General features: G+C 35.6%; 2 protein-coding genes across 2 annotated transcripts; one reads left to right on the forward strand and one right to left on the reverse strand.

Moving 5' to 3' along the window:
• Nucleotides 1-35173: 35173 nt before the first annotated feature.
• On the reverse strand, nucleotides 35174-36010 carry LOC136030667 (craniofacial development protein 2-like). Its single transcript, XM_065709734.1, has one exon. It carries the CDS (start codon nucleotides 36008-36010, stop codon nucleotides 35174-35176), a length of 837 nt encoding a protein of 278 aa, XP_065565806.1.
• Nucleotides 36011-38308: 2298 nt separating this feature from the next.
• Nucleotides 38309-101062, forward strand: LOC136030668 (cobalamin trafficking protein CblD-like). The gene is made up of 9 exons (XM_065709736.1): nucleotides 38309-38439; nucleotides 39312-39360; nucleotides 47333-47474; nucleotides 65608-65795; nucleotides 67462-67603; nucleotides 71985-72121; nucleotides 80780-80999; nucleotides 96608-97899; nucleotides 99327-101062. The coding sequence occupies exons 1-8, from the start codon at nucleotides 38309-38311 to the stop codon at nucleotides 96655-96657; spliced, it is 1059 nt and encodes a 352-aa protein (XP_065565808.1). The 3' UTR covers nucleotides 96658-97899; nucleotides 99327-101062.
• The last annotated feature ends 14632 nt before the right edge of the window (nucleotides 101063-115694 follow it).

The raw sequence follows: 115694 nt of genomic DNA on the forward strand, positions 1-115694 counted from the left end.
AGCTCTCCAGTCTGTCCAGCTCTTGTTTCAATTTCTCACGCATTTCGATAGGCACTTTTCCGGCAGGATATGCTGTCGGCACAAATCCTTCCTTGAGGTGAATCTTGCACTCGCCTTGTATTTTCCCAATGCAAGAGAACAAGGCTTCGTACCGTTCAAGGAGTGGCTCCAGATCTGACGTCGACTTGCTGTCATCTGAGGCATCTATATTAAGGACAAGTTTCACCAGATTCATATTTTTGCTAGACTTGAATCCGAGGATAGGAACAGAAGTTCCGCCGACTATGAAACACCTATATTTCTGTTCAGAGTTTCCATTATAGCTTCATGACAGGTGGCAGGTTCCAGTTGTTGAGATCGTTGAGCCACAGTAGCTGGTTAGTTTTTGCTTTGTTGGCTGTATGAGCGGTTTCGAGCAAGGAGATCGATGTAGTGTTGTGGTATGATGTTTGCCTGAGCCCCAGTATCGATTTTAAAGCTTACAGTAGTCTGATTGTTGATCTTCAGTGGAACAAACGCCACATCCTTACTCCCATCTTGCTATATGACGCATAGCAGTATTTCATCCTTTTCAACAGTTTCTGTTATTCGGCTCAGTTCGTCGTTTTCGATGGCATTCACAAATTTGCTGCAGCATACTTTTGCGAAGTGGTTTATCTTTTTGCAGTTTGAGTATGTTTTCCTTTTGGCAGGACAGCTGTGTTCGGGGCAATAGATTCCTCCAGAGAAGTAGCTCTCTGTGCCTTTTGATCTTGATCTCACGTCTGCTGGTTTCGGTTGTTTCTGGTATACTAAATCCACTTCCTGTTTGATTGGAGGATGGTGGGAATTGTTGTCGAATGACTTCAGCTGTGGTTGGGTCGTTTCATAGATCCTACAAACTTCTACTCTTCTGTCAAGTGTTAGGCTGCTGCCTTCAGCTAAGAGTTTCTCTCGCATTCTTGGATGTCTGATTCAACAGACGATTTTGTCTCTGGTCATATCTTTTGGATCATGGTATTCGAATGGCTTGACTAACGACTTCAATTCTGTGATGTATTTCTCAAGTGTATTTCCATCACGCTGGTCATATTTCTTAAAGATATATCTGGCAAACACTTTATTCTTCCTTGGAGCAGCATAGTCACGGAATTTCAGAAGGTAAGGCTCGATTTTATTTGTATCATCTGCTTCAATGTCGAAAGTTTTGAAAATGTGTCTTCCTTTTTCGCCAATCCATATAAGTAGATAGGCACACTTAATCTTCTCCGATTTACCAGAGAGAGGGCAATTTGTATCGATTTTATATTTATAGCATCATTTTCTAATTTTAGATCACCTAGATTAGTTAATCATTTAGATTGTAAATCAAGATTACAATCATCATCCAGTTATATGCTTTTGTCGATTGTGTACATCTGATATTTACTTCCCAAGCTTCCAAACTCATTCATATAGTATACGTAGTTTTTTTTAAGCGAATATCAAGTTCTTTCTGTACTTGATTCATCATTTGTTTTCAAATAAATTGGCTGATTTTTTGCTTTTTTCAAGTCAGATACATGGTTTTTTCTGATTCTATCAATTTCTTTCGGATTATAACACTTGAAGAATGCAAAATAGTTGCAGTTTAATAGTGTAATTTTAGGTGTATCAAAGTAGCTATGAGAAATATAGATTATTGATGTATTTCGTTTTCTACCTCTCATGAATAAATCTATATTAAAAATAAAAAATCAACGGTGCAACAACACAAACACAGATGCACATCCAAACCATGAAAATAAAAGACAGAGGGAGAAAGTAAAACTGTTTTCTACTTTAGTAAAATAGATCAGCATTTGAACAAGGCCTTAACCTTGCTCATATACCCAATTACATAGATCAAACAGCATAACCAAACACAATCAACCGCAAAGAATAAAACATGGGCAGGCAGTCGTAAATATGTCGTCATATACCGAATATTAAAAACAATAGATAAGACAAATAACTAAGAAAGCGACCACCCACCACAAGGGCTCATCAGGAGAATACACAATTGCCTATAGGGTTTGGAGATTTTAAATTTCCTACCCAGGCAAGTGGCGTGCCTACCATATATTACCTATAGTATCCCCGTGCTAGGTATCACCCCCAAATATATGTCTATGAAAAAAACAAATGTAAAACAACCAAATAACTCCAGAACTAGCTTATCATACCTTATCATAGAGTTTTTTTTATCCTATTCTTATACAAAACCGTTAAATGTAACTAAATTTTGACAATTAATACCTATGTTATCTACATCAGTGACATCGCTATTATCAATACTCACAAGCAAAGGATTCATGTCAGTTTTTTTCTTCCAAGACATTTATGTCAAGTATTAAATATTTATATTCATCTTCTTTAAGATTTTTAGCATGCAGATGAATTTTTTGAAAGTGTAAGTAATCACAAATCAAGTTGAAGGGTAAATTTGTTTTACAACATCGAGTTTCCACAAATCAATAGTTGAAAAGACCATTAAGGTTATAGCAGATATTTATTTATAAAATAATTCTTATTTTCTCCACATTAATAATACTTAAATAAGTGCTTTTCCATCCATTTACTTAGTAAAAAATTTTGTCATATAAAATTCAACTACGAGGTCTATAGCTTAACTTTAATTATTAAGCTTGAAGTTAATACCTAACTAGCTTAACTATAATACCTTAATTAGCTTAATAATACTTTTAGTAGCTTATAGATTCATGGATTTTATAGTACAGAAAATGTCTGTTCTGGACCATGTTACTCATCCATTCAATTTACAATCCATATTACATAATTTTAATATTATATATTGCACATTTTAAACATTTTCCTTCCCAACATTCAAAACGAAATAAGTCCTTGGAAATCAAATCTGGTCTCATTTTTATTCTTTTTCACAATGTAAACACGGGTTCTAGACCCAGCCTAGATCACCCCATCAATTTACCCCCTTTTTAATTAAATTCACACCATTTTAAATGAAGATTTCTGATACTTCTATAATTGCTCATCCTGAGCTTTAAGATCGTACCAGGTATTGTCAAATAAGAAATTGATGAATCTGTGAAAAAATGGTTTCATTATATTCCATTTTTCCTATACTACCAATAAAATGTAATAATTTAATCTTTAGCGGATAGTTTGATATTAATATCTAAATAATTTAGTTTGTCTTTATTTTTTCTTTCAATAACCTTTAAAGTCAAACCTTTATCTAACTTTGTAATTTCTTTTCAAGATCAGCTGCTTTAGAATCAAAGCGTATAGGTGCAAATAGATTAACCAGTTCTCCTTTAAAATCAATAGTAATAAAGAGTTTATTTCCATATTTAGTTGTAACACATGTCATTGCTGTAATTGCTTATGCTATTACAATGTCTAAATCTTCTTTCCTAATTGTTCAATTATATTTTTTTACCATTTTCATTTCGCTTTAAAGTTTCTCCATTTATTAGGTGATCATTTTATTAGATAGATTTTCTAAACCATAATTTTTTATTACCATCCTATTAGTATATATCTCTAGACAAGTCTCCTTAGCGCAACTTGCTAACACGCTTGACCAGGATCCTGAATGTAACGGGTTCAAGCGTAGTAGCTTGAAATTTTTAAGTGATATAATATGTAAAATTAAACGCAAAAAATTGTATAAAATAACCTTGGCTTTCTTTTCAAGAATCTATCACTAAGTGAAAGATTTCTGGGAAGAAATCCGAACACACCTTAGAAATCTGTACACAATCGTGTCTAATTTGTTTATCAGAGCTCTAACCCAGAAGCTGGTTTAACATGTATTCATTTGAAAAGAATTTTCAGCTGTTTAATAAGAACCTTCAGGTAATGACACACTATTTAGTTCGATGGTATATGAGTAACATGTCGCGTAAATAGCTTTAGAAAAAAGATTGTTAGTATTTAAAAGCTTTGGAGAATTAAGTTAAGAGATAAGAAATTTTATTGATGTCTTGAACTTTACAGACCTTTTTTGCAGAGGACCACGCTACATACGCCATCTTTGCTCGAACTGTTAAAAGAAACTAGCCTTTATTTATTTTCCCATCACCTTTTTTTTTTTGTTTGGTCAGGATCATGTTATTTTTTCAATATCTATATCTAACTAATTATTTTTGAATGAGGATTCTTAATATACATAATTCATCAAGTTTAACTAAGCCCATCAAATATTACGAGAAAATTATTAATTACTGGAATCGAACCTATGATATCACTGTGTTTGTTCCCTTGACAAATTTCTACTTAGTTCCGGGGACAATATTACTTGTAAGGCTAATTTTAATACATAGGGGCTATTAGCTTTATTTTATGATTTTTCTACCAATTTTGTGTGTACCTGGAAATTCTAAACCTCAACCTTTCGGTAAAGTCGCCGGTAATGTTAAATCTTCACCTTTAGCGTTTGAAGAATCACTAATTCATCATTAATTTTATTTTCAGCATATGCAACTAATGCAGCAGCACCACTTGTAAGAGTAGCTTTACCTAGTGCAGCTTCTAATGGTATTAAAAATGGAAGTACAGCAAAATTTGAATTAGTTGATGATACAAAATAATTAAATGGGCATCTTTATTCTTAATTTTTCCTTGCTCAATTTGTTTTCTCTTAAGAAATAATTTAGTAGGTTCTTTACCAACAATAAGAATATTGTCTATACGAATTTTGAATTTTCTTTTTTCTAAAAAAAATGATAAATTTTTACTGTTTGAAGAGGGGATAAATGAATTGTGTATTCAATAAAGTCGGTTTTTTTATTGATTTCAAATTTGTCTAGAAGAGATAAGAACGATAATCTTGGATGATTTTGAAGTAGTTGTTAGAAGGATAGATCGATATCGCATCCTTTATTTTCATTTTTATATTTTTCAATCTTAGTCACCTGTCTTTTACGAGGTAATAGTCTAACAGGTTCTCGTTTATTCACTTTTTTATGCGTTATTCGCAATTTAAAATTCCGTTTTGAATCGGAACAGACTTTAATTTTTTGTTTTTGAAATTCTGATAAATAAATTGTATTTTCTTCCACTTATTAGAGAATTCTTTCTATAGATCGAAAACCAAGGTAAAGATTTTCGCAATACTCTTTTCAAAAAACTTCATAGGCTTGATTTTTACTTCAATCTTCCTTTCATTCTCTTTTGAAATACTTCATCAGGAGGTTTTTCAAGTATATTTACAATAAAATTTTTCAAATTGCCTAAATAATCAGATAACTGCATAAGGCCCTTCGAGTATACCAACACAGTTGAAAAATTAACTGCATCTGCCCCATTTTTCGGGTTTGCAATATTTCTAATTCTACTATTTTCTGCATGAATATCTTCTTTTGTTACTTTTTAGGTAACCTTTATTAATAGTCCTTCGTCATCAACTCCAGTGAATATATATTCAGGCATTTTGTACATTTTAGTCAATCTATTAATATCCTCACTTAAATATTGACTTGTAAGAATTTGTTGGTAACAACTTCATGTTTGCAAGAATTTGTTGGTTAAGAATTTTTATGCTTGAAATCGTTTAACCTTGAAACATTGACTGAATTTGCATCATTTTTTGAATTTTCGTTTTTATGGGTTCACGTTTTGGAAAATTATTGCATCTTTCTCTGATTTTTGATCACTTTGATTAGTTAAACGTTCCAATTGTAAATCATGATTACCATCACTATCCAGTAATCTGCTTTCGTTACTTGTATACTTCCAGTATTTACTCTTTAAGCTTCCAAACTTGTTCATTTAGTTGAAAAAAAACTAGTTAAGTGAATATCCAAGTTCTTTCTGTACTTTAGAGATCCATCATTTCTTTTCAAATCTATTAGTAAAATTCCATGATTCTTTCTTGCCTAATTAAAGTAGTTAATGAATTTTCCTTTTTTCAAGTCAGATGCATGGTTTTGACTTATTCTATCAATTTTTTTGGTTTACGAACCATGAAAAATATAAAATAGTTACATCGTATAATTTTAGGTGCATCAAAATAGCCCCGAGAAATATAGAATAAATCTTCAATTTTTCTAATCTTTTTTTGATACAAAATTGTAAAAGATAACTAAATTTTGAACTTTGGGATCTAAGTCATCTACATCAATGATATTACTTATCATTACTCACAAAAACATATCCATGTCGGTTTTTTTACCAAGACATTCATGTTAATAATTAAATCCTTATATTTATCTTCTTCAAGATCTTTAGCATACAGATAATTTTTTGAAAGTATAGGTAATCATAAATCAAGTTCAAAAGTAAATTGGTTTTACCACATCCAAAGTAAAAAAAAAATCCGTAGTGGAAACAGCCATTGAGGTGCTAGCAAATGTTTATTTTTTAAAATATCTTTATTTTTCACACATTCCATATACTTTGATAGGAGCTTTTCCATCCATTTACTAGGTAAAAGTTTTTGCTAAGTAAGTTTCAACTATGAAGCTTATATCTTGAGCTTTGAAGTTTATAGCTTTGAAGATTAAAGCTTTGAAGCTTATAGATTTGAAGATTATAGTTTTGAAGCTTATAGCTGAACTTCATAGGTTATAGCTTATAACTTCAAAGAATTAAATCCCCAGGTTACCGTGTTTACTTTATTTTTCAAAACCTCTCTTTTAGTGTCATTTGGGTCTAGAGCTTTTTTATTTTGTTTACTAAGAACATTGTTTGCTCTTAAAGTATACTGAGTTTCTGATAAGCTTTTCAATCTTCCGAATAATACATCTTTATAATTCTGTAATGTTATCTTACCTTTAACAATATTCGTTTTGACACCATTCAATTTTTTCTTTGCTTTGGTTCATCGTCACCCTCTTTTAAATAAGCATATTCTTTGGATCTTAAACCTACAAACTCGGACATTATCGCTCGAGATAGTTCATCCTTCATCATCCATATCAATTTTTTATTGACTGTAGGGAAGTTATAGGGATTATCTATCTCATAATCTGAAGTATCAAACTTTTGTTGGAGGTCAGCTTTAATGTCTTCATAAAAATACTCAGTTGGAATATCATAAATAAAGCTATCCGTATCCATATAACATAAGAAAATGTGTTCACTATGTTATGGTTTCTTTTAATCATACTGAAATTTGTACACCAGTATCTTAGATAACTTAGAATACAGCAAATCCAATATAAATGGTTTATCTAGATTTATTTTTGACTTGGCCATTCTGGCTACCGAGAAATTCTAGCTATGGATTATTTCCTATCTAAAGATATGTTTTTTAACTACTTTTTGTCTTTGTTCATCAATAGTGATTATTTCAATATTAGCCCTTTTTCTATTATTTTCCAGAGTTTTCCCAAGAGAAACATTATTCATGAGTTTAAAAAATCTTTCTCGAAACCATTTATTTATTTATTTATTACCTTTTGTCTCAATTTAGTATTATGATTGATATATTCTTTTAAATAGGGTGACTCAGGAAAATGATCGTATTCTATGTACATTTTTCAATACTAAGCCATGTTTTAAATAAAATTTTAAATTCTGATAATGCACAACATAATTAATTTTAGTAGTTAAAGTTGTAATTAATTTATATTGAAATTGTTCAGAAGCTAGTGGTAAAACTTTATGTAAATTGTGTAACTTTCTTGGATATTCTAAAAAGAAACCTCGTAAATGGCTCAGTCTTTTTCAGGTAGATTTTGTGACATTGTCCAACCATATAAAACATTAGCACCTAAATAAATTAACTAATTTGAAGAGTGTGTTTCATTGAAGTTTTTCATATATTTATTATTTGCTATAGCATATCTTTTCATACACCTCCTCTTATTCCTTTTTCAATGAAGTTATACATATCTTCGTTAGAAAATAATGGAATTATAGCTTTAGAGTGCCTGAAAAAAGCTTCGCATGTTAGTCATGGTGCTGAGAGGAAGTGCAGTAGATCTAGTTTATAATTGTTTAAACATACGTTTCTAAAACTTTCAACATCTTGTAAAATTAAAACATCACGTTTTAGGTATAATTTAGTGTATTCTAATAGTGTTTGACGTTTAAATATTTTCCAAATAGATTTTGCTCGTGTATATTCTTCCTCACAAATATTTTCCCCTGTTTATCTAGCATAAAATTTGTCTATTGAACGTAATTTTTTATCATTTATTTTTTCATGGCTATCAACATATTCGTAAGGATACATCCCTTTCATTATTATTTCTTTGAATTCTTCAATATTTTTAAATACATCAGAAGTATACTTGATATTATTTCTTAAACAATTGCAATTTATTGTACTTTCAGAAAGCCGATCAAACGATGAAGCCATAAAACGGAGTCAATATATAAAACGCATTTCGTAATGGGTTTCATTAACAGTTATTGTTTTAAAAGACGATATAATGCTCTCCGCTGAATCAAAAATACCGTTATCAGGTACTAATTATCTAAGACACAAATGAGAGTCATGTTTTGAGAGATTATGCATGACAATAGGGATATGTTTAGGAATTATAAAGTTTCTATTACATTCTGCGTGAGAAAATCCACGGATATTACCAGTCATATGGTCATGATCTAAATGAAAATTATTATCTAATATTTCCTTTTCACAAATATGACAGCTTTTAATAGATGTATTATTATATTTTTCTCTTACTTGTTCTTATGTATAACCATAATTTTTCTATTTTCATATTTGTTGGCTATTTCTGTACAAAATTATGTTATGGTAGTTAAAAAATACCCGATGGCATATTCACCAAAGTATTCGTAATGTTTATTTTGTGTTGTATCAAAAAAAAAACATACTTGGAATCAATAAGCAAATTATTCTAGATCTTCTACTTTAATTGTCTTTTTACCTTTCTTTTGATTAAATTCTCCATTATATGATTCAAAATCAGCTATAATACAGTAAAATACTTTCATTAGTTTAGCTAGATTTTTAAATCCGATTTCAGATCCTGGTTTTGACATAACGATGTCAAGATGTTCACATGTATCCCTTTTAGAATGTTTTTCAAACATTCTCTTCTGTGAAATGTCTTCCACAGTAAGTAAACAGATAAATTTTCGATGTAGGTTTAGTAATTTTTAATTGATTAATAGTCTGTCTAGATGATTTTTAGCTGGATGAAAATATGCGAGTACTGACCAAAGAAAGCATTTATTATCATGATTTTTTTATTAATGCAAGCTTTTTTATTTTTTACATATTCAGACGATTCTTTATAAGTACCTCCCACATAATTTGGTAATCTTGTTATTGGATTATCAATTCAATTTACTCTTTCATATTGTGAAACCGATCCGGGTGTATTCTCTATGACTAGTTCATATATATTCCAGTGATTTCTATTTAGATGGGTTTTGTTCAGTGTCACTTTTTATTACAAATTCATGAGTAGCTATGATAATGAATAGGTTCGAGTTCTTCATTATCCTTCTGAGAAAAAAATCTTCCACGTATTGTAAATTGGACTCTGTAACTATCTCTACCATTTATTCAATTTTTTAATCTTTAACAACAGATTGAAAAAGCGTTCAAAAATCAGCTCCATTTGCATTTATTGATACATTAACAGTAAGGGAATTTTCTCACATCCATTGAAAACTTTGATTATTATCGTTTTCTTCTTCTTTAAATATATACTCCGGGATATCTGAAACCTCTCTAGTTTTTTTCTTATTTATATATGAATTTGAAATGTCAATATTTCGTTTTTTTAACACACTCTCTACTACATGCATCTAGAAAGTATTGTCAATTTTTATCAACATCCTTTTTATTAACTTCTATTTGATTATTAAAATTATTTTCGACTTCATTATAATTTCCAGCTCTTGAAATCTATTTTGATTTTAAAAAGTTTTTATGTTCAGTTATATCTTTGTTTCGTGTCCATATAATATAGGAAGTACAAATAAGTTTTAATTTTTTTTATTTCATTTTCTAACTTTTCTTTTAATTCAGGTCAAATGTTGTTGTAATACTGCTTTTTCTCTTTTTACATTTTGTGACCATTGAATATAGTGATCGCGCATTGATATATTATTGTTAAGATGATCATTGATGGTATTGAATATTTAAAATTTTATACCAATAATCTTTAAGTATGGTTTTTGGTAAACGACCAAGGGTAATATCTATATTAGTCGGGGGTAATTTTTTCTTGAGAACATAGAGGTCTGTTAGTATTGATTCAAATGTTTGGTAATTTAAATCTGTTTAATAATTTAAATCTGTAATAAATGGAGATTTATTGTATGCGATGTAAAAACATTACTTCAACCGAGTCTTTAACTCGAACAGTTTCAGAAAGAAATTAAGTGTCAATAATTAAATGTATTTGAATATTTTGTGGTTGCAAGAAAAATTGCTTTAAAAAAGGAAGCAATGAGCAAAAACCCTGGATAAAAGGAAGTGGTATTCCTACTGGCAAGAGTAGCGCAGAAAAAAACTATTAGAACTTTATAATTCAAACTATTCAGGGATCAATAATTTATATAGAAAATTAAATGAATATGGTTTTACCATATCAAAAACTAAAATCAAAGAAGTGTTGAAAAATCAAAATAGTTGTTCTTTAAACAATCCAGCTTATCATACATTTAAAAGAAGGCGCGTTTACATTCATAGTATCGATGACCAGTGGCAAGAAGACTTGGGGGATATGCAGCAGTATATTAGAGGAAATAGTGATTTTAATTATATTCTTACAGTCATCGATTGTTTTAGTAAATATGCTTGGTGTATTTCTTTACAGATAAAACGGGTAAGGAAATGACTAATGCTTTTACGGGTTTTATTTAAGAATAAAAAACCTGAAAAATTGCAAACAGATAAAGAATTTGGTATGAAAAACGTTCAAGCATTTTTTCAGAGCCATGAAATTCATTGGTTCTCATCTGAAAGTGAATTGTAAGATCAAATTGTTTAACGGCTTACTAATGCAATCAGAAAGAAATAGTGGAAATATTTTACTCATAACAAAGCAAAACGTTGGACAAATGTATTACCCTCTTTCATTGACAATTATCACAATTCTTGTCATCAATCCATCAAAATGAAACCAATGGAAGCGAGTAAAAAAGGAAATGAAAACAAGGTCTAAACTAATTTATTTCGTTATTTCGAAGGTCAAAACCAACCATAAGCAAATTCAGTGTTGGTGATTAGGTTAAAATTAATAAAAGTAAGGGTCTTTTTGATAAAGGTTACCAACCAAATTATACAACAGATGTGTTTCAAATGGCTGCAGTGAAACATACAACCCCTATAACGCAAGAGTTGTAAGATAAAACTGGTGAACTCATTATTGGTGGGTTTTAAGAAAAAACTCACGAAAGTTATTCAGTAAAAACTTTTATTTTATGAATGGATCATATAAAGTTGAATAAATTATTAGCGAGTATAGTGAAAAGTAGAGAAATAAAAAGAAATAAAGCTCAAGAACATTCCTTAGAGCAAGCTAAATTTCGGGACTATCCGTGACTATGTTGGGTGCTAAGATCGTTGAATCAGAAGTTAAAAATACAAATATATTACTTATAAATTACATGAAAATGACATAAATTTAATAAGATGATTACAACGATTGGATCAATCTGTAAGCAACGCATTAAGTTTACAAGCAAGCAATCAAGCTCACTTAAGTCAAGCTATTTTACCCCCGAATAAGCCAAATTTCATTGCTAATGTCGATTCTGGGATAGATGATGAATTTTTGAAAGAAATCAATAGAGGACAATAGCCTAAGGATCCCTATTTTAAAATGCCTAGTTTTATTTAGAAAATTATCAATATTTAATAGAGACAATAGATGAATCAGGAGCACGTAATCAAATACACAGATGAAAGATGAAAGGTGTGAGATCCAGTGAATTAGAAGAAGTCTCAGAGATCTAGTAAACTAGACAAAAAGTCTCAGAGATTCAGTGAATTAGAAAAAGTCTCAGTTCGTAAAAATCTACAGAAGAAGTTTAAAAGTTATTAAAGATAACTTTGATGTTATACAACCTCAGCAAGGAACTGGGATTTACATGAATACACGTTATATGATTGAAAAATTACATAATTTACAAGGTAGCAGAACTACTGAAAATACATCTGATGAAGTGAGATATGAAGCTATTGACCTGCTCGATCCATTATTTAGAAAAAAATAATACTATTCACAACAACTAGTTATTTCTTAACTCGTTATTTCAATTCATCCCTTGATCGATGCCCAATAAGTATATCATCCAATCTAGCAATAATGAAATTTGTTATTATTTTGAGAGAGGATTATAAATTTCAGTTATATAGCGATTTATATTTTAGTTTAGGATTTGAAAACAAAGTTGAAATGAGTAGTAAATATAAAGCAGGTACTAAAGTTCCTAATATTACAAGAAATATTGATAAAGTACATATTCACTGCTTGTTAGTGGATAGTTCAATTGTGAATGGGAATACGACCTCTGATATGATCTGGAGTTTTGCTCCAAAAACAGAACCAGGAACGCTACTCTGTGAGATTCCTATAGAAAGACAATATCTTCCAATTGATCAAAACAAATATAAAACGCCATAAAAATTACTATAAACTGATCAATTAGGTAGATTAATTAATCTGAATGGAGATAATATTGAATATGATTTAGATTTTTTTTAAAATTAATGAAATTATTTAATAAAATTTATCTTTGATAAATGTCGATTAATAAAAAGTAATTATTTTATACAAGAAAGTATGGTAGCGGGATTGGAGTTTCTTAAAAAATATCGTCAATACTCAATTTTTCAAGACGTCCATAAAAAATATAAAAGATGAAGCTCGTTCCATGTATAAACACTATGATTAAACCTCGACTGGAATACCTTTATACAAAAGTGAAAATAACACGATTGGAAGGAACAAATATGCGAAATAATGACAAAAGTACTTTAACAAACAGTAAATTAAATTTATTTAGAAATGCTGAATATATTTTGAATGGAAAATGTGTTGAAAGTTTTGATTGTGTTTGTATAATTACTACTATTAAAAATTTGTTAGAATTCTCAGATCACTATAGTCATCTTACAATTAATCTTAACAATTAAATTATATATTCATTTTAAAAGATGCGGAAACTTGGATTCTTCCAATGGATAGTTATCTTTATACAAAAGTGAAAATAACACCATTGGAAGGAACAAATATGCGAAATAATGACGAAGGTACTTTAACAAACAGTAAATTAAATTTATTTAGAAATGCTGAGTATATTTTGAATGGAAAATGTGTTGAAAGTTTTGATTGTGTTTGTATAACGACTACTATTACAAATTTGTTAGAATTCTCAGATGACTATAGTCAAAGTGCAGCTACTAATGTTTTGGTATGAAGACAAAAGCAAATGCGTTGAGTCCTTTGAAGCAGAAAATGAGTTTGAAACCACTTTCACACATGCTGTAGCAGGTAGTGGAATCATCACGATAAAACGAAATAACGCTTTTGATATATTGTTATTTGGGTTTTGTCCAGATATTAATCGTGTTTTTAGAGGCGTTACACATCAAATTAAATTTAAAAGAAACGATTTTTCCAATATGATAATAAAATCTGGAGCTCAAAAATTCAAAGTAGATGTAATGCATTTACCATGGGTGTTACCAGTATTACATACCAGTCTAACCATAGGGACTCAATTAACAGCTGGGTTAGCAACGAAGGTGGAACAATTAAAAGATGGGATAGGAAAGTGCAGCTCACTTGAACTAAGATGGGAAGCTTGTAATACCTATAAAAGTGATAATAAAACGGATAAAGAATTAACCTGGAGGGTAGTCAGTGAACGCTATAATACAACTAAAATTGTTTTTGTGTTACAGAAACCTGAAAAAGATAACAGTTATAGGCATAACAGTATGGTATTTGACCATATGAACACTAATAGAATTGAAGTGAGAGTAAATGGGTATAAATATCCACAAGAAGATTTGAATTGTGATTTCAGTAATGCTAATGGATATTATTCTATAACGGTTAGGATATAAACAACAATGTTGATAGTGGAACAATTGTAAGTTACAATGATTTTAGAACAGTATATCCTTGATTTTGTCTTGATGTTTCAAAGCATGAATCGAATATTTATCGAACTGCTGACATAGAAATCAAAATTTTATCAAATCAAGTACAGCTGGTCCATATATCATTTACTGCGTTATATTTTCAGAAAGAAAAGCAATTATGGAAGTCATTGACAGCAAATTATATTTTAATATATAAATTATTTTCGATTTGAAATTTGTTTAATAAAATTATTTTATAATAAATGGAGAAACTTTTAAGCGAAATGAAAATGGTAAATAAATATAATCGAATTAATAGGAAACAAAATTTAGGCATTGGAATGGAATCTACGAATACAGGAATGGGATGTGTTAGAATTAAATATGGAAATAAACACGTTATTACTATTAATTTTAAAGGTGAAATGGTTGATCTATTTGCAACTAAGCATTTCGATTTTAAACCAACTGATCTTGAAAAGAAATTAAAAAAATTAGATAAAGGTATAATTTTAAAAGTTATTGACAGAAAAATTAAAGATAAAATAAATTATTTATGTATTGATACTGAACTATCCACTAAATATTAAATTATTACATTTTATTAGTAGTATAGGAAAAATGGAACATCATTAAACTCTTATTTCACAAATTAATCATATCCTTATGTCATAAGACCTGTCACGATCTTAAAGCCCAGTATTGGAAATTATAAAAATTTTGGCAATCTTTATTTAATATGGAGTGAATTCAATTAAAAATGGGGTAAATTGATGGGGTGATCTAGGCTGGGTCTAGAACCTGTGCTTACATTGTGATTAAATAATAAAAAAAAACAAGTTTCTTTAACTGAAATTAAGGAGCGACATTAAAAACTAAAAACGAACAGAAATTACTCCCTATATAAAAGGGGCTGTTCCGTCCTCAACACCTCGCTCTTTACGCTAAATTTGACTCTTTCTCTTAACTCTACTTTTTAAAACAGTAATTAAAAAAAAAATTAAAATAAGATTTTGGCTCTCCGCACATAAATAATTAAAACGAAATTTGCATATTAATTTTGCTTGGTTAAATGGCTTTCCCATAGCTTTATTCGGAAGATGTTGAGAAAAAAGCAGCGGGGAGGAGGCCTAGTTGCCCTCCAATTTTTTGATTACTTAAACAGGCAACTAGAACTTTTAATTTTTTACGACCGTTTTAATTAGTAAAAGATATACGTAACTTACGAATTAACTTACGTAACGAGCTTCTATATTCGTATGTTTTTATTACGCATATGAGGGGGTTTACCCCCTCGTCAATGCATAACTCTTTCCACTAAAGCTTAAATTCTGCCCCAATTCCTTAAGAATGACCCCTGAATCACAAAGGTCGTAGAATAATTAGTTGAAATTACTAAAAATACTTTAGAGTAAAGAACGAGGTATTGGGAGGGGGTGAACCCATATATGCGTAAAAATTTCTGTTCGTTTTAAGTTTTAATGCTGCTCCTTACTTGCAGTTGAAAAAACTATTCATATTTATTTTTTCATTGTTCTTTTAAATAATGCAAGAGAATCCTGCGCCTCCTTCATGAAAATTCTCTTCACCCACGGAAAGATCCTCCCACTTACCCCCCCCCAAGCCAAAAAATCCCCCTGAAAACATCTGTACGCTTCCCAATAACCATTAGTATATATAAACACTGGTCAAAGTTTGTAACGTGTAGCCCCTACCACGGGAACTGTGGGGGAGTAAGTCGTCCCCAAAGACATAGTTATTAGGCTTTCCGACTAATGTGAATGAAATGGCCATCTCGGAATTTTGATACGGCTACTTTGGGGAAAAATGAGAGTGGGTGGGGGCCTAGATGGCCTCCAATTTTTTTGGTCATTTAAAAATGGCTCTAGAACTTTTAATTCCCGTTAGAATGAGTCCTCTTTCAACATTCTAGGACCACTGGGTCGATACGATCGCCTCTGGGAAAAAAAAAACAAAAAAACAAATAAGCACGCACCCGTTATCGGTCTTCTGGCCAAAAATACGAATATCCACATTTTTGTAGATAGGAGCTTGAAACTTGTAGCCTATAGTGGGGTTGTCCAACACTCTGAACAGATGGTGTGACTTTCTTTAAGATTTTATGACTTTTAGGGGTGTTTCCCCCTATTTCTAAAATAAGGCAAATTTTCTCAGGCTCGTAACATTTGATAGGTAATTTTAAACTTGATGAAACTTATATATTTAAAATCAGCATTAAAATGCAATTCTTTTGATGTAACTATTGGTATCAAAATTCTATTTTTTACCGTTTCGGTTTCTATTGAGCCGGGTCGCTCCTTACTATAGTTTCTTACCACGAACTGTTTGAAAAAGAATGAAAATGAGACCAAATTTGATTTCTAAGGATGTGTTTTTGTTTTGAATATTGGGACGAAAAATGTGCAATATTTGATATGAAAATGATGTAAAATGGACTGAAAATGTTGTAAATTGAATGGATGAGTTAGGTGGTCCAGAACATATATTTTCTATACTACTGGTTTCTATACTACTTATAGCACTTTTCTTTTCGTGTCATTCATATATAGTAGTCGCTGGGTCACTGGATATGGGGGAATCCCCTAACTAAACGCTCCACGTAAAAGGTGGCCTTGACCTCACAAGATAGTTGGAGCCCACCCATGGGACACTCAATAGTTGGACTCTTCTAGATAATCAGGTCATAGGCCTAGGGTCGGTTGGGTTTGCGACCCTCTACCCGAACCTAATTGCAACGAATAGTTATGTTATTGCCTCGGATGATCGATCTTCTTTTTACCCTTCAAGACCTCAGCATGTCCCCGGGCAGAAATTTGACCATCGTTTGAACCTTATTGACCAAGGTGGTCTTCGCCTGGCCACCTGGAACGTTCTGACCCTTAACATCCCTGGAGCGAAGTCAATGCTTGCGCAAGAACTCAATTGTTTTGGTGTGGCTGTAGCAGGCGTAACTGAAGCTCGCCTTATAGGAAATGACTCTGAGGACACTGGTGAAGGCTATCATCTAATCTGGTCGGGTGATCAGAGAACCAAAACTAATGGAGTCGCACTTGTGCTAGACCCTCGGACCAGGAGGTGACTCCTTTCTTACGAGTAAATAGCAGAAAGAATACTAACAGCTCAAATCCAGCACAAACATGGAAAATGGACCATCATTGTCTGCTACGCCCCAACAAACCCAGCCTCAGATGAGATGAAAGATCGTTTTTTACGCCCAGCTGTCAAGCATCCTAGCAAAAGTATACCCTCATGATGTTTTAACCCTTCTTGGCGACTTGAACGGCACTGTCAGAGATACATCCGGCGTTTGGAACAATGTTCTAGGACCTGTAACATCCGACTGCTCGAACAACAATGGGCTAAGGCTCCTTCAGCTGTGCAACAGCCACGATCTAGTGATCACCAACACCGTTTTTCAAAGGAAAGAAGTTCACAAATATACCTGGTATTGCAATGACGGACGAAAAAGAAAGATGTTAGACTACATAATCGTGTCCCGACGCGGGCGTTCCTCTATAACTAATTGTCGAACTCACAGAAGTGCAAAAATGGAAAACACCGACCACAGGCTTGTCGTATCTAACCTTAGACTACGCCTGAAAGCCCATAAAAGTGATCACCGTCCCCCTAAATAAGACCTGAACAATCTCGCGAACTCCAACAGGCACTAGGTCTATGCTGTCTCCATCTCAAATCGTTTCGACTGTCTTGGTCAAATTTCAGAATCTGAAGAAGCATGGCAACTATTCAAGGACGGCGTATTGCTTTCGGCCGAAAGTACTATCGGTCGTCTGAAGCCCAGAAAAGTCCTGGATATCGCAGGAAACTCTAAATGTTATTGAACAACGTCGCAAAGCACGCCTAGCGAAGGACATGGTTACCTACAGACGTCTAAACGGCGTAAGAAATAAATTCCTCCACAAAGACAGAAAGCTGTTCACCAAGAAAAAGGCCACTGATCTCGAGGAAGCCGCCAGAAAGCGTGACACATATGCTCTATACAAACACCTTCGGGACCGTACAGATCGGAAGCCATCCTCCCAAGGCATTATCACATCTAATGATGGAAATATTCTCACTGACGAGAGCACTCAACTGTCTGCCTGGAAGGATCACTTCTCTTCACTTCTAAACCTGGACTATGTTAGCCAGCCCGACACTGACCTTCTTCAAGTTGCATCCAGCACCCCTGAGGCCCCGTGTGAAAGTTTGCACCACCCTTTCACCTCTACAGAAATCTTGAAATCTCTGAAACGGATGAAAAACAACCGAGCCCCAGGAGTCTGTGGTATCCCTGCATAACTACTGAAATATAGTGGGGCAGCGACCCTTCTCTGGCTCCAAGTACTGTTTTCCATAGTATTTCGTACAGAATGGATTCTAAAAGACTGGCGAGCGGGCATCATTTTGCCTCTCTGGAAACAGAAAGGCAGTCGCAGAATCTGCTCCAACTATCGTGGCGTCACACTCCTCTCTGTGCCTAGGAAGCCCATCATTATGACCCTCCTGGACCGCTGTACCACTTTCCTCAGAAGCCAACGAAGAATACAACAGGTTGGCTTCATACCAAGAAGGTCCACCGTGGAGCAAATATTCACAATGCGGCAGCTGGTAGAAAAGACTCGAGAATTTCAACAAGAACCATATGTTGCCTTTGTGGATTTCAAGGCTGCTTTCGATTTTGTCGACCGGCAATCACTCTGGCTCATACTGAAAACAAAGGGACTACCAGCAAAGTACTGCAACCTTTTCGAGCGGCTCCAAGAAGGAACTGAGAGCTGCGTATAAGTCAATGGCAGACCCAGCTCATCTTTTGAAAGGCAGCATAGCTGTCATTAAAAATATTATCTTTCACAGCCCGTAACTGGCCTTTCACTATGTGCGTGTTCGAGTCAGTTAGCATTTGAAATTCTTTTCTATATGCTTGAATTTGTTGAATAAACGAGTTAAACTGAATTTGAGCATCTTGAATGTACGATCGAATTTCGTCGGGTATCTTTAATGTAACAAGACTCTCCTTTTGCTCATGCTTGTATGACAGACAAGGACGATAAATCACAGCCGGTTCTAAATTTTTTAAGTAAATTATTAATAAGATAATCGTGAGTATGTTCATCCTCTCTATCCATGCATGAAGGAATCTTTGATAAACTCATAGGTCTTTCCTCCAACTCACTCAACCCATCTCGAGTTTTCCCGCAGCCACCACTATTACCCTCAACTGGACCATAAACGAGGGGTATTTCAGTAAAGAAAACTCCAATAAACTCACCTGCTTCAATAACAGATAAACAAGATATAGCTTTACCCTGGAAATTCTGAGAAAGAAATTCAGTCTTAGCAGCATTAACATTAAGTCCTAGGAGGTTAAAACCAGAAATCAAAGAATCAAGGTTTGCCTGTAAAGTAGAAATACTCAAATTGATAAACAGGGCATCAGCTGCATTGCAAATCAAACTTATATCACAAATGCCACTATAAGTTCCACCTATTTGTCCTAGTTACGATGGTTGTAAGAATGTCAAACATAGTAGGACTTAAAATAGATCCCTCCCCCTTTCCTGAGTCCTAATAAGACGTATATTCCAGATGGAAGCCCTTTTTCAATTTTAACCCTAACATAACTACAACAACCAAACAGTTCGTGGTAACGAACTGTAGTAAGGAGCGGCACGGCTCAATATAATCGAAACTCTAAAAAATGGAAGTTCGAGGCAACGCTATAGTGTTAAATCAAAAAGTTTGTGGTAACGAACTGTAGTAAGGAGCGATCCGGCTCAATAGTAAAGAAAGTCTTAAAAAAGGAATTTTGATACCAATAGTTGAATCAAAACAATCGCATTTTTCCGCTGATTCTAAATATATAAGTTTCTTCAAGTTTAGTTTTATCAATCAAAAGTTACGAGACTGCCTTATTTTAGAAAATAGAGGAAAACACCCCCTAAAAGTCAAAGAATGACACAATCAGATTCAGCGTATCAGAGAACCCTATCGTAGAAGTTTCCAGCTTCTATCTGCAAAAATTTGGAAATTTTGTATTTTTTCCCAGAAGACAGATCACGGATACGTGTTTATTTGGTTTTTTTTAGTGGCGATCGTATTAACCCAATTGTCCTAGAATGTCGTGAGAGGGCTTATTCTAACTGAAATTAAAATTTCTTGCGCCCTTTTTAAGTGACCGAAAATCGAGTGGCACCTAGGCTCCCTCCCACGCTCATTTTCCCAAAGTCACTGGATCAAAATTTTGAGATAACCATTTTGTTCAACATAATTGAAAAACCGAATAATTATGTCTTTCGGGACGACTTAATTCCCCACAGTCCCAGGGGAAGGGCTGCAAGTTAAAAATTTTTATCATTGTTTACATACAGCACTGGTTATTGGAATGTGTACAGACGTTTTCAGGGGGACTTTTACACTTCATAGGGGGTCGGGAAAGGGGTACGTGGGAGTATCTTTCCATGGAGTAATTTATCATGAGGGAAGAAAATTTCGATGAAGGTGCCGCAGGATTTTCTAGTATTATTAAAAAAAAACAATGAGAAAAAGAAAATTCAGGTAGAAGTAAGGAGCAGCATTAGAACCTAAAACGAAGAGAAATTATTACGCATATAAGGGGTTCATCTCCTCCACAATACCTCACTATTTACGCTAAAGTATTTTTAGTCACTTCAACTATTTATTCTACGGCCTTTGTGACTCATGGGTCATTCTTAAAGAATTTGGACCAAATTGAAGCTTTAATGTAAAGAGCGAGGTTTTGACGAGGGCGAGAACCCCCTTATATACGCATTAAAAATATACAAATATAGAATTTCGTTACTGAAGTTAATTTGTCAGTTACGTATATTTATTAATAAAAACGTTCGTTAGAAAAAAAAAGCTAGTTGCCTTTTTAAGTAACCACAAATTGGAGTACATCTAGGCCTCTTCCCCTACCCTTTTTTTCAAAATCGTCCGATTAAAGCTATGAGAGAGAGAGAGAGAGGGGAGGATTTATTCATTAAACAGGTAATAAATAAAAAATAGTTACTACCTCCCCTAAAAAACAAAGCGTGTCCGAGGGGGAGATAGAGAAAACAAAATACATAATATAATAGAACACTAGGCCACCGACACCACTAATACCGCCACACTCAACAATAAATATGAAGAAAAAAATAATTACTTTACTTTTCCTCTGGGAACTACATATCATCATAACCCCCACAATGAATAAAATAAACGAATGAATCAAAACTCATTATCTACAAAAAACATTCCCTTAATGGTTTTTTGGAATATAACAGGTTCTCCAATACTCCTTATACTACTCGTCAAACTATTTCATTTCCGTGTACCTCCATATAAAACAGAAAAGCACGAACGTGGAGAAATGTCTCTAGGTACACTTAAATCAACATTACCCCTTGTATCGTGCGAATGAACAGAAGACCTAACGCATAAAAAATCAAACAGTTCGTGGTAACAAACTGTAGTAGGGAGCAACCCGGCTCAATAGTAACCAAAACTCTAAAAAATGGGATTTTGATATCAATGGCTAAATCAAACGAATCGCATTTTACTGCTGATTTTAAATATACAAATTTCATCAAGTTTACTGTAACTCTTCAAAAGTTACGAGCCTGAGAAAATTTGCCTTATTTTAGAAAATAGGGGGAAACAACCCCTGAATGTCATAGTATCTTAACGAAAATCACACCATCAGATCCAGCGTATCAGAAAACCTTATTGTAAAAGTTTCAAGCTCCTATCTACAAAAATGTGGAATTTTGTATTTTTTCCAGAAGGCTGATCACGGATTCGTGTTTATTTGTTTGTTTGTTTGTTTTTTGTCTTTTTTCCCAGGGGTGATCGTATCAACCCAGTGGTCCTAGAATGTTGCGAGAGGGCTCATTCTAACGGAAATGAAAAGTTCTAGTGCCCTTTTTAAGTGACCAAAAAATTGGAGGGCACCTAGGCTCCTCCCACGCTAATTATTTTCTCAAAGTCAACGGATTAAAATTCTGAGATAGCCATCTTATTCAGCGTAGTCGAAAACCCTTCTAACTATGTTTTTGGGGACGACTTACTCCCCCACAGTCCCCGTGGGAGGGGCTGCAAGTTACGAACTTTGACCAGTGCTTACATATAGTAATGGGCATTGGGAAGTGTACAGACGTTTTCAGGTGGATTTTTGGGTTGGGGGAGGGGTTGAGAAGAGGGTGATATCGTATGTGAATGACTCATCGTATGTGAATAATTAAAACGAAATTTGCCTATTAATTTTATTTTTTGGCTTGAGCTAACGAACGAACTTCTATATTCGTACATTTTTATTAAGTGTGTGAGGGGGTTCGCCTCTTCATCAGTTCCTTATTCTTTTCACTGAAGTTCGAATTCCGCCGTTTAATTAGAATAAAATAGATCTTTTGAAATTACTAAAAATACTTTAGAGTAAAGAGCGAGGTATTGAGGAGGGAACGAACCCCTCATATACGTCATAATTTTTTTAATGTTGCTCCTTACTTTCAGTTGAAAAAACTCGTTTTTTATCAAATTTCTCATTGTTTTTTTAATATTGTTGGAGAATCCAGCACCCATTCATGGATATTTCCTTCCCCCATGATATACTCCTCCATGGAAAGATCCTCTCAAGTAACCCTTCCCCCTCCACCACAAAAAAAATTCTTCCTGAAAATGTCTCTATACTTCCCAAATACCAATCTATATATATAAAAGTAAGTTGTCTGTGTGTCGAGTGACGTCATGTTTGTGTGTCGACTGACGTCATATTTGTCGACTGACGAAATTACAGACCGGGACATCGGGACACAAATGACGACCGGGACACCGAGACATCTATCTATCTATCTATATATATATATAAAAATAAGTTGTCTGTCTGTCTGTGGATCAGGTGACGTCATGTTTCTGTGTTGACTGACGTCATGAAATTAGTTGTCGTCATTTTTGCTTTGACGGTGACGTCATTCAAGATATTTAAGACATATGTTCACGTAGAAATCTATTAATGTTTAAGTTTACAATGACTGATGAACTTACCATGGCAAAAGCCGATGAAGATGCTCAAAGAGTCTATGCCAAAAAACTTGCTGCTGATAGAGAAAGTCAGAAAAGAAAGCGTGCCGAGGAATCAAAAGAACAGCAAGGAAACAGGCTTGAGGCTGATAGAGAAAGAAAGAACAGAAAGCGTGCCGAGGAATCAAAAGAACAGCAAGGAAACAGAATTGAGGCTGATAGAGAAAGAAAGAACAGAAAGCGTGCCGAGGAATCAAAAGAGTGCCGAGCAATTACAAGAACAGCAAGAAATCAGGCTTGCTGCTGATAGAGAAAGTAAGAAAAGAAAGCGTGCCGAGGAATCACAAGAACAGCAAGAAATCAGGCTTGCTGCTGATAGAGAAAGTAAGAAAAGAAAGCGTGCCGAGGAATCAGAGCAACCTGAAAGTTATCACCTGGCATTCAGGTACAACCCAGTCGATGATTATAGCTTGAGTAGATGTGTTCAAATCGGGACAATGTCTAAAATTTGTCCCTATTGCAAGGCCTTGAAATTCAATGGTGAAACAATGGGAATGTGTTGCGCCTCAGGAAAAGTTAAACTTCCTCTATTGGCTGCACCACCAGAGCCATTGAAGACGAATGAATGCTTGCCTGAAAAATTCTAATTTATGGGCACACGTAAAAATATTAAAATTAACTACAAATATGCGTGTCCGATTGCAAAACGATGACTCTGGTCAAACATTTTCAGATCAATTGCTGACAATTGGAAACGGAAAGCTCCCAGTAGACTCAATTTCAGGACGTATACAACTACCTGCTGATTTCTGTAATTTAGTGACGTCCAAAAATGAATTGATTGAAAAAGTATTTCCGAATATTCTAAAAAATTATAAAAATAATAAATGGCTAAGTAAAAGAGCGATTCTCGCACCCAAAAATATAGACGTCCACGAAATCAACAATACTGATTTGACCAAGATTCGAGACCAGGCAGTCCTTTACAAGTCAGTCGGCACAGTTTTGGAACCAAATGAAGCGGTTAATTATCCATCTGAATTTTTAAATTCCATAGATCTTTCAGGGTTTCCACCACACGTGCTACAACTAAAAATAGGCGTACCAGTAATACTTTTAAGAAATATAAACCCACCAAAGCTTTGCAATGGCACTCGACTTGCCGTAAAAAAAAACAATGGAAAACCTAACAGAGGCCACAATCTTGACAGGGCCTTTTGAGGGTGAGGCTGTTCTTATTCCTCGCATTCCCATGATTCCAACGGATCTGCCTTTTCAATTTAAAAGATTGCAATTCCCAATTCGATTAGTATTTGCAATCACCATTAACAAAGCTCAAGGTCAATCATTAGAAAAATGTGGTATAGATCTTAATACTGATTGTTTTTCCCATGGACAATTGTACGTTGCATGTTCGAGGGTCGGTAAACCTGACAATGTATTTATATGCAGCGACAATTGGACAGCGAAGAATGTTGTATATTCGCAAGTTTTACGCAGTTAATTTGTATTGTATCTATCTATCTATCTATCTATATAAAAACGAGTTGTGTGTATGCATGTTTGTTTGTTTGTAAAAAGAGCGTTTGCATATGATGTCATTATTAGTACATACGGCTTTGTATATGCAGAGACAATGGGAAAGCCAAGAATGTTGTATATTCGCAATTTTTACGTAGTTTAACTCCTGCAGACGAAATGAATGCTTGCCTAAAAAATTCTAATTTATGGGCACACGTAAAAATATTAAAATTAACTACAAATATGCGTGTCCGATTGCAAAACGATGACTCTGGTCAAACAGTAGACTCAATTTCAGGACGTATACAACTACCTGCTGATTTCTGTAATTTAGTGACGTCCAAAAATGAATTGATTGAAAAAGTATTTCCGAATATTCTAAAAAATTATAAAAATAATAAATGGCTAAGTGAAAGAGCGATTCTCGCACCCAAAAATTTAGACGTCCACGAAATCAACAATATTGTTTTGACCAAGATTCGAGACCAGACAGTCCTTTACAAGTCAGTCGACACAGTTTTGGAACCAAATGAAGCGGTTAATTATCCATCTGAATTTTTAAATTCCACAGATCCTTCAGGGTTTCCACCACACGTGCTACAACTAAAAATAGGCGTACCAATAATACTTTTAAGAAATATCAACCCACCAAAGCTTTGCAATGGCACGCGACTTGCCGTAAAAAAAAACAATGGAAAACCTAATAGAGGCCACAATCTTGACAGGGCCTTATGAGGGTGAGGCTGTTCTTATTCCTCGCATTCCCATGATTCCAACGGATCTGCTTTTTCAATATAAAAGATTGCAATTCCCAATTCGATTAGTATTTGCAATCACCATTAACAAAGCTCAAGGTCAATCATTAGAAAAATGTGGTATGGATCTTAATACTGATTGTTTTTCCCATGGACAATTGTACGTTGCATATTCGAGGGTCGGTAAACCTGACAATGTATTTATATGCAGCGACAATTGGACAGCGAAGAATGTTGTATATTCGCAAGTTTTACGCAGTTAATTTGCATTGTATCTATCTATCTATCTATCTATATAAAAACGAGTTGTGTGGATGCATGTTTGTTTGTTTGTAAAAAGAGCGTTTGTATATGACGTCATTATTAGTACGTACGGCTTTGTATATGCACAGACAATGGGAAAGCCAAGAATGTTGTTTATTCGCAATTTTTACGTAGTTTGAAACACATATATAAATCTATCTATATTCACAGGTGGGACACAGGGACACAACTACAATGGCGCATAACTAATATGGCGCGTAACGACTTACGCGCGCGGGGGGGCTTGGGGGGGTGCGAAGCGCCCCACCAACTAGGTGTTGGGGTGGCACCAAGCGCCACCCCAACAGCTAGTATATATATAAATAAGTTGTCTCTGTGTGTGTCGAGTGACGTCATGTTTGTGTGTAGACTGACGTCATGTTTGTCGACTGACTTCATTATAAGGATTGAGCTGTATGCGTCATGAAGTTGTTTGTCGACTGACGTCATGTTTGTCAACTGATGAAATTACATACCGGGACACAAATGACGACCGGGACACAGGGAATATAAATGACGACCGGGAACCTCAAAGAGAAATTACAGACTGGGACACCCGGACACAAATCACGACCGGGACACAGGGAATATAAATGACGACCGGGACACAGGGACACAACTACAACGGGGACGCCGGGGGCACAGGCGGGATATATAAATGACGACCGGGACACAGGGATTGTTCGAATAGAAATTACAGACCGGGACACCGCGACACAAATGACGACCGGGACACTCAAAGAGAAATTACAAACTGGGACACCGGGATACAAATGACGACCGGGACACAGGGAATATAAATGACGACCGGGACACATGGACACATCATTAGAATAATGAGGCATAGATCTGAATACGGATTGTTTTTCCCATGGACAATTATATTTTGCATGTTCAAGAGACAGTAAACCTGACAATCTATTTATATGCACAAACAATGGGACAGCGAAGAATGTTGTATATTCGCATGTTTTACGTAGTTAAAAACAAGACGCCGGGGGCACAGGCGGAATATATAAATGACGACCGGGACACAGGGATTGTTCGAATAGAAATTACAGACCGGGACACAAATAACGACCAGGACACCGGGACACAGGGAATATAAATGACGACCGGGACGCTCAAAGAGAAATTACAAACTGGGACACCGGGACACAAATGACGACCGGGACATAGGGAATATAAATGACAACCGGAACACAGGGACACATCATTAGAATAATGAGGTATAGATCTGAATACAAATTGTTTTTCCCATGGATAATTATATGTTGCATGTTCAAGAGTCAGCAACATATATATGTATATATATCTCTATTCACAGGTGGGACACAGGGACACAACTACAATGGCGCGTAACTTATATGGCGCGTAACGACTTACGCGCGCGGGGGGGCCTAGGGGGGGGGGGCGCGAAGCGCCCCACCAACTAGGTGTTGGGGTGGCGCGAAGCGCCACTCCAACAGTTAGTAGGGAATAAAAATGACGACCGGGACACTCAAAGAGAAAGCGACCGGGACACAAGGAATGTTCGATTTGCAATCACCATCAACAAAGAACCGGGACACAAATGACGACCGGGACACAGGGAATATAAATGACGACCAGGACACTCAAAGAGAAATTAGAGACCGGGACACCGGAACACAAATGACGACCTAGACAAAAATGACGACCGGGACACAGGGAATATAAATGACGACCAGGACACTCAAAGAGAAATTACAGACCGGGACACCGGAACACAAGTGACGACCGGGACACAGGGAAACAACAACAACGGGGACGCCGGGGGGCACAGGGGGATATATAAATGACGACGGGGACACAAGGAATGTTCGATTAGCAATAACCATCAACAAAGCTCAAGGGCAATCATTAGAATAATGAGGTATAGATCTGAATACAGATTGTTTTTCCCATGGACAATTATATGTTGCATGTTCAACTTCAACTTCAACTTTCAACTTTTTCTTTATTCAACTAAAAAAATACACAAACAATATTATGCCCCAACAGAGAGCAGAGCTCGTAAGGCAGGGGCAGTGCAAAAACATAAGAAAAAACATCAACATCTCATCGTAATAATGATTTCAAAATATAATACAGTAGAAGACACACAAAATAGAAAAAACTCATAAAAGAGAAGTAAATATATAAATATCGGGCAGGAGGGGCGTGGGAGGCCGTCCCAGACACAGGGACACAAAAACAAACACACAAATAAGAAGATCAAATAATTTAAATTTAATAATTCAAGAGTCGGTAAATCTGACAATCTATTTATATGCACAGACAATGGGACAGCCAAGAATATTGTATATATATCTATATTAACAGGCGGGACACAGGGACACAACTACAATGGCGCGTAACGACTTACGCGCGCAGGGGGCTTGGGGGGGGGGCGGGAAGCGCCCCTACCAACTAGGTGTTGGGGTGTCAAGTCTTTCGGGGATCAAGTTCTCTTCAAAGACACATTTATTAGATTTTTCGACTATCTTGAACAAAATGACTATTTCAAAATTGATCCAGCGAGTTTTGGAAAAAAATGAGCGTGGTATGAGAAATGAGCGTGTTGCCTAGTTGCCCTCCAGTTTTTTGGTCACTTAAATAGGGTACCACAACTTTTAATTTCCATTAGAATGAGCCCTCTCACGACATTCTATGGCCACTGGGTCGTTACGATCATTCCTTGGAAAAAAAACAACAACAAAAAACAATTAAAAATATATCCGTAATCTTTCTTCTGGACAAAAAAAAATCAAAATTCCACATTTTTGCAGATAGGTTCTTGAAATCTCTACAGTAGGGTTCTCTGATACCCTGAACCTGATGGTTTGAATTTTAATAAAATTGTTTTACTTTCAGTGCGTGTTTTCTCTTTCTGCCAGGCAAATTTTGAAGATTCTATGACTTTTAGAGGGTGTTCCTCCCTGCTTTCGAAAATATAGAAAATTTTCTCAGAGTTGTAACTCTTGATGGGTAAGACTAAAGTTGATCAAACTTACCTATTTAAAATCAGCGTAAAAATCGTATTCTTTTGATGTATGTATTGGTACCAAAATTTAGCTTTTTAGAGTTTCGGTTACTATTGAGCCAGGTTGCTCCTTACTACAGTTCGTTGCTACAAACTGTTTGATGAGTAATCGGACAATTCAGATGCTTATGAAAACTTTTTTTAACATAGTGCGCATTTACGTATCATTTCAGGCAGGATAAGACTTTCTATAACTGCTTAAAACACTTCAAACAGTAATAGGCGGTAAATACAACAAAAATTCGCAATTTTTTCCTTTTTTCAAATATTTGTTGTTGTGCTAGAACCAAGTGAATCAGTGCTTGACCTATATCAGTAGGCTAATCATTTGAAATAAAAGCTTCAGATGCTCATCGAGTTCAGACGCACTTGCGTACAGACGCACTTGCGTTTTGAAGGTGTTACGACGTGATACCGTCTAACTACAGGGAGCTTTGCGACGCCTGACAAGCCTGTCACCCTGATCATCACTTTTAGAAACAAGAAACATGTTACATTTATGCAATAGAGGGCCAAGTCTACTTTTTAATAAGGCATCACTTCTAGTGTTTAAATTCGAATCACGGGAGCCAAACGTAGGAGAACAATGGCGAAGCCATTATTCACTATTTATTTTTTTTTCTAGAGGCATTTCATATGGAAGGGGTGGCTGTATAAAATTCGGAGAAGGCTCATTCGATTAGAGAACCCTTCAAAGCTTTTTTACCGAAATGCATCCGATAAAAAATATAAGGTAACCATTTTGTCCACAAATATTTTAAATATGAGATAAAACAACTCTATGGTTGACACAACCCCGGAGAGCCCGAGGCTGGCGTTGTAAGATATGCCCTAAAAAAAGAGATCAAAGAGCAATTAGATCCCCCCCCCTCCAAACATATCCGAAAGAAAAATTGTGATAGCCATTTTGTTAAAAATAATTCAAACATTAAATAACAAAAACTCTGGGGTTGACACAGCTCCCCAAATTCCGGAGGCTAGTGCTTTAAGTTATGCTCAGTAGGAATGTAATGTTTTATAAACTTCAGAGGTGGCGCGTTTTATTAGAAATCGAAAGCTCTGGTTACTTTTATATGAGTCGAAAGTGATTGGAGGGCATCCCCCCATATGTACACCCTTTTTCCCCCAAAAGCATGTGAAAAAATTTGAGATTCTCATTTTGTTTGAAATAGTCCAACGATTAGGTAACAAAAACTTCGGGTCATCATAACCCCCCGTGCTGAGGAGAAGGGTTCTAACTTATGCCCCGGGGTATATGAGATTTTTATGGAAGAGATCGTCGTATAAGCTTCAAATGGGATTCAAATGATTAGAAATTGAAATTTGGGATTCCTTTTTTAAGAGTCAAAAGGGATCCAATGGCAATTTGCACAATCCCCCCTACCGTCTTTTATCTGAATGCGTCAGATCAAATTTTGTCTATAGTCTTTTTGTTTAAAATAAACCAAAGATCATATAACAAAACTTGAGGGATAACATAGCTCCCCCTCCCAAAAAAAGCAAGGGGCAAAGGTTGTAATTTATGCCCAAGGGTCATATAAGGCTCTTATGAAAGAGGTAATTGTGTAAACTTTGGAGGTGTCTCATTCGATTGAAACTCGGAATTTCTAGTGCCCTGTCAAAAGTGATGGGAGGGCAACTAGCCCCCTAGCCAAGGCCATTTTTTCTCAATTGCTTCTGATCATAGTTTGAGATAGCTATTTTGTTAAAAATATTTTAAAGGTCAAATAACAAAAGCTCTGGAATCGATACAATTCGAAGAGCCCGGGGGGCAAGTGTTGTAAGTCGTACCGTGGGGACATATGAGGTTTTATTTAACACATGGTCATATAGACTTCAGAGATGGCTCATTTGATTGATTAAACAAAAAAAGTTTTTATTAACAGCAAGTAAGAAGCGACATTGAAACTTAAAACAAACAGAAATGATTTCGTATATGAAAGGGGTTGCCCCCTCCTCAACGCCTGGGTCTTCACGCTACATTTATCCTTAAGAATCACCCCTGAATCACAAAGGCCGTAGAATAAATAGTTGAAATAACTAATAATGCTTTAGCGTAAAGAGTAAGGTATTGTGGAGGAACCCCCTTTTATGCGTAATATACGTGGAACCCCCTTATATACGTAATATTTTATGTTCGGTTTAAGTTTTAATGCTGCTCATTATTTCCAGTTGAAAAAAATTATTTATTTTCTTATTGTTTTTTTAATAATACTAGAAAATCCTGCGCCCCCTTCATGGAAATTCTCTTCCCTCATGATAAATTCCTCCATGGAAAGATCCTCCCACTTAACCCCCGACCAATCCCCACCCCACCGCGAAAAAGTCCCCCCGAAAACGTCTGTACACTTCATAATAACCATTACTATATGTAAACAATCGTCAATGTTTGTAACTTGTAGCCCTTCCCCCGAGAAATGTGGGGCATTAAGTTGTCCCCAAAGACATAGTTATTCGGTTTTAAATTAAGAACTCTGCTTTTTATTCATAATACACAAATGATACTAATACTATAACCATGCATTGCTGTAATACTATCAGGCATTAGTATTGGACGGAAACAGGTAGTTTAATTGCCAAGTGCAACTAACTCCTCAGCCACAGACAACAATTCTTAAATACAAGAAATTGTTTACTTTTCTAGCAAAATTCGATCTTGCCATTTTATTTTTAAATGACTGGACATTTGACAATAATATTTTTGGAAATTGATAGAGATTCACAAAATACTTTACACAGCAATTTCCTGTTTTTCATTTCATCAACGTTGATACAATTGCTGGGTGTCAAGTGGAAACAAAAGGGTGACAAATGGGAAATATATAACATGGGCAATATACTAAGGGGGAGGGAGGGGTGGGGTTTGCTCATACACAAAAATTCGGCGTGGCGCTAATATCGGTAAAAGTCTAGTTTATTGACTTCTTGCTATTTCAGAAAGAGGTTAGGTTAGGAAAAAACTTTTCAGGGATCGGTCTACAGGCTAAAGTGTGTCTTGGTAACATATTTTGAAGTATCTACCTCCACTCCTTCTCCCTCTAGAGGGCCCTGACCTTTGATGACCTTCAAAAATATGTGAGTTATAAAAGTGAAATCCTGCGAAATAGATCTTCTGCTTGAATGAAATACAACGAAATTGTTTTCAGATTCACAACTTCGCTCCAATTTATAAGATTTTAAAGATATGCAAATCCATTTCTTAAATTTTGAAGAAAAAAACATTGATATGGCTCAGAAACCTACTCAAATTATAGCTATTGCATTTTCAGAACCAAAGGCAATAAAAAAGCAACTGGTAAGTGAAAATTAAGGTAAAATGTTGTTTCGTCAAAATTTCAGCCTGTCGTTAGGCAAATTTCACGCCTCTCTAGAGGGAGAAGGAGTGGAGGTGGGTACTTTAAAATACCTTCCCGGGATATACTTTAGCCTGTAGACCCATCCCTGAAAGTTTCATTTTCATAACCTAACCCCTTTCTGAGATAGCTAGAAGTCACTCAACTAGAATTTTACCCTAATTTCCTTTAACAATCTCTACTAGACTATCTTTGGATTTTTGAACTGACGTGGACTTTCTAGAAGCCTGATAATGCCTAAATTAATAAGGGTGAGAATTTTAGTTTCTGATATATTTGAGTTAACAACTAAATATTAGGCATAAATAATACTTTATTAATTGATTAGTTTCATAGATACAGAAATGTCTAGTAAACCATTATTTTCACAGCTAATTTGTCGTTTGGTGATTATTGGAAGAGGACAGTTATTTATTTTCACCTGAACTTCTTAAGAAGAAAAGGAAGATACAACATTAAAATTCCTACTGTGTACTGTTTGATATGGTAAATACAGTCTAAATTATGCCTGGGGAAAGTATATTGGTATCTTGGGCTACTTACATTTTGAATTTGTAGCTGACACTATAAATTAGCTAGGATGAAAGTGGTTCAAGTTCTAGATTAGATGATATTGAGAAGGAAACATGTTAAGAAAATAAAACTTGCAGATTAATTGTAACTAACACATTTTGACTGCAAGTTCACTGTAATTTAACTCCCTCCATCTAATATACAACTATGTAGCCCAAGTTATATTACCTTAATTTGCACTTAGAGCAGAATAAGGTCCAATGTTTGATCTGTTGTTGAGATGTGAGTTAAAAATTTTGGTAAAATTCTAGTTTATTGACTTCTTGCTATCTCGGAAAGGGTTTAGGTTAGGAAAATGGAACTTTTAAGGATGGGTCAACAGGCTAAAGTATGTCCCAGGAAGGTATTTTAAAGTACCCACCTCCACTCCTTCTCCCTTTAGAGGGCCCTGAAATTTGCCTACATGACAGGTCTATACCTATTGAAATTGTGACAAAACAACATTTTACCTTAATTTTCAGTTACGAGTTGCTTTTTCTCTGCCTGTAGTTCTGGAAATACAATTCCTGTTATTTGAGTAGAATTCTGAGCCATATCAATGTTCTTTTTTCAAAATTTAGGAAATGTATTTGCATATCTTTAAAACCTTATAAAATGGAATTGAGCAAAGTTATGAAGCTGAAAACAATTTTGTTGTACTTTAATTAAGCAGAAGATCTATTTTGCAAGGTTTCATTTTTATAACACATATATTTTTAAAGGTCATCAAAGGTCAGGGCCCTCTAGAGGGAGAAGGAGTGGAGGTAGTTGCTTCAAATTACCTTCTTGGGACATACTTCAGCCTGTAGATTCATCCCTAAAAATTTCATTTTCCTAACCTAAACCCTTTCTGAGATAACAAGAAGTCAATTAACTAGACCTTACCTTAGACCTTAGATCCTCCTGAGCCATCAGTGGCACATAGGGCATCAACAAAGTCTCTCCATTCATCACAAAGCTGTGCAGCTGCAGTGATATCTTCCCATTGCACAGTGAGGGAAATTTTTGCCTTTTTTAAGTCCCAATCATACTGCCTATGCAGTGTGTGTTTTGGTCAGCCTCATCTTTGTCTCCCTTCAGGCTGCCATTGATACACTCTTGAGGGAAGGCTGTCTTTGGGCATGCGTAGAACATGACCCAAACATGTCCATCTTTGTTTCTTCAAAACTTGGTCACTATGGGCTGGTTTGTTTTCAGCCAGTTTCTGGTTTGTTTCATTTCCCTATTGGTAATTTTCTGATGCCAACTGATTTTGAGGATCCTTCAAAGGCAAATGTTTTCAAATCCAAGGATACATTTCTCAAGTTGTTGGTTGAGTTTCAAACATTCACTGGCGTACATCAATATAGACAACACATTGCTGTTGAACAGGTGCAATTTTAAATGAAGTGAGTATTTGTTGCTTCTCCAAATTTGTGTTAGTCTGTTGAAGGTGCCTGATGCTTGTCCAATCCTTCTCTTGATTTCAAATGTTACACTCCTTCTCTTGATTTCAAATGTTACATTGCCAGTATTTTCTATCCAGCTTCCTAAGTATTTAAATTCTTGGACCTGTTCAATAGATTTATCGGAGCATTGAAGAGTTAGGGGGGAGCCAGATGTGGACATACTTTTTGATTTATCAATGTTGATCAACAATCCAACCTCTAGGGCTTTTTCTGAGATTTCATCAAATAGCAGCTGTAATCAATCTTATATAATGATTGACAAAAGTTTACTAGGTATTGACATTATGTTAATACCTCTCCAGTTGCCACAAACAAGTGCATTGTCTTTTTTGAAGAGCCTAATAATGGTTCCTTTTGTCCAGTCACTGGGCATTTTCTGTTCACTCCATATCTTGAGTTAGTAGCTCAACCCAAACTGTCATGCAGTCACAGACTGAAGTTTTCAGCATCTCAGATGTAATGCCATCTACTCTTGGCATTCTTCCATTCCTTAGCTTTCTAACAATGGTTATGATTTCTTCTGAAGACAGTGGTTCTTCATTTACATTAAGAATCATAAATGGAGTGTCAGGAATTAGATCTTGGTCTATTTAGTAGGTTCTCAAAATGGGTTGCCCACATCTTGTCAATCATCAAAGGGTCTGTCAAAAGGGCTCCATTCTCGTCCTTTGCTAGATTAGTCCTGTTAGGTTTGACTCCAATCATCTCATTGGTTAATCTATGGACTGTTTTTGAATCTCCCTTCTTTGCTGCTTCTTCTGCCAAAGCTGCTTTCTGTTCAATAAATTGCCTCTTGTCAGTCCGGCACTCTTCTTTACTTGTTTGTCTATTTCTCTTTATGAGACTTGCAGAACAATTAATTCAGATGTGTCTGAGGCCGCCAGAATGGAAAGTTTGGCTGATTTTCTTACATCAATTAGTTTCCAGGTTTGTTCAGAAATCCATCTTTCTTCCTTTTTCTTCTTATAGCCTAATTTCTCCTCTGCAACTTCTCTGGACGTGGGGTTAAGTTTCTCTCACTTGTGCTTGCCCTTGGTTCTAATTCCGAATGCAGGGCTTCAAATCTATTTGAAAGTTCTAATTAGAACATTCATGCTGTTTCCTTGTTGTTCAGTTTCTCAACGTTGAAGGGTTTTTGTGTTGTCAGTTTATTGTTTTTTCTGTGTTGCTTTTAACTTTAAATGGATCTTAGCAACCATGAGGTTATGGTCTGATTGTATATCAGCGCCTCTGTAGCCTCTCATGTCGAGTAGACTATTCTGCCATTTGTGTGAAAAGAGGAGGTGATCAATTTGATTGCACGTGCGGCCATCTGGTGAAGTCCATGTATATTTGTGAATGGTCTTGTGTTGAAACAATGTACCTCCTATGACAAGGTTGTTGTTCAGGGCAAAGTCAACAAGTAGTGCTCCGTTTTTGTTCATATCACCTATTCCATGTTGTCCCGTGACTTCAGGACAGTAATTGTGACAAGATCCTACTTTTGCATTGAGATCACCTACGACACATATGATATTTTGTCTAGGAATTTCTGCAATAACACTTTGTAGTGTTTCATAAAAGTTGTCTTTCTCTATTTCATCCACTTTGTTAGTTGGTGCATAGCAGGCAACAATTGAGATTTTTCCATGAGCTGACCAAAATTGTGTGTAAATAATTCTTTTGTTTACAGGTATCCATTTTAGCATTGCTTGCCTAGCTGCAGGTGACATCAGTACACCCACACCTGCTTGGCGTCTGTTTTCATGTCCACTGTATGCAAGGACATTGCCATCTTGTAGGGGTTCCATCCCGCTACCAAGCCATCTAGTTTCACTAATTGCTGTTATGCCTATATTGTACTGTATCACTTCTTTCAGTATCTGTTCAGTTTTTGAGATCTGGCTCATTGTTCTCACATTCCAAAATCCGAGCTTCAGTTGTTGCTTTGTAGTCAAAAATTGGGTCTGGGGGCATGCTGAGGTTGTTAGGGAAGTAGTAGTCATATCCGAGGCTAAAGTTGATGATTCAGTTGCTGATTTCTTTTTGCAGGGACAGGTAGCAAGCCTATCGCCCCAACCCTCTTCCTTTTGCAACCAGACTTGGAACCGGCTATAGTGGAATTAATTTAATTTTTTTTTTAATTTTTTACTAGAATTTTACCAAAATTTTTTACCCAAAATATGAAAGAACAGCATTTTGACTTTGTTTGTGCTTACAGCTCAGTGCCATGCCTTTCAACTAAGAGTGTGCTAGGATAGATGCAATATAAGCCCACTTAGTAATAGTGACCACAGATAGGGATTATAAAGGGAACCATTCTGTAGTTTAGAGTATCTTCTGTAGTTTATTGTAGTTTATTATTCTTATCTTCTGGGTAAAATTCTAGTTAATTGACTTCTTGCTATCTTGGAAAGGGTTTTGGTTAGGAAAATGAAACTTTCAGGGATGGGTCTACAGGCTAAAGTATGGCCCAGGAAGGTATTTTAAAGTACCCACCTCCACTCCTTCTCCCTCTAGAGGGCCCTGAAATTTGTCTACATGACAGGTCTATACATATTGAAATTTTGACAAAACAACATTTTACCTTAATGTTCAGTTACTAGTTGCTTTTCTCTGCCTTTAGTTCTGAAAATGCAATTCCTTTTATTTGAGTAGAATTTTGAGCCATCAATGTTTTTTTTTTTCAAAAAAAAAAAAATTTTATAAAAAAATTTAAAAAAAAAAATTTTATTAAAAATTTTATGCAATTCCTGTTATTTGAGTAGAAGTTGGAGTCATATCAATGTTTTTTTTTTCAAAATTTAGGAAATGTATTTGCATATCTTTAAAACCTTATAAAATGGAATTGAGCAAAGCTATGCAAGGTTTCACTTTTATAACACACACATTTTTAAAGGTCATTGAAGATCAGGGCCCTCTAGAGGGAGAAGGAGTAGAGGTAGTTGCTTCAAAATACCTTCCCGGGACATACTTTAGTCTGTAGATTCATCCCTGAAAGTTTCATTTCCCTAACCTAAACCCTTTCTGAGATAGCAAGAAGTCAATTAACTAGAATTTTACCATCTTATGTAGTTTAGAGTAGACACAACTTCACAACATCGATTTCTGATAGAGTGTGAGTTGGTTGGGTATGACAAGCAGCATCAGCATCTTAGCACAAATTTTCATTCCAGGCTACATAGATCTATATGTTAATCACTATTTATGAGACATGATGTCTCCTGTTGTATATTAAAGGTTTGGCTTCCCATTTTTTCTCAAGTCTCATGTCTCCTCACTTAAACAGTTCCAATCATTGATGACCCTTTGGCTAAAGAAGTCTTATCTGATTCTACAGTTAAAACCAGACCTATGAAACTTCTTGAATAGCTTTTTGTTGGGTAACTGGTTAAAGAGCTTGTTTTGGGGCTGGTCAACAAATTTAAATGTGAGTAGCATGTCACTCACCTACATTGACATATATAGGGCCTACATTAACATTGCTAAGGATATTTGGTATAGGATGAGGGCAGTCCAAGGCAACCAACCAGCTGGTGGAAAGTTACATTGTGGTCTTAGTTTTTAGCAAGGCACATCCAATTTAAGATTTGAAGTATTTTAGTGAAGTTGACAAACTTTAGAAGTTATCAATCAATTTAATAAGGGGTGCATTGGTGAAACCTTATTTAACTGATATTATTGCATACTCTCACACAAAGCATGATATCTTCCTAAACCTAGCAGAAAAGCTCACAATTACCTCTATAGTTAAACATACTGTCAAATCAATGATCTGAATTTGGTTATCTTGACTATAAAAATTCAGATGTTTTTCAAAGTGAATTCAAGAATGTGTGTCATACTTAAAGAAAACTTGACTTAGTTCCAAGAAATTGCCTCTATTCTTGGATGAAGAGTCGTCTTAATACCATCCTAAAGGTAAACCCTGACATAAGGTTCAGTTGAAAAATATTTGAAAAAATAATCTCCATTTTCAATAATGTCCTGCTCTTGTTGTTTTAGAATTCATTGGCAGACCACTGGTAAACTAGATCTAGGAGGACCCTGACCCCCTCCCTCCTGATGTATCTATCTGTCTTCACTCTTTTGTTTTAATAAATTTGTTATTTTGGGCTAGAAATCCCTAATTCACCTTAATCTGTCTGAACGCTTTGAGGTCTTCCAGACCTTTAGTGCTCTTATGTTGATTACTGCCCATTGAATCTCCACTACTTCTTCTCCTACTCCTTGTCAAGTTGTTTTTTGAAGTACTGGATGGAGAGAGCACTGACAGTTGAATTTTTAATTGATTCCAGTGGTTTATGACTCTTCTCAAAAAGAATGATTGGCAAGTTCTTGATCAGGAGCTTGACTTTGGTAGCTTTTTGGATTGTCCTCTTGTGTTATGCTGGCTGGAACTGAGATTGCTGACTTTTCAATCTGCAGCTTGTAAGTATGTATCATATTGCTGCAAAGTATCTGTAATCTAAAGTGGGTAGTTCAAGGTACCTGAGGTGGTCCTCACATGAGGTTGATGTAAGACTTTTTATGTATTTTGTTGCTTGTCTTTGTACATTTTTGATGAGCCTCACATCTTGTCAATAAGAAGAACCAGCAAGACACAAGCCAAAATTGAGATGGGGTCTGACAAGAGCTTGGTAAGATTATAACAAACAGTATTACAGGCTTTCGTATAAAGTGAATATACCACTTGATGCCTTTTTTATGCTCTTTACAAATATAATAATCGCTTCTACCAGAAATTCATATTTAAGCACTTTTTAACCTCTTAAAAATGACCTAAATATGGGGTATAAAAAAGGCTTAAAACACTGGTCTCAGACTTATAACATTGGACTCAAACTTACTGTTTCATTATAAATCCATTTTTTTAATGTTATATTATCCACAAGCACCGATTTTCCACAATTAAATTGGATAAATAAATTTTATCAATGTTATGGTGTTTTCTTCTTCCCTGTCACCGAAATTTCAATTATAGCATGCGTTTTTGGTCGTTTTTTACAAAATAATAGGATATTTGAAATTGCAAATCTGTAATAGTTTAGAAACAAATTTGGGCTATATATTTGCACATCAGGGGGGTGGGGGTAAAGCATAGCATATATTAAATCCGTAAACTAACCATTGCTGCATTTAATATAGTTAAATTTATAGCAAACAGTATAACTGGCGTTCATAATAGCTGGCTTTCATATTTTCGACCAAAAACGCATGCTTTTATTTAAAATTTGATGTCAAGGAAGAAGAAAACGTCATAACATTTGAAAAATCAATTTATCCAAATTAATATTGGAAAATCAGTACTTGTGGATTATATAACATTAAAAAAAAATTGATTTATAATGAAACAGTAAGTTTGAGATCAATGTTATAAGGTATTTAAGGTTCGAGACCAATTTTCTTTGCCATTTTATACCCCACATTTAGGTCATTTTTAAAAGGTCAAAAAGTGCTCAAATCTGAATTTCCGGTAGAAGCGACTATTATATTTGTAAAGAGCATAAAAAAAGGCATTGAGTGGTATATTCACTTTATATGAAAGCCAGTAATACTGTTTGCTATAATTGTACCAAGAGCTTTACATAGTTTTTTAAATATAGATCCCTGTCTGCTATTAATAGTCCATTTAGTAATCCAAGACTAGAGCTTGCACAGGAAACAACATCCTGAACATGGCTATGAAATTTAAACTTATCACCAATGATCATGTCAAGATCCCTTTCTTCTGCTCTGCTCTCTTACTTTTGTGGTGGGATTATAGATTGTATAGTTAGCCATTGGGTTATTAGGTCCAAAGTGTAATGCAGAGCATTTGCCTGTGTTAAATTGGAGAAGTCAGTCTTGGGTCCAATCTTGTAGCTCATCTATGTCATGTTGGATGCTTTGGGGGTATGCAATACCAAAGAGTTTGACACCATCAGTGAACAGGTGCATGCCATTGTTCATATGGTTAAATATGTCATTGATGTAAATCAGAAAGAGAGTTGCACCCAGTACAGTATCCTGTGGTACTCTGCTCATTACTTTGGCCTTGTCAGAGTAAATTGGTTAGTCATCTGTTGCAAATAAGCAAACCTTCTGCTTGCAATTTGTAAGAAATTTCATTGACCAGTCTACAACAGCCTGACTGATACCTACGGTGGATATATGTGCTTGAGTATTTTGACTACAACTGAAGTCAGGCTAATAGGCTGATAATTTTCAGGCTTTGTTTCTTGAAAACTGGTGTAATATTGGCTATTTTCCAGTCTGCTGGCAGCTCTCTAGAAGTAAGTGATTTCTGGAAAATTTTCCTAAGTGGTTCTGCTATGATTGCTGCAGTTTCTTTTTTAAAAGCTTGGGATGTAGGTTATCAGGTCCTGGCAACTTGTTAGTATCTAACATCTCTAAGCGTCTGAGAACCTCTGTGAGTGATAAAGTGATGCTATCCATTGGGGTTTTTACAATCTCTTCTGGTGTAGGAAGTAAAGGACCATTGGACTCAGTAGTATAAACAGAAACTAATTGCTGATTTAATAAGTTTGAAAGTTTGTTGATGTCAGTTATATCTTCATCTTCCTCTGACACCACTTTCCTGATGCCTTGTCTATTATAGTCTTGGCTAGAGACATATTGCCATAATTTCTATGGGTTTGTTTTAGCTTGATCTTCAAGATTAGATTCAAAGCTTGTATACAAATTGCATTTCAAGTTTTTAATCTGTTCTTGCTCTTTGAGAATTTAAGAGTCCTAAAGATTTTTGACAGATTATATTTTTTGCACATTTAAGATGGACTAATGGCTCTACATACTTTTTAGAAATTTTTTTTCCTATTGTTCTAAACTATTTTCATAAATTTTTCAAGTTGATCATTACCTCCTTCCTCAATCAATTGCCTATGCACAAAACTGTAGACCATGTCTTCCTCTGTTTTAATCCAGCCAGCTGAATTGTTTATAGTATTCAAAAGCATCTCAATGGATTGATAGAAAAGCTTCAAAATCATAGAACTGAAAATTCTCAGGCCACCAAAAATTGGTAAATTTTCAGTTTACATCTTAGTTTAGCTAGAATGATAGTGATTTTATCACTTCTTGTCTTTTTTACACTTGTTCATAATTCAGTAATTTCTTTTTGGTGAAATTACATTTTGAGCCCTTAAAGGGCTTATAACAGCCCATAGTAACCAGTTGAAAAGTATGTTTCTTAAAAAAAAAAAGACTGGCTAGTGAGAAAAAATTGTCATTTGTAGCTGAATCAGAAGTGGTAATTATTATCTTCATTAGTTTTTGTAGTAAAATGTCATCTTGACATCCAATTTAAATAAATTTCTAAAAAGAACTAGAAACCCCCAATGTTATTTTCAAGATAACATTTTCCTATTGAGATTACAGAAAATAATAATTACCTATTGTGAATGAACTACATATGACAATTCTTTCTCACTAGCCAGTTTTTTAATGATTTATTTTTATTTTTGTTGCTATAGACTGCTTTAACCTTTTGGGGTCCCATTAAGGTTTCAAAATAAAAATTGCCCCAGAAACAATAACCGAACTAAAGAAAAGGTATTTAGTGATGTATCCACTTTCATTTTAACTAATTATATTGAAAACTGCAAACTTACCTAAAAATCTTAAACAAAGTATGTGACTTGACAAAATGAAAATCTTCCACCTAGAGGGGAAAAATAAAATGATAAGTAATTTTTTTTGTCAGCTCATTCTTTGCTTTCAAACATAATTACCAAAAATCAAAATAGTATTCCCGGTTCTATATATCTTTGTAGTTTTTGTATTTGTAATAAGAAATTTTAAAATAATTTTCTACTGTCTTTCTGCATGCTTGAAATGAAGCAACAGACTCTAACAGGGTCTTGCAAGCATCATTAAGTTTGGTGTGTCTAGCTAGCAAGTCAATTAGACCTGGCGATTGGTCTACTGCAGTAGGTTACCTGAATGGTTTGCTCAGGTACTTCAAAACATACCAGACTCAAACTTTGTCACAGTGTAAATATAAGATAGACAAGAGCAGCAGTTTGTCCCCTCTGGATGAAAAAACAGCAAAAAAAAAATGTGCAACTATAATTCATTCTGCTGCATGCCTCAAGCATGTGAGATACATAAAAAATATATAATTTTCTTATTCATTTTTTTTCTTAAAATAAAAAAAAGGCACACTTTTCCAAGAATAAACTTCCTGCTTTTTTAAATTAATGTGAATTTCTTAGATATTTTGTCTATCTTTGTGTTGTATTTCAAAATAATCCTATTTTGTTTTGTTTTTTCACTTCAAATGTTGATTGTAGGCAAGAAGCAATTGATAAAAATTTATTTTACAGTAAAAAACAGTGTTTGAACAAGGTCATTTACCTTTGCTCATGCCCAATAATTTTCAGTAAAACCATTGCCTTGTTCTAAAAAAAAAAAAATATTGATGTAGAATTACATTCAATTAGTCCTCAGTACTAGTTCTTTAGACTTGTTCAGCACCTCCCAGAAATCCTCATAATCCACAATGTAGTAGGCTAGTCAAGTTTATGTTGCAAAAATTCAAACACCTTAGAATACCAACAAGATGATATTTTGTGTACGAAAAAAGGTTATATTCTCACCTATACCTGCAAAGAGCTAGAAGGTGGAGAGAGGATTCCCTACTGAATAAGATTAGTCTGAATTATCCTCTGCTGAACAAACAAGAAATCTAAATGCAGTCATGCAAAATCAAGATCAAAATTGCAAACATAATACATGGTGCAAACAAAGCATATGGACAATGACAACCAGACCCCTCCCCTCACGATCTTTTTTCGCCAAATATGTTAGATTAAAATTTTGAGATGAAATTTTGGTAAAATTCTAGTTAATTGACTTCTTGCTATCTCGGAAAGGGTTTAGGTTAGGAAAGTGAAACTTTCAGGGATGGGTCTACAGGCTAAAGTATGTATTGGGAAGGTATTTTAAAGTACCCACCTCCACTCCTTCTCCCTCTAGAGGGCCCTGAAATTTGCCTACATGACAGGTCTATACCTATTGAAATTGTGACAAAACAACATTTTACTTCAATTTTCAGCTACCAGTTGCCTTTTCTCTGCCTTTAGTTCTGAAAATGCAATTCCTGTTATTTGAGTAGAATTTTGAGCCATATTAATGTTTTTTTTTCAAAATTTAGGAAATGTATTTGCATATCTTTAAAACTGTATAAAATGGGATTGAGCAAAGTTATGAAGCTGAAAACAATTTTGTTATACTTCAATTAAGCAGAAGATCTATCTTGCAAAGTTTCAGTTTTATAATACACATATTTTTAAAGGTCATCAAAGGTCAGGGCCCTCTAGAGGGAGAAGGAGTGGAGGTAGGTACTTGAAAATACCTTCCCAGGACATACTGTAACCTGTAGACCCATCCCTGAAAGTTTTATTTTCCTAACCTAAACCCTTTCCAAGATAGCAAGAAGTCAATTAACTAGAATTTTACCTTCTAGTTAATTGACTTCTTGGTTTATGAGGTTTTAAAGATATGCAAATACATTTCCTAAATTTTGAAAAAAAAAATGTTGACATGGCTCAGAATTCTACTCAAATAACAGGAATTGTATTTTCAGAACTAAAGGCAGAGAAAAAGCAACTAGTAACTGAAAATTGAGGTAAAATGTTGTTTTGTCACAATTTCAATAGGTATAGACCTGCCATGTAGGCAAATTTCAGGGCCCTCTAAAGGGCTGAAGGAGTGGAGGTGGGTACTTTAAAATACCTTCACGGGACATACTTTAGCCTGTAGACCCATCCTTAAAAGTTTCATTTTACTAACCTAAATCCTTTCCGAGATAGCAAGAAGTCAATTAACTAGAATTTTACCGAAATTTTTTTCCAAATAGTACAAAGGTCATATAACTATGCCTTCAGGGTTTACAAAGCCCCCACAGCCCCAAAGGCACGGACTGTAAGTTACACAACTGGTCCATTGTTAAAATGTTAGGTTTTTTATGGAAGGGTTGATCATATAAACTTTGGAAGGGGCCCATTCAATTGGAATTGAAAGGTTTCTTGCATATTTTCAGAGTCAATGGGATCGGAGGGAATTCAGTTCCCCCCTCCCCTTACACTCTTTTTTCCAAATATATTCGATCCATAATTTTGATATTGGCATTCTGTTCAGAATAGTCCAAAGGTCAGTTAACTATGCCTCCGGTATTGACACCCCTCCAGTCCTTGGGGCTATGGCTCTACTAGGTCACCAAAAAGGCTCAGGGGATCAAGGTGACACTTAAGGAAATGTTGAGTGCCGAGCACAATCAAAGCACTATGTTCTTGCTGGTTGTTGAAAGGGAATATCAGCAATATCTAAGGAATGGCTGAGGGTATTAAGTTGGAAAATTTAATGTATGTTGAGGAGATGTTGAAGGGAAATTGGTGGGCAACCCTCTCCCATCTTTGTCTATTTTAGGTGCCCCCCTCTGCTCAACAGTTACCAAAACTTTGAAATTGTCATTCTGTTAAACTAGTCAAAAAGTCTAATAGCTTAAAAAAGGGGGAATGTTTGATTATGGGTTTATCCAAAACGACTAAAGGCAAAAACTTGTACCTCATTAAAAAGTTTCATGTTATACATATCTGTAGATAGCCAAGCGCCAATCTGTCCAACTTACGGCTTGGAGGTATGACTGAACAGAAGATTATCTTGAACCTGGTTTTAAAATTTGTATCAAGGTCGATGCTTGATGTATTAAGAGCCAAGACAATTGTCAGAAAGGCAGTGAGTTCTTCACCCACGGCGCTCTTTTAAAAGCTAAAGAGGTATTACACGGTGAGCTTGCAATCAGTTCTAGATTAATCAAAGGTCAAAAGGACGATGATAATGTTTTAGATTTATGTAAATGGTTTGCTAGTGGCTGAAGAGAAACGAGTCATGCCAATATTTGTAATTTACTTGCCGAGTGATATAGCAACTGGTGCAGCAACTGGAGTCCCTTCAACTCCAGTATTATAAAAGAGTGTTTGGTCTACATCAGACAACTCATTCACAGATTCTGAAAGGTGATATGGGCCGGTTTTCTTTAAAGCTAAGTAGGTATATTTTAATGCTTAGATTCTGGTTGAAGTTAACTAAGAGTAATGAAGATAGACTAGTAAGAGTGGCATTTGAAGAGATGTTGAAATGTGGTTTAAAAACCTCGTGGCTATCCCAAATTAAATCATTACTAGAAAAAGTAGGAATGCCTTATTTATGGAATAATGGTCTTTGCTCTCATGATGTACCAACAAATTTAGAAAGCCAGGTACGATTTATATTAGAGAGTCAGGAAATTCAGCATTGGCAAGGGCTGGTTTTTAATTCTACAACACTACAACATTATAATCAGGCAAAACCTAGTTTTGGGGAGGAAGTTTATTTTAAATTTAATTTACCGGCTATGGTTCTACGTCGTTGGATTCAGCTTAAGGCAAATTGTCTTCCAATCCAGAACAGGCAAAAAACGTTCGACAAAAATAAAATGATAGTTGGTCCTGATAGGCGGTATGTTTGTCCCCTTTGTAAAGTTGATGATGAAGACTTGGATCATTTTCTCCGGAAATGCCCGGTGCTCTTGGATTTACGGGAAATTTATTTGCATGGAATTAATTTGATGCTTCCGGGTACTCTACAAAATAGTAACCCGACCACAATATTTCGAATGGGAGTATATATAGATAAATCTTTAATAAGAAGAAAAAGTTTTATATGATTAATTTCTTTTGTAGTTAGATTAGGTACTTTTTGCGTTGAATTCTGTTTTTTTGTGCGTGTTCCTACTGTTGTTAATTTCCTTGGTTGTTTGTTATTTATTTATATTTTTGTGTGTATATGGCCCACGGGTTTTTGAAATACACTATCTATCTATCTATCTATACCTGTTATTGGTGATACGGTTACTGCTTCTGTGGTCTCGCAAGTGAATGAACTCAATCGAAGAATCGACGGGTTTATCCAGGCAAAAACTAATAAACAGGAGGAATCTGGCTTTACTACCCCCCACGCACCTCCTAATCAACTCCTGCGTAACGCAAAAGCACTTGCATATGATCTAATTTTGAAGAACTGTCCATGCTTGTCTTCACCAGAACAAGGGAAGCAATTTTAGACCGTCTACCTCCGGTTGCTTCGAAAGATATTGAACAACTAAAGCGTTGAAAGTTGTCATACGAAGCTAAAGTGCAGCCAATTATGTTGATGAAAGTGTGAAACAGTCCCAGAAAAATATAACAGCCTCATATAAAATTTACTGTTTAAAAAAGTAGGGTTGAGAGAAAGAGTCAAACTTTAGCGCAAAGAGCAAGGCGTTGAAGAGGGAACAGCCCCTTTCATATACGGGGTAATTTCTGTTCGTTTTAAGTTTTAATGTCGCTCCTTACTTTCAGTTAAAAAAACTTGTTTTTTTATTTAATTATTATTATAGACGAGTAAATAAATCTTAAAATGACTAAAATCAAATTGAATTTTCAAATAAAACTCAAAAGCAACAAAATTACTATGTGCCCTTAGTCTAAATCGTAAAAGTCTAAAGCTTGTTGCGTCATTTGTGGTTTACTGAAAACAAAAATTCATTACAAATATTCTGTTTTATGTTAAACATTGAAATATAAAAATTTAACTGCAGTGAATTAAAGCTTGTATTGCTGAGTTTCCGTGAATTATTATTAGTCTATATTAAATATTCATTTAATTTTTATAACTTCCTTCCAGTTATCTTGATTATTATAGTGGTATTTTATTTATTTGTGGTCGATGTTACGAAAAACAAAAGCTTAGTGTTCAATATACAGATAGCTTAACACAAAACGTAAATGACTCACCAGGGTTTAGAGTTTTACGGTTAGCGATGGGGGGAAATGGCAGTGGGCAAACTTTTGATTGGAGCAACTTTGTTCGTTTTAAGTTTTACTTGAATATTCATTTCAATTTTTGGTCATTTTAATATATGTTTATTCATCTTTATTAGTACCTTTCATTTCTATGTTTGCCATCATCGTTTATTCTAATTTCTGTTCGTTTGGATTTCATCTATTCTTTAATAGTTCTGGTCGTTTTGGGTTTGAAATACCGCATTATAAGAATTTATTTTAGCTAGTCTTAAGTTTAATACGGGCCTTTGCTTTTCTTTGAAAAACTTTCTTGCAAAAGTTTTGCTTTAACGAATTTTAGGAAAAGTCGGTAAAAGCTTGTCAGATAGATTTAAAAGAAAGAATACTTAGACCTTTATGTAGAGAAATTTAATTAGCCATGAAATTTCAAGGTTAAATCATTTTTGGATACAAGTAGTTCTTATAGAACTGAAAAAATGAATTTGTTGCTTTTTTTCTTAGCTGGCTCATACAAGAAGAACTCTGAGTTTAAATGTGACAATTCAACAAGTTTCAAACCAGTTGCAGCTGGCCTGTCGCTCTTTTTCCAGTGGTAATAGAAACAATCCTAATTCTGGGATTTCAGAAGACATTGCAGAAAAAGGCAGGTATTTCTTATTTTTTCATCTTTGGGAACATGTACTTAAAGAAAGAGTGCTCTATAGTTGAAAATCAACTGTTCGGCATAAAAGATACACGCCAATTATTGGTGTTATTTATATTGTAACCTTCATAAATGTTAAGCAATAAATCATAATAGTCTTAAATGCATTAAAATAAAAAGATTTTGCGAATTTAAATTAACATATTTTTTATATGTGTTAAAAAATTTAACGTAATACAACTGTTGATCTTCTTCCTCTGCTAAGCTTTTCAGCCTAATAAGATTTTCAGTCAAAACTGTTCAGCCCTTTTCCTTTTGACTCTTTATAAGAGATGCGTTGTGGTAATACTGGCTGCGTTGCAACCACTACTACGAGTGGTTGCCAGTTGTTCATTGTGAGATAGCTTGGTTTCAATTAAATGTCTTGCTGTAAATCTTTTGATTCCAGGAACTGAATGATCAAGGTGTGTATTTCGAGTTCACTACTCTTTGTGGGGTTAAGGCTGTTAGGTCATTGACTGATGGTGGAATTTTCTGGTATTTGAAGTACTTTAACAGTTTACTTTAAAGGACAAGCTGTTCAGGCGTCAGCATATTGCATTCATATAGACAATGGCCAATTGTTTTATTTCTTATATTGCAATGTCTGCAAAGTGGGGAGAGGAAATTAAACTAGCAGAATTTGAGAACTGATAGGATAAAGCCTATAGTTCTAGCTCATTAGCACCTGAACGGATTCTGTGGCAAATTTTTAAGTGGTACTTATTGGGGAAAGGTGATAATTTTGATTTATTATTAGTAGATGAGCCTCTGATAATCTCATCTGATATGTATATCTGACGGGGGTAGGTATCCCACTTGGCTGGTCAATATTTAGGAATACTTTTTCCTATTTTATCTGCCTGATGACAAGTGCCTTGGAATATGCTGGAATTATGTCATTATTCCTATTTAAGTAAGTGCATTTTTGAGACTAAGACAATAGAAAGTATGTGTCCGTTTTGTATTTACATGCCATATCCAGGAAGTCTAGGCTTGACGTTGAATCTGAATACATCATATTTGTTTTTGTATATTATGACTCATAGTATTCCTAACATATTCCAAAGTCATGGTGTTTATCTCAGCTGACATGATAGAAACATTATCAAAGAGTTTCTCTCACCCATTGTAATATTAAGGGATGAGAGATAAGCTCCAAATGAAATCTTAATATTTATTGTAGTCTCATCAACAGAAATTGGGAAATGGTTATTGTAAGTAATTTTATTATGTTAAGCAAAGTTTTCCTGTGTAGCATATATTAGGTGGAGGTAAGTTCTTTTGTCCAATATGAGAAATTCGTATTTATTATGAGAAGGGTTCAAATCAATGGAGGGGTTAGGGAGAACGTGGGGGCAATAGATCTGGCTAGCACTGTAAGTCAAATTTGAGTACTTGTAAACTCAAGTGTGATGGCTCTATGAGAACCCGACCGATATGGATTTTTGGGGTGCGATACCGAATTAATTTGCCGATAAGTTGCCCTCCGGAAAAAAGCCTTGCATTATCTATCCATATTCATGCTCACATGTTTGTTCCTGGTCTATTGCACACCAGAGAACAGCCTCAATAATTTATTGTGGATTCCAAATAATGCAAAACCGATTTATTTAGAAAAGATCAACAAAAACAATTAAATCAAATAATGTTCTATTCTGGACAGTGGTTGATAAGCACAGTCCAAATGGAGCAAGTTGTAATGGAGAAAGCACAATTTTTCAACATTTTCTCCTTTAAAGACCTTCGTTTTATCATCATAAGCGTTCCCATCTGTGCACAAAACTCTTTCGCTAGAGACATGAGAAGGCGGGCAGCAGAGATATTTCCGAGCAAGTTGTGCTAGTCTCTTGAAACGACTGTTGGCACTCGAGTACCTTTCTAGTTTCTGATTAATATTATCTGCTGACTCTTCTTCCTTACTTGTTGAAGTTGCGAGCGGGTTGTCAAATAGGCAGTCAATTAAATTTGATGTGTCTCTTCTCCTTTGTTTCAGATTTTCCTCCTCTTCTGTTGCAGTGGCTAATTTTGTTTCTTCCAATTTCTGACTGTGTGTTTCTTCTTGTGGCCATCTTTTAGCGTTACAGAGTGCCTCTTGATTTAGGGAGTCGGCGCTTGTATCTGGGATCAAGGAGACAAGCAAGAAAAACTCTTCTGGTTGTACGCTCTTGAACTCACCATACATTTCGAACATAGTTGCACCGGGTATGTATTGATAAGTCTTGACTTAACAAATATACTTGGACTTCATTTGACTCACCTCTGCTGCTGCTCTTTCCACCATGGTCAGACTTAACTGGTGGCTCTGCCCCAAGGACTTGACAAACAAAACTTACCTGAGGAAAACCGGCACCATCTTCTGCATAAATTGCACAAGAACAAAAATTGGTCGGTATCCGGTAATTTTTTCCTATAACCGATAGTGACACTGACCCCCATATTGGCCAGCTGATACATTGGTTGGACCTTAGCTTATATACATGGATGGAACTCTTTGCCAGTTATGCAGGGTTTGTGAGCTGTTGGCTTCGATTTTTGAGAAACAATTAATTAGGAGGAATTTTCTTCTGTCATTTATTGATGATAAACTACTCCCTTTATGCAGAAACTTAGCGATTGTATGCAGAAAGAAGTTGAAACACGCTTGCCTTTGTATTATTATTATCATAACAGATACTATTATATATTCATACTGGAGAGGGTCAGGGGAAGTCTTCTCATAAATGTTTTCTTTGCTACTTATTTTATTTTTCAAGTTGGTGCCGTTTTGACCACCAGGCTTTTTTGTGTGTTCTGGTTTAATGTTCTTTGTTTTGTCTTGTGGAGAGCATGATTTGCTGATTTAGTCAGAATAGATGTTAAAACTATGGCGTGTGTATCAAACGTATATTTGAAAGATATGACCCCTGAGAGGGATTTAGGATTTGACCATTTAGCTTATCCTCGAACTTTGCCCAGTTTGCTTTTAGATTTTATGTAGTGGGTTGTTTGTGGCTAAACTTTTGCATGTTCGTTTATTGTAGAAATAATTGTAAAGTGGCCTTTGAGGATATTATCTATATTGTTCACGTGAATTTTATTCTATATATTTTTATTTTGTGGAACAATTTATGTTTAATTGTGAAACTTTTCACTTATAACATCAAAGTAGGTATTTAAATTTGAGGAAGTTGCACTTGCTGATCAATATTATCTTATATGAAACTTTCAGTAAATTTTACTACTTTATTTGTTGCTTATTCTCCCAAAGCAGGTTATGGGCATTAAAATACCCACATGCTATTAGATTTGTCAACATATTAGAATTAATTACATTAATGAAGGAATTGGTAGAATTTGCAATTTGGCCTTTAGGGTTATAATAGCTAATCATATAAGGATTGGTATTATTCAGCCACACTTTGAGTTCAATGGCATCAATATCATTATTAAGTACTAGAAAATCAATTCTGCCAAATTTTATGTCATTATTTATTCTTATGGCCACACAACCACCTTTTCTCTCAGATGGCCTGTCCTTTTTGAGGATAACGCATCCCGGGATTTTGGTCTGCCGGTTTTAAGCATGGTTAGCCGGTTTTCAGTACTATTTTATTCATGAAAGATATTAATTCATTAAATTTATTTTCTGAAAGTGATCTTACGTTCAATCGAAGTATTGAGACGTTTTGCTATGTGGCTTTAGTGTTCATTTGATTGGATTTTGATGTTTAAGTTTGCTAGGTGTAAAGCAAGGACCTATTTTGCTTGGCTGAGCATGTAATTGAGTAGGTACATTTTCGCCAAATTATTTAACTGTTGTTTTACGTGGCTGTGGAAGATTGAATGTGTCTATTGTGTCGAAATTTATTTTTAGTAAAAGACACATATTAGGCGTCAGCTTATTTAAGTACTCATTAGAATTGTCATTAATTATAGTGTTGTTTCCTGGTAAGGTTTCTGTTTAATTTCTGTTTAGGAGTGGTAGCCAAGGAAGGGCCTTTTTATATGAGGAGGAAGATGGGTTGGTTTGATAGAGGTTTTAGAAGGGAGGGCTGTTGCTCTGGGGAAGCTTAAGTTGGTTGTTCTTTGTGTGGCAGTCTAAGTTTGTTTGGTAGAAATTAGTGTCTGGATTGTGTGTACCGGTTTTGCTTCCTGAGCTGCAAATAGGCAAAGTGTGACTTTTTCAGCTGCTATTTGGAGAGTTAGTTTTTTCGTTGTCAGGGCTAAATCATTTATTTTTATATTCAGGGAGGCCTTTGCAGTTCATGCAAGTTGGGTGATCTTTCATGCAGTTTAGCGTTTCTTTGGGATCGGTTCAGAATTCAGAGTTTTAGTTATTCATTACCAAGTTTATAAAAAAAAAAAAAAAAAAAAAAACTTCGACATACTCTCCCTCGTAAGGTTCTATGGCCAGAAAAGAAAAACAGGAGGAAAAAAGTGAAGCAAATACAAAAAAAAAAACATTTTCAACGTAATGCATTTACATCTCGAAGATACTCAACATACGCTCACACACAAACGAACCAAAAATCCAATCATCCACCTCAAAATTTTCGAAACCATAACCTAGCCAGGGGAGTATCACATGATCTCAAAATGTTTTAAATTGCATGTATGAAACCAAGCCATGAGAGATGCAGTCTACCTATAAAATTGGTTATTTCGATAACTACCAGTCAATAAAGAAAGAAGTCGTTCTTCAAGGTATAAAATATCGTTAAAAGCAGAACGAAGTAGGAACATTCGCCTGTAACCAGAAAGAAAGGGTACTTAACGGTTATATAATAGATACTCGGGAAGTGAAGTTCGATGAATGCTAATGAAATGAAACAAAACATGATGAATGTATGATAGTTTAGAAACAAATTTGGGTTATATATTTGCACATTAGAGGGGAGGGGGTAAAGCAGAGCATATATGAAATGCGATAAAGCTAATGAAATAAAACAAAATATGATGAAAATATAATACTTTATTAGGAAAATTGTAAAATTTTAACTTAGAATTATGTACCCAGAACGCAGAAATGTCGTTAAGAATCGCGTTATAAGGAGGTCTTCCTTCTGCCATTGCTGCCGCTCGCCACATGTACTCTACTAAGTATGATTGTAAATGATGGCGCGATGTGCCTCGGTGTGGTTTATTACGCCACTTTGCGGAACCCCACATTCTCTCTACTTTTTGGGTAGGTAATGTAGCTTCTCATATGAGTACGGGTATACCTCATGAAGGAATTTTTGTACCAAAAAATGGATGTCATATACTTTGATCAGCTCATCAAGAGCTATCGATTGCCGTCGAAAAAAATATATCTGTCTTAATTCAAAAGTTGATTTTTTTGCCGTAGGCCAACTTTCTTACGTCACCACTTAGAAAGGAGCAAAGGATAAGCTCCAATTTCTTTAGCAGTGTGAGAACTTTTAAAGTTTATTAGGCACATCTGTGTGGCCGGGTAACTGCCGCATATATTTAACACTTATAGATTTTAAGCCATCTTCAATTTGAAAGTGATGCCTGCCTGCTTGCCTGCTAGAACGGAGCTTTCCACTCGAAAGCAGAAACATGGCTTGATGAAACGAAAGCTTGGCTGCAGAACTTCAGATACTCCTCTCTGACATAGGCTATATAACTCCCCTTCGCTTCGGACACCATAGGCTCTGGCTCGTGGACAAGCAAAAACCATCCTTTTTGGCCCCAGGCAAGAGTTCTGTGGAGCTTTTCAAAATGTAATGTCATATTCATCAATCCGGCCTGAGGTCCACACTTTCCGTAAAAACCGCACAGGTTAGACCCTTACCAGTTTCCAGGAATAAGCTGAGATCGGCGGCATAGAAAAAAAAAAAAAAACGGGACAAAACCAAAGTGTTGCTCTCGCAACACAATTACACGCACTTTTTGCTTATGTGTTTATCTTTTGATCCCACTTTGCCATTAGACCTTTGTTTATTCACTGAAACGAACTAGTTGGGATGAAAGTGAAATCAAGTCTGTCTTGAGATAACACCCTAATTCCAGCTGGGTGAAAAGCATTATCCAGTAGAATCAGTATAAATTCTGGATTCGTTGCTTGGTGATTTCTTTTGTTGCTTTAGTCTTAGGTAATTCTTTTTATATAAACTAAATAAAAAAAAACAACTATTTTTCAACTGAAAGTAAGGAGCGACATTAAAACTTGAAACGAACAGAAATTACTCCGTGTATGAAAGGGGATGTTCCCTTCTCAACGCCCCGCTCTTTACGCTAAAGTTTGGCTCTTTCTCACAATTCTACTTTATTAAACAGCAAAAAAATTTGTAAAATTCTAGTTAATTGAGTTCTTGCTATCTCAGAAAGAGTTTAGGCTGGAAATTGAAACTTTCAGGGATTTCAGACGTAGTTGCCCTCCAATTTTTCGGTTACTTAAAAAGACAACTAGAACTTTTAACTTTCAACGAACATTTTTATTAGGAAAAAATATATGTAACTTAAGAATTAACTTATGTAACAAACTTCTATATTTTTATTATGTATATGAGGGGTTTGTCCCCTTGTTAAAGCTTGCTCTTTACACTAAAGCTTAAGTTTTGTCCCAGTTCTTTAAGAATGACTCCTGAATCCGAAAGGCCGTAGAACAAATAGTGGAAATTACTAAAAATACTTTAGCATAGAGAGCGAGGTATATATGAGGAGAAGAACCCCTCATATGCATAATAATATCTGTTCGTTTTAAGTTTTAATGCTATTCCTTACTTTCAATTGAAAAAAACTTTTTCATGTTCATTTTTTCATTGTTTTTATATAGTAATGCTAGAAAATCCTGCGCCCCCTTTATTGAATTTCTCTTCCCCCATGACATATTCCTCCAAGGAAAGATCCTCCCACATAGCCCCTTCCCCTCAACCCCCCCCCCCCAAGCCAAAAAATCACCCTGAAAACGTCTGTACACGTCCCAATAACCATTACTGTATGTAAACACTGGTCAAAGTTTGTAACTTGTAGCCCCTCCCCCGGGGACTGTGGGGAGTAAGTCATCCCCTAAGGCATAGTTATTATGGTTTTCGACTATGTTGAACAAAATGGGTATCTCAAAAGTTTCATCCATTGACTTTGGGAAAAAAATGAGCGTGGGAGGGGGTCTAGGTGCCCTCCAATTTTCTTGGTCACTTAAAAATGGCACTAGAACCTTTCATTTCTGGCGACATTCTAAGACCACTTGGTCGATTGTCTTTGTCTTCAACAAAAATGCGAAATTTAACATTTTTGTAGATAGGAGCTTGAAACTTCTACAATAAGGTTATCTGATACGCTTTATCGGATTGTTTGATTTTCGCTGAGATCGTATGACTTTTAAGGGGTGTTTCCCCCCTATTTTCTAAAATGAGGCAAATTTTCTCAAGCTCGTAACTTGTGATGGGTAAAACTAATCTTGATGAAACTTATATATTTAAAATTAGCATTAAAATGAAATTCTTTTGATGTAACCATTGGTATCAAAATTCTATTTTTTAGAGTCTCGGTTACTATTGAGCCGGGTCGCTCCTTACTACAGTTCGTTACCACGAACTGTTTGACCAGTGGGTAAATTTTTCGTTGTTCATATTATTGACTGCGTTTTCGGTAAAATATCGAAAATACGAAACCCGGCGGAAGAAGTTGTAGAATGGTTAAGTTAGGTTATGCTATTTTAAGCCTTTTTTATACCCAAAAACTAGAAATATTTTGTTCATTTTTCAAGAGCTCAAAAAGGGCTTAAATTTGAATTTGCGATAGAGGCAATTATTATATTCGTAAATTTCTGTAAAAAAAGGCAACGAGTGGTATGTTCACTTTAGTCATAAGTCAATGATACGAACAACGAAAAACTTACCAACCAGTGGTTTAAGTACCACCTTTTTGGTTACACATTTACTAAAATCTTAATTTTTTGGAGAATCTTATAAAAAAAAAATATGAAGAATTGGCTGGGATAATGAGTTGCTACCCTGCAACAAAATTTAAAAAAGCTTAAAAGGAAAAGTGTGAATTTTAGTTTGTAAGCATAAGCCGACTGCTACTGGTAACAACTCACTGGAAAAAAAAAATTCCCCTTAGACTAACACAGCTGTGCACACTCCCTCCATCCCAATTGATTCAACCCCCCCCCCCTTTACCCTCCCTAGAAGTTCCCATTTTCCCTAAATCTTTCCTTACGACATCCCTCCCATGTGGGGATGACCTGCTCTTCGTTTCCGAAAAGCATTTCCGAAAAGTGTTTGAAATTCAAAATATTATATTCGTTTCCGTCGCAAATTCAGTTTGTATATTTCTATATACTATTCTATGTATATCCATATCACATGTTTCCCATACATTTATTGATTCTCGATTTTGTCACTGTCGATTCAATTTACTAGAAAGCCGTTTTTAACAAGATTGGTGTTAACATGGGTATATACATGGGTAAAATAAGAGAAAGAAGTATTATCTTTGACGGACCGTAAAGGACTTCAAATTGAATTTGCGACAAAAATTAATGCCATATTTGGATTCAGGAAGAAAATCTGATTCTATTGATAAGTATATTTCTTAGCTATCGGAATTTTTCGTTAATATAAATATTTACCGCCGTGGATGGGTGGTTGCCCACTTTGATAAAATCTTTTGCTTTGATTCGGCTTCTTTGCTTATATTTGATTTGGGAGGGGGCTCTGTAATTAATTTTCCCCCAGACACCATCAGCCCTAGGAATAGCTCTGACTGTGATCTCTATCATTTTATGTAGGTTTAATTTGGCTCATTTAAAGTTTTTGTGTAATATTGTTTTTGCACGATTGGGATTTTTGATCCATCTTTTTATTTTTGATATAATTGGCCAATTGGTCTATTCCAGTGGCGTCGTTGAGGGGGGAGGCAAAGGAGGGGTAGTTTCCCCCCAATAATTAAAAACAATTATTTATTAAGTAGTTATAGGACTTAGTAGCTATGTAGTGTTGCTCATTTTGGTAAAATTCTAGTTAATTGAATTCTTACTGTCTTGGAAAGGGTTTAGGTTAGGAAAATGAAACTTTCAGGGATGGGTCTACAGGCTAAAGTATGTCCCGGGAAGGTATTTTAAAGTACCCACCTCCACTCCTCCCTCTAGAGGGCCCTGAAATTTGCCTACATGACAGGTCTATACCTATTGAAATTTTGACAAAACAACATTTTCCCTTAATTTTCAGTTACTAGTTGCCTTTTCTCTGCCTTTAGTTCTGAAAATGCAATTCCTTTTATTTGAGTAGAATTTTGAGCCATCAATGTTTTTTTTTTTTCAAAATTTAGGAAATGTATTTGCATATCTTTAAAACCTTATAAAATGGAATTGAGCAAAGTTATGAAACTGAAAACAATTTCGTTGTACTTCAATTAAGCAGAAAGTCTATTATGCATGGTTTCACTTTTATAACACACATATTTTTAAAGGTCATCAAAGGTCAGGACCCTCTAGAGGGAGAAGGAGTTGAGGTAGTTGCTTCAAAAAACCTTCCCGGACATGCTTTAGTCTGTAGATTCATCCCTAAAAGCTTCATTTTCCTAACCTAAACCCTTTTTGAGATAGCAAGAAGTCAATTAACTAGAATCTTACCCTCGTTTTCAGTTTCGAACTTGCTCTTTATTTTGAGCAGATAATTTTTTTTTTATTAATCAGTGCTCATTTTTAACATATGGAAAACGAAAAAAAATAGCGGTCAATTACACTTTATGGTATGTTCGAATTAATATTTTTCTAAATATACTCCCTTTGAAACCTTATCATCAAGTAAAAATGTGAGTTTAGTTAATGGGAAAATTGAAGAATGTTCTATGCTTCCTGTTTTGCCAAACATGTTCAGGTGAATTTTCCTAAAATATATCAGTTCGAGATTAGATTCTCTTGTTTTAAAACTAGCAAAAGTGGAAATCAATAGTTGAATACACCCTCATCATCTGCAAAAAGAAGAGAAAGGGAATCATTGAAGAATAAGAAACTAAAGATACAGTGAATAGAATTTCCTGAATGAAAAAATAAATCATTAGAAAGAAAATAAGACTCAGTGCTTTTTATAATGGTATTCGTATTATAACTAGATTGACCAAATCGGTTGTAGTTTGGTCATTGAATTTGGTAGAGGGGGATCCGCTCCAGGAATCATTAATTGCTCTAATTTTTATTTCCAGTATTTAGTTGAAAATGTGATTATTTTATTAGTCACTGAAACGCCTAATAAGCGCTGATAGAGTCCTATTCCTTGCGTATTGGAATCACATACTAAAGCATAGATATTGAACAGCCTGTATGTACAATACCATCCTGACTTCTCACTACCTTCGCTTTTCTAAATGTGTTAGGAATTACGACTGAAATTTGTTGCATTTCACGTAACGTCAGCGCTACTTGTGGGACATTTATCTCTGCATCAGCATGCTGGAAATATCTGCTGAGGATAGAATAAATTGGATTTAAACAAAATATGTATATCTTTCTCAAAATTAGAAATTTTGTGAGCACGTATAAGCGGTACCAACCCATTCTCTTTCTATCATTATCAGTTTTACCCTAGGAGAACGTGCTTTACTTGTGAAGGGAATTTTAGACATAAAAACGATATTCAGTGTAACTCTTCCCGGAAATCTGTCCACCTCCTACCCTGATTCACACAAGAAAAACTTTCGTGCAATTTTTATAGGATTTGCTTTTTTTTTTAACAAATATACAAAAGGGAAGTTAGTTTTCAAACTCAAGGAGTCATTTCTTTCATTCAATTTGGCATCCCTGATAATTTTTAGTTAATTTAAGGTTTCTGCAGTAATGTTGCCAAGAATTGTTCAGATTTTCTGGATATTCTTAGTCAAACAATACCCAAGGGATAAATTAATAATTTTAGCTCTAATATTCGAATACTTTCAAATCTAAAATACTGTCGCTATTTAAATGCGGGGAATATGTCACAATACAATGTTTCACAATATGTTATAATACTTTGAATTATCCTGTATATTTACTTAGACAACGCTATTGCGCTGCCTATGTTTTCTTTTTCGGCTTTGAACCGCTGATATCAATGCTATATTAATATAAATCCATAAACCCGCAAACAGATCGATTTGATAAAAACGTAAATAATATTGCAATAAACCACGTACATTATAAGTTTAGTAAAACAAATTAAATATTACAGAGTCAAAATCCATTCAGGATTACGAGCAAATGAATAGCGCGATACCCGGGGCTTTTAGAATAGAGCTTGGTGCAATTATGAGATTGAGCATCCTGTTCTGAGGGTGGGGGTCGGAGATGCCACTTTTCTTTGAGCCAGAACTATGTATATTCACGCCATGGTGGCAATATGTGGCTAGCCCACCCTAGAAAACAATTCCAGGGGGTGGGTTATTATTAGAGGTAAATTTAAGCCCTATATAGAGGTATTTCTGGAAGGTCTTAATGAAAATGTCTTGTTTCTGATGCTCTATTAGCCACATACACATAGTTTTTAACCACATATAAAAAGTTTTGGCTCAAAGAAACGTGGCATTTTCATTAAAACCTTTTGAAAATAACCGAATGCAAAAATATTTTTCTTTTTTCTTTATTTGTTTTTCATTTTCTCAAATATGATTTTGCTAGCATCAAGATTTAAATTAATGGAATGTAACAGGCCGGTGCATCCAATAGAGTAATTGCAACGAAGCATTTTTATTAAGACTTCACAGAAATACCTCTTAATAGGGCTTAAAATTCCCTTAATAACAACCCACCCCCACTGGAATTGATAGCTAGGGTGGGCTAGCCACATATTGTCACGGTGGTGTGAATATGCATAGTCTTGGCTCAAAGAAATATGGTATTTTCATGAAAACCTTTTGGAAATAACCTAATGCAAAATTTCGTTACTTTTTTCTTCGTATGCGTGCTTCATTTTTTTTAATGTGATTTTGCTAGTATCAAGACTTAAATTAATGAAATTTAACAGACAGGCGCAACCAAGAGAGCAATAGAAACGTTGTATTTTCATTAATACCACCCGGAAATACTCCTTAATAGGGCTTTAATTTACCTCTGATAACAACACACCCCCTCTGAAATTGCTTATTAGGGTCGGTAGCCACATATTCCCACGTTGGCGTACATATGCATAGTCTTGGCTCCATGAAACGTGGAATTTTTGTTAAAGCATTTCGGAAATAACCGAATGCAAAAATTTTTTTCTTCATTTGTATGTTTCATTATTTTTAAATGTGATTTTGCTAGTATCAAGATTAAAATTATTGAGAAGTAACAAGCAGGTGCATGCAATAGAGCAATATAAACGAGGCATTTTCTTTAATAACTCCCAGAAATACCTCTTAATAGGGCTTAAGTTTTCCTTTAATATCAACCGCCCCCTCTAGTATTGGTTGCTATGGTTGGCTAGCCACACATTGTCACGGTGAGGTGAATATGCATAGTCGTAGCTCACAGAAGCGTGGTATTTTCATTAAAACCTTTAAGAAATGACCGAATACAAAAATATTTCTCTTTTTTCTTCATTTGTATGTTTCATTTTTAAAATGAGATTTTTCTAGTATCAAGGTTTAAATTAATGGAATGTAACAGAAAGGTGCATCTAATAGAGCAAAAGAAAGGAGGCATTTTCATTAAGACCTTCCAGAAATATGTCTTAACACGGCTTAAATTGACCTCCAATAGACACCCACCCCTCTAGAATTGCTTGCTAGGGTAGGCTAGCCACTTATTGCCACGGTGGTGTGAATATGCAGAGTCTTGGCTCCAAGAAATGTAGCCTTTTCATTAAAACGTTTCAGAAATAACCGAATGCAAAAATCTGTCTATTTTTTCTTCGTTTGCATGTTTAATTTTTTTGAATGTGATTTTCTATTATCAAGATTAAAATTAATGAAATGCAACAGGCAGGTGCATCCAATAGAGCAATAGAAACCAGGCATTTTCTTTAAGACCTCCCAAAAATAAGGCATTTTCATGAAGACATACCAGAAACTTCTTAATAGGGCTCAAATTTACCTCCAACGACAACCCATCCCCTCTTGAATTTCTTGCTAAGGTAGGCTAGCCACATAATGCCCTGATGGCGTTAATATGCATAGTCTTGGCTCCAAGAAACATGGAATTTTCATTAAAACCATCGTAAATAGCCGATTGCAAAAATCTGTCTTTTTTCTTCGTTTGCATGTGTAATTTTTAAATGTGATTTTGCTAGATTTAAATTAATAGAATTTAATAGGCAGGTTTATCTAATAGAGCAATAGAAATGAGGCATTTTTAATTGGGCTTAAATTTACCTCTAATAACAATCCACCCTCTCTGGAATTGCTTGCTATGATGGGCTAGCCATATATTAATGTGGGGGCGGAAATATGCATAGTCTTGGTGGCTCAAAGAAACATGGTATTTTCACGAATACCTCTCAGAATTAACCATATGCAAAAATCTGTCTCTTTACTTTGTTTCTATATTTCATTTTTTGAATTTGATTTTGCTAATACCAAGGTTTAAATTAATGGAATCTAATAGGCAGGTGTCTCCAATAGAGCAATTGAAGCGAGGTAGTTTTATTAAGACCTCCAAGAAATACCTCTTAATAGGTTTTGAATTTACCTCTAATAAAAACGCACCCCCTCTAGAATTGCTTGCTATGATGGGCTCGCCACATATTGCCGTAGTGGCGTGAATATGCATAGTTTTGGCTCAAAGAAAAATGGTATTTTCATTAAAACCTTTCTGAAATAACTAAATGCAAAAATCTGTCTCTTTTTTTCGTTTTCATGTTTCTTATTTTAAAATTTGAATTTACTAGCATCAAGATTGAAATTAATGGAATATAACAGGCAGGTGCATGAGTCTATTTACTAGGATGGGCTATCCGATTATTGCCATGGTGGTGTTAATAAGCATAGTCTTGGCTAAAAGAAACGTAGCATTTTCATTAAAACCTCTGAAATAACCGAACCGCAAAAATCTGTCTTTTTTCATCGTTTGCATGTTTAATTTTTTAAATGTGATTTTGCCAGCATGAAAATTTAAACTAATGAAATGTAACAGGTAGGCACATCCAATAGAGCAATTGAAACGAGACATTTTCATTAAAAAATCCCAGAAATACCTCTTAATAGGGCGTAAATTTACATCTATGAACAACCCATCCTCTCTGGAATTGCTTGTTAGGGTGGGCTGGCCATTTATTGCCATGATGGCGTGAATATGCATAGTCTTTGCTCAAAGAAACATGGCATTTCTATTAAAACCTCTCAGGAATGAGCGAAGGAAAATTCTCTCATTTTTCCTCGTTTGCATGTTTTATATTTTAAAATGTGATCTTGCTAGCATCAAGATCTAAATTAATGGAATATAATAGGCTGGCGCATTCAATAGAACAATAGAAATGAGACATTTTCATTAAGACCTCCCAGAAATACCTCATAATAGGGCTTAAATTTACCTCTAATAACAACCCATCCCCTCCGGTATGGCTGGTTAGGATGGTTTAGACACATATTGCCACGGTGCGCGTGAATATGCATCGTCGTGGCTCAAAGAAACGTACCATTTTTATTAGATATTTCGGGAATAACCGAACGCAAAAATCTCTCTTTTTTCTTCGTTTGCATTTTTCGATTTTTTTTAAATGTGATTTTTCTAGTATCAATATTTAAATTAATCAAATGTAACAGGCAGGCATATCCAATAGAGCATTAAAAACAAGACAATTTTATTAAGAACTATCGGAAATACCTCTTAATAGGGCTTAAATTCACCTCTAATAATAAAGAACCCCCTATAGAATTGCTTGCTAGGATGGGCTAGCCACATATGGCCACAGTGGCGTGAATATGCATAGTCTTGGCTCAAAGAAACGTGGGATTTTAATTAAAACCTTTTGAAAATATCCGATGCAAAAATCTGTCTCTTTTTTGTTTGTTTGCTTGTCGCATTTTTAAATATAATTTTACTAGTATTAAGATTTAAATTAATGGAATGTAACAGACGAGCGCGTCCAATAGAGCAATAGAAACGAGGCATTTTCATTAATACCTCCCAGAAGTATGTCTTAATAGGGCTTAAATTTACCTCTAATAGCAACCCATCCCCCCTGGAATTGCTTGCTAGGGTGGGCTAGCCACATATTGCGACAGTAGCGTGAATATGCATAGTCTTGGCTCAAAGAAACGTGGCATTTTCATTAAAACCTCTCAGAAATAAGCGAATGCAAAATCTTTCTCTTTTTTCTTCGTTTGCGTGTTTCATTTTGTGATATGTGGTTTTGTCAATATAGTAAATGTATAAAGTACTAAAATATGAACTGAGGAGGTATGAAGTGAGGGCCTTGGATAAAATTGTCGAGCTTCTGGAAGATGCAGCTGGACGGCATAATAATAGAATATTTTACCTGCATGTTAATACCTTAAAAGGGGGTAGTCAGTCTGGACTTGTCCCAGTTAAAGATAGGAATGGGGGCACAATTATTGATAAGAAAAGAGTTAAAGAGAGATGGGCAGCACATTTTTGGAATATGCTAAATCGAGATAGAATTGCAAGAAAAGATATAGAGGAAAATGAAAAAATTTGTGATACCTTGGATGTGAAGGAAGATTTATTTTGTGACGAAGAATTAGTCTGGTCTCTGTGGGTAGCAAATTACTTTGTAATATGATACTTTTTAGACTGAGTGATGCTGTAGACAAAGTTTTAAGAAAATAACAGTGCTGTTTTAGAAAAGGTAGAAGATGTTCGACCAAATTTTCCCTCTTAGGTTAGTAATTGAGAAGTGCCTTAGTTTTCAAACAACTTTGATCCTCAGTTTTATAGATTATGGGCAAGCGTTCGATTCTTTTAATAGAAGAGCTTTAGCAAAGGTCTTGTATGGTATAGCAGACAAATACATTAAGTGATTAGTGATATGTACGAGAATAATGCTGTTGTGGTTAAGGTAGGGAATGAGGTTGGCAGCTGGTTTTGTATTAAATCAAGAGTTAAGCAGGGCTATGTTCTATCCCCCTTTATATGGATAATTTTTATTGACTTTGTCTTATAGAGCTCAGCAAAAGCAATGAGAGACCACGGAATCAAATGGGGAGGAAAAACTCTTCTGGACTTAGATTATGCTAATGGTTTAAGCATCCTAGATGAAAGTGCTAGCAAAATTATTTAACTTTTAGAGGTTTGCAAGTTCAGAGTGCTAGAATAGGTTTGAAAATAAATGTTAAGAAAACTAAGTCACTAAGGCTTGGAATAACTGAAGATGAAAAGTTAATGTTGGGTAAGAAAAAGATTGATCATGTGTACAGTTTTACTTACCTTGGTAATATTGTTAGTAAAGACGGTGGGAGTAGTGAAGATGGTAAAAGTAGAATAGCCAAGGCTAAAAAGGTTTTTTCGCCGTAAAAAAAATATATGGAAGAATAGGAAGATAAGTCTGCAAACCAAGATTAGAGTTTTAGAAGCTATAGTGATGACAGTGGTCAAATATGGCTCGGAAGCTTGGGTTCTCCGAAAAGCGGACGAAGATCTGCCAGATTTTTTCCATGGAAATTGCCTATGAATTCTTCTGGGTTCTAAGCTGACTGATCGTATTTCAAACAGTGGGCTGTACAGAAAATGTGGTTCAATATCACTTTCTATGGCTATAATGAGAGAAAGGTTGAGATGGCTAGGGTATGTTCTGCGGATGAAGGGTGACATATTGCCAAAGATTGTCCTTTTCGGTCAGCTTTCTAACGCTAAACAGAAATCAGGTCGTCCGCGGTTGGGGTGGGAGGATGTCATAAACTAAGATTTAAAGGAAATGGAAACTTCCTAGGAGGGTGTAAAGAAGGAGGCTTGGAATAGATTGGGCTGGAGGAGGAGCGTGCGTATCTTTGTTGGTCTCAGGTGGCTTGTTGCTGTGGTTAGTTGTTAGTAGTAGTAGTGGTAGTATTAGCGTGGAATCGCTGCCTTTTTGGTAAATTGATCATCTTCCTATTCATTTTCTGAAAGTTCGAGATTAATATACTGAGTCATTTCTGAGTTACGCCTTTTTGACAACCCGTATGCACTGAATGTCCATCGTCTTTTTGGAAAGTAAAGGTCAAACATGCTCACCTTTCTCAGTAACATAAAGTATCTCTAAACAATGAACATCCAATTTCCAATCAAATGGGCCCCATCTGAAGTTTATACGACCACACATTCTATTAAAACCTTATATCCCTTCAGGGCATAACTTACAGCCTTTGCCTCTGGGAGATTTAGCCTGGAGGTATTGTTATATATTCTTTGGAATATTTTGAACTAAATGATCAGATTGGTCTGAGGAAAAGAGAGTGTCGGGAGGGGGACATATTTGCCCATTCATCACTTTTCATTCTTAAAAGAGAAACTAGAACTTTCAGTTTCCGATCAAATGAACCTCCTCAAACGCTTATACGACCACCCCTTTCATAAGAGCCTTATACTCCCCCCGGTCATAACCTACAACCATTGCCCCCTGGTTTGGGATGTTGTTTCAACTCCGAAGGCTTTGTTCTATCGAAGGCATTTGAGCAAAAGAGGCCGTGGTGGGGGGGGGTCTATTTACCCTCTGATCACTTTTGACTCTTTAAAAGGGTTTTCGAACTTCTGATTTCTAATTGAATGAGCCCCTTCCGATGTTCATACGGCTGCTCCTTCCATAAAAACCTGATGAGATATTAATGGGCAACTAGTGTAACTTACAGCTCTTGTCCTGTGATTTGTACGGGGGGGGGGCTGTCATGCCCAAAGATGTGAGCAATATCGCTGTCTGTAAATTTTGATTGGATGTGTTTTTAAAAATTATGGCCGTGGGGGGGGGGCTAGTTGCCCTTCAATCACTTTTGACTCTTTAAAAGGGCTTCCAACTACCAATCGAATGAGCCCCTTTCAAAGTTTCAACGACAACTCCTTCTATACGAAGCTTCCTGGCCTAAAAAAAATATTGTACCCGCATCGCTCTTTGCTTAGGCAGCGCTATTGCGCTGCCTATTAATGCCAGGAAAGGTTTATTTTTTGTTCCTTTGCTCTCTTTCTTTTTGAGGGAAGCTGAGGCGGTGCTATATGATGAGCTATTTCCAATTTAGGTAAACTTTTTGTTATATTGATTAATAATTATTCAAGGTATTTTAGAGCCAACAATACACCATTTGGATGTAAAACATATACTTTTTGGGCCTACGGATTCGCGCTTGCCATTGCCAGGAAATATTGGTTTCTCGTTCCGTCTTCAGCAGCAGTTGCCATTGCAGAAGAACCAGAAGTCAACGAAACATTGTGATGTTCTCACTGGAGAAACAAACTACGACAGACAAGTAGCTGTAAGTGTTGTCGTCTTTTATCAAGAAATAGTAATATATAGTATGAAAAACGTATTGGAAAATAGTAATATTGAATGATTTCCAAAAAAAAATGAAGTAATAGCGATAAATAATTGGTAAGATTTATGAAACTTATAGCGACTCGTTCACTTGTCGAGTTTATTTCTTTTTAAGTTATATTGACCATAACAGTGATATATGATACTATAGTTTGAAATTAAATAATTGGAAGAATCTTTTCAAAATATAGCTTTAAAATATGAAATTGGTTACTGGTTCTGAAAAAAAAATCTTTCGGGTCTTTAACTAATAATTTTCATTAATTTCTCTTTTTTTATGGTAATACTAACCATAAGTGTGACATTATGTATGATTATTTTAGTTTCATTGAAAGGAAAGTATTTATGGGTTATTTCCAAAATATGAAAACTATTCAAAGACTCATAAAAATCGTTCCTTGAAAACAAGAGTATCGGCTCCTCATGAGTCACCAACTTTTTTCGGGGGAGGAGGGATTAAATTCACTGTAACATTGAGATGTGAACATTTAAAAAAAAGTTTTAAAAGTAAATCTTTTGGTTGAAAATACGACTTTCAACTGCGAAGCTTATTTATGGGTCCCTGCGAAAAAAAAAAAATAAAAAAAGATAATAAATGTCTGCTGCTCTTGACTCCTTGTAACTTATTGTTATTTTTTTAGGCAAACAGACCATAATGGTAGCACTTAAATCATCTAAATTTTTGTATTAATCATTGCTACGATCTTTCTAAATACAAATTTAAGCATAAAAATTATTTAATGGCGCTTAAAACAGTCGACTGATAGAGTAGGAAATAGGTTATCAAAGTTCTTTATTTTTTAGGTCTAATTAGGCAAAACAGATCCAGTTGTATAATAACCTGAGTTTTAGTGATGTGAAATTTAATTTCACACTGCTGGCTTCAATCTAATCTTTACTAACAGTTTATTGTCACTCGGAGAAAATATGAGCGTGGACAAAAAAATAGTTGCTCCTTGATTTGTATAAATATAAAACATGCTACGAAATTTTGAGATGCAACCTCCATGTGTAAAACGAGACATGGTTAAGCATTTTTCTGTGGATAGTTTTTACCATAATCCTGGGCAGAAAATAAGATGAAAAAAATATATAAATAGCGATAATAAGGGAAAGTAAATACCCCGTAGATGTCTTGCTATAACAAGTGCTCGTAACATTTTATACCAACATGGGCTGCAGTCTAACAAACACTTATTGTTAAGAAAAAACTGTAACTGTTTTCTGGCCCAATAAAAACTATTCAAAATTTGTCCTTTCCCCTCCCACTTCTCTACGAATTTTTTTATTTTTTTATTTTCTGATATTATTTTTTGCTGAAATACTGATGGAAAAGGACATTGCTCCTGTTTGAAGATCAACCTTCCGGCTTTGACAAGAAATTATTAATTAGTCATAAGTCATTACCAAAATTGCCTTTAAAATTCTAATAAACTTGTTCTAATTGACCCTTGAAAAACTACCTTTTAAAGTTTATGTTTTTTGTGACAACTAATCAAGGTCTTTGAAACCATGTCAGCTTTAAGACCGGTTTAGAACACCGCTAATTAGATATGTATAACTCAATTTGCAAGAAAATTTGTTTATTATCCCTTATTTCTTTTAAGATATTGGATCAAGAACTCCGACGTGATTTTGAAGATACGGAGAGCCTTGAAGAGCTGTATGAAGAAGAACTGAAAGCTCGATCAAAACCAGGGGAGATGCTGGAAGTCAAGTTGCAGGAATGCCCAGAGCTGCTCAAAAAAGGTAGTTGTTATGCCCCAGCAAAAATTAGCAAACTTATGAACATGCTCATGAAATCTACCTGTATTTTATGGGCAGAGGTTTGTTTATCAGTCCGGATATCATGACTGAAGTTTGGACAGAGATTCTTTAGACCTATCTCGTTGCTATTTGTTTGTTTATCAGTCCGGATATCATGACTGAAGTTTGGACAGAGATTCTTTAGACCTATCTCGTTGCTATTTGTTTGTTTATCAGTCCGGATATCATGACTGAAGTTTGGACAGAGATTCTTTAGACCTATCTCGTTGCTATTTGTTTGTTTTGTCAGCAGAATCCTTAATTTCAAACTAGTTGCTAATTTTAGACGCTCTGATCCTTGCCACAAAAATTAGTAAGCTGTAATTTCTTTAGCTGTTTCCGGTTTAAGCATAGGCACTGTTTCTGGTTTCTGTTCTGTTTTCAAAGTACCTTTCTCTGTTCTGTTGGCCTGTTTTTTATTTACCTGTTCTGTTTTTGTTTTTATAATAGCTATTTTGTCTTGTTTCTGTTTTTTTTCTACCTGTTTTAAATCTGTTCTCGATTTTACTTTAGTGATAGAGAATGAGATATTCAGAACCTTCGAATTTACACAATAGTGTTTTAAATCATAATTTGAAATTGGGAAGAAGTGTGGTTACGCCCCATACAGTTTTTGGAATTTGAGCGTCAATATAAAGAAGAAGTAAGTAAAGTAATGGCACTCAGTGTGTCTAACATATCAAATAGTGCTTCTAAAACTGTTTCAGCTACGCAAAATTAGGGCCTAGGAGGCAGAGGAGAGTAGGTATGTGTGTAAATGGGAGAACGGTAAAGCTATAGTTTATTTTCACTAAAAGAACTTATTTCGTACAGTATATTATTCAGTCGATTGAGCAGCAAAGTTGCACAGATACTGTCCAGGTGAAGCAGAATACAAACAAATACCTTATTACTGTATATCTTGGTTATATCGGTAGGGTATCTGCATCCGAAATTATATGGAAAGTAGTCTGCACCTTTCATCGGGAGAAATTTAATTTAAGCGTTTTTATTGATGTTATGCTGCTAGATAACAGTGAATTGCTATTAATATCATACTAGCTGATGCATGGTAAATACCGAACATTAATTGCAAATTTTCTTAAATGCTTAGTCAGAGAGGAATGTAAATGTATTGAAGTCTTTTTCCAGTAGAAATATATATTTTTGCTGGCAAATCTTTATTGCATCAACATAACATGATAGTCAAATATACTTTCTCTCATGCTACTAAAACCATCTCTAAAAAATCAATGGAAAACCTTTCAAGGAAATGCCTGTGTGTGTGTGTGTGTGTGTGTGTGTGTCTATGTGTGAATTAGGGTCGCTTTGGCCGGGTGACTTTGTTACAAGTTTCAAACTGTGCAGGAAAAGTTTTATGACCCATTTTTAATACAATGCAATTGTTTTATCGAGTTTTTATTGGATATTTCAGTCTCAATAACGTAAAAATATAATTTTCCAGATGATGAAAACATGTTATGTCCATTTTTGGAGCCTATTCTTTTGGGTTCGTGCCCTCAAACCAATCTACATTAAGGCTTCATTGGCCCTAGGACTTGTGGGGTTTTTTTTATCAAACATTTTATATGACATTTTACATTTTAATAAACATTTTATTAATTTTATATGAATCGGATTTTTTTTTTTTTGGGGGGTGTGTGTCAAAATGGTTACTAGTAAGTAGTGGCAAATACCAACTACTTTCTATTCCTATGTTTCCTATGGTGACTGATTTATCCGATAAAAGCTTATAAATTTTCTGCAAAACAAGCAAACGTGTGACAAATTAGGTTATCTCTCTGGTATATCATGATGCAATAAAGCAACGGCATTGATACTGCAGTTGGTGTTTGGTTTTATAATGAAATCTAGCTAAATCAAGTAGTATATTTATTTCAAAAAATAACATATGCTTTAAGTTCAAACAGTTATAATAAAATACAGGTAAACCAGGTTATTTATTTTTAAAATATGAATTTAAAAGGTTACAGTAAGATTAACTGTAGAGAATAACTAAGGTTATAAATGGACACAGGTCAAGAAATCGTACGCATTCTTTTAATTTTCTTCTTTTAATGTTATTTTTCAGCTGGGAAACCAGGTCCATTATTACTCAACTAGAACAGCTCAGAACGTCCGAACACCTTTTCCCATGTCCATACGATCTACCTTTTCTTTCAGGCACTTTTGACTTAAATGTTGGTTAGATGTGCCTGAAGATATTAAACATATTAAGGAATTGTCTGAGTTTGTGTTTCTAGTGAAAGGACTTTGTTTTAGTATGCATGGGTAAAAGGATTACCCTCCAGTCATATTTTGTAGATGTACAAAAATGAAAATGACTATTTTTGTGTGTATTTAAGTTGTTAATTATTACTAATTTTCCTTAGTAAAGTTATGCATATTTAATGTTTAAAAGTAAGATTATATCGAGAATTAACCCTAAAACAAACCTCGTTGAGGTCTCTGGGTATAGAGTTGTTAATTAAAATCCGTAGTGTCTGTAATGTTTTCTTTTTCTCTGTGTTTTCTGTTTTTCTTGTTTTAATAAACTTGGGGAAAGTCGCCGAGGATTTCAATATTATTTTCACTCAATGGTGATATGAATATATGCAGGCCTACATCAGATTCAAAAAGTCTAATATAGAGATTCAGTTTTGAATGTCGGATTTTATATTTTGTATATTTTAGTTTTTGGTTGACAGAATTATTGGTCCAGTCATTCATTGACGATGAAACTCTGAAAAACAAAGAAAATTATGTTTTCTTTTTTTCTTTTATTCTTTTCCAATTATATTATTTTTTGGGAAATTTAGTAATAAACTGGAACTATTGAATCGACAATGTATGTCGAAAAGGGTTCTTGTTTGGTAAATATTTAGTATTTACATATCCAGTAACATTTTTAATGTTTGGTTAAATATTTGGCTTTTTGTTTAATTTTAAGGTTAATATTTAGGTTAAATTTTGATCCTTTAAATCGATGGTTTATCTCAAAGTTTTCAATCGATAGCAACTTTGATAAAACCTTATTTTGCCAAGAAATGACAAATCTGTATTTGTCAAGAATGACAAATTTGCAAAAAATGACCTAGGTATTTGTCATTTGTATTAGTTTTAAACAGTTTGTGGTAATGAACTGTAAGGATTGCCTCAGGCCAATAGTACGCAAACTTGAAAAATGGAATTATGCTTATTTTAAGCGTGGACATGTTAATAGTAATTGTCCGGGATCAATTTTCAGCAGTATTGTATTGTCCAGCGGATATTTCCATGGGGAGGGGGATTTTTCCGCCCGATTGTCTGTCATTTTATCTTCTCTTCTACAAAGTTATCTTCTCTATTTCAATGCGGAACAAAATTATATTCGTTTTGCCGGGCAGAATTATATTCGAGGGCCAAAAGGAAAATAACTATTTTTTGTTTGTTTCAAACTGATGAGACATCTATTTATATTTGCCTTATTATTTTTGTTATTTCAATGATAATATTTGGTTCTTTGGCAGATGTTCCTTCATGATGCATTATTCGCATAGGCCCGAGGCCAAAGCCGATAAGTAAAGAGTAGAGTGCGGTTTTTTAATTGATTTTTTTAACTAATCTGGCTTCTTTTTGGCCAAAAAGTATGGGAAAGTGATAGGTGACAAATTTCAGGGCCGGCTCTTAGAAAATAATTAACTAACGCCCTCTACCAATTCTCAGAAAATATGTAAATTCAAGAAAGCATTTCATACCTGTCTCTTAGTTAAGCTATTGTAAATTAGATTTTAATCTATATTCCCCTTCATCTCCATTGATACTTATAACCCATAGTATTCTTAATTTCCGTTATTTCTCGGAAACTTTCCGGAACTTCATCAGAAGTATCAATCATCTTCATCTGATCAAATAGCATACTAGGGTGCGGAAGATCAAACAAATGCTCTGCCACTGCTGATTCAAGAGTTTTTGTTTTTTTAATTATATTTTAAAGAACTATCTGTTGTATTTTTATGTTGACATAATCCATTTCTGAAATTTTGGCAGTTCTTCCCACATAAAATTTTCCACAAGAACAAGGTATTTTGTATACCCTGCTTCTTACACTTTTTGGATTAGTATCTTTTCCGCTATTCAGTAAAGCACTATAGCTAGCTGGGTTTTATTGATAGACATATTGCTCTATAATAAGTCTAAAATAATGAGTAGACTAGGATTCATAACTTAGAAAGCTCTTAAATACGAACTTTAGTGGAAACCATGTGACGCGTCTATTGGCTATGTTTCGTTTTTAGCATCCCTAAGCAATCTTTTGCTATCTCTCAGCAAGCTCCGTACTTATGTATTCTTTTCTTACTTGTAGATTTTGCTACCTTACTTCCGGCTGTGAATGTAGCTAAAAGCAATCTTTCCGTATTAACGTTTACTCAAAAGACCATACATGATATGTCCAGTTGGAGTGAAGATACTGAAGAGGAAAGAGAAAAACTAACAGAATATGTAAGTCATACACCTTATTTTAGACGTAAATATAAAAAAGGCTCCACATTATGTTGAAGATGTGATGAAAGTGCATATGTGAAAGTCCGCTGTTTTATGTCAGTTGTCTGCAGGGAATTAGGACCGGAAATAATTTTTTTTTCAATATGTCATCAGAAATTTTTGTTTGTTTGATTAAAAAAAAAGGAAAAGAAAACTTAAAATAGATGCAGAAGTAAAGAAAATACTGTATACAGAAAATGACGTCAAAGATTTTGTACCTTGAATTATATTCGAGGGCCAAAAAGAAAATAAGTATTTTTTGTTTGTTTCAAACTGATGCGGCATCTTGTTTTAGTTTTGCATTATTATTTTTGAAATCCCAATGATAATATTTGGTCCTTTGGCAGATGTTCCCTTCCCAAAGCTTCTGCAGTTCCTAGGTTGGGATTAAAGGATCATAGTTAAGGCTACCATTCTCACGGCTGTGATGTGATTGTAGCTAATGAGGCTCTAAAATCCGTCCCTAGACAGCAGTGGAAACCCGTCAGCGCATCTCAAAGTGACGAAGTGGTGTAAACACCATTTAGCTCCACGCTGAGCGAGATGGTGGCAAACGCGCTCCGGGTGACTCGAAAGATTGGGGTCCTTGTGGTGAAATAGATCCCCATGAAACATCTATGGATTTCATACCTTGTAAAAATTTGAATATTTTTTGTCGCGAGCAGGCGACTCGACTTCAAGTATGGCGCCGAAGTTGAAAAATAAGCGAGCCATAACTATAGATAAACCCTTTAACACTATTTGGCAAACTAAATTAAAACTAAACATCGACTGCTAGAATGTGCAATCTGCCAAAAATGAAACTACTGAAGTCCTCCTCGCGCACGAAAGAAAAAGATACATAACCGATGTACTCTGCCTTTCTGAAACAAGAATATATGACTTTAGCTCCACGCGGAGCGAGATGGTGGCAAAAGTGCTCCAGGTGACCCGCAAGATTGAGGTCCTTGAGGTGAAATAGACCCCCATGAAACATTATTGGACCTCAGATCTCGTAAAAATTTGAATATGGGTACGGCGTCCCCGGTATGCGACGTGGCCCCCATATGGGCGCGGGTGTAGGGAAGTAACCTAGTCCATCATGCTACGGCGTTCCCGGCAGGCGACGCGACTTCGAGTATGGTGCTGAAGTTGAAAAAAAGCGAGCCATAACTATAGATATACCTTGTACCACTATTCGGCAAACTAAATTAAAACTAAACATCGACTGCTGGTATGTGCGATCTACCAAAGATGAAACTACTGAATTCCTCCTCGCGCATGAAACGGAAAGACATAAAATCGATATACTCTGCCTGTCAAAATGTGGCTTTAGTGCAAAAGTTGTTTCTGCCCCTGATTCACTCCAACAGTTCTGTCTCTTCTATTCAGGAGTAGAGAACAACTTAGGACTCCACGGTGCAGGATTTCTACTAAGCCAAAGAGCCAGAAATGATCTTTTAGAATGGAAACCAATTTTCCCCCGCCTAGCCAAGATTAGATCCAAGGGTAGCCAAGCTAGCAAATCTGTACTGTCAGCCTATACTCCTACGCGTGATGCACTAGACGAAACGAAAAACGATTTTTACACAGAACTACGGACCGTGACTTCAGCTATAGCCGCACGAGACTACCTAATTGTAGCTGGAGACTTCAATGCAAGAGTGGTACCTAAGGACCAAACCACTAGCAAAGTGCTTGGTAACTTTGGATTAGGTCAACGTTGTGAAAATGGCGAAAGGCTAGTCAATTATGTCCTAATGAACCAATTGACTGTTTCCAATACTGTTGCCAAGCCACCTAATAACTTGGTACTCCAGTGATGGTGTTACAAAAGCTCAAATTGACTATGAACTCATCCGACAGCGGTGGAGAAGTTCTGTTCTAGATTCACGTTCTATTCAGGGAGCAGTTAGTGGATCGAAATCTGGGTCAGATCATAGACTGATCATCACAAAAATTCTCCTTCGTCTTGCAGTACGTAGAAAGAATAAAACAAAACCTCGCATTGATAGCAGTAAACTCAAGGATGAAACTGTCAAATATGCCCTCAGCTTAGAACTGATTAACCGCTTTGATGTGCTAGATTGGGATTCATTAAGCCTTGAGGATAAATGAGGATTGTTCGAGACAAATATGTCGGCGACAGCTGGTAAGTTTTTAGGGAACACAAAGCGAAACGACAACATTGGGTCTCTACCAAAACGTTTTTCTTAGTTGAGCAAAGGAAGAATATGATCGGCCCCTTAGAAGCAATCAACGACCTTCGTAAGCAACTTTCACTATTTAGCTTAAAAGAAAACCCCTAATACAACACAATGGTGCCCAAATTGGAAAAAATCTGCCCTTGACCGACTTGGATTACGCTGATGATGTCGAACCCCTCTCTGACCCTAAACATGCTCGAAAAATGCTGGATGATATTATCGAACGGTCAAATCTCATTGGACTTAAAGTATGCGCAGAGAAACCTAAATTCATTATCATGAATCATCCGACCCAAATATCTGTCAGCGTAAACTTAAATCAGCTAGAAGGGGTTGAGTGCTTTACCTACATAGGCTCAATACTTTGCACTGATGGCTCTTCAGACTTAGACATCCAGCAAAGTAATACATAAGACGCAGTTTACTTTCGTGTCCCTTCGAAAATCCCTTTGGAACCGCCGATAAATCTCTATTCAGACTAAATGTCGAATCTATACGGACATGGTTCGAACCATCTTACTCTATGGATGCGAAACTTGGTCCTTGAAGCTTCAACACGAGAGAGCACTAGCTGCCTTCGAACATGGATTCTTACGCCAAATACTTAGAATTCGCCGGCAAGATTGTACATCTAACTCCAATATGCGCCAACTCTGCAATATTAAAAGAGATATGTCTACCACCCTAAAAAAGTGCCGCTTAGAGTGGCTGAATCACGTCCTGCGGAGACCACCAGAATCCATGCCCTGTCGAATCTTTCTAGTTGAGCCCTACGACTCGTGGAAGAGGCATCAAGGAGGGCATAAGAATAACTGCTGGACCCTGATCAAGTTTGACCTGCATCTCATTGGTAGCTTTAAGAAATTTGGACATAGAGGGTCGGCCCAGTGGCTTCTGTTTGCAGAGCTATGGGCAGCAGTACGTGAAACCTGCTCCAAAGAGGTCATGAGAATCCTGGATGCTGGGTGAGGCAGAAACGCCTATATCCCGCCACAAGCACAAGTAATTAAGTTCCTTCATGATGCAGAATTGCATGGGCTCAAGACCAAAGCAGAAAAGCAAAGAATGGAGCACAGATTTAATTTACCGTATTATTTTTATGTGATCCAAATGACAAGATTAGATGTTTTGCAGGCTTTCTAAAAGATGTAGTAGACGCCCTTAATGCTTGCGACAGAAACTTCTTTTCCAAGTTCCCCCGTACTGGTCTAAGATTTTCAATATGCTCCTTATTTCCACCAGCGCGGCTGAAACCATCTTTCATACCCCTAAGCCGATTGAAAAAAAATTACCTTTCCTTCGAATATATCTAATAAATAGATTTATTACCACCTTAGGTTTATCCAACCCCCACTCTCGTAGTGAAAAGCTCTTTTCGAGACTTACAATTTAAGTGCTATCCAGAATATTCATAGACAGTTAGGAATTGAATGATTTTTTGATGGTTATAAGACTGAAACCAATCAACTCAATAAACTTCCAACTCTAAATCTTGCACGGGTATATTGCACGACCTTCTATTGTGAAATAAAATCTTTGAACTCTACATGTAAATCTAAACTTATTCATATCTAAAGCTGAATTTAATCCCACGTAAAACGGATGAATTTGCAGCTTGGGCAGTACTGTATGGGTAGTCCAAATTTCCCTTTGTAATATTTTCAAAAACCAGCAAACCACCAACTCCCTGCATAGTGCCTTACAGGATTATTCTATTCACCATGATGAGAAGTCCTATGGATTGTTTTACAAACACTATGAATTTGGACAAATATTCTGTTTGTAACCTTTACGTGTATCTAGTTGGTTGCTATTAGTTTAATACGCCATTTAGTTGAACCCTTCAACCAGCATCCAAACTTGTAACATAAACTGTTCAACAAAATTAGCTGTAGTACCACCATGTCGTCTTTGGCTACTAATGGTGGTATTTTTTTTCAGTCCGAACCGTTTGGACTAAAGCCGAAGTAGAGGGCCGATTGGCTGCCTGAATTCAAGTGAAGAATTATTGTGGGCTATTGAAACGATTAAAGTTAAAGGTTTCAAGCCAAAACCAGTTCTCCGTAAACCGTAAGCGTCAGGCTGTAGATTGCGATGGAATGTTTCAACTGCTTTTGTTTTATTTATATATATTTACCGGGACAGGTTGTAGTCCTGTGTCCCAACCTTCTGGAAGCAGAAAACGAACTCGGAAGCTTACATTCTCAAGGAAAGCATCAATCCACTTTGCTACCATATGGTGTTTGAAGGTCAAAGAATTTTATAATAACAGGGGGGAAAAAATCATATGGAGGACAGACTTATATTGGAAATGTTCCATTGTGATGGCGTTATTCAGACGGCGGTGAAATCGTAAAAATGCAATAGAATTTGTTTATCTATTAAAGAAAAAAACTTAAGTGGAAATCCAGACAAAATGAAAATCAGCAAACTGAAGTTGAAGGAGATCCACTTTATAATCAAGCTGCATGTATCAAAATATGCTTGAATGCGTGTAAAGCACTAAGGAGGTAGATAGGTCAGAAGTACTTACGGAGAAAAGATCAATCAACTTTAAGTCTCCACAAGTCCTATAACTTGGATCAGAAAGAACTGCAAATATTAACTTTTTAGACATTTGTAATAGATTGAATCCTTTTACAGAGCCATGCTAGGGACTACCTACTAGCTGAGCTCGGAACTAAAGGTATACTTGACAGTTGTAAACAGCTTACTGTCAAGGGTAGGTTTACACGGGAACAGGTCAGACTATTCTGAATAAATATATCAAAGTTAGGTGTTTTCAATGCCACGGGTATAGTACTGTACTTCAAAAGGAAAACAAAGTTCAGTGTATCTTATGCCCCATCGTTCATCGTTCCCCATCGTTCTATTTCGCCTATTGTAACGGGCTTCTAAGCCCTGGGCATAATACTTTAAGTAGAGAGACAGAAGCTGTAAATTCAAAAGCAAGTAGTAAACGCGCAAGACAGCGTCTTGAAATAGTAGTAGCGCGTGAAATAAAAAATAAAAAAAATATTGTAAGCTGGCTAGTTATCAAAGAGAGCTAGAGATGATACTGCTCTGCAAAAATGGGGGTGGGGTCTGAGATCAAGCTACTATGTACCAGGGCTACCAATGTCCCAGATTTTCTGTAGGACTACTCAAAGTTTCCTTAAGTAGCGGTCTTAGATTCACAGATTTTTACCATTGAGCAGTGAAAAGTCACAGGTTTCAAAGGTGAAAGTGGGCGTAAATCTACTACAAATTGAGTTTGTCTGAGTTGCATTCTACAGAGTCTGGTTTTTTTTTTGCAAACTTGAGACTTAGCTGCAAGGAACTTTTAAATGATCTCTGTGTTATTGCATAGCAGTGGATAATCAACAATTATGCATCTGTCAAAGGTTTTTCGTTTAGAAACATGTGGCCTTAGCGCAGAATTTTTCTTAACTGCTAGCGGAGCAGTTAAAAATAGATGGCTCCAAAGGTTTTTCTTGTGTGTGATAAATAACCTCTTAAAGGATTTGTCTCAAGAAAAGAGCAAAATTTTATTACATGAAAGAATGGAGTATGGGAGCTTTCAAATTACAATGATAACTTTTGACTTTATTGGGATTGACCTCCGTATACTTATCTTTAATCACTGTATGTTGTACGTGCCATTTTCCACTATATATATATATATATAAATATATATATATATATATATATATATATATATATATATATATATATATATATATATATATATATATATGTATATATATATATATATATATATATATATATATATATATATATATATATATATATATATATATATATATATATATATATATATATATATATTATATATAAATATATATATATATTTATATATATATATATATATATATATATATATATATATATATATATATATATATATATATATATATATATATATATATATATATATATATATATACACATATATATATATATATATATATATATATATATATATATATATATATATATATATATATATATAGTTATTTATATTTATATATATATATATATATATATATAGTTATTTATATATATATATATATATATATATATATATATATATATATATATATATATATATATATATATATATATATATATATATATATTATATATATATATATATATATATATATATATATATATATATATATATATATATATATATATATATATATATATATATATATATATATATATATATATATATATCTGGCAAACTGAGATTTTTTGGCGTGAAAAAACAAACTAGATAGGTCACGAGTTGGGGAAACTCGTTTAGGGCCATAATTCTATAAAACACTTTTCATAGGAATGGCGACATATTCATATGCATTTAAAGAGCAAAAATACATGATAATATTGCAATGACATAATATAGTTATATAAAAGTCTGCAAACAGGTTAAAATCCATAAATGACAAGTTAATTTCCGAAGATTTGATAAATATATATTGTATAATTCAAAAGCGTTTTCAGATTAAAGACAAATGATATATGTAAAGAAAATTTTGAACTTTCAAAACTTATGTTAAGTAGGCTTTACAAAATGATTAAATAAAAAAAAAACAAGTTTTTTTAACGGGAAGTAAGGAGCGACATTAAAACTTAAAATGAACGGAAATTGCTTCGTAGCCTATATGAAAGGGCTGCTTCCTCATCAACACCCCGCTTTGACTCTTTCTCTTAATTCTACTTTTTAAAACAGTAAAAAACTTTAGCGTAAAGAGCGGGGCGTTGATGAGGAAGCAGTCCTTTCATATACGAAGTAATATCTGTTCGTTTTAAGTTTTTAATGTCGCTCCTTACTTCCCGTTAAAAAAACTTGTTTTTTTTTATATTTATTTTCTGACCGTTTTTGAGTCAATGCATGTTTTGATTTTGGCTCTCCGCAGAGGAATAATAAAATGAAATTTGCATATTTTCTTTCGGCTAAATGGCTTTCTCATAATTTTGATCGAATGACTTTGAGAAAAAAAGAGCGGGGGAGGAAGCCTAGTTGCCCTCCGATTTTTTGGTTACTTGGTTAATTAAAAAGGCAACTAGAACTTTAAATTTTTTACGAGTCTTTTTATTAGTAAAAGATATACGTAACTTATAAATTAGCTTACGTAATGAACTTTTGTATTCTCATGTTTTTATTACATATATGAGGGGGTTCGCCCCCTCGTCAGTACCTCGCTCTTTACACTAAAGCTTAAATTTTGTCCCAATTCATTAAGAATGACCCCTGAATCACAAAAGCCGTAGAATAAATAGTTGAAATTACTCAAAATACTTTAGCGTAAAGAGCGAGGTATTAGGAGGAGGTGAGCCCCTCATATGGGTAATAATTTCGTTTTGTATTAAGTTTTAATGCTGCTCCTTACTTCCCGCTAAAAAAAACTTTTTCATATTTATTTTTTCATTTTTTTTTTAATAATGCTAGTAAATCCTGCGCTCCCTTTATGGAAATTTTCTTCCCCCATGACATGCCTCGATGGAAAGTTCCCCCACCATATCCCCTTCTTCGCAACCCCTCCCCCAACCAAAAAAATCCTCCTGATAACGCCTGTACACTTCCCAATAAGCATTACTATATGTATAAGTGCTATATTACTATAAGCTCTGGTCGAAGTTTGTAACTTGTTGCCCCTCCCACGAGGACTGTGAGGGAGTAAGTCTTCCCCAAAGACATATTTATAAGGTTTTTTGACTACGCTGAATAAAATGGCTATCTCAGAATTTTGATCCGTTGACTTTGGGAAAATAATTAGCGTGGGAGGGGGCCTAGATGCCCTCCAATTTTTTGGTCACTAAAAAAGGGCACTAGAACTTTTGATTTCCGTTAGAATGAGCCCTCTCGCAACATTCTAGGACAACTGGGTCAATACGATCACCCCTGGGAAAAAAAAAACAAACAAACAAATAAACACGTATCCGTTCTGACAAAAAATACAAAATTCCACATTTTTGTAGATAGGAGCTTGAAACCTCTACAGTAGGGTTCTCTGATACGCTGAATGTGATGGTGTGATTTTTGTTAATATTCTTTGACTTTTAGGGGGTTTTCCCCCTATTTTATAAAATAACGCAAATTTTCTCAGGCTCGTAACTCTTGATGGGTAAGACTAAACTTTATGAAACTTATATATTTAAAATCAGCATTAAAATGCGATCCATTTTTTAGAGTTTTGGTTACTATTGAGCCGGGTCGTTCCTTACTGCAGTTAGTTATCACGAACTGTTTGAAATAAATAGATAATGCTGAAGGGCGTAACGAAAGGTGCATGATAGAAAATAATTAAATGGATTTCGAATATAAATATTAATTTTAAAGATTTACTTGTTTTGCTTAGTGACTGAAGTTGAATGTTTACTTCAATTTTCAAGGACTATATTTCTAGTTTTTTTTTTATAGTTTGTTGAGACAGCCAAAGAAATATGTCGGCGAATTCGCAGCCAGGGTCACTGGGCGGATTTTGTTGATCCAACTTCTGGTCGTCCATATTTGGGAGATTATACGCCAGCCACCTTCTTTGAAACTGATTGTCGGTACAGACAGTTTGGATTCACGATTGAGGACCTAGGTTGTTGTAAAGTCTTACGTCATCACAAATGGGGAACACACTGTTTTGTTGGTAATTTTTTTTTGTTATTCTTTCTTTGTCTTGAAGGACTTTCTATGAGGTAGTGGAGATAAGGATTGAATGTGTTGGCTCCAACTCTGAAGGTGGAGACTGCTTTTGAAGCAAACAAAAGAAAATGTAAATTAAATACAATTAAATTAAACAAGAGCACTATAAAATTCAGATTCTACATCAAAAGCTGCTGATTTAGCTGTTAAAATTTCACTTCACTGTCGTCATGCTAATATAGACAATTATTTGTCTATTATTCATAAAATTATATGCAGTGGTGTATATTAGCACTATGGCTATTAAAGAGGAGAGCCAGTAGATCTTTTGGTAATCTATGTCCAAATCTTGAACTTTTCTTCAGTTTTTAAGTGAATATATTTATTAGTTTTTAATCTCTTCATTCCAAGGAATTTTCTTGGACTAAGCCACTAATGTATGTACTGGGGGTTATAGCTCACTTCTCATGGCAGATATTTTCATTTTAACTTCTAAGATTCTATTCATATGCTCACTGGGTCAAAAAGGAGAGAGATGTAGTCATCGTGATTGCCTATAGGAATTTTCCGGGGGGGGAGGGTAATTTTTACAATGACTTATATTTTTGGCAAGATTAAAATAGTACTACTTCCTATTTTCCTATATTTGCCGATTTTTTATGTCTTCCTGTTTCTGAGGGGAGGGTGCATTCCCTCATGACTCAATCTGCCGTTGTTCATTTGGGAAATCCCCTACAAAAAGATTTGCATGAAGAACACTTTAAAAACCTTTGAAAGGATTTTTTTTTAAGACCCCTCCACCTGAAAAATATTTGAGGGAGTGCACTTTCTAGGGATGATAATCACTTGATGCATGGTTTTACAGATATTAAACTTTAATGTAAAAAAGGGAGTTGAAGAAAGGTGTTGTAGCCACCCTCGCGTTTATTTGAGATAAGAATCAATCAGTTATTGGTATCAAACTGTCAGCAAAGAGCGACCCTTGAAGCCGAAACTCTTTAAACGATGTTATGATTGTAATTTATGCAACAATAAAAACCTCTTTTCTACTTTTCTTTTCTCGAAAATAAAAATTATGTAATTTTAGAATAAAAGGGTCTATTCGAATGAAAATTTATAGATCTACCACCCATTTTTTTTAACAAAAGAGATCATGCCACGGGGAAGAACTGAATTTGTATATTTGGACCAGTAAGGCATCCATTTTGGACCAAATAGGGCCAAAATGTTACCAAGCAAAAATTCTGACAACAATTGATTCCTATATTTACTATATATACATATATAGAAAAAACTATATTGTATATACTATATATACATACGAATTAACTAAGTCACAAATTTATCAATCGATTTCTTTTCTTATAAAAATCCTGCACAATTCCCGACACTTTCACTGGATTTTTGGTTAGCAGCATTTGTGATGCTGCTTCTAAATTTACGAAATTTACAAAAATAATTTGTGATTTTAGAAAAAGGGAATAGACTCCCCCACAAAGGGGTGGGATCTTGGTGAAATTTATCCATTGAAATAAAACATATGTGAGACCCCTTATTCTCAGAGGCCCATACACGTGTGAGGTATTCCCTTAGTCCCTAAACATGCTTGTAGTGCATTAAAATTTAACATTTATCATGGGTAGTTTATCCGATAAAACAAAAGTGTATTGAATACTTTATAGTTTCAAAAAGTCGATTAGGTTGTTGGCAAACGGAATCATTTCTGGCGTAAAAGGCTTTTAAGGCCTTACAACAATGTTTTAGACTCATATTCTCAAACCTTCTATGAAATGTGTTTCAAATGAATAGAATGAGTTTTCAGATGTTGGTAAATTTAAGTCTGGTCTCTCTTTATTAGCAAGAATGTATAGGACGTGGGATTTAGTATCGGTGCTAAGAGGGCAAAAGTATCTGTCTGATTGCAGACATCTTAGTTTGTTTTAAAATTATTTCTAAAAGCTAATACAATAAATGAGCTCTTTTTCTCTGAAGAATTGGTCTGCAAACATTAAACTTCAATGTAAAGCTTGGGTTTTGAGTGGGCATTAGAGCATTTAAGACAATTCTGGGCATGATATTCAAATCAAATGAAAATAAAGAAAAGGGACGGAAATGATTATATACGCTAAAATTTGACATTTTGGCCACAATGCTGCTGTAAACAGCAGGGTAATGGGTTGGAAAAGCCTATTGATGGGGATTAGCTTTAAACAATGCAATTTTCAGCTTATGTTTTTGTGGCACTTGGTATTAACCAAATGACATATAGCGATCGCAAATTCTGTCGGTCTGTCTGTCCTGATTTTTCTACTTTAGGCACTTCCAGGTAAGCTAGGACGATGAAATTTGGCAGGTGTATCAGGAACCAGGCCAGATTAAATTAGAAATTGTTGTTTCCCCTATTCGACCATCTTGGGTGGTGGGCGGAGTGGGGGGACGGTTAAATCGGAAAAACTAGAAAAAAGAAGGCATTTCTAACTTACGAACGGGTGATCGGATCCTAATGAAATTTGATGTTGGGAAGGATATCGTGTCTCAGAGGTCTTATTTAAAATCCCGACCGGATCGGGTGACATTGGGGGAAGTTGGGCTGGGGAACCTATAATCTTGGAAATCGAGTGGAGGGATCGTGATGAAACTTGGTGGGAAAAATAAGCACAAGTCCTAGATGCGTGATTGACATAACCGGAACGGATCCGCTCTCTTTGGGAGAGTTGGGGGGAGGATTAATTCTGAAAAAGGAGGTATTATTAAATTATGAAGGAGCGATCGGATCTTATTGAAATTTGATATTTCGAAGGATATTGTGTCTCAGAGCTCTTATTATAAATCCTGGCCGTATCCGGTGACATTAAGGGGAGTTAGGGGGAGCTTAAATTCTTGGAAAACGCTTAGAGCCGAGGGATCGGGGTGAAACTTGGTGGGAAAAATAATCACAAGTCCTAGATACGTGATTGACATAACCGGTATGGATCCGCTCTCTTTGGGGGAGTTGGAGGGAGCGTTAATTCTGAAAAATTAGAAAAAAATGAGGTATTTTTAACTTACGAAGGAGTAATCAGATTTAATGAAATTTGATGTTTGGAGGTAAATCTTGTCTCGGAGCTCTTATTTTATATCCCGTCTGGATCTGGTAATATTGGGGAGAGTTGGGGGGGGGCAAACATTTTGGAAAACGCCTAAAGTGGAAACTTGGTGGGGAAAATAAGCACAAGTCCTAGATACGTGATTGACATAACCGGAACGGATCTGTTCTCTTTGGGGGATTTTTTTTTTTGGGGGGGGGGAGGATTAATTCTAAAACAAAAAAATAAGGTATTTTCAACTTACGAAGAAATGATCGGATCTTTATGCAATTTAATATTTAGAAAGATCTCGTAACTCAGACCTCTTATTTTAAATCTCGACCGGATCCAGTGTCATTGGGGGGGGGGGGGGGAGGCAGAAATTTTGGAAAACGCTGAAAGCGGAGAGATCAGGATGAAACTTAGTGGGAAGAATAAGCACAAGTCCAAGATAAGTGACTGACATAACCGGACCGTATCCGCTCTCTTTGGTGGAGTTGTGGGGGGGGGAGTATTTCGGAAAAATTAGAGAAAGTGAGGCATTTGTAACTTACCAACCGGTGATCAGATCTTAATGAAATTTTATATTTAAAAGGATCTTGTGTTTTAGAACTCTCATTTTAAATCCGACCAGATCCAGTGACATTGGGGGGAGTTGGAGGGGGGAAACTGGAAACCTTGGAAACTGACTCTCCTGGAAAACGCTTAGAGTGGAGAGACCAGATGAAACTTGATGGGAAGAATAAGCAAAAGCTATAGATACGTGATTGATATAATTAGAACGGATCCTTTCTCTTTGGGGGAGCTGGGGGTTGTTAATTTGGAAAAATTAGACAAATTGAGGAATTTTTAACTTAAGAACGGGCGACCGGATCTCAATGAAATTTGATATTTAGAAGAAACTCATGTCTCAGAGCTCTTATTTCTCTTATTTCATGTCTCAGAGCAGCCACCACTATTACCCTCGTCTGGACCATAAACGAGGGGTATTTCAGTAAAGAAAACTCCAATAAACTCACCTGATTCAATAACAGATAAACAAGATATAGCTTTACCCTGGAAATTCTGAGAAAGAAATTCAGTCTTAGCAGCATTAACATTAAGTCCTAGGCAAGTTTAACCCTAACATAACTACGACAATCAAACAGTTCGTGGTAACGAACTGTAGTAAGGAGCGGCACGGCTCAATATAATCGAAACTCTAAAAAATGGAAGTTCGAGGCAACGCTATAGCGTTAAATCAAAAAGTTTGTGGTAACGAACTGTAGTAAGGAGCGATCCGGCTCAATAGTAAAGAAAGTCTTAAAAAAGGAATTTTGATACCAATAGTTGAATCAAAAGAATCGCATTTTTACGCTGATTCTAAATATATAAGTTTCTTCAAGTTTAGTTTTATCCATCAAAAGTTACGAGACTGCCTTATTTTAGAAAATAGAGGAAAACACCCCCTAAAAGTCAAAGAATGACACAATCAGATTCAGCGTATCAGAGAACCCTGTCGTAGAAGTTTCCAGCTTCTATCTAAAAAAATTTGGAAATTTTGTATTTTTTTCCAGAAGACAGATCACGGATGCGAGTTTATTTGTTTTTTTTTTTAGTGGCGATCGTATTAACCCAATGGTCCTAGAATGTCGTGAGAGGGCTTATTCTAACTGAAATTTAAATTTCTTGCGCCCTTTTTAAGTGACCGAAAAATCGAATGGCACCTAGGCTCCCTCCCACGCTCATTTTCCCAAAGTCACTGAATCAAAATTTTGAGATAACCATTTTGTTCAACATAGTTGAAAAACCGAATAATTATGTCTTTCAGGACGACTTAATTCCCCACAGTCCCAGGGGAAGGGCTGCAAGTTAAAAATTTTGATCATTATTTACATACAGCACTGGTTATTGGAATGTGTACAGACGTTTTCAGGGGGACTTTTCCACTTCATAGGGGGTCGGGGAAGGGGTACGTGGGAGTATCTTTCCATGGAGTAATTTATCATGAGGGAAGAAAATTTCGATGAAAGGGCCGCAGGATTTTCTAGTATTATAAAAAAAAACAATGAGAAAAAAAAATTCAGATAGAAGCAAGGAGCAGCATTATAACCTAAAACGAACAGAAATTATTACGCATATATGGGGTTCATCTCCTCCACAATACCTCACTATTTACGCTAAAGTATTTTAGTCACTTCAACTATTTATTCTACGGCCTTTGTGACTCAGGGGTCATTCTTAAAGAATTTGGACCAAATTGAAGCTTTAATGTAAAGAGCGAGGTTTTGACGAGGGCGAGAACCCCCTTATATACTTATTAAAAATATACAAATATAGAATTTCGTTACTGAAGTTAATTTGTCAGTTACGTATATTTATTACTAATAAAAACGTTCGTTAAAAAAATAAAAAGCTAGTTGCTTTTTTAAGTAACCACAAATTAGAGTACATCTATGCCTCCTCCCCCACCCTTTTTTCTTATCAAAATCGTCCAATGAAAACTATGAGAGAGAGGGGGAGGATTCATTCATTAAACAGGTAATAAATAAAAAATGGTTACTACCTCCCCTAAAAAACAAAGCGTGTCCGAGGGGGAGATAGAGAAAACAAAATACATAATATAATAGAACACTAGGCCACCGACACCACTAATACCGCCACATTCAACTATAAATATGAAAAAAAATATCATTACTTTACTTCTGGGAACTACATATCATCATAACCCCCACAATGAATAAAATAAACGAATGAATCAAAACTCATCTACAAAAAACATTTCCTTAATGGTTTTTTGGAATATAACAGGTTCTCCAATACTCCTTATATTACTCGTCAAACTATTCCATTTCCGTGTACCTCCATATAAAACAGAAAAGCACAAACGTGGAGAAATGTCTCTAGGTACACTTAAATCAACATTACCCCTTGTATCGTGCGAATGAACAGAAGACCTAACGCATAGTAAATCAAACAGTTCGTGGTAACGAACTGTAGTAAGGAGCGACTCGGCTCAATAGTAACCAAAACTCTAAAAAATGGGATTTTGATATCAATGGCTACATCAAACGAATTGCATTTTACTGCTGATTTTAAATATACAAGTTTCATCAAGTTTACTGTAACTCATCAAAAGTTACGAGCCTGAGAAAATTTGCCTTATTTTATTAAATAGGGGAAAACAACCCCTAAATGTCATAGAATCTTAACGAAAATCACACCATCAGATTCAGCGTATCAGAGAACCTTATTGTAAAAGTTTCAAGCTCCTATCTACAAAAATGTGGAATTTTGTATTTTTTGCCAGAAGGCTGATCACGGATTCGTGTTTATTTGTTTGTTTGTTTTGTTTGTTTTTTTCCCAGGGGTGATCGTATCAACCCAGTGGTCCTAGAATGTTGCGAGAGGGCTCATTCTAACGGAAATGAAAAGTTCTAGTGCCCTTTTTAAGTGACCAAAACAATTGGAAGGCACCTAGGCCCCTCCCACGCTAATTATTTTCCCAAAGTCAACGGATTAAAATTCTGAGATATCCATCTTATTCAGTGTAGTCGAAAACCCTTATAACTATGTTTTTGGGGACGACTTACTCCCCCACAGTCCCCGTGGGAGGGGCTACAAGTTACGAACTTTGACCAGTGCTTACATATACTAATGGGTATTGGGAAGTGTACAGACGTTTTCAGGTGGATTTTTTGGGTGGGGGAGGGGCTGAGAAGAGGGTGATATCGTATGTGAATGACTCATCGTATGTGAATAATTAAAGCGAAATTTGCATATTAATTTTATTTTTTTGGCTTGAGGTAACAAACGAACTTCTATATTCGTACATTTTTATTACGTGTGTGAGGGGGTTTGCCTCTTCATCAATTCCTTATTCTTTTCACTGAAGTTCTAATTCCGCCGTTTAATTAGAATAAAATAGCTCTTTTGAAATTGCTAAAAATACTTTAGAGTAAAGAGCGAGGTATTGAGGAGGGAACGAACCCCCCATATACGTCATAATTTTATGTTCGTTTTAAGTTTTAATGTTGCTCCTTACTTTCAGTTGAAAAAACTTGTTTTTTTTATCGAATTTCTCATTGTTTTTTTAATATTATTGGAGAATCCAGCACCCATTCATGGATATTCTCTTCCCCCATGATATACTCCTCCATGGAAAGATCCTCTCAAGTAACCCTTCCCCCACCACCACAGAAAAAAATCTTCCTGAAAATGTCTCTATACTTCCCAATTACCAATCTATATATATAAAAGTAAGTTGTCTGTGTGTCGAGTGACGTCATGTTTGTGTGTCGACTGACGTCATATTTGTCGACTGACGAAATTACAGAACGGGACATCGGGACACAAATGACGACCGGGACACCGAGACATCTATCTATCTATCTTATATATATAAAAATAAGTTGTCAGTGTGTGTGTGTCGAGTGACGTCATGTTTGTGTGTCGACTGACGTCATGTTTGTCGACTGACGTCATTGTAAGGATTGAGCTGTATGCGTCATGAAGTTGTTTGTCGACTGACGTCATGTTTGTCAACTGATGAAATTACATACCGGGACACAAATGACGACCGGGACACAGGGAATATAAATGACGACCGGGAACCTCAAAGAGAAATTACAGACTGGGACACCCGGACACAAATCACGACCGGGACACAGGGAATATAAATGACGACCGGGACACAGGGACACAACTACAACGGGGACGCCGGGGGCACAGGCGGGATATATAAATGACGACCGGGACACAGGGATTGTTCGAATAGAAATTACAGACCGGGACACTCAAAGAGAAATTACAAACTGGGACACCGGGACACAGGGAATATAAATGGTGACCAGGACACATGGACACATCATTAGAATAATGAGGCATAGATCTGAATACGGATTGTTTTTCCCATGGACATTTATATTTTGCATGTTCAAGAGACAGTAAACCTGACAATCTATTTATATGCACAAACAATGGGACAGCGAAGAATGTTGTATATTCGCATGTTTTACGTAGTTAAAAACATATATATATATATATATATATATATATATATATATATATATATATATATATATATATATATATATATATATATATATATATATATATATATATATATATATATATATATATATATATATATATATATATATATATATATATCTATCTATCTTTATTCACAGGTGGGACACAGGGACACAACTACAATGGCGCGTAACGACTTACGCGCGCGGAGGGGGCGCGAAGCGCCCCACCAACTAGGTGTTGGGGTGGCGCGAAGCGCCACTCCAACAGCTAGTCTATATATATAAAAATAAGTTGTCAGTGTGTGTATGTCGAGTGACGTCATGTTTGTCGACTGACGTCATTATAAGGATTAAGCTGTGTGCGTCATGAAGTTGTTTGTCGACTGACGTCATGTTTGTCAACTGATGAAATTACATACCGGGATATAGGGAATATAAATGACGACCGGGAACCTCAAAGAGAAATTACAGACTGGGACACCCGGACACAAATCACGACCGGGACACAGGGAATATAAATGACGACCGGGACACAGGGACACAACTACAACGGGGACGCCGGGGCACAGGCGGAATATATAAATGACGACCGGGACACAGGGATTGTTCGAATAGAAATTACAGACCGGGACACCGGGACACAAATAACGACCAGGACACTGGGACACAGGGAATATAAATGACGACCGGGACACAGGGACACATCATTAGAATAATGAGGTATAGATCTGAATACGGATTGTTTTTCCCATGGACAATTATATGTTGCATGTTCAAGATTCAGCAACATATATATATATATATATATATATATATATATATATATATATATATATATATATATATATATATATATATATATATATCTATTCACAGTTGGTGGGGTTGAAGCGCCCCACCAACTAGATGTGGGGGTGGCGCGATGCACCAACCCAACAGTTAGTAGGGAATATAAATGACGGCCGGGACACTCAAAGAGAAAGTGACCGGGACACAAGGAATGTTCGATTTGCAATCACCATCAACAAAGCACCGGGACACAAATGACGACCGGGACAAAGGGAATATAAATGACGACCAGGACACTCAAAGAGAAATTACAGACCGGGACACCGGAACACAAATGACGACCGGGACAAAAATGACGACCGGGACACAGGGAATATAAATGACGACCAGGACACTCAAATAGAAATTACAGACCGGGACACTGGAACACAAATGACGACCGGGACACAGGGAAACAACAACAACGGGGACACCGGGGGGCACAGGGGGATATATAAATGACGACGGGGACACAGGGAATGTTCGATTAGCAATCACCATCAACAAAGCTCAAGGGCAATCATTAGAATAATGAGGTATAGATCTGAATACAGATTGTTTTTCCCATGGACAATTATATGTTGCATGTTCAACTTCAAATTTCAACTTTTTCTTTATTCAACTCAAAAAATACACAAACAATATTATGCCCCAACAGAGAGCAGAGCTCGTAAGGCTGGGACAGTGCAAAAACATAAGAAAAAACATCAACATCTCATCCTAATAATGATTTCAAAATATAATACGGTAGAAGACACACAAAATAAAAAAAAACTAAATAAAGGTTAAGTAAATATATAAATATCGGGCAGGAGGGGCGTGGGAGGCCGTCCCAGACACAGGGACACAAAAACAAACACACAAATAGGAAGATCAAATAATTTAAATTCAATTTAAATTTAATAATTCAAGAGTCGGTAAACCTGACAATCTATTTATATGCACAGACAATGGGACAGCCAAGAATGTTATATATTCGCAAGTTTTCCGTAGTTAAAAATATATATATATATCTATCTATATTAACAGGTGGGACACAGGGACACAGCTACAATGGCGCGTAACGACTTACGCTTGCGGGGGGGCTTGGGGGGGGCGCGACCTGCCCCTACCAACTAGGTGTTGGGGTGGCGCTTTGCGCCACCCCAACAGCCAGTACTCTATGTAAACAAAGGGGAAAGCCCTTCTCTCAGGGACTTTCGGGGATCAAGTTCTCTTCAAAGACGTAGTTATTAGATTTTTCGACTATCTTGAACAAAATGAATATCTCAAAATTGATCCTGCGAGTTTTGGAAAAAAATGAGCGTGGTATGAGAAATGAGCGTGTTGCCTAGTTGCCCTCCAGTTTTTTGGTCACTTAAATAGGGTACCAGAACTTTTAATTTCCATTAGAATGAGCTCTCTCACGACATTCTATGGCCATTGGGTCGTTACGATCATTCCTTGGAAAAAAACAACAACAAAAAACAATTAAAAATATATCCGTAATCTTTCTTCTGGACAAAAAAAAAATCAAAATTCCACATTTTTGCAGATAGGTTCTTGAAATCTCTACAGTAGGGTTCTCTGATACCCTGAACCTGATGGTTTGATTTTTAATAAAATTGTTTTACTTTCAGTGCGTGTTTTCTCTTTCTGGCAGGCAAATTTTGAAGATTCTATGACTTTTAGAGGGTGTTCCTCCCTGCTTTCGAAAATATAGAAAATTTCCTCAGAGTTGTAACTTTTGATGGGTAAGACTAAAGTTGACCAAACTTACCTATTTAAAATCAGCGTAAAAATCGTACTCTTTTGATGTATGTATTGGTATCAAAATTTAGTTTTTTAGAGTTTCGGTTACTATTGAGCCGGGTTGCTCCTTACTACAGTTCGTTGCTACAAACTGTTTGATAAGCAATCGGACAATTCAGATGCTTATGAAAACTGTCTTTAACATAGTGTGCATTTACGTATCATTTCAGGCAGGATAAGACTTTCAATAACTACTTAAAACACTTCAAACAGTAATAGGCGGTAAATACAACAAAAATTCGCAATTTTTTCCTTTTTTCAATTATTTGTTGTTGTGCTAGAACCAAGTGAATCAGTGCTTGACCTATATCAGTAGGCTAATCATTTGAAATAAAAGCTTCAGATGCTCATCGAGTTCAGACGCACTTGCGCACAGACGCACTTGCGTTTTGAAGGTGTTACGACGTGATACCGTCTAACTACAGGGAGCTTTGCGACGCCTGACAAGCCTGTCACCCTGATCATCACTTTTAGAAACAAGAAACATGTTACATTTATGCAATAGAGGGCCAAATCTACTTTTTAATAAGGCATCACTTCTAGTGCTTAAATTTGAATCACGGGGGCCAAACGTAGGAGAACAATGGCGAAACCATTATTCACTATTTATTATTATTTTTTTCTAGAGGCATTTCATATGGAAGGGGTGGCTGTATAAAATTTGGAGAAGGCTCATTCGATTAGAGAACCCTTCAAAGCTTTTTTACCGAAAAGCATCCGATAAAAAATATAAGGTAACCATTTTGTCCACAAATATTTTAAATATGAGATAAAACAACTCTAGGGTTGACACAACCCCGGAGAGCCCAAGGCTGGCGTTGGAAGATATGCCCTAAAAAAAGAGATCAAAGAGCAATTAGATCCCCCCCTCCAAGCATATCCGAAAGAAAAATTGTGATAGCCATTTTGTTAGAAATAATTCAAACATTAAATAACAAAAACTCTGGGGTTGACACAGCTCCCCAAATTCCGGAGGCTAGTGCTTTAAGTTATGCTCAGTAGGAATGTAAGGTTTTATAAACTTCAGAGGTGGCGCGTTTTATTAGAAATCGAAAGCTCTGGTTACTTTTATATGAGTCGAAAGTGATTGGAGGGCATCTACTCTCCCCCCATATGTACACCCTTTTCCCCCCAAAAGCATGTGAAAAAATTTGAGATTCTCATTTTGTTTGAAATAGTCCAACGATTAGGTAACAAAAACTTCGGGTCATCATAACCCCCAGTGCCGGGGAGAAGGGTTCTAACTTATACCCCGGGGTATATGAGATTCTTATGGAAGAGATGGTCGTATAAGCTTCAAATGGGATTCAAATGATTAGAAATTGAAATTTGGGATTCCTTTTTTAAGAGTCAAAAGGGATCCAATGGCAACTTGCACAATCCCCCCCCCACCGTCTTTTATCTGAATGCGTCAGATCAAATTTTGGCTATAGCCTTTTTTTAAAATAAACCAAAGATCATATAACAAAACTTGAGGGATAACATAGCTCCCCCTCCCCAAAAAAAAGCAAGGGGCAAAGGTTGTAATTTATGCCCAAGGGTCATATAAGGCTCTTATGAAAGAGGTAATTGTGTAAACTTTGGAGGTGGCTCATTCGATTGAAACTCGGAATTTCTAGTGCACTGTCAAAAGTAATGGGAGGGCAACTAGCCCCCTAGCCAAGGCCTTTTTTTCTCAATTGCTTCTGATCATAGTTTGAGGTAGCTATTTTGTTAAAAATATTTTAAAGGTCAAATAACAAAAGCTCTGGAATCGATACAATTCAAAGAGCCCGGGGGCAAGTGTTGTAAGTCGTACCGTGGGGACATATAAGGTTTTATTTAAGGCATGGTCATATAGACTTCAGAGATGGTTCATTTGATTGATTAAACAAAAAAAGTTTTTATTAACTGTAAGTAAGAAGCGACATTAAAACTTAAAACGAACAGAAATGATTTTGTATATGAAAGGGGTTGCCCCCTCCTCAACGCCTGGCTCTTCACGCTACATTTATCCTTGAAAATCACCCCTGAATCACAAAGGCCGTAGAATAAATAGTTGAAATAACTAATAATGCTTTAGCGTAAAGAGTAAGGTATTGTGGAGGGGACGAACCCCCTTATATACGTAATATTTTATGTTCGTTTTAAGTTTTAATGCTGCTCATTACTTCCAGTTGAAAAAAATTATTTATTTTCTTATTGTTTTTTTAAATAATGCTAGAAAATCCTGCGCCCCCTTCATGGAAATTCTCTTCCCTCATGATAAATTCCTCCATGGAAAGATCCTCCCACTTAACCCCCGACCCATCCCCACCCCAACGCGAAAAAGTCCCCCCGAAAACGTCTCTACACTTCATAATAACCATTACTATATGTAAACAATTGTCAAAGTTTGTAACTTGTAGCCCTTCCCCCGGGAAATGTGGGGCATTAAGTTGTCCCCAAAGACATAGTTATTAGGTTTTTCGACTACGCTGACACAGAATGGCTATCTCAAAATTTTGATCTGGTGACTATGGTGGAAAATGTGCATGGGAGGGGGTCTAGATGCCTTCCAATTATTGTGGTCGCTTAAAAATGGTACTATAACTTTTAATTACTGTTAGAATGAGCTCTCTCGCGACATTTTAGGACCACTGGGTCGATACGATCACTCCTGAGGAAAAAAACGAACAAATAAACACGCATCCGTTATTTGTCCTCCGGCAAAAAATACGAAATTCCATATTTTTGTAGATAAGAGCTTGCAACTTCTATTGTATGGTTTTCTGATACGCTGAATCTGATGGTGTGATTTTGTAGGGGGTATTTTCCCCTATTTTCTAAAATAAGGCAAATTTTCTCAGGCTTGTCACTTTTGATTGATACAACTAAACTTGATGAAACTTATATATTTAAAATCAGCATTAAAATCCGATTCTTTTGATGTAACTATTGGTATCAAAATTTCGTTTTTTAGAGTTTCGGTTTCTATTGAGCCGTGGTAACGAACTAGAGTTCGTTACCACGAACTGTTTAAAAACTGAAAGTTCTAATTACCTTTTTAAGTGTCATCAAAAGTGATCAGATGGCATATATCCCCCCCCCACTCACACAGACGACTCCCCCCCTTACTTTTCCCTAAATGTATCCGATCCAAACTTGGAGATAGCCATTTTGTTTGAAACAGTCCAACGATCGTATGACAAAAATTGGGGTTAATTTAGCCCCCCCCCCCCCAAAGCTCAGGGAAGGGTTGTAACTTATTCCCCGGGGTCACGCACGGTTTTTATGGAAGACGTGGTCGTATAAACCTTTTAGGGGACTCAAATGATTAGAAATAGAAAGTTCGACTTCGCTTTTTTTCAGTCAAAAGCAATCTTAGGGCAACTAGTCTTCTCTCACCAAGCCTAAGGCCATAAGGGTCTAATGTCGTTGTTTGTTTTTTTTTTCAGAGCCACTCCATATAGAAAGGATGGTCGCATAAACTTTCAAGGTGGCTCATTCTATTGAAAATCAGAAGTTGCAGTGTCCTTTTTATGAGTCAAAAGTGATCAGAGGACATTTACCCCCCACACACACACCCTTTTTTCCCCAAATGCACCCGATCAAAGTTTTGGGATAGCCATTTTGTTTGAGATATTCTGACAGTCAGATGACAAAAACTTCGGGGTCAACATATCTCCCCTAGAACCCTGGGGAAGGGTTGTAACTTATGCCCTATTTAATTTGTATTATACAAGACTGTTGAAAACATATATAGTTTTTACTAAGCTTCAATGACGCCGTAGGTTTTAGACTTACAGTGAGAGGAGGCACAACCCAAACTGTTGTTTATAGTGATTTCTGTTCGTTTCAAGCTCGCATATTTGTATTTTCAATTTAAGTTTTACTCCTTTCAAGATTTCTTTGTTCATGAATAGTACTATCTATTGTATATTGATTTGTTATGATTATTTATTTTTAATTTCTGTTCGTTTCGGGTTTTATTTATACTTCAATAGCAAAATACTTGTGTTCGTTTCAAGCTTGATTTGTATATTATTATTCATTTGTATTAGTACATATTGTATATTTTTTGCTACGATTCTTTCTTTAATCTCTGGTCGTTTTGAGTTCGAGATGTTGCAGATTTCTATTTCCTCTGACATTAAGTTTGATATGATCTTTACTTTTCTTTAAAAAACTTCTTTTTCGGAAAGTTTTTTAGTTAATATAATGAATTATCAACGAGTTGTTGATGAAAGAAAGCAGATTTTGAAAATAACTGAATTGTTATCCAAATATTATCAAATGTTAAAGTTTATCAAGCGTTATTTTAAAAACAGTTAAAGCCAATGTAATTGACAAAAACACAAAATTTTTAAAGTTTTTTTTTTAATATGTAAAGAGTGTCTCTAGCATATATTCTATTACACCTCAAGCGAAAGTCTGGCCTGTGGTCACTAGGACTACTAGGGGAGTTGATTTAACGGGGAAGTAGCATAGTGGTGTCTGTATCGTTCTTATTTGTCCCGCACACAGCTTGTAAAATTTTCATCATTTGTAATCGGACGTTAAGGCTAATATAAATTTACAGACTTTAAGATAACAACAGGAGTTGTGTTTTTAAAAGACGATGAAATTTTCGACATTCCTCTTCAAGGCAAATACTTTATAAACACCCCTTCCGTGACTGTCTGAAGGCTGATTTTCCTGCCTGGCTTTTGGGGAGTAGTGAAGTACCTCTACCCTTCCCGAATTCAAAATTTTGGGGGGTCTATTTGAGCCCCTCACTGAATATTCAATAAAAGTTGCATATCCTTCTTAAGCCCAGCCCTCGGCTAAAGTGCGATAAGACAGTATTTGTTGGCTTTAAAACATGTTCATTCGCCAAAGTAGCGAATATGTGTACCGTTAACATGAATTGTGAAGATCCTTGACTCTTTTTAACCTAACATTTCTCTTTTTAGGAGAGAGTTATAAACACTCTAGAGTCTCACCAGCTGCTGGTAGTCGATGAAGTATCGAGTGTTGAAGAAAACAGTTCTATGTTTTTGAAAACCATCCCGATTACATTTCGCACAAGTTCTTATACAAGTGGTAAATCAGTCGCTGATGCATATGCGGAACTTAGTGAATTATGGGATTTTACTGTCGAAAATGACCCAAACCTCAGGATTTGGTCGCGTCTTCAACTACCTAGAAAGACTGAAAGATCAAGTTGGAAACTTATTGGTTTGTCGTTTGGTAGTTTTGTGAATGAGCAGACTTTTGAAGAAGCGGTTATTCTTCAGTATCCTGAGCTTGAAATGATGTTGTGCATAGATAATAATCGAACCTTGCAAATCAAGATCGATGGAAGCGGATATAACCGAAAAATCATAATCAGCTTATCAGGTATTCTCGACTTTGCGTTGCTAGATTCGACTAAAAAAGGCATTAGTAAGCTGTATCTACCATATACACAAGTACCAGCTTTGATGTCGAATGGCAAAAAAATTGAGTATTTGAATTTAGATTTCAGATCCGGATTGGAACCACGTGATGAAAAGACTCTCCGTGCTTTTGTGGATAACGCAGTTTTAGCCCTTTCGTTAGAAGAGAACAATTCTAAAAAAGATAGGAGTTGCTCACTAAGAGCCATTTTGAATAATCCTGACAACTTTCCATTTAGAGCGTACGATTCTTGTGCCAGTGTCTTGTGACCATGATGATGCGTACGACTATGACAATAATCTAGAAGATCAAGATTATTTATGGGATTCATTTTTGACAGCCTCTGCAAAGACCAAAGATGTTTTTTTGCTTGCTTGGAGTTTTTCTGTCATCATAAGTCAAAAAACTGTTGCTCTTTCAAAAACATAACTCTTGAAACCGTGAAATTATAACTCTTCTGGAATCGATTCATTCTGATGTTGTTGAGGAATTGCATGTTTTGCATGAGAGAGTACTTTCTAGAAATATTGAAATGCTAATAGATCCAAGATTAGCTGCTAGAAAACTAGAAACGCGGCAAATTTCCTGGAAGGTTAAACAAGTTCAGCAATATTTTGATCTGCTCAATGAACCATTTTGGCTGCGGGTTTTGAAAAAGCTTTTTGAAGTTGATACAACTGACATTGTCAAAAAGACCAAGATACCCTTAAAGGATGCAGCTCTGGTCCTTGGCGTTTCTGATCCATTTCACATCCTTGGCCAAGAAGAAGTTTTTCTTCAAATTCAAAGAGATGAGGATGAAAATTCAAGTGTTGTAGATGGATTGGTAAGTCTTGTTATTATTCCAACTCTTTGTATAGCTGGTGTCCAATTTTGTTTATGCATATTACATCATCAAAACGTCACACAGCCTAATGTGACCTTCTAATAACGTCCCAATTTTTAAGAGGACTGGATTCTGCGATCCTGATTCATGGCCTCTAATACGATAATAAAATGGACAATGCGACCAGAAGCTCATTTTTACCCTTTTAAGGCCTTTGTGTGGTATCATGATCTTGTCACCTAATTTGTTGCCTCTTTTTATGGCCCTTTATATTTACCAAGTGACAAATAGCGATCGCAAATTCTGTCGGTCCTGGTTTTGCTAGTTTAGGCATTTCCAGGTAAGCTAGGACGATGAAACTTGTCAGGGGTATCAGGGACCAGACCATATTAAATTAAAAATAGTTGTTTCCCCGATTCGACCATCTGAGGGGGAGTGGGGGGACGATTAATTCGGAAAAACTAGAAAAAATGAGGCATTTTTATGGGTGATTGGATCTTATTGAAATTTGATATTTAGAAGGATATCGTGTCTCAGAGTTCGTATTTTAAATCTCGACAAGATCCAGTGACATTAGGGGGAAACCTAAAATCTTGGAAAACGCTTAGAGTGGAGGGGTCGGGATGAAACTTGGTGGGAAAAATAAGCACAAGTCCCAGATAAGTGATTGACATAACTGGACCAGATTCGTCCTCTTTGGGGGAGCTGGGGGGGATAATTCTGAAAAATTTGAAATGTGTGTCTGTGCCAACTGAAGTACAAAACTTAGCCTGGGCTTTTTAGTCTATTTTGTTTCCTGTATGAGTCCCCCGTAGCCTACATTTTTCAGAGTCTAGCTAATTTACAAAATCTTTCAACATGTGTCATATTCAGTTAACCTAGAGAAAAATAATATCAGGACAAAAAAATATTTAATAATAGGTAGAACTGGTGTTGACATATCAAAATTAAAGAAGAAAGAAAGTAAGTTTACAAAAAGGGTATTTATCTGATCTTTAGGGCCAGGGGCCGTAACAAAAAGAAATTTATTTTTTAAAGAATATTTACTACTTTTCATTGCAATGTTTACAATCTAGAAACCCACTAACTTTAATAATTTGCTGTACTCTAGCTATCTCTGAATATGTATTGCTCAGTGTAGTGGTGGATATGTTGCGTGAATATTATTTTTTCGCTTACCTAGATCTCTCTTTGTGTTTAAACTTTTGGGGGGGTTGATAACGCATTTCTATGGCTTTGCAAGTAGGGAAAATAATGTTTTAGAATTGTTCGAAGTTTTAGAATTTGGTAAGAAAGACATCGGTTCTCTTTTATGTTTAAGAAAATGAAAATTGTTTTTTGTTGTTTTTTTTTCACTTTTTTTTACTTTTTCGTCGTTATTTTATGTTTAGATATTTATTCCTAATGCATTTGTTTTTTTCTTTTAGGTGATAATATATCGCAACCCATGTCTTCATCCTGGTGAGCAGCTCCTATCTTTTTTAGAATTGTTCTCTTCTAACGAAAGGGCTAAAACTGCGTTATCCACAAACGCACGGAGAGTCTTTTCATCACGTGGTTCCAATCCGGATCTGAAATCTAAATTCAAATACTCAATTTTTTTGCCATTCGACATCAAAGCTGGTACTTGTGTATATGGTAGATACAGCTTACTAATGCCTTTTTTAGTCGAATCTAGCAACGCAGAGTCGAGAATACCTGATAAGCTGATTATGATTTTTCGGTTATATCCGCTTCCATCGATCTTGATTTCCAAGGTTCGATTATTATCTATGCACAGCATCATTTCAAGCTCAGGATACTGAAGAATAACCGCTTCTTCAAAAGTCTGCTCATTCACAAAACTACCAAACGACAAACCAATAAGTTTCCAACTTGATCTTTCAGTCTTTCTAGGTAGTTGAAGACGCGACCAAATCCTGAGGTTTGGGTCATTTTCGACAGTAAAATCCCCATAATTCACAAAGTTCCGCATATGCATCAGCGACTGATTTACCACTTGTATAAGAACTTGTGCGAAATGTAATCGGGATGGTTTTCAAAAACATAGAACTGTTTTCTTCAACACTCGATACTTCATCGACTACCAGCAGCTGGTGAGACTCTAGAGTGTTTATAACTCTCTCCTAAAAAGAGAAATGTTAGGTTAAAAAGAGTCAAGGATCTTCACAATTCATGTTAACGGTACACATATTCGCCACTTTGGCGAATGAACATGTTTTTAAGCCAACAAATACTGTCTTGTCGCACTTTAGCCGAGGGTTGGGCTTAAGAAGGATATGCAACTTTTGTTGAATATTCAGTGAGGGGCTCAAATAGACCTCAAATTTTGAATTCGGGAAGGGTAGAGGTACTTTACTACTCCCCAAAAGCCAGGCAGGAAAATCAGCCTTCAGACAGTCACGGAAGGGGTGTTTATAAAGTATTTGCCTTGAAGAGGAATGTCGAAAATTTCATCGTCTTTTAAAAACACAACTCCTGTTGTTATCTTAAAGTCTGTAAATTTATATTAGCCTTAACGTCTGATTACAAATGATGAAAATTTTACAAACTGTGTGCGGGACAAATAAGAACAATACAGACACCACCATGCTACTTCCCCGTTAAATCAACTCCCCTAGTAGTCCTAGTGACCACAGGCCAGACTTTCGCTTGAGGTGTAATAGAATTATTGTCGATGTGTGCTCACAGCCACGATTTTACACAATTGCAACTTACGACGGATTGACGCTCCGACGCAACAGAGTTGGACTCTCCCACTGGAAATAAGACGAAACAATGCACTCAGAACAAAACTACCAAAATGCAGAAGCCACTCAACCGTCTGAGGTGGTACCCGAAGTCAGCCTTGTTGAGCATCCAGTCTCACCTAGCCTGGAAGCCCCCGTCGAACGTAATGGAAATAGTGCCACCGCCCCTACTAGCGCTATAACACAAAAACAAACGAGACCAGTCCCGGACAGAGGCGGAGTGAAGAAACAAGATTGGGTAGAACAATAATCCAACCAACCAGGTTAAACTTATAGAGACAACAGCATGCTCGGAAGAAGGAAGATGTAGTATCCCGCTGAGCTCGCTTGCTTATTAGTTTTGTGTTCCTTTTGCTATGTGCTTATATTGTTGTATTTTCAGGTGCTTGGGTCATATTAAAGAGCTAAATCAACTTGAGACTCACGAATTCTAAATTCCGGTTTGTGCATCTAATATTGCCATGGCCATTGAACATTCAAAGACTGAGTTTATTATAGTATACCCAGATAAAATGCACTATCAGAGTTCAGATGTATGTTCATCCTGAAACCAACAATTGTGCAATAAGTATACATATATAATTTTCACAAAAAAGGAGAAAATGGTTTTATGCTTGGATCTATTAATTTCAGATCTTTCCATTCATTGAGCCAAAATAATGATGTCACTTATACCAAAAACTTGTGCTGTGAACATAAATTTTAAACTAGGCTCCGTCACTGTTCCTGGGTCTGATTCACTGAATTATTTGGATGTTCCTTTGGGGTAACTAGTTTGAAAAAAAAACTTCTTCGACAAAAGAAGTTTTTCAAAGAAAAGTAAAGTACTATGCTAAACCAAAGGTGAGCAAAAATAAAGTCAAATGAATTTTTCAAGCGTGAAACTACCACAAGTCACATCAATAAATAAATGAAACCAAAAACGAACAGAAATTAAAATTAATAACAAGTCAAACTCAAAACGTCCATAAACAACCACAAAGAGGAGCGGGGCTAACAACCCTTGTGTCTCCAAAAGACCAGAACGCCGTTTGCACTTAACTGAAAATAACCTGCATTTCCAGATATGTGTTTTGATTTTTCATAACATCAAAAAAATGGGAAATAAATAACCATCACTACCGGTTTGTTGCTGAAACTGAACAAATGAATAGGGGGTTGACAGCATAGTATATGCTGATATTCATACCTGAAAGTCTTGAAGAATTGTTAAAGCAATTAATTTAAAAAACTAATTTCTACATAACAAGTTTTCCAAAGAAAAGTAAAGAACTCCATTAAACCAAAGATAACCAGAAATGAAATCAAATAATCTTCCAAGCGTAAAACTACCACAAATCACCGCCGATAAATAAATTAATCTCAAAACGAACGGAAATTGCAATAAATGACTCATTTTGAGTAAATAACTCAAAACAATCAAAATTAACACGTACAGTGTTGACAAATCGCATGTCTTCTGAAAATCAGATGACTATTTACACTTTACCAAAAAAAAAAAAAAAAAAAAAAAAGATGACCGTGGACTGCCAGTTTAATACACATATACTGATATTTATTCCTTGAATTTTGAAGATTATTTTTTTATTAATGTCAAAAAGGCGAGAATATTTAAAATGTACTTTTTTTCACTTATCGTGATACTAATATTTCCAGGGTATGTAAGGCTTGGCTTTTTCCCCTGGGTATGGAAGTAGCAGAATGTTGCTCATACAATGGTACTGCCTCTGTTCTTAATTGGAAAAAAAGAATCAAAATAGGGTTTCCTTTAGAAATGAAAAACCTTCTCTTTCTTCTAAGACTTTTAAATTTGGACCAAATTTGTAATAGTTATTAGGAGATTATGTAAGTAACTCTTGAAGGGCTTTCTAGTAAAGACCCAAATTTCGCTTGTGATATACTGTCCAGTTGCAATACTCTGGAAGTCTGTTTGGTTAGTCACATGCCTTGATCAATCAATCTAGCAACCTTCTGAGTACTGTTGTTTCTGTGGTAGATTGTTCTTATGATGTTCAAATACAATCTTGAATATGGCTGATATTAAACATAATCAAGTACATCCCACCTTTCAAAAATGTACCTGTGTAATATCTGACAATTAATTGGCCAATAGTATTTCGTTTTCACCATTTTAAAGAAATCAGGAATTCGATATTTACATGAGCCATTAGTTTCTCCTGAATAGCAGTATTTGTACCAATAACTTAATATATCTGCATGACATGACCCAATTTCTAATCTTGTTGGAAGAAAATTCATGCAGAATTGAAGCTTTGTTCATTACTATATTATATGTAAAGCTGGGTGTAAAGGGGTATTTTTCTTTATTTATATGTCTTGTTTAATTTCTACAGGAATATTTTTGTCCATTTTTTTAATATATATTTTACAAATGACTTATTCATACTGGAAGCTCATTTGCAAGTTTTTCCCAACATTGGGATTCATTACCCCAAAAGCAAGATTGAATTTGTCAAACCTTGGAGACTTGTCCCTGCTGTCTGTTTAAAGAAAACAGATTCATAATTGAAGCTTTGTTCAATTCTATCTTACATTTAATGGATGTACTAGGATGTTTTTTTTTATTCATGTCTTGTTTGATTTCATAGAATAGGTGAGATTTTTAATATTTTGAGCGACCATAATTTTTTTCAATTATTAGAGGAAACCAGCCCACGTTGGGATACCAAATTTCAAAAGTCCATTACTTCACGATTAGTAAACCTTTTCTTAATATCTTTAGCTTAACATAATTGTACTGGCATACTTGTTCATTCTTCAGAACGAGAAGTTTATTGTCAGTGAATCAGCTTTTTTAAAATAAAAACAACATTTTTCGACATCTCCCAGCTTGGGTTGGCCATAAGCACAGGTTGGGACACTCCTTGGCCTAGGTTGGGACATTGAATGAATTATAACAAGTCTAAATACATAGATAATGAGAAGTTGTTTGGCCCTCAACAAATGTCACCTTTTACCAAGACATTAAAATTTAAAAGGTTTTTTTAACTGGAGGTTGCTCCCTTGGTAACAGTTGGAGAAGGAAGAAGAGCAACTAGGCTATTTCGTTATGTATCACCATATTCATATCAGGCGCAGAAGGATAGATAAATTTTCCAACATATTTTTTAGATTTTCTAAAGTAAGAAACTTTGCAGTCACCATCCTCTTTGCCACTTAGTTTTTCAATTATGTTACCAATGTAAAACAAGATGGTGTTTTTTACATTGAATTTGTGGAGGATGAAAGTCCCAGATTGGAGAGTCTGGTCATTTGTTGAATAATCAGAGAGAGATTGACAACTTTCATTCAAGTCAGGATAAGAAAAACCCTGTGAATCATTTATTTTATTAGCCAATGGATCGTCAGTCTTCCTTGCCTTCACTCTTACGTTTTTGAAATGATAAAAGATTCGTTTTACCTTTTTGAGGGCTCAGCATGTTTTGTCCCACTCTTCTTAACCCTCTTTAATAGTCTCTTTCTTGCATTTTCTTCCAATCTCATTTTTTAAGGGTTGTCTGTAGCTATGAGGCTGCAACTCTTTTCTTGCCCTTTGGGAGTGGTCCTGCCTTTGGATAATCAAATACCTCTTCAGGACTGTGATAGGTGTTATCACTTGTACAACTGGTAACTTCTTTAACTGGAGTTATATGAGAAATTAAAGGAATGCTCGAGTTACTTCCTGAAACAATGGTATCGCGGCAAGATGTTACGGGTGGAGCAATGACATATCCAGTAGAAGCATGGTTTGAAAACTATACTGAAGTTGAAGACAAAATTGTGTCATTATTGGTTGAAGAACGGTCAGGTGCAGGATGATCCATAACAGATGAAGGCAAGAAGTTTTCATCTGTAAAAATATGACAGTCAAAAAGAAATATGCTAGTTGATAAAAAAGCTGATAATATGTTAGTATGAGTCATGGCTCGAGTATTGGCAGATCCAGTGCAAGCAGCAATATTATAAATATTGACAGTTTTATCAAGGGTTCAGACTCATCCTTGGATCCACTGCGGCATCATAGAATGTCTGGAGAAATTTATAAAGTGTCACATCTAATGGTTGAAGTTTATTGGTGAAGTTTGGTGGAAATTTTCAATATATGGACACCACTAGCCTTTGTTAGATTAATAATATCAGCACACAGTTCACTCTCACAATTGTCAAATAGTAATAAGGTTGGGTCATCTAGGGTTCTACGACTTTTTTCTATAAAGAGTAAAATCATAAGATAATGAAAGTAAAATCATAAATATAAGAGTAAAATCATAAGAATTCTCAATAAAAGTAATCTATAGAACATGAAAGAAATGACAACGTTAGATAGACCATATAAAACCCAACAAAACAATGCAGTGTTCCAAAGTGGACTGTCCAAACGTACGCTTATGGTAATGCCTCTAATCTCTAATAAATTACCAGTTTCAACAAAGTAATACAAAAGTTGTTGAGTAAAAACATTACTTGGTATATAGATAATAAAAATTTATTAAAAACTTAACTTAAACGAATACTGAATGACCTCAGAAAAGATATTACACTTCTGAAAAACCAAATTTTTGGGCTGAAGAAACAAACTTTTAGTACGTCAGGAGCATGAAGTAAACAGTGGCTGAAACAATGGTGTCTTCAAACAAGACATACAACTGCTAGTTGGACAGTATTGCCACTGCCAATCCAGCCTTCACTTATTTCTCAAAACTGAAATTGTCCTAACATGGACATGTCCGAGTGTGGACTAGTTTCCCCTACTAAGTGTAAATAGAAAGGACAACTCCCTGGTGAAGAGCTAGCATATTTTCAGACAATGAGAAAAGGTTTATTGCCAAAACAGTTGATAAAAGGGGGAAAACCGTTTTTTCAAGAAGTATTGACTTTAAAAGCTATACACTCTACAATAACACACAAAAATATACATTTGTGTTACATGGAAAGTCAGCATGGCCTGAAAAATTATTTAAATCTAATCATGTTTGCAAGCTTTTGACTCATCTATAGTGACCTTGTCTCCCTACTTGTGCAGGTATATATCTGTCCTTTTTGTATAGTATGATAAAAAATTAAAAAGATAGAAAGGGACAATTGAAAGAATAACAGAAACACACCTGACAGGAAGCAGCAAAGAAGACACTTGAGAAGGATGGACACTGGTCTGGTCTTGTGGATCCCGTAGAAGAGGGGAAGTCAATGTTGTTCTCTTTTCTTCCTAAGCAAGACTGTTAAGTCACGTTTTTGTCTTGTCTAAATGCTTTTAAAAATTAATGATGATAAATACTGTGTAGATACTAAAAAACACATACTCCAAGAGAAAAATAACTATTTTAAAAAATTAAAAAGATTTTAATAAAAGGAAGATAAGTCATATTTACTGTAATCTTCACTATTTTTCCATAGACAATATATTTTAATTAGACACATTCATTGCAAGTCAGATATCAGCAAAGCTCCAGCAGGGTTTGTTTTACTTAAAAGAAACAAACAAGCTTTTTGAATGCTTAGCTTTTTGACATTCTAATCTTACAATAATAGCAAAATAAAATTTATATTTTCTGTTGATTTTCAATGGCTAATTTGAGATATATCATATGTGTTGACACTATACCCATGGGTGGCATCTCAAATAATTTAAAGAAAATACGGATTTAAATAAAAATATATTCATTTGCAATAAACAATGTTAATACAATCTTCAGACCTTTTTTTGGCACTTTTGTAATGAAAATTTTCAGTAAAGCAATTGTATCAGATGTAGTTTGATATTTGATACTTCAATTATTTTTTTTTACTGTGAAATGAGGGGCTAGGTTTTCCATCAGGATCTATGCATACTGTGAAACAACAGTAGTCTCTGTTTCTTAAGACATAAAAAAAAATTAGTAAGAATATACTGTAGGGGAGGGGACAATGATGGTTTTTGTAATTTTTTCGGATGAATAGAACAAAATTTTATTTCCTAGAATGCCTAAGAATTTCACCATATATTGAGGGACCTATAGAACATATGACAAAAGAATTGTCTCCATTTTCGTTGTTATCATGACTTCAGAAAAGGTATGTGCATCAAAACACTTGTAACACAATCCTGTGATTTTAACAGATTTATTATATAATAGACTTAGTGGAGCAGGGTTTTATTGTCTTTTGGTTTTCTAAGACCTTTGATAAAAAATAAATCATTCTTAACTGAAGGGATAGGGACAAAAAAGCACAAACGTAGGAAAATTGAAAAATACATTTTTGCCAAGGTTTATTTTTCAGATTTATCGGTATTATAATTTTTTAATTTGGGTAAAAGCATTTAGAATAATTGGATTAGGATTCATTAATGAATTCCCACCCTTTAATGGGGGTTCCCCCAGGAGCACAGTGGGTACTAGCCATCCACAACAGACAGACCATTTAACCGAAACAGGGCCAACACCAGCACAAATAGGATTCTCATCTCTACAAACATCATTCTCACATCCACACATAGAATATTCACCACCTCACACCCAGTCACTTCCAGTATACTCTGGACAGCCCCATCACCCACCTAAAAATTTCCACTTACAATATCCTCAGTCAACACATCAGGAAACACAAGGGGCCCCAAACTTTAATATGCACCTCTGCCATATACAAGTCATCAAGGTAATTTATATCATGCCCCCCCAAACCCAGAATTCACAATTTGTACCTAAAGTAAGTGTCCATAATAGATTTTTAGGGTTATCAGTTTGTAAAATTTATGACCTTTTATTTGGTAAGTACTAGAAACCCAGGTCACCTAGAATAGAAGAATGAGTTAGAATGTTCAATCCTTCCTCCTTTCCAAACTAGATGACTGGTACAAAACTTTCATAAAATTAGACCTTTTACATTAAACTAACTAAACAAGGGTTCTTCCATATGACACTACACTTATAAGTTCACTAGTTATTCACGACTTAATTGTCACTTACCTGTATCGGCTTCCCAAGCCGGCAACTACGGGTTATGTATGGGGAGTTTTGGGGTTCTTCTTGGGCTGGGCGACTGGTGCTTGGTGCTGGAGGGAGTGTTTGGAGCGCTGAGCTACATTCGAAATTTATAGGTTGGGGAAGGGTCTCTATCGGTGTTACAGGTGGGACGGGGGCTATTGATGGTGGGCTTATAGGCGCTGATGAAGTTTTGGCTTCAGGGCTGTCCTCCTCATGGTCTGCAAGGTCTGGTGATTGAGGTTGCTGGTTCAGTGTTTTTATGTGTCGCCTGTTGCGTCGGTAAGTTCCTCCATCGGTTGTTCCAATTATGTACGATCTTGGGTTTACATCTACTCTTTTAACGATTCCGGCTTGCCAAAGTTTCCCACAAATTTGAGCTCGGACCGGTTGACCGATTTGCAAAGGTTTTAGTTCCTTTGACTGTCTGTTATGATATTTGCTTTGGCGTGACTGTTGTTTTATCCGATTCTGTCGAAATCGTTTATGGTGAATGGTTTTTGGTGTGAGAAGTTGTTTAGTGCAGGAAGCGACTGACCTTAGGTTTCTGCTCATCAACAGTTGTGCTGGGGATGCTAGACCATCAACCGGGGTGTTTCTGTACTCCAGCAACGCTAAGTTAAAGTCATGTCCTGCAATATCTGTTTTGATAAGCATATCTTTGGCTGTTTGCACTGTTCTTTCTGCTAGTCCGTTTGACTGAGGGAAGTTCGGGGATGATGTGGTTTGAGAGATTTCCCAATTATCAATGAACTTCTGGAATGGCGTGGATGTGAACTGGGGGCCGTTGTCGGTTATGAGGGTACGAGGGATTCCGTAGCGTGCGAAATGCTTCTTAAGACAGGATATTATGTGGTGTGAATTGGCATTTTTTCCCCCAATATGTCGATTTCAAAAAAGCGACTGTAATAGTCAACAGTAATAATGTAGTATTTTCCATTCTTGTAGAATAGATCACACCCGACCTTTTCCCATGGTAGATGAGGTATGCTGTGTGGCATTAAGGGCTCTTTTTGGTTGGAATTTTGGCTAATGGAGCATGCATGGCAGTGTTTGATGAATTCTTCAATATCTTTCGTCATTCCAGGCCAAAAAACGATTACACGGGCTCGTTGCTTGGTTTTTTCGATACCCAAATGTGACGAATGGATGCAGCTAAGAATGTCTTTCCGCGAATTTCTTGGAATGACCAAGCGATCTCCTTTCATTATGATCTCGTCTACCACTGTTAGTTCATGCCTGATGTTCCAGAATGGGGTGAGCGTCGGAGGGAGGTTTCTTCTGCAGGATGGCCAACCTTTTTGGATTGCTTGTGCGAGCTCAGCTAACTGGGGGTCGGATTTTGTCTCCTGTTTCAGTCTCTCGAGTCTGGCGTTGCTGATTGGTAGAAAAGACATGACAGAGTGAATGTATGATTCTATTTCTTTTTCCATTTTCTTATCTTCTTCGGGAAGGTTTAGCCGCGACAGCGCATCAGCAACGGGAATTTCCTTGCCGGGGCGAAATGCTATTATGAGATCGTATGGTTGAATCCTTAAAAGCATCCTCTGCAGTCTTGGTGATGACTTTGATATTGGGCGATTTAGGACTACTTGCAGGGGCTTGTGGTCAGAGACGACCGTGAATTTTTGGCCGTAGAGATACTGGTGGAAATGTATACAGCCGAAAAGGATAGCATAAAGTTCCTTCTCTATTTACGAGTAGTTCTGCTCGGTGGAGTTTAGTGAGCGTGATGCAAAAGAGATTGGCTTTCCATTTTGACTGAGGGTGGCACCGAGGCCAAATTTTGAGGCGTCGACTTGTAGCTCAACATTACCTGCAGTTGGATCAAAGAATGCTAATGAGCTGCAAATGGATTCTTTGATATTAGTGAATGATGTATCATGCTGTTGTTTCCACTTAAATTGTCGCTGTTTTACTAGGTCACGGAGTGGCTGATTTATTGATGATAGATTGGGGATATACCTTGCAAGGTAATTCATCATTCCTAATATTGTCTGGAGTTCATCTTTTGTATTAGGGGTTCGCATTTCACGCAGCGCTCTAACTTTTTGTGGGTCTGGGTGGATTCCATTTTCAGATATCACATGCCCGAAATACGGTATGCTATTGCACTTGAATACGCATTTTTGGAGGTTTAGTTAGACTCCTTTTTCATGGGCCCTTATGAGAGCACTGCGGACGTTCGCATCATGTTCCTCAACGGTTTTTCTTGAGATGATAATGTCGTCAACAATAACAAAGAAGCCTTGGATGCCTTCAAATGCTTCTTCCATGCGGCGTTGGATTTCGTCCTGAGCTGAAATCAGTCCAAACGGCATTCTTTTGAACTTATAACGGCCGTATGGTGTGTTGAAGGTTGTCAGCTGAGATGATTCTTCGTCTAGGACCAGGGAACAATAACCATGACGAGCGTCTGATTTTGTGAAGAGCTTTGCCCCAGCGTGTCTAAGTATTGCTTCATCGAATGTTGGCATGGGATGATGTGGTCTTTTGATAGCCTTGTTCAGGTCATGTGGGTCAATGCAAACTCGGAGACTTTTGTCAGGCTTTTCAATTACAACCACGGCATTTACCCAATCTGTGGGCTGCAGTATCTTTTCGATTACTCCAAGCTCTTCCATCCTATTGATTTCCTTTTTGAATTTCTCTTGGAGGGAAATGGGGATGCGTCTAGCTGGTACAGCTTTGGGTTCAGCTCCTTCTTTAAGTGTGATGTGGCATTCTCCTGCGAGCTGTCCGACACCGTGGAATATGTCTTGAAATTCTTCTGTGAACGGGTCTGGTTTCAGGACTTTTGAATTTTCTACTGTCAGGATCAGCCTGATGAGTTTAAGCTTGCGACTGAATTCAAAGCCAAGGATTGGTATGGGGGCATCTTACTATGAAGAAGGGCTGTATTTCGCTGCATCCGTTAGTTAATGCGCATTTAAGTTACATAAACCAAGTGTGGGGATTTTCTGACCTCCAAAGCTGGTAAGTATTTGTAAGGTCCTGTTAATTCTTGGTTTTGGTCTGAGAGTATTGAAAAATCTTTCAGGTATGATATTAGCTTGAGCACCAGTATCTATTTTGAAGATGATATTGATTTGTTTGTTGATCAAGAGCTTTACATATGGCTGATCATCACTTTTATCCTTGTTTATAATATCAATAAATAGCTCATCACTACTGTCATTCCTGTGATCGTAATTTTGCTGTTGTTGGCTTATAAAGTTTACTGATTTTTTAGTGCTTTTGCAAACCTTTGCAAAATGATTTGGTTTTTCACAGTTGCTGCATATTTTTCCTTTAGCTGGGCATTTGTGGGAGGCTGAATAATCTCCACCACAGTAATAGCATTGTCTCCTTGATGTGGAATAGTTTATTTTCTTTGATTTTTTAACAAAGTCGATCTCCTGTTTCATGTATGTTTCTTGATATGGTTGGCTTCCACTTGGATCGGATTGTGACATTGTTTTGAGCTGCACCTGGGTTTCTACATGTGTTCGAGCAATGGTAACTGCTTGTGACAAGGTAAGGTTGGACCCTACTTGGAGGAGCTTCTCTCTAACCTTTGCTGATGAAGTTCCACATACGAATCTGTCTCTAATCATTTCCTCTGTAATAGCTGTCGTCGTATATGCACATTCACGAGCCAGAATCTTCAAATTGGTTATGTATTGCTCAACTGATTCGTAATCTCGCTGGTCACGTTTATGAAAAAGGTACCTTGAGAAGACAGTGTTGCTTTTTGGGTTGAAGTATTCGGTGAATTTGTTTATATAAGATTGAATTTTATCTTTCTCTTCTGTTGTGAATGTAAAAGTACTGAAGATGTCTCTTCCTTTATCTCCAAGCCAAATTAGTAAGAAGGCACACTGGACTTTTTCAGTTTTTTCACTCAGGGGGCCTTCAAACATCAGAGTTGCATGGTTTTTGAATCTTGTCCATGCTTCTTTAAGATTGTCACTTGTCCAGTCCATCGTTGGGTAAGGAACACTGATTTCCATTTTTCTTTACGAGGCTTCTGACACCATGTAAAATTTATGACCTTTTATTTGGTGAGTACTAGAAACCCAGGTCACCTAGAATAGAAGGATGAGCTAGAATGTTACAAGTTGATTATCCTCCCCTCCCCCAAGAAGAAGAGGAGAACATCACAAATGTTTTAATCCTAAGTAGCCTGAAGGGAATAGTGATGTACTAAAAAGAAATGGTAGGAGAAGTGGCTCACCTCTTGAGCAAGAAACCTCTAAAACTATAAAACCTCCTATAGTCGAAAGATTTTTAGAGAAATTCAGTACAAGGAATGATAGAATAGAGGCAACTAGTGATTTTATAAGCAGTGAATCAGTGGCTAATCTAACACTGGTTTTCACTTCACAGGAAAAACTTCCATCAGACAGAGCAATCCCTCTAAAACTAAAAAATTTCTTCAAACTGAAAAGTTTAACTTTTACTGAAACTATGATAGGAATAGGCTAAATGTATATGTTCAATCACAAACTGCATTGGATACTTTAATGAAAATAACGAAGTTTGACAATGTTTAACTGATTTACAATAGCAACTGAGGAGAAAAGACAGGTTAGCTATTGTGTAATCAAGCAAATAGCACTAGATTATACAAAGGAAGAACTGCTGACAGACCTCAGGGCAGAAACTAATATTGAGATTAAGGAACTAAAGAGGTTGAAAAAATACAATCGAGAGACCAAAACATTAGAAGACAGTCTGAGTATTTCTGTTGCATTTGAGAGCAACTCTCTTCCCCAGAGTATTTGGCTTTATGGAAGAAGAAGGAATATTGAGAGGTACAACCAACCAATGATACAATGCTTCAAGTGTCAAAACTATGGTCATACTCAAGAAAAATATAGGTCACCATATGCTGTATGCTTGAGGTGTGTAAACAAACATGCTTCTGAAGAATGTCCCTTAAAACTAGAAACAAAAGAGTCTAGAAAATACAAAAAGTATGTCTGTGCTAACTGTGGGGAAAACCATTCAACAACAGCTGGTAGCTGCCCAGCCCGCCAATAAAAGCGTGAAATCATTAAAATTTCAGTTGCCCAATGAAAAAAGAAGCTAGGGCATACCAGAGTTATGCAGATGCACTGAATAAGAAGGCTGTGAAAGACCAATCCTTCCTAGAACCTAAAAAGACCCTTCAACAGCTAGTGTTATTTGTATCTAAAGTGCCAGAAGTGATAGAAATCAAGGAATTAGAAATGAAAGATAGTTCAAAATTAGAAATGAAAGGCAGTTCAAAGTTGAAATCAATGTTGTAGAAGTTTGGAATCTAGCAAATAAATCAGATTGAAGGTGCTGTCTTTTACCATCCGATCTATTTTGAAGGGGAAAAAGGATTTATTAGATTGCTATTAATAAAAAGAAAAAATTGATATTGGGTGCTTCCAAGAAACATGGCTACAACCCCAGTATTCACTTAGACTTAGAAATTATGAAGTAATAAGAAAAGATAGAGCAGACAAGTTAAGAGGAGAAATATTGATTTGTATTAAACAGTCATTAATGTTTTGAAAACTAGATATTGAAGAAATTGCGAATTCTAAAATTGAGATGGTAGCTTGTCGAGTATTTCTGGGTAAGAAGGATACAATAGTTATTGTCCATGTATATAACCCAGATGGAAATGAATCACAAACAGAGGACATATTTAATAAAGTGAAAAAAGTGATTAAAGACAAAGAGCCTTTTATAATTACTGGTGACTTTAATGCCCATTCAGATGCCTGGTGTTTGTGTGGATCTCATAATCGTAATGGTATAGGTATCCTAAGTGCTCTTGATAAAAATGATGACATTTCCCTAGTGACCCCACTTGGACTCGAAACTAGAAGAAATCCAATGACAGGAGTATACTTTACTATTGATCTGGCATTCTCAGCAGTAGCAATAATCAATCAACTAAATATTGGCTTAACTCCTGAACCAACATTAACCAGTGATCACGAGCCAGTGATAATTGAAAATAAAGAATCTATACCTAGAAATCAAACCCCATTAACACATCCTACCTTTAAATTGAAGAAAGTTAACTGGGATTACTTCCAGGAAGAACTTACAAAGATAAGTCTTGAAGAAGAACTGGCAGCAGTAATGACTACAGAGAAGAAAATTGAGAGATTACAGGATCTACTGCTGGAAAGTGGCTAAGAAGACTATCCCTATCAAAACACTGGGCAACAAGACTAGAAATGAACCGCTATGGTGGAATGAAGTGCATCCCTTAATTATAAAGAAACTCAACCAAGCTTCTAACAAATACAACAAGATTCTGACAATAGAAAATTATAGAAAGAAAATACAGGCCCAGGCAGAATTTAGAAAAACGATAAAGGAAGCTAAAGAAGAATCTTGGAAACAATTTGTTGAGAATCTCATATAAGGCAAATCTTCTCAGGCTCGTAACTATTGATGGGTAAGACTAAACTTGATGAAACTTATATATTTCAAATCAGCATTAAAATGCGATTCTTTTTATGCAGCTATTAAAATCAAAATTCAATTTTTTAGAGTTTTGGTTACTATTGAGCCGGATTGCTCCTTACTACAGTTCGTTACCACGAACTGTTTGATCAAATACATGTCCCTACTCTTTGGTTGGCCAAAGGCGATCCAAATCCTCAGCTACAATTTAGCAAGATTCTTGACGGATTTTAATTAAGGATCTTCCTTCCAGATAGAACTACGGGTATTAGAACGCACTCGGAATAGAGGCACAGCAACTTTATCAGCACGTTTTAAGCATTCAATGATACGGTAATAATAGACATTCAAATCCAAACGAGGTAGAGATGAGAAAGTACCTGTAGGCTACAAAGCACGTAAAATGGAAATCGGACACTAACGAGGAGCCCAGTTAGATAATGGTCCCCTATGTGGGACCTGATAAAATCGCTTCAGGAAGGAGCATAACATTTCCGGGCGAAAGGAGGGACAAAACTTTCTAAGTGAGGGCATTTCAAAATATCATTCTCACATTTGATTTGTTTCAGTACCGGTACCAGCTTTATTCAGAAAATAAGTTACATAAACTTAGCTCATAAACTATATTGCAGCAAACAAATAATTATGCGTAGTCTTTGTTGGCATATATAACAAAATAATACACCAAGTATGCTAGGAAACTAACACATCAAATTCAAATATACAGCGAAATATTCGAAATAAATGCATGACTGTGTTGTCATGTATAAAGAAAAATTCATTTGCGTATTGTCATATAATTGTGAGAATGATAGATCAAATTCGAATTTCTATGAGGAAAAACTCAATAGAGATCTGGTTAATCCTAAAGGGTTATTCTTTATTTAAATGAAAAGCTGGCACTAGATACTTGGAACCGAAATGCTTGTTGTTGCAAAAATACTTTGCATTAGGGTTAAAATTCGTCAGCAGTTTTTCTAGACTAGTAGACTTAAATGCTAAAAAAAGTGATTTATTTCATTAAGAGGTGTTCTTAGTAGAGATACATTAGTTCTACTGCCCTAGGAATGACGCATGAATGGATAATAGATAGACATGTTTATTAACAAATGAACTAACATCATTTTTATACAATCCTAATAAGGACGATTAATGCTAAAATTGTCTCCCACTCAATTGTACTATCTGTTTGGGCTTTTTCTACAATTAGCCATGATTTGATACCCACAAATATTTGATGTTAATTCAAAATCAATAAATCAGTAGTTAATCCACCGCTGGTAAGAAAATGAATGAATTAAAAACATTATAGGACAATTTTTTCCATTTTTTTTCTAAATTAGACTATGTACCCTTTGAATGAAGCCTTTGATGACGAAATGTTTCTAATATGCATAGGGTAAATATTTCTGTAATAACAGCTTTTTTCAATAATAGTTGACAAACCCCTTTTTTCTGCTCTCCTAGAATAAAACTGTCCTGCAATCTAACACCTTATAGTTACTAAAACAAATGAGTGGCGAGGGGCGCCAATCGGGGGAAAGAAGAGGCAATTTCTCCCTTATGTTTGGAAAAAAATATTTTTGTTTTGTCCATGAAAAAAACATCCTGTCCCCCTTTCGCGCATTGGCATCCCCTTTCAGCGACATGA

Source organism: Artemia franciscana, chromosome 8 (genome assembly GCF_032884065.1).
Source record: "Artemia franciscana chromosome 8, ASM3288406v1, whole genome shotgun sequence".
In the NCBI taxonomy this organism is placed as follows: domain Eukaryota; kingdom Metazoa; phylum Arthropoda; class Branchiopoda; order Anostraca; family Artemiidae; genus Artemia; species Artemia franciscana.

What these genes read in the sequence shown, in the direction of transcription:
- LOC136030667 (XM_065709734.1), bottom strand. Translation starts at nt 36,010, where the DNA reads ATGACTACTACTTCCCTAACAACCTCAGCATGCCCCCAGACCCAATTT.
- LOC136030668 (XM_065709736.1), top strand. Translation starts at nt 38,309, where the DNA reads ATGACTCTTCTCAAAAAGAATGATTGGCAAGTTCTTGATCAGGAGCTT. An exon ending in ACTACGACAGACAAGTAGCT is followed by an intron (nt 65,796 to 67,461) that starts GTAAGTGTTGTC and finishes ATTTCTTTTAAG; the next exon opens with ATATTGGATCAAGAACTCCG. An exon ending in GAGAAAAACTAACAGAATAT is followed by an intron (nt 72,122 to 80,779) that starts GTAAGTCATACA and finishes TTTTTTTTATAG; the next exon opens with TTTGTTGAGACAGCCAAAGA.